General features: G+C 35.0%; 10 protein-coding genes and 1 long non-coding RNA gene across 32 annotated transcripts; 5 read left to right on the forward strand and 6 right to left on the reverse strand.

The window, feature by feature from the left end:
- Positions 1-17,646: 17,646 nt before the first annotated feature.
- LOC112281995 (uncharacterized) lies at positions 17,647-37,776 on the reverse strand. 2 transcript variants are annotated; one of them, XM_090250318.1, is made up of 50 exons: positions 37,425-37,776; positions 36,009-36,466; positions 35,501-35,801; positions 34,906-35,134; positions 34,295-34,631; positions 33,934-34,047; positions 33,665-33,793; positions 33,162-33,356; positions 32,628-32,846; positions 32,055-32,300; positions 31,559-31,800; positions 31,051-31,157; positions 30,831-30,925; positions 30,156-30,494; positions 29,449-29,896; positions 29,024-29,115; positions 28,710-28,855; positions 28,453-28,561; positions 28,072-28,218; positions 27,860-27,907; positions 27,548-27,676; positions 27,100-27,363; positions 26,869-26,964; positions 26,694-26,779; positions 26,347-26,452; positions 26,055-26,150; positions 25,680-25,829; positions 25,341-25,523; positions 24,856-25,094; positions 24,481-24,622; positions 24,228-24,353; positions 23,788-23,853; positions 23,579-23,656; positions 23,310-23,426; positions 23,018-23,144; positions 22,675-22,778; positions 22,421-22,531; positions 22,138-22,224; positions 21,700-21,849; positions 21,389-21,529; positions 21,087-21,131; positions 20,786-20,929; positions 20,603-20,664; positions 20,305-20,458; positions 19,788-19,979; positions 19,504-19,608; positions 19,264-19,398; positions 18,788-19,012; positions 18,366-18,467; positions 17,647-18,195 (listed from the first exon to the last, which is right to left on the reverse strand). In XM_090250318.1, the coding sequence occupies exons 2-50, from the start codon at positions 36,105-36,107 to the stop codon at positions 18,037-18,039; spliced, it is 7,563 nt and encodes a 2,520-aa protein (XP_090106444.1). In that variant the 5' UTR covers positions 36,108-36,466; positions 37,425-37,776; the 3' UTR covers positions 17,647-18,036. The 2 variants fall into 2 exon arrangements, with proteins under 2 accessions (XP_090106444.1, XP_024374833.1); XM_024519065.3 differs by having other exon boundaries at positions 36,009-36,462; positions 37,425-37,627.
- Positions 37,777-39,480: 1,704 nt separating this feature from the next.
- Positions 39,481-41,864, reverse strand: LOC112282131 (uncharacterized). Its single transcript, XM_024519385.3, has 4 exons — positions 41,506-41,864; positions 40,969-41,152; positions 40,518-40,591; positions 39,481-40,135 (listed from the first exon to the last, which is right to left on the reverse strand). The coding sequence occupies exons 1-4, from the start codon at positions 41,731-41,733 to the stop codon at positions 39,782-39,784; spliced, it is 840 nt and encodes a 279-aa protein (XP_024375153.1). The 5' UTR covers positions 41,734-41,864; the 3' UTR covers positions 39,481-39,781.
- Positions 41,865-45,659: 3,795 nt separating this feature from the next.
- Positions 45,660-49,627, forward strand: LOC112282581 (UDP-rhamnose/UDP-galactose transporter 3). 4 transcript variants are annotated; one of them, XM_024520344.3, is made up of 7 exons: positions 45,660-45,872; positions 46,723-47,199; positions 47,449-47,633; positions 47,756-47,956; positions 48,143-48,304; positions 48,616-48,705; positions 48,875-49,627. In XM_024520344.3, exons 2-7 carry the CDS (start codon positions 47,037-47,039, stop codon positions 49,133-49,135), a joined length of 1,062 nt encoding a protein of 353 aa, XP_024376112.1. In that variant the 5' UTR covers positions 45,660-45,872; positions 46,723-47,036; the 3' UTR covers positions 49,136-49,627. The 4 variants fall into 4 exon arrangements, with proteins under 4 accessions (XP_024376112.1, XP_024376113.1, XP_024376110.1 ...); XM_024520345.3 differs by having other exon boundaries at positions 45,660-45,869; positions 48,504-48,705; XM_024520342.3 differs by having other exon boundaries at positions 45,660-45,869.
- A 2,781-nt stretch (positions 49,628-52,408) lies between these two features.
- LOC112282359 (uncharacterized) lies at positions 52,409-56,795 on the forward strand. The gene is made up of 4 exons (XM_024519868.3): positions 52,409-54,947; positions 55,135-55,248; positions 55,485-55,510; positions 55,646-56,795. The coding sequence occupies exons 1-4, from the start codon at positions 52,972-52,974 to the stop codon at positions 56,269-56,271; spliced, it is 2,742 nt and encodes a 913-aa protein (XP_024375636.1). The 5' UTR covers positions 52,409-52,971; the 3' UTR covers positions 56,272-56,795.
- A 751-nt stretch (positions 56,796-57,546) lies between these two features.
- On the reverse strand, positions 57,547-60,642 carry LOC112282360 (nuclear cap-binding protein subunit 1). Its single transcript, XM_024519869.3, has one exon. The coding sequence runs from the start codon at positions 60,640-60,642 to the stop codon at positions 58,018-58,020; it is 2,625 nt and encodes an 874-aa protein (XP_024375637.1). The 3' UTR covers positions 57,547-58,017.
- Positions 60,643-60,777: 135 nt separating this feature from the next.
- LOC112282358 (nardilysin-like) lies at positions 60,778-68,937 on the forward strand. 2 transcript variants are annotated; one of them, XM_090250319.1, is made up of 19 exons: positions 60,938-61,538; positions 62,120-62,206; positions 62,395-62,522; positions 62,679-62,754; positions 62,972-63,018; positions 63,159-63,271; positions 63,375-63,448; positions 63,696-63,791; positions 64,127-64,246; positions 64,536-64,769; positions 65,056-65,204; positions 65,593-65,749; positions 65,933-66,088; positions 66,357-66,730; positions 66,941-67,090; positions 67,365-67,547; positions 67,676-67,879; positions 68,058-68,318; positions 68,452-68,937. In XM_090250319.1, the coding sequence occupies exons 1-19, from the start codon at positions 60,995-60,997 to the stop codon at positions 68,815-68,817; spliced, it is 3,519 nt and encodes a 1,172-aa protein (XP_090106445.1). In that variant the 5' UTR covers positions 60,938-60,994; the 3' UTR covers positions 68,818-68,937. The 2 variants fall into 2 exon arrangements, with proteins under 2 accessions (XP_024375634.1, XP_090106445.1); XM_024519866.3 differs by lacking the exon at positions 62,120-62,206 and having other exon boundaries at positions 60,778-61,538.
- Positions 68,938-69,931: 994 nt separating this feature from the next.
- Positions 69,932-72,186, reverse strand: LOC112282361 (uncharacterized protein At5g49945). Its single transcript, XM_024519870.3, has one exon. The coding sequence runs from the start codon at positions 71,728-71,730 to the stop codon at positions 70,348-70,350; it is 1,383 nt and encodes a 460-aa protein (XP_024375638.1). The 5' UTR covers positions 71,731-72,186; the 3' UTR covers positions 69,932-70,347.
- Positions 72,187-74,699: 2,513 nt separating this feature from the next.
- LOC112282162 (uncharacterized protein C594.04c) lies at positions 74,700-77,284 on the forward strand. 5 transcript variants are annotated; one of them, XM_024519474.3, is made up of 4 exons: positions 74,700-74,890; positions 75,861-76,141; positions 76,295-76,558; positions 76,787-77,284. In XM_024519474.3, the coding sequence occupies exons 2-4, from the start codon at positions 75,878-75,880 to the stop codon at positions 77,255-77,257; spliced, it is 999 nt and encodes a 332-aa protein (XP_024375242.1). In that variant the 5' UTR covers positions 74,700-74,890; positions 75,861-75,877; the 3' UTR covers positions 77,258-77,284. The 5 variants fall into 5 exon arrangements, with proteins under 5 accessions (XP_024375242.1, XP_024375243.1, XP_024375247.1 ...); XM_024519475.3 differs by having other exon boundaries at positions 74,841-75,656; XM_024519479.3 differs by lacking the exon at positions 74,700-74,890 and adding an exon at positions 74,931-75,046.
- A 1,907-nt stretch (positions 77,285-79,191) lies between these two features.
- Positions 79,192-81,844, reverse strand: LOC112282164 (uncharacterized). Of its 4 annotated transcripts, none has more exons than XM_024519481.3 (4): positions 81,814-81,844; positions 80,425-80,482; positions 80,152-80,189; positions 79,192-79,707 (listed from the first exon to the last, which is right to left on the reverse strand). In XM_024519481.3, the coding sequence occupies exons 1-4, from the start codon at positions 81,832-81,834 to the stop codon at positions 79,396-79,398; spliced, it is 429 nt and encodes a 142-aa protein (XP_024375249.1). In that variant the 5' UTR covers positions 81,835-81,844; the 3' UTR covers positions 79,192-79,395. The 4 variants fall into 4 exon arrangements, with proteins under 4 accessions (XP_024375249.1, XP_024375252.1, XP_024375251.1 ...); XM_024519484.3 differs by having other exon boundaries at positions 81,644-81,844; XM_024519483.3 differs by having other exon boundaries at positions 80,813-81,844.
- Positions 81,845-82,984: 1,140 nt separating this feature from the next.
- Positions 82,985-89,118, forward strand: LOC141045401 (uncharacterized). 8 transcript variants are annotated; one of them, XR_016502876.1, is made up of 5 exons: positions 82,985-83,787; positions 85,558-85,736; positions 86,088-87,017; positions 87,344-87,467; positions 88,199-89,118. It is a non-coding gene; the product is annotated as an uncharacterized LOC141045401 (long non-coding RNA). The 8 variants fall into 8 exon arrangements; XR_016502880.1 differs by having other exon boundaries at positions 86,088-86,852; XR_016502877.1 differs by having other exon boundaries at positions 82,986-83,787; positions 87,344-87,447.
- A 2,624-nt stretch (positions 89,119-91,742) lies between these two features.
- On the reverse strand, positions 91,743-96,805 carry LOC112282685 (uncharacterized). 3 transcript variants are annotated; one of them, XM_090250321.1, is made up of 8 exons: positions 96,623-96,805; positions 95,645-96,420; positions 95,039-95,117; positions 94,450-94,610; positions 93,852-93,978; positions 93,393-93,578; positions 93,127-93,198; positions 91,743-92,837 (listed from the first exon to the last, which is right to left on the reverse strand). In XM_090250321.1, exons 2-8 carry the CDS (start codon positions 96,103-96,105, stop codon positions 92,043-92,045), a joined length of 1,881 nt encoding a protein of 626 aa, XP_090106447.1. In that variant the 5' UTR covers positions 96,106-96,420; positions 96,623-96,805; the 3' UTR covers positions 91,743-92,042. The 3 variants fall into 3 exon arrangements, with proteins under 3 accessions (XP_090106447.1, XP_024376405.1, XP_090106446.1); XM_024520637.3 differs by having other exon boundaries at positions 96,561-96,802; XM_090250320.1 differs by having other exon boundaries at positions 95,645-96,805.
- Between the last annotated feature and the right edge of the window lie 47,374 nt (positions 96,806-144,179).

Below are 144,179 nucleotides of genomic sequence, written 5' to 3' on the forward strand. Positions count from 1 at the left end.
AAAAACTATGAAAGAGCTCTAATCAATAGTAAATGACTTAGATTTTGATAATACTAGCCAAAATGCAATGCAACTTGCTTAAGAAGGATGCATAAAAGGCAAGAATATAGGTCCTTCTTTCAAAGTAATCTAGCAAGATGTGCTACTAAGTAATTGGAGATTGTCCATTTTATACATATAGATCCATGAAGACCTTCAGGTAACAAAAGAACAAGATTTTTCTTTACTTTCATTTATGACATTTTAAGAAATATTTAGATTTATATTTTTTAAAGCCAAGAGCAAGTATTTTTAGAGATTTAAGAAATTTAAAGCTCTTATTGAAAAACAAAGTGAGTCTAAGTTTAAGGTATTACATACGGACAATAAAAGTGAGTACATGTTTAAGTAATTTGATGTTTATGTGATCAATGAAGGAGTTTCTAGAATGATAACTTTATACATTCTATTATAAAATGATACTTTTAAAAGAAAAAATCATATCATTATAAAGACAATAAGAATCATGATTCATGTTCAAAACCTTAGTAATAAGTTTTGAAGTAAAACTATTATTAATGTTGTTTATACAAGAAATGGATGTCTAATTATTGCTCTTGTATCATTGATACTACAATAAGCTTGAAGTAGAGGAAAACCCTATATTTTATATATAAAGATATTTTGATGCATTATATATAGAAAGATGCTAGATTTTATGAGGTCCAAAATTGATAAAAAAATAAATAAAAAACATATATTCTTGATTTACTATGAAGATGCTATGGCATATGGACTAATATGTTTGAATAGCAAAAAGATCATAAAAAGTTGTGATAGAGTTTTTAGAACATAAGAGTGCTTGTGAATATTTGGACATGTATTCAAGTAGAAATAAAAATATATTTGTAGATACATACTTCAAAGAAAAAATATAAGAAGAAAAAGAAGAAGTAAGAAAAAAAAATGTAAAGCAAAGATATTAGATAAAGAACCAAATAATTCTAAAGACAAGGCTTCATCAATCTAAAAGATCAGCAATGAAGATTTACAAGTAAAAGAAGATGTTGTGAATGAAGACCGGCCTTCAATTAAAAAAAGAAATATCTTTAAAAAAAAAAGATATTTGTCAAAAATAATAATATTCTATAAGACCAACCTCCATCTAATAAAATGATATATTTCATAAAAAAATAAGGTTACTTGATAAATGAATAAAAAATCATGTTTTCATCAAATAAATGAAGAATATTCAAAAAATTTCTTCTTATTGATCTTTTGTTTTAATTTGATTTTATAAAGTCTTAAGATGCAATTAAATAGAAGAAGGAAATTTAAGAATAATACTAATCTATTATGAACAATAGTACTTAAAAATTGACTATTTTTTCAATAAATAAATCTATTATTGGTTGTAAGTCGGTGTTTAAGACCAAAAAAGTTGCAATAGATGCGGTAGTAAAGAAAAAAGTAGTGTAAATTGCCAAAAAGTACTAATAAGTTGTTGGTATTGATTTCAATGAGAATTATGCATGTATTGTCAAATTCACTACTATTAAGACTATTGTAGTAATTGGCTTGGCAATCGACTTGAAAATATATCAAATGGCTATAAAGATAGCTTTTTAAAATAAAAAATAAATAAAAAGATATCTATATAGACTAGCTTCGATAATTTATATAATAAGTCAAAGAATCTTTATATAGGCCTAAACAATTAATAAAAATATGCTACTAATATATTAATACATTCTTTATTAATAAAAGGTGTTTAAGAAGTGAGGTTGATTATTCCTTGTATGTGATATAATTTTAAAAAATCTTATTGGTTGTAATCTTTTAAAAATTTTAGTCAATAATATAAAAAACATGGATTTAATAAAGATCATATTAAAAAAAAATTATGAAATGAGTAAATTGAAATAGTTTTATAATTATACTAGTATTGAATTTGTAAGAAACTAAAAATAATTTCACCATCACAATAAGCCAAAACAAGTATATTAACAAGGTTTTGAAAACAAGCAAGAATGCAATGTAATTGCAATACATCTTGAAGAAAATTTTCATATAAAATTTACATACAAAGAATTTATTTTGGTTCAAAGTAAAATACAAAGTTTTCTATACAAAGCAACAATATGCTCACTTATGTATGCAATAGTGGTGTCACAGATACACATATTTATTCTAATATTTACATATATAATTAAGTTGAAGTAAATAAAAATAAGTTTATTTCATAATATTTTCTAAAGAAGCTTTTTAAAAGCTTCATAGATGCAACTTTGATCTTATATGTATTTGTAATTAATTAATAGATTAGAAATTTGGTCAATAAATTAACCATGCAAAATAAGCTAATTATGTAGTATATGTGAGTCATCAAATTAATTCACTAGTTGTTTTAAGATAAAAAGATGCATTTAGAGTGCTTAAAACCACAATATATGGTGAATAGTATAGAAATCTTTAGATAAATAGAAAATTAAAATATTAGTTGTAGAATTGGAGTCTCAATAAGTCTTGGAAGTAATTCTTTTAGTTGGTTTAGTAATTTTTACTTATTATTGCATATTAATGAATATTTAACAAGATCAATATTTATATTGGCCTTCTATCTATACATATTATTTATAAAAAAAAAAAAAAAAAAAAAAAAAAAAAACTACAAATATTAATTAGTAGTTAGAAGAAGCATGAAAAAGAACTTCATGTCTTTTAATTATTTATATAAAAAATAGGATTTATAATGGATTTAAATTGATTTTATTACTACAAAAAATCATCAAGATAGGAAATTATAGCCTTAAATTTTAAAATAAGAATTTTAAAATTTACTTAGAATTTATTTAGAATCCTTTAGGAATTTTTAGAGCAATTTCCAAGACTTTTGTAAAAATTAATTTTATTACTTTGGGAGCGATTATGAAAAAATGGAGTAAGATTTGAAGGCCACATTAGACGCCTAGGCTGATTGGATATTTTTAAACACTATGGTGTAGTCAAAAATATAAAATTATTGGTTTTATTAATAAAAAATAGGAGGACCAATAGCTAGTGTAGTCCTTATAAGAAGGGAGGTGTATAAGTCCTATTTGGATTATAGCACCTTAAAGGTAGATAGGAAGATAAGACTAAGGCCTTGTGGCCTCTCTTAGAGACCCACATACTCTACTAGTGAGCCTTGGTGAGGCTTGAACTCTTAATCTCTTAAGCAAGTTATCGTTTAGGTAAAAATTATTTACTTAACTTTTTATTTATGTAATTATTTTTAAACCTTCATAACTTATTCATAATAATTCGAATTTATATGTTTCTTAAATTATTGAAAAGATATTAAAAATAATATTTTTAAAAATATATTTTTTAATTTTTATTTTTACTTTTTATTGAGTGATAACTCAATGAATAAATTGTGATTAGTTTTATAATGCATAACTACTTGATTGCACTTATTTCACTTATTTTTGTACTTTGCTTCTTTTATTTTTATTCTTGCTACTTCCACTTTATACCACCAATTACAAGTACCTCTTAATTGATGCCATCTTGTAATTGACTTGAAGAGTGAATTTTATACTCACAACATATATATAAAAAACTTGCTTTGTAAGTTAAGATATGTGTATTACAAAGTCAACATGTTTTGGAGGTCATGTAGGACATTGCCACATAATTCCTAATTTAGAATATATATTGAGGTAAGAATGAAGCCTTCTTCACTCTTACTAATGCCTTTATAATCTTTAGTCTTGTTTTAAGACTTTCTAGTCTTTTTGACTTTGGCAATAGCCATTCTGATTTAATACCATATCATCTTTGAGTGAATTTTTAGTTCTTTTGAATGATACAAGAGTACAATAAGGATTTCTTTCTTCAAGATTCATGTCCTTGACAGTTTGATAAGAGTGCTAATTTATTATTTTTGTCTTTTTTAGAAGTAAGTAGATTGCTTCATTTCTATTGTTATATTTTGAAGTTTGTGGACTACCTACTTTTAAATTAATAATCTTTTTTTCTATATTTATTTTTTTCTTAAAAAAAGCCAATTATTCTTCTTTGTAGAAATTTTTATTTGATATTAGAAGTTATAAATTATCCTCCTCTAATTTAACTTTTAAATTTGTTTGAGTTGTCTATAGAAAGAAAGTTTTTGGATGCTACTCTTAAAAAAAGTGAGGATAGGTTTGCAACTATTGTAGATCTTTATGAGCTTATTAATATTCTAAGAGTAAAAATCTCATGCATCTCTAATGTAAATTATAGAGGTACTATTCTTATGCCTTTGGAAGAAGTTCAAAGTTTGGGTCAAGAAATTGTGCAATTGAAGGAAGCCAGTAGATCAACTTTTTAACCAAATTTAATGAATTTTTTTTCTACAAGCATGATGGGGACAAGGATTAGTATGCCTAAGAAGTTTGATGGAACAAGATCAAAATTTCAAAGATCTCTACAACAAGTTAAGTTCTATCTAAGGTTGCATTTCTTCTAATACCTGATGGATTTACTCAAGTTGAATTCATAGGCACTCTTCTATCAAGAAATGCTCTCTCTTAATTTGTATTTTTAATGAAAAAATATTTGTGATTCTTTTATGATTTGAATTTATTTCTAGAAGTATTTATAGCCATATTTTGAAAAAGTGATTGAGAAAGAATAGTAGAGATCAAGCTTTTATTTTCATAACAAGGATCACAATTAGCTACTATATATGCTAGTGAATTCTAAAACCCTGGCTTGCAATGTGGACTGAAATGACAAAGTCCTTATCAATCAATTTTGATATAGGTTGAAGGATAATATTAAAGATTTTTTATTAACAATGCTAAAAGTAAAATCTTTGGAATAATTTATTGCTCAAGTTGTTACATATGACAATCAATTATTAAAAGATATCAAGAACAAAGACTTGGTTGGAGAAGAATAAGTCAAATAATGATGACAACTTCTAAGTTTTTAGAAACTTATTCATCAAGGCCAAAATTAATACAAATTGATATGGTACCTTTTAAATTCTTTACGAAGGATGAAAAAACTAAAAAATGTCAAGAAGGCTTATGCTTATATTATTGAGAAGCTAAATACATTATTCAATATTATCCAAAGAAAAAATACAACTACACAATAAAAAGCATGGTTGCAAAAGAATACAATGTATCAAAAATCAAATTTTTCTACCTATAATGAGGATTGTGTGGTTGAATTCTTGTATAATTCCTAGTAAAGGTCTTATTTTTTTTTTAGATCCCTCACCTTGTTTTACAATGAAATTTTATTTAGGACCAATTTTTTTTTAAAGTCTTAGCTTTGTTAGATTCAAGAGCTTGAACATGTTTTATAGCTGAAGATTTTGTCAAAAAATAAGAAATGTTTTTAGTCAAAAAAACTAAACTTGTACATATAGAAATGGTTATTTATATATGTACAAATTCTATATGTATAAGTTTAATTTTTTTGGTCACAAATGGTCATTTGCTATCTTTTGGAGATATTATGCATGAGACTATTCCTTTAGATATGACAATTAAAGATAAAAATAGTACAATAATATTTAATGTAATAAGATCTTTGTCTAATCTGATTATTTTAAGATTATCTTAGTTAGAAAAGTATAATTCTCAAACAGATTGGATTTTTTGTAACCTTAATTTTTTTCATAGTTTAATCCAAAATTTCATTAATCAAGTAGAAATATATAAGTTTAGTACATTTAAACTCTTACTAGTAGGTGCAAGAACTTTCATGCATGCTACAATAGAAGGGTCATCTTTTGTTATATATGTCACATCCATTTTTGATGGTAGAAAGACATCAAGTAATATTTCTAGCAAGTATTAAGATTTTTAAGATGTTTTTGAAAAGAAGAATGCAAATATTCTTCCAAAGCATCATCTTTATGATTGTTCCATTAATCTTTAAGAAAGAGCTCAACTACCATTTGGACCAATCTATAGCCTATCATAAAATGAATTAGGTGTACTCAAGGAGTATATTGATGAAAATTTGGCTAAAAATTTTATACACCATTTTAAATCTCCAACCAAAGCTCCTATTTTATTTGTGAAAAAAAAAAAAAAAAACAAAATAAAATAAAATAAAACAAAATAAATCTTTGTAAATATGTATGGATTATCGAGGACTCAATAAGATCGCCATTAAGAATAGGTATCTTCTACCTTTGATTTTAGGACTTCTTAATTAATTCAATCAAGCAAAGATCTATATAAAAATAGATCTATGAGGAGTATATAATCTAGTATGCATGAAAAAAAGAGATGAATGAAAAATTATGCTTTGAATTAGACGTGGAAATTTTAAATATAATGTGATGCCTTTTGGATTCACAAATGTATCAACTACTTTTTAACATCTAATGAATGATGTCTTTTATGAGTTTCTTAATGATTTTATTATTTTTTATTTAGATAATATCTTAATATATTTTAAGAATATAAAAGAGTATGAAGTTCATATTCATTATGTATAACAAAAATTTAGAGATGTAGTATTATATGCCAAATTAGAAAATTATATATTCTACACTACTCAAGTTGATTTCTTAGAATACATCATTTCTAACAAAGGACTAATAATGGATTTGAAGAAGGTCTAGACTATCATAAATTCAAAGATTCTAAGAAGACTAAGAAATGTGTAATATTTTTTGAATTTTGCAATTACTATTAAATCTTTATCAAGAACTTTTTTCAAGTTGCAGCTTTACTTATATATTTGACTTATAAAGATAAAATTCACTGGAATAAAGAAGCCAAAATATTGTTTGATGTTTTAAAAAGAGAGTTTACTTTTGCATCAAATTTATGTCATATTGACTTCTCCAAAGCATTTTTTATGGAAATAGATACATCAAACTTTTCCTTGGGTGCAGTGTTATTACAAATGGGAGAAATTAACAAATTCTATCTAATAGCTTTTTATTCCAAAAAATTTTAGTAGCCAAGATTAATTATAAGATCTACACCAAAGAATTCCTTACAATCATGGATTCATTTCAAGAATGGCATCATTATCTAGAACGCATCTTTAATTTAATTATAATATATACAGATCAAAAGAATCTTAAGTATTTCATGTCAACATGTATTTTGAATAGTCGCTAAATTCATTGGAGCATGTCTTTATTGAGATTTGTTTTGAAGATTACTTACTGATCCAAAAAACAACAAGGTTTGTTAAACATCCTTTTTAGATGTTTTTAGCTTGCATCAAGAGAAAGAAATGCATCTTTTGATCAACAAAAAATGATTTTCTTGAAGCCAGAGCATTTCCATCTTTAAGCAATAAAATCAACATATATTGTTGATTCAACCTTTGTCAAGAAAATTCAATCAAGTATGTCTTCTAATCTTCTTGTCTATGATATCAAAAATAATTCTTTTAAATCTTATGATACTTTTAAGTTTGGATTCAAAAATAATTTCTTCTATTTTTAAGAATAATTATATATTCCAAAAGATGAGATACAATTATGTATTCTTCAAGCTCATTATGACATTCTAGTAATCAAATATTTTAGATACAATAAGACTTTTGAGCTAACATTGAGAGATTTTTAATGGCCTAAAATATAAAAAGAAATCAAAGACTTTTTACAATCATGTGATATTTATTCAAGATCCAAAACTCCTTGCCATTAACTTTATAGATTTTTTCAACCATTACATATTCCAAAAAAATCATAGTGTTTTATTTCTATATATTTTATCATAGATCTTTCAATGTCAAGTTAATATGATTCTATATTTATGATAGTAGATCATTTTATCAAGATGGTACATTTTGTACCATGTACAAAATCTATAACAAGTGAATAAATGGTTGAGTTTTTTTTTAATAATATCTATTGCTATCATGGATTGCCCAAAGGTATTATATCAGATAGAAGGACTCAATTTATATCAAGATTTTAAAAAACTCTTTTTAAGATTCTAAAAGTGGATATAAAGCTTTCTTTGGCTTTTCATCATGAAACTAATGGGCAAATAAAATGAATGAATGAAGTTCTTGAATAGTATTTGAGGTGTACCATTAATTATCATTAAGATGATTGAACAACTCTTTTGCCATTGGCAAAGATTACATATAATATTTTAATATTATCTTCTATTCAACAAATACTTTTTTTTACCAATTATGATTATCATCTATGACTTGATACTTTTAACTTTTCAAAAGTTGATAATCCTATAATAGAAGATTTAGCAAGTCATTTTTTAGAGTTACATGAAATAATAAAGGTGCAATTAAAAAGAGCTAAAGAATGATAGAAGATCAATATGGATGCTTATTCCAACGAACAACCATAACTCAACATGAGTGACAAAGAATGGTTACTCTGTTGTAATATTAAGACTAATAATCCTTATGACAAATTGGATTATTGTAAGCTTCGACCTTTTTCTATTAGTAAACAAGTCAATTCTATTGCTTACTGATTACATCTATTAAAGTCTATGAAAATCTACCATATATTTCACTTGTCTCTTTTTGAGTCATATAAGATAGTGAATATCTCAAAAAGAAGACAAATGCCACCTCTTCTTATAAAAGTAAATAACAATCAAGAATTCAAGATAGAAGAAGTCTTAGATTCAAGGTGGCTCCAAAATAGGTTATAATATCTTGTTTATTAGTATAAATATAATATTAATAAATGTACATAGAAGCCAACAAAACATCTTACAAATGCAACAAAGAAAGTTGAGGCTTTTCATCAATAATATTTATTAAAATTAAAATAAAGAATATCAAATCTTTATTATCAAAGAAATAAGATCCAAGGAAGATAGCATTCAATCTTCTATCCTTATTTGTACCTTTTATGTATTTAAGATATTAAGGAGATAGAGTGTCAATGACATATTCATGTAAACTAATAATTACCTATATGATTTAGATAACAGTAGTTAAAAATAAATTAATTTCATAATATCTTTTATATAAGCTTCTTAAAAGCTTCATAGATGTTATTTTGACTTTATAGGTGACTTTAATTGATTTTTTAGATTAGAAATATGGTCAACAAGTTGGCCATATGCCACACATGTTGGTAGCTTGAAGAACAAGCTAACCATATGGTCAACACGTAGAAAACTTACCTTGTAAGCCAAGGCATGTGTTCTACAAAGTCAACACATATTAGAGGTCCTATAGAACATTGCCACAAAGCTTTTTGTTATATAGTTTATATAGAGGAAAGAGTGAAGCCCTCTTCACTCTTGTCAACTCCTTTCTTGTTTTTAGTCTAGATTTAAGAGTCTCTAATTTCCTTGTCTTTTGGCAATAGCAATTCCAATTTCTTTTTAATATACATATTACGTCATTGATATTTTGACACTTTTCTTTTAACACAGATTTTCTAGGTTTATACATCTTCTTTTAGTTCATGTCCTTGACATAGAAAATCAACAACCAAAAAATTCAACTCAAGAGCTTTCATTTGCTAACTTATTAATCGAGACATTGTAATTGATACAACCTTCAAGACGACTTAATCAAAATGAAGATCTTCAAAAATAAGATACCTTTTTTCAAATAAATGACAAAATATAATATATTTGGTATCATGACCTTAAAAGAAACTCTTAATATTTGATGATTTTATTAGACGTAAGAATAACTTCTAAAAATATTCTAAATATTTTATTTGAAAGAAAATACGAAGGCCTCAACAATGACTAAATAATAAGGTGGTCTTCTTATCCTAATATGAAATATTATTAATGGCAAAGAGGACCTATCAACCATCTTTAAAGAAAACAAAGACGAGAGTATGTAGCAAATATAATTTGTCATATCTTGAATTTTGTCAATATATGAAGACCACTCTTTGTGGAATTTGTTCCTAAAAAGAAGGATAATATTATAGACATATATATTTATTCTAGTATTTATATATATAATTAAGTAGAAGTAAATAAAAATAAATTTATTTTATATTATTTTTTAGAAAAGCTTTCTAAAAGCTTCATAGATGTTGCATCAACTTTACATTTATTTTTAATTGATTGGTAGGTTAGAAACTTAATCAATAAATTAACTACCTATTGATAGCTTACAAAATAAGTTAATTATGTAGCTTATATATAAAAAAACTTATCTTACAGGTTAAGATATGTATCTTGTAAAGTCAACATATTTTGGAGGTCTTATAAGACATCACCACATAATTTCTTATTAAGAATATATATGGAGGCAAGAATGAAGCCTTCTTCACTCTTGTCAATGTCTTTTTAGTCTTTAGTCTTGTTTTAAGACTTTCTAATCTTTTTGCCTTTAGCAATAGCCATTCTAATTTAATACCATATCATCTTTGAATGACTTTTTAGTTCTTTTGAATGATACAAGAGTGTATTAAGGATTTCTATCTTTGAGATTCATATCCTTGATAGGTGGGTAAAAAAGTAGAGCTTATATTTAATTTGAATGTTATAAATTAATACATGTCTAATGTTTGACTTCTATATTAGATAATAATTAAGAAAATTATGAGGTATTATTAAAGATAGGAATCTCAAAGAACTAAAAGATCAATGCATTCATGTGTCTATTTAAAAGACTAAAAAATCACTCAAATATGTTATAGTATTAAACTCAAATGGCTATTGTCAAAAATAAAAAGACTAAAAATTCTTGAAATAAGTCTAAAGATTATAAAGACATTGATAAGAATGAAAAAGGCTTCATTTTTGCCTCTATATATTATCTAACTAGGAATTATATGACAATATTCTATAGAACCTCCAATATATGTCTAATTTAGAAGACAAGTGTCTTAACTTGCAAGGCAAGTTTTCTATATGCATGCCATATTATTAACTTGTACCACAAGCTATCCACACATGTGACATAAGACCAGCTTGTTGGTTAAGTTTATAACCTATCAATCAATTATAAACATATATAAAGTCGAATACATGTGTATGAAGCTTTGCCATAAAATATTATCAAATTAATCTATATTTATCTTCTATCTAGTACTTCTTATTTACATATATATATATATATATATATATATATACATATGTGTGTGTCATTACCTCTTTTTTTAAAAAAACAAGTTTCATGAGGAATAATCATTATATATTAAAGAAGTCCAAGATATAGCAAATCTTATTTGTTACATACTCTAATCTTTATTTTTTTTGAAGGTGGTTGATAGGTCCTCTCAACTATTGATAGTATTCCATACTAAAGCAAAAAAACCATCCTATTATTTGGTCATTGTTTAAGCCTTCATAACTCCTTTCAAATAAAAGATTTAAAATATTATTAGGAGTTGTTTCTATTCCTAATAAAATTACAAAACATCTAAAATCTTTTCTAAGATCGTGATACCAAATGCATTGTATCTTGTTATTTATTTTTAAAAAAAAAATATATTATTCTTAAAGATCTTTATTTCTATTATCTTGTCTTCATATTATAACAATTGTAATGTCTTATCTAATAAGTCAGCAAATCATAGCTCTTGAGTTGAATCAACTATTTTTTGATTTTTCATCTTCAAAATACCACAAATACATAGAAATTATAAATGAGGATAGAAAGTAGAATGTAATATTTTATGGATCTTATTTCTTTTATAATAAAGATTTGTCATTCTTCAACTTAATTTTGATGGATATTATTGATGAAAAACATCAACTTTCTTTGCTACATTTATAAAATTCTTAACAAGCTCTCATGTACACTCATTAATATCATATTTATACCAATGAACAAGATATTCTAATTTATTTTGGCACTACCTTAAGTCTAAAACTTTTTCAACCTTATATTCTTGATTGTTTTCGACTTCTACAAGAAGAAGTAGCATTTGTCTTTCTTTCAAGATATTCAATGTCTTATATGGTTTAAAAATAAATATATGAAATATAGGATGGATCTTCATAAATTTTTGTAGATGTAATCAATAAGTAATTAAATTAATTTATTTATATACAAAAAATAATTTAAGCTTATAATAATTTAAACTTATTACAAAAGCAATTACTCATGACATTGCCATGAAGTAATCATACCTTATTGTCAATGAAGAATTGACATTGCTTCTTATGATAAGCATCCATATGGATATTTTATTATTCTTAAACTTCTTTTAATTGTACCTTTATTATTATATATAGCTCAAATAAATAATTTGCCAAATCTTTTGTCATAAGATTATCAACTTTTAAGAAGTCAAAAGTATCAAGTTGTGCATGATAATCATAATTAATAAAAAAAAAGATATTTGTTGCATAGAAGAATATATTGTATTATTATAATCAAATTTTATTGATGATAAAAGAATTGTCCATTCATCTTATTGACAGTTGATAGTATACTTCAAATATTGCTCCAAAACTTGATTTACATGCTTTGTTCATCTATCAATTTAAAGATAAAAAGTCAAAAATAGCTTTATGTCAATCTCTACAATCTTAAAAAGAATTTTTTTAAATCTTCATACAAAATAAGTCTTTCTATCTAATATAATATATATATACAATCCATGATAGCAATAGATATTATCAATGAAAAGCTTAGTTGTTTCTTCACTTATAATAGATTTTATATATGGTACAAAAAAAATTATTTTAAAGAAATGATCTACCATCACAAATATAAAATTATAAGAATTCAAGATTACAAGTTTTGTGATAAAATCCATAGAAACAGAAGAGCATGGTTTTTTTGGAATAGATAATAGCTAAAAAAGTCTATAACGTCGATGATGAAAAATTTTGGATCTTCAATGAATGTCATATGATTGTATAAAGTCCTTGACTGTCATCCACATTTAAGGCTACCAAAAATCTTTGGATATTAGCTCCAAAGTCTTATTGTATCCAAAATATCTAATTGCTAAAAAATTATGATAAACTTAACGAACACATAATCATACTTTGTCTTTTGGAGTATATAATCATTCTTCAAAAGAGAGTAGATTATTCTTGAATTCAAACTTAGAAGTATTGAGAGATTTAGAAGAATTATTCTTAATATCATAAATAAAAAAATTAAAAAACATATTCAATTGAACTTCTTTAAGAAAGTTGAATCAATAGTCAATATTGATTTTATTGGTCAAAGATGAAAATGCTTCAACTTTAAGAGAATCATTCTTTATTGATTAATATTTACATCTCTTTTTTTGGATCTAAGATAAGAATGTTTGAAAAAGACGTCTAAAAAATCTTGTTATTTTTCAGATTGATAAGTAATCTTGAAAACAAATCTTAATAAAAACATTCTTCAATGGGCTTGGCGATAATTCAAAACATGTACTATTATAAAAGATTTAAGGTTATTGTGATTTTTATATACAATGACGAAATTGAAAGCACCTTCTAGATGATGTCACCATGCTTGAAATGAATCCATCATTGCAAAATGCTCTTTGTAAAGGATTTCATAGTTGATCTTGACTGCTAAAAAAAAATTGGAATAAAAAGCTAACAAATAGAGCTTATCATCTACTCCCATCTATGAAAACATTATACCTATAATAAAGTCTAATGTATTTATTTTTATAAAGAATGCCTTAAAAAACACACTTTTTTATCTTATTATAAAACCTTGCACCTCTTAATTTTTGTAATACATGATAAATATAAAATTCATATTCTTTTATATTTTTAGAGTAAATTGAAATATTATATAGATAATAGATGACAAAATCATCAAAAAATTTACAAAAAATATCATTCAGTAGATGTTAAAAAATAACTAGTGCATTCATAAATCCAAAAGGTATGACATTATATTAAAAATACTTATATCTAGTTCAAAATATAATTTTCTATTTATATCTTTTTTTGATGCATATTAAATTATAATTTCTTCATAAATATATTTTTATATAGATCTCTACTTAATTGAATTGATTTAGATGTCTTGAAATCAAAAATAAAGAATATATATTTTTTATGGTGATTTTATTGAATTTTCAATAATTTACAAATATCTGCAAAGATTTATCTTTTTTCTTCACAAATAAGATAAGAGATCCTACTAGAAATTTAAAATGACATATGAAGTTCTTTGCTAAGTTTTCATCAATGTATTCCTTTAGTGTAGCCAACTTTTTTTGCAATAAGCTATAGATAGGTCCAAATGGTAATTAAGCTTCTTTTTGAAGATCAATAGAAGTCATAGGAACAATACTCTGGAAGAATATTGACATTCTTTATCTCAAAAATATCTTAATAATTTTAATATTAACTTAGAATATCACTTGAAGTCTTTTTTCTATTGAAAATAGGTGTGGTATATATATCAAAAGTTGACCTTTCTTTCACAACATGCATGAAAGCTCTTACACCTACCAATAAAGATATGGTTATATTAAATTTAAAGATTTCCACTTAACTAGCAAAATCTTAGATTTAATTACAAAATTAATCAAGATTATGAAAAATTGAGTCAATTTTAGAATTATATTTCTTTAATTACAATAATCCTAAAATAATTAGGTTGAAAAGAGATCTAATCACATTAAATATTACTAAGCTATTATGATCTTTAGTTGCTATATCTAAAAGAACTATTTCATACATAATGCTTTTAAAGGACAACAAACAACCATCTATGACTTCTATATGTATAGATTTATTTTTTTTAACTAAAAATATTTCTTATTTTTAACAAAAACTTCATCTATAAAACAAGTTAAGGCTCATGAATCTAATAAGGCAAAGATTTTGTGATATTGTGGTCCTAAATCAATTTCTATTATAAGATAAGATGAAAGATCTAAGAAAAGAATAGGACCTTTATTAGCGATTATGCAAGAATCTAGCCATATGGTTTCTATTGTAGTTAGAGAAACTCATTTTTTGACACATTGTCTTCTTTGGCAACTATATTCCTCATTATGTGATTATATTGCTTCTTTAAATAATGTTAAGAAGTATGCTTAGGTTCTCTACAATATAAATATCATTTTTTTTTATAACATTGAATCTTTTTTTGTTTAATAAGAGATTTGAAACAGATCGTATCAATTTGCATAGGTTATGGCTTTAATGAATAAGTTTTTTTGATATGAAGGCTTGTCATTCAAATCGACATTGCAAGGAAGGTTTTAGAATTCAATAGTACATATGGTGGCTAAATGCAATCCTTCTTGTAAAGATACAAATTTTGTCTTTCTTATCGTTTCTCAATTACTTTCTCCAAATGTGGCTGTAAATACTTCCAAGAATGAATTCAAACCATAGAATAGTTATAAATCCTTTTTCATCAAAGATGCAAACTAAAAAAGAATACTCCTAGATAGAAACGCACCTATGAATCCAATTTGGATAAATCCTTTAAGATATTGGAAAAGATACAATTTTAGATAGAGCTTCAGTTGTTGGAAAAACCCTCAAAAACTTGCAAAGTAAGTTTCTTATATGCACATCATATTTTTAGCTTGTATTATAAGCTACCTACATGTGCGTCACATGACTAACTTGTTGGCCAAATTTCTAACCTATCAATCAACTATAAATATATATAAAGTCATACATGTCTATAAAGCTTTTAAGAAGTTTTACCATAAGATAATTACAAATCTACCTACATTTATTTTTTATCTAGCTCTTCTTATCTAAATAAATATATATGTCTATGATAGGTATTTAAGAATCACAAAAAATTTCAAATTGTACCTTGGTGGTAAGAACATTGCTTTGCAAGGTTATTATAATTCAACTAGAGATGCAAATAATAAAAGATCCACAACATGATGTATGTTCTTTAATAGAGTAGAAACCATATCATAGAATTATAAGAGACAATCAACCATTGCAAGATTAATTATAGAAACTAAATACATTACAACAAGCCATTGTGCAATAAAAGCATTTTGGATAAGACAACTCTTGAAAGACATTGGAATGCAAAATTAAATTCAATTCTAATTATATGTAACAGTCAATGATGTCTTGTATTTGCAAAGAATCCAAAGTACCATTTAAGAATCAAATACATTGATGTTCAACAACATTTCATAACAAAAAAGATTGAAGATGGTATAATACATGTAAAATATTGTGCTACAAAAGACATGTATATTGATGAGCTTACAAAGGCATTAATAAAGGATAGACTCTATAAATTAATAAAAATATTAGAATTAAAAGTTTTTTAACAAGTAACTAAGTAATAGTATTGAAGATCAACAAACCTAAGATTAATTACTACTTCCTAAAATTTAATCCTCAAAAGTTGCTAATCCAAAGATATATATAAGATTGAGTATGTTGTATGTCAAAGAATCTATTTAATTATAACATGGGTTAATTCAAAGTAAAAATACAAGGTTATATCAATAGAAGAATCTCTTCAGACTGCCATCTTTTGAAGTATTTTAGTACCTTAGTTTAAAATTCTTTAGAATGGTCTTCCATCCATTAAAATCAATATTTTAATAAGCATCTATTATTAAGTGGATACTATATATGGATTATTTTTTAATTATTCCAAATACTAAAAGAATATTAAAAGATACAAGATAAATAAAATTTTAAAAATCAAAGTAGAAAATGTTTAAAATATTTATTGTATTAAAATATATATATATATATATATATATATATATGCTAAAAAAGGATCTACATCTGAAAAGCCTCATGTTTTAAAAAAATCTTATAAGTAGGAATTTATCTAATCCACTACTTTTAAATATGGATTCATGAAAAAACAAGGCCCTTTAACAACCAAAGCTTCTATCCATTTTAATGATGCTATTCAAAGACTAAAATAGTATTCTAAAGTTTTTTTTTTTTTTTTTTTTTTTTTTTTTGGCTTGACTAATGTATCTTGGAAGAAAACAATACAAAATATGGTAGAAAATTTACTTAAAATTATATCCTACAAATTCAAATAAAAAAGACCAAATAGTTTATAAGCATCTTCTTCCAATTTTCTTTGAAATAGCAATTACATTGAAAAAAACAAAACTTAAGAACAAAATAAGAATCTAAGTTGATTTGGTTGAAATGGCACAAAGTATAGCTATCAATTCATAGAGATAAAAAATATGTCATTGAAGCAACAATAATTGTGAGTTTTGCTTACATAGAATTCTACTTACTTATAAACAACTTGAATGAAACACATCTCAATAAGTTTCAAAGATATGGCATGTTTTAGAATAAAAATAGAACTAGCAATATGATATCATCCAATAGAATATGACAAAACTAACTAGCACAAAACACAAGAAAAAGTCTGCAAATGTTTTATACAAAAAAATACCAAAATAAAGAGCGAAGACAATAAACTAGACATTGTAATAGCAAAATACACAATCATAATAAATCACTTTCTAATATTCTCTCCAAAGTCTTCACCTATATTCTAGAAATTTTGTGTCTTCCTCCTCAAAATTAAGGAAAACTTCTTATGTTAAAAAATATATAAATAAATAAACATATATATATATATATATTTGTACATCATTGATTTATTTTGGGGCAATTAGAACTTTGTTCATATTCCTTTGCTTTCACAATTTTTGATACTATCACCACAATCTCCCATTTACTATCACCACAATCTCCCATTTACTATCACCACAATCTCCCATTTACTATCACCACAATTTCCCATCTTTGTTCATCTATCAACCAAACCATAAGACTGGAAGATCCAACAAGACGAAAAACATGCAAAAATTTAATAAAAATGTTAATAACCTCAAAATTCACAACAATGTACAGTTGGCCTAATGGCCATTTGGCCATAATGCTCTTCAACAAAACTTCTACGCTATAAGGGAAACAATCAACAATACGCCTACAACTGAAGACCTAGTCCTGTCTGCTAGGATGGAAGGTATTGGCACCCTATATAAGCCTAAGCTTCTCATTTCCTTTGCTGTCCAGCTCACCACCTTTCGTACACCTCAAGTACCTACTTATTTATCCTTGTGTCAGGTTTGTACTCCTTGGCTTTAAGGGACTTATAACCATCCCCTAAGTCTCGACTAGGCTACCCAGCTCCTCAGTCAATGTATGTACATATCTGTTGAAGTGGGAACCAATAACTTAAATGCGATCATCCTTTCAAACCGTCAGCTGGAAGGTTTCCGGGCAGATCGTCATCACTGGGCTTCAAAGTAGAATTCATGCATGAACGGGCCACTGACTCAAATAGCTTGTCAATTTCTGGAGCACATCGAGTGAAGCCGTGTGTCCAAAAGCTGTAGCGTGGATTCTGAAACAAACAAAGCATATATTAGAACATAATGCAGGAGAAATGAACTTGATTTGAACTCGAACTGACAAATCATGGATCTAACATTCGACATGGTTTCATCCTGTAAGGAACTAGAAGTATATTGCATAAATGCAGCTTCAAATTTCTTGATCAGGAAACATCTGTACCTTGATAAGCTCAATAAAGGTGATAAGCAGACCCCAAGGGTGTGGCCGATTGACAATTAGTCTCTCGAGCAACACACGAGTAATCTGTTCCTGAATGATTTCCTGAATTCGCAAAACAAAGCGCAGGTGAGCACTTAGCATTAGTCCCTCATTTTAAATAAGAAACAGTACCTAAAACTGCGCATACTGAGTGAATAAATTCTATGGAACGCACAGTGCCGTCGATCAAAACAACTTCGCTAAATTTAGAAATAAGCTATTTGACCTATGCTCAACAGCTTAGGGTAGCAAACAGCGCTACAGAAAACATGAAAAAGAAATTATAATTTGATTCTTCGTGAATAACAAGGTGAATAGTGGATAAATATTTTGGTATCTTGGGTATCGTGAACGGCTACAGTACAAAATCGAAGGGAACTTACAAGTGAAGCCTCCGCAAAGAGGAACAGAAGTACACACGAGAAGTAATATGTATGATTGTTGGGGTAGCGCAGTTGATTTGCCACAGCGTTCAAAAAGAGATATCTTCCTTCTGTGTCGAGATCATTCACGAGTCGCTGAAATATGTCCATTGGAGCGCTGTGAGTAATAGGAGCCGTGAGTGCTGCCAACTGCTGCGATGTCTTGCTATGAAGTTGCTGAACAGCCTATATACCAAAGAATCCATGTAAGTAAATAGGAACTAGGATCAAAATACGTGCCAGTTAAATCTCTTGTAGAAGGCAGAGCAGTATGAATGAAGTGTACACAGTGCTTCACAATAAAAACAAGTTAGATTTCAATTAGAATACCGAATTTGATTACAAATGACACAACTATCGCTGCTGTTACTTCAAAAACAATCAAGACCCTGAACTCCTTGATGAGATAAGAAGAAAAAAAGGTGCAATTGCTATACCTGCATTCCAACGTAAAGCACCAGCGCGTTAAGGAGAGGCACGTTGTAGCGTGTGCCGGAAGCTTGAGCCTCCTGAGTTGACAAAGTCAATCGCCCCTTTAAATCCATAGATAAGAGTGTTGCTTGATTCCGATTCTGTCCAGTTGAGTACGCAGAGGTTAGATACAATGTAAGGTGCCGCGGTATAGAGTATTTATTTCCAGTGTGTGAGTCAAAATGTTAGGGCTAAGACATACATACCTTGATAAAATCATCAACCTCGCTCTTGAGCTGCTTCGCTTTCAAAGCTCCTTCTACATCTGAGAGAATACGCGGAGACATAGATATTTCTGGCAACAAGTCAACCTGAAAGACAAGGTCACAAACAATTAATTAGTTTCAAGTGCTAACGCCATAAACAAATAACTTCAGAAGATTTCCAGATACCAGAAAACGTCGAGATTTAATGGACCAGCAAGAGTCAAAAACATGCTTTAAGAAGAACCAAGACTATAATCACTGAAATCAGAGGCTCTCCCACTCACCTTAAGGTTGGGAGTAAACGGATCAGGAAGGCGCATGTTGCGAGGAAAGGCACTTAGAATCAAGTTACGCATTTGAATGCAAGACGGTGGAATGACGTCACAAAAGCTGAAGTGATGATCACATAAAAACTCCGGGAAGTCGTGGAGTAGCACAAGAAGAACACGCAACGTGCCCTTGTAAAGCACCCGAACCTGCCAAACCCAGGTTACAGATCAATATATAATTTAAAATACATCATTCTTAACATTCACTAATCGTACACCAAATGCGCTAGAAAATATGTATGCTTTGCCCACACCAACGTCTACTGACGTCAAACTATAATGATATTCATTATTACAATTAGAAGCAAAGGAATCTACTGATTTGCACAAGTCCCAGTGAAACGGCAGCGCAGAGGCCACCCATTGCCAGCATACACAGATATTGACAAAGGTGGCTTAAAACCTTAGCAAAATGGAATAGAGTGGAAAACAAATGATTAGAAACTCAAATCAGCACTTAACGCATACTTACAGGTTCACTCAGATCAGCTTTCCGAAGATAAGGCTCCATAAATTTGAAGAGCGCAACTAATAACTTCTGGAAAGGAGCCCATCCTTTTTGCGAGTTGCTCAATAATAACTTTGGCATAAATGTCCGATGACTGATCAGCTCCAGCCACGCGAAACTAATCACAGAAATGGAACATTATAATATCAATAATCAATGCATGTGCATCCTCACAGGATCACATCTAAAGATGGAAAACAATGACAGACTTGAAACAGTTTTCATTATATCTAGTTGACAAAGTAGGAAGCGCCACACAAACCTGAAGCCTGGAATCTCGAGCGGCTGCAAGGCGAGAAACGCATTCGCGAAGGCCTGCAGCACCTGTGAAACAAAGCTTCGTCAAAACTCATCCATAATTATTGCAAGTGCAAGAACTGAAAAGGCGACTCTCACTTTCACAAACTACAACAGGACAAGATAAAAGCCCAGGTTCTCTCAGTACCTGAAAATTACTAGAATCCAAGGTGGAATCTGACGAATTAAAATCCAAAAGCCACGTTACAAACAAACGGAAGTATGGACGGGGGTGGAATCCTGCTTTTCGATCGTGGTCCCTTTTCATCACACGAACCGTCACATTTAAGACCTGAAACATGAAGGCCGCCAGTGTATCAGAAAAAGAATTGGCCAGATATCTCAAGTGTGACATTGATAATACCGAAGCCGTTAACTGAAATAGTCAGACGAGCATACTTGGAATAATTTCGTAGTTGAATGGAATTGAGTGCAGTTAATGAATTTACCTTCGTAAGGAGGTTGACCTTGTTCAGAGATGGTTCAGATGAGTACTGAAAACAAAAATCACATTATTAGTGAGAAACGATAAGAATACATAATAAAAAAGTCCACACAACTGTTGAGATCTAATCAATTCAACCACTTAGATTGAACAATAGCACTTTCTCTTTACAAACAATGAATATATGGAGCCATGGGACAGTGAACTAGCCATAATGACTACGATTCCACGTATGGAACAAATAGAGACACTAGGCAAGAATTAGAATGTAAAGGGAGTAGGATTTAAATCTTGGGTTGCTTGCACCTTCACCAACAGCACAACAAGTTTTGCAACCATGTCGATGGCAGCAAACGACATAGTCGACCCTCCCTGCTGCCTGGATTCCCCTACAGCAGTCGTAGGCTGTGGAGTCTCTGAGTTCAAGCAATGACTCTCAGCCAATTCCTGTTCGAACATTGCAGGGAAAAGGGTTTTATATCAGTACAGAAATGTGTTGCTGCGGTAAAAGAACACAACCATAGCAAGCCTCTAACATTACATGAGTCAAGAGAACGAATAAAAGTATCACGAGATTCTTAAATAAAAACGAGAGCAGTGTGAAAATGCATTCGTACTATTAGAATACGGAAGAAGCGGTCAGTAACATCGTCTCCCTTCAGCATGCCAGTGCTTTGCAGCTGTGATATGTAAATCGAATTAGCCTTCTCGTTAGGTCCTCCAGGAGTTGTGCAAATACGCGCCCACTCTTGGAAAAACTGTGTCGCCTGTTTTGAGAAAAAATCCATTAGGAATCAAAATGCAGTATAGGATTAATTACTTGTGCATTCATGCCGTTTTTTAATTATATCAAGCATACAAATATAGAGAATAGTTTGTAAATCTGTCAACATAATGCTACCCTTTGAACCAAGCAGACAATACAGAGTAGAATGACACGAAACGTGGAGAAACATAATGCATTCATTCGTTGTATCACCTGCACATTTTTCAATCCATTATCTCATTAAATCTGAGACGGTCTAATAGTTCAAGAGCAAATCTGAACAACTTACTTGTTCCCGAAGTCCAGGGGGATCCGCAGTTTCGCGCATACCGGACTTGCCATCGTCTCTGAGTCCCGCACTGCGACTGGATGGAAGCTGCAATAACAAAAAAAAAATTAAGATGTTGAAAATTGTCCCAAACGTGTCCTTCAATTCCAGTCTCGTTAATATTGATCTCGGTAAAGAGCCCTAAAAGGGATTACCTCACAAGCATTCACAGTCAAAGCACAATGATGAGTTCAATTCTAGGCCAGATAATCTACACTAAATCACATAGCAGAAATACCCACACCTTTTTCTCTTTGGATAGCCGGCCTTTCTCATCTTTGTTTGCACTTGGCGTACCCTTCGCAATTTCCACCAACTGCTGCAATGACTCGGGAGAGCCTGGCCGTGCTGCAAGCTGCAGACGCAAAATACAAAAAAGATTTCCGTTAGAAGCTTCGATAATAAGTACTAAGATAAATTAACTTTGATCCAACTTAAACCACGATTGAACTCCCAGAGAAACCTGGGAAAAAGTGGAAAAATATGATTAAACCTCACCTTGCCAAGAGCGTCAATCACGTTGTAAAATTCTGTGCTGGTAACACCTGCTTCTTCTATGACACACGTCTTCACAAGGTATGCAGCAAAATCAACGGCATCCTCTGCACAACACAATTTAATATTAGTCAGTCTGAAATAAATTCCTATTCTAAATAAATACACCCCGAGGAAGACTTCGTCTTGAAGCCAACAAAACGTTACACTGAAATTATGGTAGTGATAGACTAGGTATTCTCAAGAAAGCTTGTTATCTCTTAAAACCTCAAAGGGCAAGGAGAAGCAAAAAAAAAAATAACAGTTACATATCCTCCAGAATGTTCAACAAAAATACAATACGTACTATTTCGGCCTCCATCAATCCACTTTGTCAAGTGCAAGCTGTAGTCCGTCAAATTGATTAATTCGGATCTGATAAGACCAACAGTAATTTCCCGATTGAACTTGCGATCCTCATCGGAATACACAACCTGAACAAAACAGGATACTGATGTTACGCACCAATCAACATAGACTTGACGGTCACAGAAAATGACCGACAAGTCTATTGTTGTACTCAAATTTTCAATGCCATTAAATACAATTGAAATGAACAAAATGCGTAATGTACGAATCAAAGGCATATTCTTAATTACCCAGCTAGTCAATTCCTTGACCACTCTCCTGCACACATCTCGAATGGATTCCAGGATGCTAAGGTGAACTACAACATGTAGTTGACTGGTGGTGTTTTCGTAAAGTCGCTTGAAAACCTGATTCAAAATATAACTCAGTTAACTACACCAATAGGGGACACATAAGCTTAAGATTCTGAACATGAAACTACCCACCAAAAATACCGAAGGATGAAATAAATTCAGTCGCATGCACAAATGAGGACTTTAAGTTCATTCTCGCTACTGACCTTTTGGGCAATTGCTAGGGCTGCCTCGTCCCTACTCACACATTGCAGAATAATTTCAGGCACCTCATTTACTGGGACCTGCAAAGCATGAACCACATCAGATATAAGACCCAATCATTCCTATTTTGATAGAAGTACGACTGAACACTCGTAAAAAATATATATAATATAATATAATATAAGAAAATGTCTGAACTGCTAACTCTTACCCGAACTTCATCATCAAGCGGGAGCGAAGGGCTAAACGAAGATGCCCTGGAGAGAGCAAGATCCAACTGAAAAAACCACCACCTTATCAGGTTGTAATCGAGAGTGAAGAAAATTCTCACTATGCAGATGAATAGCATAGACTAGTCAGGGGCCACTTAAATGTAGATCAACTACTTGCAAATCAGACCTAAAATAGCGGGAAAATCCCACGAGTCTATAGCTCGTCACACACCCAATTTCAAAGCACTGGACTACGACTACGGCAATAATATATTACTACCAAATCCCAATATGAAAGAGTATTACTATCCAAATGTTTACATCTTAGAATTTCATTGCAATATCAACCAACGTGACATCGTAACTTAAGCCTATTAAGAACATTAAGCATGTCAAAATACATAACCCATCCCTTTACTAATAAATATGTTGAGCATACCTTTTGTGCCACTGAACTGAACTTCTCCAAGGCCTCTCCAGTAGTTAGAGATGGCTCCTGTACTGTAGATCCAATATGTTCGGTTGGCAAAGGAGGCGTCGAAGACGGTGTGGTTCCTAGCGTACCCTGCAGACGTCTACCCAGATGAGAAAGGGTTGCACTACAGAAAAGAAAAAATACAGAAGAGGTTATAACTCTACAATTCCAGATTTTGATCATTCTGACATGCCAGACATAGAATTCAGCACCGCACCTTCGAAGTATTTGGTGTCTCCACCGCAGTGAGTTCTGGAGGAGGAGTTGATGCGCTGGAATATGTGGGAAAGGGGAGAGGAGTCTCCAAAGAATGTCTAGATTGCCCATCTGCTCCACCAACAGATGCTGTTGAACTGAAACTGGAGCATCCAACAATGCACAAAACTCAATTGGTATTAGTGTGCTAAAACAAATCAGAAAAGTAATATACACAATCCTGAGAGATTAGAGTTCATGCATCACATGTATATCCAATTATCTATATTGAACCATCAGTGCACAAGAACGTTCTTGAAAACCATAACGATTTATAGCCACTATCCACTACTAAGGTCTGGTCAAACTTAGTAAGACATCATGTAGAGAACCAAACCTTATTGGAGATGGTTCTCTGATGTCAAGCTCATCAGATGACAGATCTGAAACTTGAGAGGTTGCACCAAGTACGGATGAGGACTGATTCACATTGAATGAGGCGATAGAGTTGGCACCAGCTTCGCGACTCGGAACAGCATAAATGCCTCTACCCGAAAGACTAGTGATTCCCGGAGGACTTGCGCTAGTAACAGGGGTATGACTGGGCTGATTTTGCCAGGGGAGGCGTGCAAAATCCTGCCAACCAGCAGAGCATCGGAACTTTTTAGAAAAGGTGAGAACCCTTGATGTGACAACCCAATTAGTATTTTCCAATATCCTACCCCATCCAATTCATATTAAAAAAGACACGATTGTTTTCAATCTAATACAGCGCAAGTTAAAAGATGACAGTAATGAATATCTCATTCGAGATTCCATAAGAAATTTTATGATCACAAAACCGACACACGCGAACATAAATTTCAAAATGTAAATTCTTACCTCGTACACGCGTGCTTGTGCAGCAGACAACCGCCCTGGTCTTGGACGCAGAGCCTCAGGAAGGCTACTAAGATTTCGATTTGCGTAAGTGTATTTATCGTAATAGGCAGAACCCAAGCGTAATCTATCGGTTCTTCGCAATGCCAGTACAGGAGCAATCACTTCTTCTAAATCTCGTTGTGCCTGTCCAATTCCATAGCAAGCCCGTCCTTTAACATAGAGATATCTTTACAACGTATTCATCGACATGATAGCTTTGTTAACTTCCATCACCTGCAAATATAAAATCTTCTAAGAGCTTGAAAATTAACATCAAATGTACCAAATTAGGAAATATACCTTCTCAGTAGCAGCTTTCTCGATCACAGCACAACCCAAGTCCAGATTGTCATTTGTAACTAAATTCACAGCTTGCTCTAGCACATCTTGAGCGAGAGCTGTCTGCAGAAACGTCCTCAAATAGTTTGCCATGGAAACTCGCAAAGGCTCCTGCAACATTAACATGCAACTATGTTAGGGGGCAAGAACTATGGAATATTACGATAACAAAAGTAAATATAGAAGAGCAGAACCTCGTGGCAACTCAAAGAATAGACATGAGCGAGCATCCAAAAACATAGCTAACAGGTGGTCAAAACTACTCCTCATGTCTACTAATTCTAATACTAAAGAGAGAAGACAAGAGCCCTGGATACCAAGATTCTTGAGTTGTACCTTGCAAGTGACATGAGCCAAACTGCCTGCCAGACTAGCTACCATCAAATTGGCAGACTGGTTTGTACGAGTTTCATCTGCTTCCATTGCGTAATCCTGCAGGTAGCAAAAATGACACCGGAAATCTTTAAATGAAAAGGCTTAAACCAAATATAATCCCATGGCACTGTAAGAATGATCATAGAAAATCTTATCTATAACAATAGGTCAAACCGTAATTATCTAGGATTTCAATTCATTCTATATCCATATGCAAGAATCAAAAGACCAAATAGAAACAAATAGCACAAACCTTAACAACAAGCTCTCTAGTGGTCATGCAAGCAATTGTCACACTTCGATCTACCACAGGAGATATGATTTCCCTAATGGCGCGCTCCATGGCCAGAGGCACAATCCTGCAATAAAAGGATGCTTTCTACCTAAGTATAAAGAAAATGATACACGGATACAATAATCACTATCTAACATAATATAAGATTCTGGAAATTAATCCTGTTTGGTCCCAGTGCAATGCACAATTCAAGCTGATCCTAAAGTGCAATTCATAAGAAAATGCAAGAGTTTAACGAATCATTGCACATTCCTAACAGAATTTCGAAACAAATAAAAAAATACAGTGATAATTGAAGCAAGCACCTCGCAAGCTGAAGCTGTTGACCAAGGCCAGTAAACTTCGGATTTAAGACCACATAAGAAGTCAAATCAGGAATCGCCATTGAAACCTGCCCAACAATAATATATCAGTCACACTAAGCACAAATATTCCCATAACAAATAGAACAAAGCGTTTGTCACAAACAAGGAAATGCACCTGACTAGACGAGAAAGATGGCTGGGATGAAATGGACGAAGCTTGGCCATTCTGGCTGCGATCCAAAGCAAGAGACGGTCTTTCTTCCTCGATTAACTGCAAACGCACCAACAGAATATGTTTCAGATAAGTAAAATATAAATAAATAAACCTAAATAAAAATACAAAAATAAATACAAAAACAAAAATAACCTCCACTGCTTACAGAACCAACGCATTCAACGAACACACCTGTGAAATTACCGACGAAGCCAATGATGTGGCAGGCTGGGTGGGGATTGGAAGTTCAGGAGGAATATCCAACTGCTGAGGCAATGATGGAACAGTCACCGATTGTGAAGAATTATTGGCAGACAAAGCTGGGGAGGGTGATTGAGAAAATACTGGATCTTTATTAGAAAAATCCGGGTTCCCTTCCACCTCACGCTCCAGACCCTCGAGAAGCTTGGAGGGCTTCACTTCCTTCATATCCACATTTAGATTCTTAAAAAGAACCTGCAAATATAAGAAAATAGGACTCATTAAGAATGATATAGCAAAAGCAACAAAAACCAAAAAGGCGGTCAGGACATGACTTGAACTAATAAGCCTGTACATAGACCTCAACAATGACTAAAGATTACAGTCAAACTAATGGATTTCGAATTTGAAACTGTAAAGGTCCCTGTCAAAAAATCACCTCAATATCAAACTTCAGATTCATCTTCAGGTTAGGCAAATTGTAAATCTCGACGAGTAAGCTGAGTATCGCCATAGTCCACGGATTTGGAGGCTGGTAAGCCAGACTCTGGTTACAGGGCTCCAGCACCTGTGAATTTCCACATTGGCAAAAAAGATAAATATACACTGTAATCCCCAAACATTTCGTTTTCTCAGGTTAACGTATTAATCCATGTTTGAACCTCCGTTTCTGGTCGAATTCGTAGTTTTTCGACGACATTATCAACCGCTCACATAGGTAAGATATAGAACAAGTTTCAACGACTCGCACCTTAGATGTAAAAGGAATAATTGCAATCATAAGCCCTTTTTGATATGCCTGCACAAAATGAAATCATATAAGCCGTAAGCCAACAAAATTCGATGCTGATTCTAAGGTTTCTGATGTTAACTCTAACATGTTACACAATGAAAAACATAACAGAATTTGATCAAGACTCCAAAGTTGAGATAAAAAATCTGAGTTCCAGCAATGAAATATACTCTGATAATAAGAGACTTCGGGTCAAGCTCGCGAGCTCGCAACGATTGATTCCGCCGAATGGTCAACTTTCCAAGCCAGCTTCCTAAATTCTTCAGAAGGGACCTCTCCTCCGAGTGAGTCTTGATCAAGTTTGAGGCCAGTAAAACCTGACACAAAGACATCAAATGGTAAATAAGCTAGAAAATTTAGGAAATGAGAGTCCATACTAAAAGCACAAGTACCATGACCAAATCGTTTTAGAACTTATGTTCAATAAATATTTTCAAATTACACAAATAAAAGCCTAAGTTACAAGAGCATATTGAACAAACATTTCGTATACTTATTGTGCTCAAAAATCAGAGTGCGCCAATGAGTTATAAGATGTTTCAGGACTTCACCTTGCAATTTTCGTAAGTTGTCTTGAGAACTTCTTTGTGCAACTCCTTGGAACCTATCTTGTCTAAAAATTTGATGTACGTATCATGATTATTTGGCTCAATGCTTGCTCTGTCAACCAAAACATGATCATCATAAAATCATGATTAATAAGAACTTTGCACCTCAAAAGTAATATGTTGGTTTACAAATAAGAGTAAGCCCCGACAAAGCAGAACAAGAACGAAACAACAAAGACAATAAAGGCCTTATGTTTTACCTTTTCATTACAACATATTGGGCAAACCATGGATGGTATTCTTCCTTCAGAATTTCGGCACATTCCTTTGCTTTAGCTTCCAGATTTGTCCAAGATATATTGTTGATTATAAATGCTACTTTATCCTGAATCTCTGAACTTGGTGCCTGTGAAGAACAGAGCCAAAAATAAAATAAGTTCACAAAACCTACTTTGTGACGGACAGTATGCAAAGCAGTGATCAGATGCTAATTGCCAACAAGCAGGCACTCGAGCCAAAAACGTTCAGCCAGTGGTGGTTGTACACTGAAAGTCTAACAAAATTATCAAATTACCTCAATAGGCTTGTCTCGTTTCCCAGCAGCAGCAACAAGAGTCTCTATATTGAGAGCATGTCCAAATCCAGAAATAGCTGTACGGAGTGAACCTACCAGATTCTCAAAGGATTCAAACGTAAATGGTAAAGAAAAGCGAGGATGATCGAAATCATGTGCAAAAATTGCAAATTTAATAACAGCTGCTAAAAGTAGAAACTAGGACACTAGTCTACTGTGTACAATGACGATGAAACCCATCACTGCGAAAAACATTTTAAAAAGTCACGAACAAAGCAATTACAAAGACTGCAAGCTTGCTGTAAAATGTTTCTGCATACTCAAAATTACAAGAGGACGTAAAGCAGAACTTCATAAGCCACTGAGAAAGCGCTCAACCACACATCACACTTCGAAGTATACAATTGTCACAATCATCCTCTTACCTGAGACGTTTGCAGATCTAGCACTTGTTCGCATGGAAGCTTGGTTCGTCTGACCATTTGGAGCTGCTGAGAATGGGAAATAAGGGGCTGCTGCAGAAAGATTGGTTGACTCCGTACTTGATTGCTGTTGTGAGACCGCTACTTCAGAGGCTCGATTGGCTTGTAAGTTTGAAGTAGTTGCATTCTGCATCACTTGTGCATCAGACCTGGCACCATCAGGCGTCTCTTCAACTGAGGAGTACTGAGATTGCGGATGTTGTGAAAGAGTTGTCGATGATGTCCGGGATATTGATTGAAATGGTGATTCAGAGCTTGTCCGAAATCCTGCCTGTGACGATAACAATGAATCCAAATTCGACTGTGCAACAGACTGAGTGCCATTCTGTGGCTGTGTCCCGGCCCCTGAAGGGAAGTTTCCCGCGGGTGATTGAAGTAATGCCTCCAAACCCTAATAAGGAAAACATGGCAAATGTTAGGACTAAAGGAATAGCAACAGCGGAAAGAGAGGACAAAGACAGAGGTCACGCATTCTAGTCAAGATAGGCATTTCTAAAGAGAACATAAAAAATATAGCCTACTGACCATTTCGTAAACATGAGGAATAGTTTCAGAAAACAAAAGCTTGTTGTACGCACATATCCATATCCTTCAATTATAGAACGAACAGCTTCAATATCTGAATTCCTCGTGCACAACTCAAAACATACCTGTCCAGACAGATACCGTAACTGAGAACTTGAGAACCTGTTACCAGCTGGATCAACAGCAGCAAACGCTGAGTTGAAAATTTCATCCTGGGAGTCCTGCAAAACGCTCCTTGGTGCATTTACAGTTGATGGAAGTGCTACCACAGACGGCTCATTAGAATCATTCACAGAATTTGGATCTGCTACATGATTCGCTTTAACTATATTCATAATGAAGTCCACAAGCTCATTCTGAGCCTCACGAATGTGAGGTACTTGTAGAATATGATAGCAAAACTCCGGCCACTCTTTCAGACGTTCGCGAAACGAATCTAACGCCTGTATAGCAAACGAGAACATCTGGAGACATGAAGACACACGACAATTGAAATACACCATTAATTCAGTTGGACATCATTTCAATAGCTAGTAAATAAAGGAAAACAAACCTCCACATTAAGACAAAAATCAGAAAACATAATTCAATGAAAATTGAAGTGCAATAAACTTGCATAGAGCGTCATCCGATCGACGGTGACGAAGAAAAGATAAGATCAATATTTCACAATGTTAGTCGGATAAGCTTCATTGAAAATGTATCACTGAAAGCTGATGAAGCGCTAATAAAATGTCGCACAACCTATTTACTTATTCAGAATGAGCGTAATCACTATAAATAATAAGAAAGATAATTACCTTTGTCCCAACTGGTTTCGTAAGAGCCCCCAAAATGCATGTCAAGGCTTTTTCAAGTGTACTGGTTGAAACCAGCTGGTGCTTGATCAGGGACCCTGTAACAGAAACCCAAAATTAATAATATATTACTTAATGGTTTCAAAGTAATCAGCTCATAAAACATCTGTCTCACTTGTTTTAAGAAGTAAAATACACTTCATCTACAGCAGAGATATCTTACCAAAAAGAACTGCTGTAACAGCCAAAGCTTTCTCTGGAAACTGATTTAAATGAGGAAGTTCATCAAATAGACAAGATACCATTCGAGAAAATATGGCCTTTTCACGCCTGATTACACAGTCAAAATCACACGAATGTTAGAAACTCCAATCAACTATATTTTGTACAGTAAATTATAATGTAACATCATGGATCCTAATTAAAATCAGCATATCAGACATTAAAACTGCTTATGTAGTGGTGATAAATGTGAAAAGCGCATACTCTAAGAAGGTAAACATATACTGAGCTTTCGGCATCCCAATTAAAGTCAACTCGCACACAACCTACGTATTTAATCGCCATCACAACTAAAGATTGACTACACCATCCATGAAGCTGAATTTGTATCACAACTTCCTCTAGTTGAGATGATGTATTCCATTTCGAGAGCTCAATTCAAGCAATATATTCGAAAAAAAATTAAGAGGAAACGAAGCAACAAAATATTATAATGATAAACAACTTACGAGTTGGGAGGTGATTGATTGAATTGCTGAAGCATGTTGACGACAGTTTGAACAGGAACCTCTCCACGATACACACGTTCAAAATAAGAATTTGCCTCTTTATCGACATCATTTTCTTGTGGTGATGCTTCAATAGAAGCCAGGCCTGCATCTAACGATTTCAAATTCTCACTTCCTCTGGCTCTGACAATCCTATTCACAAGATCCCCTGAAGATAAAAGACCTGAGGCAGCGTACAGAACCTGCCAAAAATTGCAAAGATAGAATGAGCATCGAAATTTGATCAAGATTCACTGGTTACAATATTCAGGCCTCTAGAAACAAATGTCAAGATGCATCCAGGTGATCCTACCACATCACCCAGAACCAGCTATTAAACCCTAAACAAGAGTCATTTAACTCCAAGCAAATCCAAACATACTCATTTCACGGCAGCAGCTACTTAAGTACAGGTAATTCAGAGCGACATTGAAGGATACCCATCAAATCACCTCACCTTCAATATAGCAGCAGAAATATCCGAGAGCTGGTTTCCGGAATGTTCAATTGATCCATTCATTTCATCGAACATGGAGTTCTTTTTCTGCAAGAAACTTAAGCAAACTGCAGCAAAAGAGTCTCGGTGGATGGTTAATTCTTCCTCCAGCCATTTCTCTAGGTTCAAAACACCTTTTCTCGCAGCGAACACAGCAAGCTTGAGTGCAACTTTCGAAGGCATACTGTCCAATACTGCAGGTAAAACCTGTGCATCATATATAATGACTATCAGAAACATGTTTAGTCACAACAAAAACTCCCACAAAGCATACCTAGCAGTTGAACGAGAACTAAACTTCTTAACATGGGTTACAGGCATGAAGACACATATATGTAAACCCAACATAGACAGATGTATAAGTAAAAACCTAGCAACAGAGGAAGGGTGATCGTCTCACAGCTGATATTGTAGTCTACATATTTCGAAATCATTTAAAGCTACAACTACAGAGCATGGCTGAATGTAAGTACAGTTTTCTCTACAAAGACAAACAAAGAATCAAGCAAACAAAAAAAAAGGAGGATTTATCACCTTCAAGCCTCTGCAGACCTGCGTAACCTGGTCATATGCAGAGGGATCCCCCGAGCAGAGGTAATTCACCATTTCCATTTTCAGCGCATCTGAGTTCAGGGACCATAGCTTACTCCATAAAGGGTCAACAGTCTCACCCTCAGTAGTAAGGTTAATTTGTGCAAACAATGGTCTAAGTACCAGTGACAGCATTTCCTCCCGAAAGCTTTCTTGGGAACCCTGTACAAACCCATTTCGAGCATTAAAGATGCCGCTTTTGCAAAGCTTGATAGCTACGAAAAGATGTCATCAAATATACTTCAAGACCAAGAAGCCCCTAAAAGGCAGGCAAAAAAGATATCTTATATAATCTTTTCAAACCGAACCAAATTAGGCGGAAGTTTTCACAAAAACAAATCAAAAAGTAACTGAAGCACAGACACTTTTGAGATTTGATAATTGTTGTCAAAGTTATTCGTAAAATCGAAAACGATTCAACTCTGCAGTGAACGTGAGGTTTCGTACTAAACTTAATGAAAATTAAGAATGTAATACCTTCAAGGATACACCAATATTGACCTGCACAAGTCCCAAAGCCAGAAGCTCTGGACAGTGATTACGGGGGAATTCCAAAATCTCGTGGACTTGATCAGAACGATCCACTTCTGCAAGGCGACAAAGCGCTTCAAGCAGATCTAGAGAAAGCCAGGCATGATTAGGTGATTTCAATTTTCCCTCGTGAGTCTCCGTCTGCCATTCACAACCAAAAAAATAGTTAAATGAGATGTACCATGAACTAAACGCTAAAATCATGCTCACAATGAAAGAATACAGATATCACTGTTATGCACGAGTCTTGAATTCTTAAGTGTCCACATACTCCCAGCTTCCTGGTTCAAAACCATGAAAATATCTACGGTGAAAACCGCTGTACTAATTTCAGACCTATATGATGATTACAAAGTGCAGCATTGTGACAAAATGATTACCAAAATGTTGGGCATAAGAACGGAAGAGTTATCGATAACAAACTCCGATTAAAGGTGGGTGAGTCATACCAGTTTACGTGTCGAATGAGCAAAAGTGAAAACCTCTGGAGTTGCTGAAATTGCGTGTCTCAAGAAAGATAACTGACCCTCATAATTCTTCCACACACGGCCACAAACAGCATCGATAGGAAAAGGATCCTGTTAACAAGAGTACTAGAAATTAGGAGTTTTGAACCAAGTCCAGGATTGTATACACACACGCAAATCTCCATTCAGGCGAAATAATACGTCAAACTAGTGAGAAAGGTTAGGCAATTATTGAACACATGACAACTCACCTCACAACCCAGTTTGTACATAGTCATAAATAGAGTGAAGGCGTGTTCGTCGGACAAGAAGAATCCCTCGTAGTCCAGACTCGACACTATCAAACTCCAATCCATACTCGGGTTCTGGGAATACGTTAATGTTGCCAGTCAGTACAAGTATACGGCAGTTCAGCTCGCCTACAATGTCCAAATGATTTAGGCACCAAGTTGCAACAATTTATACACCCTACCTCGTTGAATTTACTGAACAGAATAGTTTCTGTCGCAGATAGCGACTGCAAAGTATAACTACATAGCATCTCTACCGAAAGAAAACTAACTGCTAGCAAGCATCCCACACAAAAAAAGAATGTGTCAAGCTACAGCTCACCAATTGATTAATGGCACCCAAAAGAATTTCCACGTGCCAAGTGGTCAATTTTGAAGGTATCGGCTCCCCACTGCAAAGTAAGTTGTAGAATGGCCCATGTATGCTCTGAACCTCTTCAAAACCCTTCGCAGTTCGAGCCACTGTACCCAATATCCGTGCAATGTCGCTTTCTATAAGAGGACCACCCTGTGACAGAATCTCTTTGCAATGATCAACACTATATGTGCAGTCGAACCCGAGCTCCTCTAGTAAGCTAACCACGTCAGTCGCACGCTCCAACTCCATCAATAAGGTTTCTGAAAGCAACGATCCAGATTTCTTGGCTACATCATAATCTCTGTAAAAAAAATCAATACTCGTCAGTGCATACAGAATCAAATTCGAAACGGCTGTTGAAGTGCACTAGACCGAAGCACAGCAAGAGAAAAACCATTAGGGCTAATGATGCTTGTGTAAGCACATAGCTATACGAATCAACGACGCAAAGATATCATCTCACCGCCTGCAAGCCTTGATCGTAAACAATTTTCAGAAATTACGTTGATATTCAACCTCCACAGCAGTACTTGTAAAAGAAATCATTACTGCACTGAAAAAGAAAATAATCATACCTTAAGCAGTCCACTTCCTTATTGACATCCTTCAGAAAGGGAGTCAGCGTTAAGGAATCGACTGCAAACGGTTGCAAAGCATGCAAGGACTTCAAAAAAGACGATCGAAGTTCCAGAAGTGATTCACTTGAATACAAACACCATAAAATCCTTTCAATCAGATCTTCTGAAAGGTCTGACGTTGGAGTATGGCACCACTCCGTAACCTTCGTCTCCAAAAATGCTTGACCTGCAGACTCAACAAAAGAAGATCATGAAAAAATGTTTTAAATATGGCAGGAACGACCACAGAAAGAATTAACAGCTCCAAAACTTCCATTTGAAACGACTCTTGAATACAACAAAAACCAGAATGGTCCATTCAGCAATGCTTCATTTATCGTAGAAATCCAAGATTGATTTAAAAAAAAAAAGGTTGTTACTTTCCGTATGAACAACCATGATCAGATAAAGAGTGTGTCACCAATTCAACAAATACGCTATCGCACAAGACTTCATCAACTCTCGATTCACACCGAAAACTCATCACTCCATTACTAATTTTCACGACACGACAAAAATATATAATCATCATGTAATCCTCACTTATACTCACCTTGTTGACGTTGACTATTATCTTCTGCGTCTGCAAGGGCAAGCCCAAGAGCAAGTTGCTCCGATAAAGATAGATCCAGCGCTCTGCAAAGATTAGCTAGAAACTCTTCACTAACAGATGGAAGGTTTTGCAAAGCTTCGCATAATACAGTCCCAAGATTGGGCTGGCGAATCAAATCCCGAATGACAATTGCCAACAGATCGAGTTTTACTTGCAGATTTTGATCATTCTCCGCCAAATTGACTTGCTCAAGACAACTTCGTAATAGAATGATACTCCCATCCGGCCCATAACTGATCAACTGCAACCCATAGGCATTACGATGTTTATCAGCAATACAAGCAAAGAAAGAAGAAAAAACACTAGGAAAACAAGAACCCATCATGTAGAGTATAAGTCAGCTCGAGGAAAAACACAACAGATGTTTCGAATAACAAGAGAACACTAAATACACATAAACATTGTTTCTCTGCTTCCTGGCAGCCCTGGCTTCAGAAAGAGTTGGTACCTCGTAGAGCTCCTTAACCACAGATTTGTAATTGTCTTTGCTCAGATTAGCAACCTGAAAACCAATCTGAGCTGCAAGAGGTGAACCACACGGAATCATGGCTTGCCTGCCAATATCACGCTACTCCTAGATACGGAGGATTCCCCTTACTCCTCCACCAACAGATGCATCTACCTATAGACCACTTCTATTCTCCTGCATCCCCAACACCCTGAAAGTGCCAGTTGGAGTGAATCTATCCCACAGCCAAATAGAAGGCAACTTTATTGTCAAAGCTTGAAGCTTTTAATATGAATTATGGGAAAGAAACTTCCGAATATATCATCTCTAATCATGGACCATGTCTACTAAAAGTAAATATCTCCGTTCGTTTTGAAAACCCTTGACGTGGACGCGGTGCTGCTCCTAGAGTTATTAAATCCACCTTGCTCTTCCACCTTCAAGCGATTGGACCCTGTCTGTCACAGGCATACAATAAATATATATATATATATATATATATATATATATATGAACTCAGGTAAGTTACTAAATAAATCAGTCAACTAGATTAACTCAAACATTGAAAATACAGAACTGAAAGTAAGCTTGTGATCCTAAGACAACCCAGTTCAAAACACGGGAACATGATAAAACTCTCAGCATGACGAAACGCCTACCCATTGTGACTGAATGAGAAAAACAGAGTGAACGAGAACTACACGATTACAGTTGATTCACCTAAACTATGTCACATACATAGATGACTGAAATACAAATAACTCGGAGTGTCACTTAACACCGAACAAAATTGCTGATTTACTAGTTCAAACCCACTACCGCAAAATTGTACCAAGCCATTATTCAAGTTATTGTCAAGTAAGTTAGCCACCAAACTTCCACGAAGCTCAGCGAGAGCTAATCGCGGTACTGACGGAATTTAGAAGCCCCAAAAAGAGAAAATAACGAGTAAACGATTGAACAACTGGTGTAAATTGTGAAATCTTTGAAGAACTGGTTCCAAAAATTCAGACTTCATTGCAAAGACAACATTTGAAAGCCCCTCCACCCCCTAACCCGGAACTTCCAACATCTTTATAGGTTGTCCAAGGGTGACAACAAAGTCATCTCACTAGACAAGAAGGGGAAAAACACCAACTTGACCTCATCCGACACTCCAAAACCTTTCACAACACATCGCTCGACTTATCAAAACAATACAAAAAATCCCAATCACCTCATTATCCACACATGACAACACAAACAAGGAACCCCAAAATTCACCGAGATAACGAACAACGCCCCACCACACCACACCACAGTGCAGCCTCACTTCAGAACCCTAGAACACCTGCGCTTTCTCTTCACCATATCCTCAAAACGAGCTGGCAGAATCCTAATCCGTCTTGAATATACAACAAAAAAAACCCAACTCACCAAAAGCACGGAAGCGTTGAGGAAGCGGTGGGATGCGGGTTCCAGCACAGCAGACGAGGAAGCTGGAAACCCTAGCTGAAGAAACAGGCAGACAGACAGACAAACAGAGAGAGAGAAAGGCAGATGAAGAGAGAGGGAGGGAGGAATAGGCAGCGCCAGGGACGGAGGAGGAAGGAGCAACAGCGATGGAACAATAGCTAAAGAGCGGTAGAAATAGAGAGTCAGAGAGAAAGAGAGAGGGCTCTTTGAATATGATAGAAAGAGAGACTGGGGAGTAGCAGTGGGGTGGGAGGGGGAGGAGAGGGGGAGGAGAGGGGGCTGATGCGTAGAGAATGATGCGGGAGCCCGGGAAGAGAAACAGAGCAAAGCAAAGCAAAGGAAATGGTGGGTTGTGGGGGGTCTAAGGAAAAGGTCGTCCCTTCCCTCTCTCTCTCTCTACCCTTCCCTTCGCAATACTATTTCCCACTTCCAGTTGGAGTTGTGGCGGCACTGCTTCTGCTGCTAATTTCTTCTTCTCCTTTTTCTTCGTCTTCTTCGTCTTGCCTCTCTTCCTCCCTTCCTCCCTCCGACTTGAGCCTGATGAAGATAAAAAGAGAAAATGGTGGAGATCTTCTTCTGCCCACTGGCTTCTTACGGGAGCATCTTCTTCGTCACGTCTTTCTGTGTCTCTGAGACTGATGCAGGTTTTAGGAACACACACACACACACAACCACATAAAAATAAATAACTAACCAACTAAATGAGCGTGTGAGTGAGTCCTGTACTCCACGCCACCTCTCACTTCAAGTTGTAATTCTAAAAATGAAAAAAACGAGAGGTAATTGTAAGATGAGAGTATTTCGTACCAAGTATCTATGATTTTATTTTAACAATAATAACATAAATAAATAAGTGGTAAACAATATCATGTACATGCAATGCTAGACATTCATTTTTTTGGTATGATTTTTCAATATCTATATATATATATATATATACCGAAGTACTGGGATGTCTTGCATTTTTTCTTGGTTTTAATGTTATATATATATATGAAATCTCACCCACCTTTTCTTCTTCGTTTCTACTTAGTTTTTTATTTTACTTTTATTTTATTTTGTTTCTGCTTAACTTTTTCTTTACTTTTTATTATCTATTTAAAAGCAACAGAAGGTCATGCTGGAGAACTTGCAGGAGGTCATGCACGAGTCTTAAACTGGCCTTGCCCGACGAACATGGCCGGAAGTACAATTTTTCGTCCGTAGGTTTTCGTTCATGGCATCACCGCCATTGGGTTTTTGTTCGTGGGCATATGAGTCCGTCTCAGTCCTCGCTCGGCTTTCAAACATCGGCGCACGGCAACCTGTTTGAACTCGAACTCGGCATTGAAACGTGCCGCTTCGATGTATGTATACATACCTGTATGTGTTTGAGCGACAGAGAGAGAGAGAGAGAGAGCTGAAAGGCATTTTCTCTCAGCTGCTTGCGGTATTGGGGGGGTGGGGGGATTTGAATTCGTGATGAGCAGTGCAGAACTTGAGGTGGGTTCTTTTCGGTTTGTATAATTTCAATTCCCATTGTCATACGAATCTTACTGTAATTCCAGCCTGGTACGCGGCCACCAACAACGGTCTATCATGCACGGAGCGTATACGCAGATTGAACGTCGGTGTCTTCCATTTTGATATGAAGTTTTCATTTCACGGTGGTTCTGAAAAAAGACCTGAGGATTTTGAAAACCATCCCTCATTTATTAAACGACATTGGGTATGCGGGTACGAGTCCCCCTTTTCACCAGAGATGCTGCCAGAACTTGGCGTTAAGGCTGGAAGAATAATATTCCACACATCATATCTTTCTCTGGATCATTCTGCATTGAATACCGGATGACGATACGAAAGCTCGAACGCAAAAGTTCGAACGACATAGAGCTTTTACAATTCAAAAACATTCATACTGTGTAACTATCACGTCTTCTCAGATAACTTCATGTTGTCAACCTTTTCCCTGCAGAATGCATGTGAAGTGGATTTACTCTGACGTCGTATGAGTACTTCAACCACAATAAGCGTGACGTCGGCAACATGCAAATTTAGAGTGATTGGAAAATTACAATGTAGTATCAACATATCCACCAAAATCGGCCAACCATGACACCGAAGATGGAGCTGACATAAGTGGATGCAATCACACAGTTGCAAAAATGGTTCACAGCTTCTAAAGATATTCCGTGACTTGGGGTTCCTTTGTCCACACAACACGCGGATGATTTTAGATCTTCATGCAGGATTGAAAACACGATACGTTTGCAGGAAATTAACAATTTTGGCAACCCATCCTCAACTACTTCGAGCATCAAGTAAATGTTCGGACACTGTCAGTCTACAACTACTCCGAGTTGTTTCCGTGAGGCCTTACTCTTTCTCTTCTTCTTCTTCTTTTGAGGTACTTCAGAATTCGCACCATCTGCCTCTGAAAGGGTTGCAGGATCCACTTTTGGCACCTTAGGTTCCTTTGCGGCTTCCTTTGCAATTTGAGCAGCAATGCTTGGCAGCCATTCTTCACCCCTTTCCCGCTTTAGCTGAGCAACTCTTTCTTCCTCTTTCTTTTTGGCCAGTCCCGCCTTCTCTTGCAAAGCTTTAGCTGATGCTAGTGATTTTTCTCTCCACCGTTTGCCTTGCTCTTCTACGGTTTCGGTGTCGACAACTGTAGCTCTCAAACGAACCAGATGCTGCATGGACATAGGCAAAGGGTCACATTTGCATTCTCTCTCTCTCTCTCTGCAGAGATTGAAAACGAAGATCCTCTATTGACAAAAAAAAAAAAACAAAGTAAAAGATCATGTTTCAGAATTTATAAGACTAGACGTTGCGTCTACTTAAGAAGCACCTTTACTGCTTAGGGATGTGAAAAGGACGGGACTACTCAAAGGACATGACAACTTGTTGTGGCGTTGGAAACAGAGCAATCAGCACTAAGATCGGTTCCAAAAACTCTTCCATCAGCTATTAGCTGCCAAGAACGGCACTCATCGCTCTAACGAAAAAATATATAAATATATATATACACAAACACACTGATATATGAACGAAAATTTCACATTAAGAGAGTACCTCTTCTGAGTCCTCGTCTAACGTCAGACTTGGTCGCAGATTAGGTTTAACTCCTAGGCTCGGCACGATTTCTTCTGCAAACATAACCCAAAGCAACAGTGATTGCTTAGCATATATTGAGAATATATAGGAGTGGAAAAAGTGAAATGTCGTTCAAATATTTATTCGATAAGATCTGGTTGATCTCTCTCCTTTCAAGAATTGTATGCTCAATACACGATGAGCTCAGGCTGGAAGAATTTTTAAGTAAGGCATTGCATGCCTGCTCCTCAACAATTAACTAACTATTTTACAAAACAACAAAACCAGAGAACAAAACCAGATGAGAACTGTTCATTCAATTTGCTCATTTGACATTTATTGACAGTTCGAACTCAAATGACAATTTAAATATGTTAACGTACAGTGCCAATCAGCGAGCTCGGATCAAGTAACATGGATAGCTATATACCACGCTTCTGTATGACAATCCCTGGAGGTGCTCGACGAAAGAGACGAATGCCCCCGATCCTACCACCTTCGTCCACGATACTGTCTCCACTTGGAGGTTGTGAGGGTTTTGCATTCGTGACAGAAACGTCACCAGTAGTGGCCCCAAACTTTTTATCCAGGTGTTTGTACAACAGATCTTGCAACTGTATGGTGGTTCCAAATGCAAGGGATTCAATTCTCGTCTTTGATTGCAAAAAGAAAAAAGAAAAAAGAAAAAACAACTATTCTGAGCAAAAGTCTCTCTTGCACACGTTAGCAGTGTTAGGAAGGACTCGTCGAGCCATCAGATTTGCAGATAAACGATAAATATCTAAGTCATTCCTATCTGCTGAATGTACATACTTCCGAGTCTTAGCAATCTCAGAATTTGTTGATGAGTCCCCTCAAATGGCACATGTGGGATGCTGAGCTAAAGAAAGAACCTCTGGAATCGATCAAACAGCAAAAACATACAAAACTATAAAAAATGACGAAAGCGATACAAGGAAAAACGCACCCGAGTTTGATAGAGCTTCAACCCGGACGAATCCTTGCCGTCCTCCTCCGATCCTCGCGAATCGGTTGCGCTATTCACAGAAGCATTCCCGGAGTTCGCCGACTTCCGAAGCGACGGCACGGGAGCAGAGGCATTTTGAATTACGGCTGAAGAATCGATGGCAACACTACGAAGTGCTGCTAACTTGGCGGCATCTAATTCATCGTCTTCGTCCGAGGAACTCGACATTGTTGTCTCGAAGTTAAAATCGAGACGTTACAGCTTCGATTGCGACTTAAATTGGCTCCAACACAATCCCCATTGCGCGCAATTTGACCAGGCCCGAAGGACAGAGAAGTGAAGAGTGTTTTGCTTTGAGAGTGATGAAGCTCCGAGGATGAGGAGCGCTTTGGCCTCAGGGTTTAGGGCTTTGTGGATGAAAAATATATAGATTAATTTATACAATCTTTTTATCATTCATCTTTATACATGGTGAAACCGGGACCCATTCAGACTTGAACCTCATCCGGATTGCAGTTGTGCTCTTAGTTATTTAGTGTGGATTTACAATTAATCTACATGCCTTTTATAAAATCTCCGTTCTTATAATTTGTTCTTTGATAGGCTTACACTTTTATAAATAGAAAGTATGCACCTGGAAGAGTGCACCGAAGATTCTGCATTGTGGCTAAATCTTCAGTGGTGTGTCCAGGATTCAAGCGTGGGATGCAACAACAGTCGCATGATTTGGGGGTGAAGGGGCAGCACTACTGGTGCATGATTTGGCATTGGAGGCGACAGGGTAGTGCTTTGGGATGATGATCCAACAGACACTGCTCCACTTCATTGTTACATCTGCTCGCAGCACAGCCTCTGGATTTCACTTCATTTCTCTCTCTCTCCTGCTTCATCTTGCATAAAAGTGCAACCTTGGTGTGGTTAATTGTCAGAACTGGTCTCTTATAGGAATCCATTGTGTGGAGAGTCTGCGTCGAAGTAAGCAGCGAGGACTGATCTGAAGCTGCGGTGAAAAGATTACTTATGTGTGAGTTAATGGCGCGTAGAACAGATACTACCGATGTGCGGATCGCGAAAGAAGGTCCAATGCCAGGATACAGTGACCATATACCTGGCGTGACATGCCACGTGATGGGTCGCTCGTATTCGGATGCTTCGAGAAGCGGTGTGGCGATCACGGAATCGTTGCTGAAAGGAGAGTTCCGCAGCGCAATCCACCTGGTAAGGATGGGGTGTTGACGGTACTCCCATGTGATGTGTCGTGATGCTTGCAAGCTCTTGTTGACGTGGGTTCGGTGTTTGACTGTGCGCTGGTGGTCAAAGAGCACGGACAATAGAGCAGGAGGAGGCGGTACTGGCTTCCACGCCGAGCTTAGTCGGTCCAGGGAGAAAACGGACCCCACGGCACTTCTGTGACGTTGCAGCTTGAGAGAGGCCCCGCCGGAAACTCGCGGCTCGTCTGGGAAGGTGGATTTGGAGAGCTTGAGGTCCGTCTCTGCTTCCCTTGAGAAATCCTTCACAAGAAAAGTAATTCATCGCTTGCTTTTCTGAATACAAACCCCACCTTCTAGCTTAAGACGGCCTGTCCGTCTACATATCTAGCTTACAAGAACCATAAGCTTACAAAATCGCAGTCAAATGCAAATGAATTTAGATTCTGTTGAAGGTCAGTGTTATCACATTGGTGAACCTGGCATATCCTTGTCCGATTCACTAGCTTTGACTCGAGAAGGGATAGCTGAGGGGGAGGTCGGAGTGGCAACTAACGTGGTATGCACAGTACGAGAGTGCCTGCTTCATGCTGCGTGAATAAGGTGGTATTGCGCTCAAATGAGTTCGACGGAAGTCACATGAGCTCACAGATGTTGCAAGCGTGATGCTCCGGTGTAGACAATGTGTCGAGACGACTGACGGTCCTGCCAGAACCACAGCTCCCATGCACATGTCCCTAGTGGACCTGCCCTACAAACATACCAAACTCCAACTGCGCAAAGAGTTGGACACCCCTGGCCCGGAATATTACCAAGTGAACCGAGGTCACCATCGAATGCCTGGCTACTCGGGCCACACTCATGGCGAACAAGTAAGATTACACAACTGAACCTTAATTGCCTCTTGCACCATTAATTGTACATGCCACACTCGGCAAGTGCTCCAGGTGCTCAAACAAATCGGTCTGGATCTACGGCAGCACATCTTTGCAAAAACATACGGCAGTCTGACTCGTGAACTTCGACGATTCCCCTCTGAGCCTTCGACATCAGCGAAATATATTCAGTACGCTGAGAATCGGCCACTGGTGACCGACGGGTTCGAGTTGAAGCATGCAATGAAATTCCACCACAACAAGCTTATGGACGTTGGAGAGGGCACTTTGGGACCTTCCCTGGAGCCTGTGGCCCTTAATTAGAATTGTCCAGATAATATACTGTAGCATCGATAGAGATGCACCTGCTTGAAGTAACTGGTGCATGCATGCATGCAGACACATGACAACAATGGTGTCCCAGAGTCGGTTACAAAAACTACCCACGTAATTGTCATGAGTCGCCAACTGCATGCACGCGTTTGGCAGCAACACTGCAACAAGTAGATTCTAACAGTGAAACACAGAATTGCTGTTGATGTAATACAACCCCACCATCGTCCAATCTCTCGCATCGTTAAGCGTGAACAAGAATATTGCACCATTAGCTTCGCGTTCAAGTTGTAGAAGTTATACCAGATAGAATCGATGGCCTCTACTACATTTTAACAATTCGGAGCACTATGACTGCAATGTTGTTTAAAACATGATTTTGCGTGTTTGACAAATGTTACATGATTCGACATATGCTAGTAAGAAAATACTTTGGAATATGTTACGAATTGTAATTTTCTGATGACATGCATTGCTTAGATAAAACGTAAAAAAGATTAGAACCTTTTGGTTTTCGAGTGAAGGTAAACTTTTTAAGGTAATGATTTTTGTTTGATGTAGATTTTTGCATTGTTGGATAATAAATAAACAACAAAAGAACATCAGATTTGAAATTTTGTATGAGTGATTGAATACCAGTAAAAAATAGATTTAGATGTTTGTGATTGTTATGAAATTTTAATGCATCTGATGTAAGAATTGAATGGGTCATGTCAGAATTACACACTAACATAACAAAAAATAAAAAAATAAAAAATGATATTTATAGTTTATAATATGTGCATTTTTTTTCTTAACAGAAATGAATTCTTTTACTGAAAAATTTAGATCCTATATTTGCTCATAAAATATTCAAAATATCAATAATTATTTGTTTGAAAGTATGTTTAAATAAGAGCATGCAAGTTTTTACAGAAAAAAAAAAAAAAACAAAACAAAAAGATAAAAAAAAAAAAAAAAAAATCAATGTTGTGAACTTATTCATTTAAAGGTTGAAGTTTAAACAACACTAATTATGGAAGGAGTTTACATTTTGAGTATACATACATACAAGTATAAATTTGAAAAAAAAATCTTGCCAGTTTATCTTCTTTTACTCTTATAATTGTAAACTGATTTCTATTTTAAATAAAAAAAACACACAGTAAAACGTCACAATCCAAGGCAAACTACAAAGCAGAACAATACGATAATTTTTTTAAATTCTTAAAATATTTCATGACTACACAATATCCAGTGGACATTAAAAAATTAGAAGTATGCATAAGAGTTAGGTTGGCCAATAAAAGAAAACGGCAAAGCAGTAAACGCAAGGATACACATAATAACACTAATAATTACAATTAAAGTAATAATAATAAATTTGGGTCAGCAAACTGACTGTCCATCTAATAGCAAAACAAGTCTATTTCCACGGGCACTCGGTGCCTTCCACTCCACTACCGTCCAGTCCCAACACAGAACAGCCAATCAGGAACAGAGCCGTGGGCCCCATTCACACGGGCACAGCGGCTGAGACGCACGGCAGCCACAACCTCATCGACGCGGCCACCAGGACCCGTCCGCCCATCGCCGGGAGCTCCGCGGTTTTGGGGAGGGGGTCTTGGATTTCCCTTTATGTAGCGCGGTCATGGGCCGCATCCGGGGTGGTGTGTGTGTGCAGGTGACGGTAGGTGTGAGCCTCGGAAGGGATGGGATGGGATGAGTTGGGTTCTTCAGATAGCAGTCAATTAGTGATTTTGTGTGCGAAGGTGTGGATTTCTATCGATGTAGATGCGTATACTTCCAGGAAGTGTTGTTTGTTTGTTGGTTGGTTGGTTGGGTTGGGTTGAGCGGAGCAAGGGAGTTTGCGGTTGCGAACTCGGGCTTTTGCTGTTAGTTTTTGCAAGCGGAGGAGACCAGGGTGTGGATGGCTAGCTAGCTCATGGTATTGCAGCTCCCCGACGTGGTGGTGCTCTTCTCACTCTCTCTGTTGAAGCATTGCTGTATTTATTTGTATGCTTTTAAATTCCAGATTATGTGCGGTCTTGTTCCATTTGGAGGGCCTTTTATGCAGAGCCTGGAATTTTGGTTGAGAGACTAAATCGCTGGTTTCTATCTTGCGTTCAGAGTCTTCTGGTGTATCGACTTGCTCCACCTTAGTCCATGGTGTCATCATTGTGCGTGGAAGCCTTGTAGATCCCTGGCCTGATTGTCTGTAGTGTGCTCTCTCGTTTGGTGGGTTTTTGGTCTTGGTGTTTGGAATTGAAAGCGCAGGATGGACTATTGTTGAAACATCGCATCGTAGTTGCGTTGTGTGGTTTTGTGTTTTGTGTGTTGCTGCTTTTTGGGTTTCGGTTCAAGGTAGAGAGTCAGTTCTCATAGCTTTCTGACTGATGTTTGCCAATGAAGTAGTGGAGATCCTGGCTCTGAAGGCGCATCTTTGTTGCACATCTTGCGAGGCTTGATGGTTTAATTTCTTCTGTAATGCACTTAAGGGGACCCTCTTAAATTCGAACTCAAAACCATGTGCTCCACGATGGTGCTTGTGTATATTGGATTGGCGTGCCACACTGTCGAAATCTCCAGGACGTAGTAGCACCTCATCATCGCTTGTAGTTTCGGGCGTGGTCGATTGCTGGCTTTAAAAGTAGAGTTTTAGCTGAAGTAGTTGTAAGTGCTTGCAGAATCTTAGTTCAGTTTCTTATGTTTTTAACCAAGTTCAATCTCACAAACAGATTTTTTTTCCTGACGAAGCAACACCTCGTAGTTGCTGACTCTAGAAAGCGAGGTCACTAACCACTGCCTTCTTTGTAATGCAGATTGGGCAACGTTATGTTCCAGTAGTGTGTTAACTCAGGACGTTGATTTCAATCCCTGCTCGAGATCAACCCGACTGCTTCACGGCACCAGGGCTAGCAAGTTCTTCGTTCCTTAGGCATAGCATTGTAAAACTTCAAGAAGCTTGTCCATGGTTAGATCTAAACCGTTCACTATCACGATGCAACGTTGACAAACGAATGGGAGTGGCTGATAATTGACTTAAGGCCAAATCTAGGCCGCAAAATCAGTATTCATTTTGTCGCCTACGATATCTCATAACTTGATAAGCGAGCCTCACTTCACAGTAGGCATAATGAACTCTCTCAAAGGCATGTCGGATAAATCCGACAAAAAAGACGAGAAGAAAAGTGGAGTCACAGACATGGGAGCATGGGCTATGAACATCATCAGTTCTGTTGGGATCATCATGGCGAACAAGCAGGTTATGTCCAGATCGGGCTACAACTATAGATTTGGTAAGGAAGGCGCATACGGTCGAACTTCCGTAGCACTTCTACTAGTGAAGACTACCACGTGTGCATACAGAAATGTGGTGTGTGTGAACTTTCGAGAGTACATTGCATAGAATGGAGACTGTTTTTCATGTTTTTCATGTTTTTCATGTTTTTATTAACCGAGTTGCAACTAGTGCTTGAATATATATATATATATATATATATATACATATATATTTTTCTGATTAAAGATGATGTAATTTGGTGCAGCAACTAGTTTGACAGCATTTCACTTCAGTGTAACGGCAGGAGTGGGATACCTGTCTTCTGCTTTAGGGTACTCTGTGTCGAAGCATGTACCCTTCAATGACTTATTTTTGTTCTCGTTGGTGTCGAATACATCGATTGTTGGGATGAATTTAAGTCTGATGCTGAACTCAGTCGGTTTCTACCAGGTGAGTGTGTTTCTAACTTTGGTTGTGCGTCGTTTGAAGGATGACTTGGGGTGCTTAGTTTCTGGTATTAGATTTATGTCATTGAATTTAGACTGATAAGGACGTTGTTTTTGTCATCACAGATTGCGAAATTGAGCATGATACCAACCGTATGCGTGTTGGAATGGTTGCTACATGGCAAGACTTACACGAGAGAAATGAAAATATCGGTTTTTGTTGTGATGATCGGGGTTGGTGTGTGCACGGTGACAGACGTGAATGTGAACTTTAAAGGGTTCATGGCAGCGTTAATAGCAGTGCTCTCCACTTCGCTTCAGCAAATTGCAAGTGCATTGCGCATTCTTGGAAACATAGCGTTAATTGCTCATTGATTTAGCCGCTATTTTGGGAGCGGTCTTTGTTGGTTGTTGGGTTGGTTCTTTCTTGTAGCAGTTGTTATAGTTGTGAGAGAAGTGAATAAGAGTTGAGAGTGTTGATGAGCAATTGATGTATGTTGGTGGTGGTTGCAGTATATTGGCGCGTTACAAAAGAAGCACAGCTGTGGTTCATTCGAGCTGTTGAGCAAGACAGCACCTATTCAGGCAGCATCACTGTTGTTGATAGGACCATTCGTGGATTACATGCTGATCGGAGAGAATCTGCTAAGTTACAGTTACTCCACGGGAGCTATTGTAAGTCACTCCGGCGATAGTAGTCTAATTTCATCAATGAAGATGTCATTGAGGTGGTGATTTGAGAGAGTTTTCACCCCCTGTATTTTGGTCATCAAATGGGGCATTTAGCATAAAATGTTCTTTGCAGTTTGCTTTTAGCAGTAAAGCAGCAGTCTGGTTTTCATTTTCAGTTCGTCTCCATCAAATTGTACTGCAGGAATCGACTGGGCAGGAACACATTGCACGCTTGGATACTAACACGTTCTTTTTGTTTTTGTGGTGGTGTTGGTTTTTCTTTCTTTCGTTATTTATTTCTCTTTTCTACACAGCTCTTCATATTGTTATCGTGCACACTTGCTGTTTTCTGCAATGTGAGTCAATACTTGTGCATTGGAAGATTCTCAGCTGTGACATTCCAGGTGAGTATTGGTAACACTAGCGAAACCTGATTGTATTGGTGAACACTTGCAACCGTGCTCCTGCGTTTGAAATTTAATTTTTGAACGCTTAACTCCTGAATCTCAACCTCCTTGGAACCAAAGCCTGCATTTAATACAGTACTGAGGCTTCAATTGCATGTGGATATAGGTGTTGGGACACATGAAGACTGTGTGCGTGCTGCTCTTGGGATGGGTTCTCTTCGACTCTGCATTGACCGGGAAGAACATGATGGGCATGTTCATGGCTGTGGTAGGTATGATCACGTACAGTTGGGCCGTGGAAGTGGCTAAGGCTACAGCAGCTAAGATGGCCATCACTAAAGCGAAGGAACCGTCCTTCAGAGAGGAAGATGTGTCTCTTTTGAAAACTGGCGCTGACCTAGAATATGGGAAATCGGACAAGGAATGAGATGGAGTCTGAGGTGCTGCATGGCTACACGCCAGTGTCATTGACACTACCACGAGGCATGGCTTCCGATTGAATGAGAGTATCAAGTCTCAGTGTTAAAATGACTGTCTTTTCAAGAGTATTCTTATGTAGGCATATTTCTGGTGTCATAGAGCACGGTCATCATGCTCGTCAGCTGAAACTGAAAGAGCTTTAGAGTACATGTACTCATATTGAGAGGTTAAATTTACTCACCGATAGTGAGTGAGTGCCAATGGGATCTTTCCGTGTCCCACAGTATTTGAATTCACGGTACTAAGACGAGGTTGGTGTAACACTTAAAGCTTTTGGAGCGTAGGCCAGGCCCCTCATACGAGATGTAATTGTAATCGAGGTTAGATGGGACGGTGAAACACGCTTGGACATAGGAGAAGCACAAGCTACCTAATTCATTGTTTTACGTTTTCATTTATTCATGAGATGATTTCATGCTGAAGTACACACTTATCATGATTTTTGGTGTTACATCCAATACAAAACGTGCACGAAGTTCCAGTTTTTTTTCTCATGGGAGTGTGCGTGCGGCTATGATGCAAACCTTTGGTAGGCCAGATTCAGGTAAAAGTATGACTTGTTTCTAGACCCAGTTGAAGCAGGAGTTTCAGAGAAGGTGAACGAGTTATTGAGATGTCTGCCAAGATGGTTTGGAGTCTAAGATCACTAAGCTAAATTGAAAAAAGAAAAAGAAAAAGAAAAAGAAAAGCCTTTGAATGGAACAAATCATTCGTGTGAATGTCCTCAATTGAAGTGGGGACCAAAGTGAGAGAACAAGCAGTAGCTAGAAATCAACAAGCTATTGTACAAATTTTACTAGGAAGTAGAGAATATGGCTGGGATTCCAATATCTCGTTGGTAATAGTATGTTGTTCTGAAGCATGTTGAAACAAAGAATGATACCGTGGTTGGTTGATTAGTGACTTTGGTATGCTTTACATAACACCTGAAAATGAGATCACCGACGTGCAGAATTCTCATGGCTTTGAAGGCATTGTACGCCATTATAATACATTAAGACTCTGTTTGTATCATTTGGGTTGTGCACAATTGATTGATTGTAGAATTTTTTTTGAAGATTAATGAAGTGGATTGAATATTATAAATGTTTTATAGATAGCATCTTATTGAATTATAGATTATAAATAAATATATGGAAAAATATTTAGCTTGGTGGTTGAAATTGTAATTAGGGTGTTGAGAATATTAAAAGTTTTCTATATGGCAACTAAAGAATTTAGAACTTATCAAATAATAATATAAGAGCAATAGTTTGCACGTTATTTGATGATTAGGTCTGTATAATTATGATTCACCTAACGATAAAGTATATTAATATATAATAGAACTAAAATCTATATGCAAATAAATGTTAAGATAGAAAACAAATAAAATATTAAATAAAATATGAAGTTAACAACAAATACTTAATTACAGTATCTTATTTTTTAATTGTTAGATTTTTTAAAAGTCCAACTAGAAATTAAATATAAAATTGAATTTTAATTTAACTTAGATAAGAAGTAAAACATTAATGACACTTATTTTATGTAACAAACAACAAGAGATCTAAATTAAAATTAAACACTAAAAGTTTTTTATATCTAAAATACTAAAAAACTACTATAAAAACATTCAACAACTTGAATACTTAATTTACAAGCCTTGTGGTTCTTAGTAGTGTCTTGCATGACTTTCTAATTAGCTAATGTATATAAAAACAAGATTGAAGCAATTATTAATTTTGTCAATATTCTACTATACTCTAATTTTAACTTAATACTATAATTTCTATGTATTTAAAAATATTTTTTCTAATAAATTTTATTCCAAAGTTTTCACAAACAACTTAAAAAATAATATGTGATTGCAAGAAAAAAAGAAAACCTATAACATTGTAGTATTTTCAAAAGTCAAATATATTGTTCCGAAATTAATTTATTTTGGTGCAATCCCAAATATATATATATATATATATATATAAGTTTAATAGATAAGTATATACTTATCTATTAGTGGAAAATAGTAATAAATACAATAATAGTAATTTAACATACAATTAATAAAAGTTACATAAAAATAAACAGAAAAATGGAAGATGTTTTCAATATGTTAATTGTGTAAATGTTGTGAAAAATATGCTATAGATAGATTTGTATTTGCTATGTAGATTTAATAACTAAATGAATAATTTGTAATTTTAAGAGACTTATGAATTGATTATTGTAAAATTCTATTAGTTTAATTTTTAATATATGCTATTTGTTATGTTAATTTAATCTATACATTAATATATTAGATAAGATCATCATATCTTATACTATATACACTAAAGATGACATGAAATTTCAATTAATACATTATTATTTTTTATTGATTAGATTACTTTCACACCTTTGTGCCTGAAACAAATTGAAAGAATAATAAAAATAGAAAAAAAAGAAAAAAAGAAGAAGAAGTGATTTTAACTAAAACTATAAGAAAAATCTTTATTCTGGTCAACTTTATTGATTTTGAGGCAAAGTGAGATTATTACGGACAGCTTTGTAAATCACTGTTTGATGAAACCACCGAGTATCTTAAGAATATATACATATCAGTGGATTTTTAAAATTTAAAATTTAATTGTTTTTTTAAAATGATTGTTTTACATCTCAAAATATTGAACAGTAACATTTAATAAAAAGCAGATGGAAATTGCCTCACATTTGACCAATTTTTATTTATTTTATTAACGGTTGAAAACCATTTAATCATGGCAATCAATCTAATCAAATTACAACAAAGAATGTTAATAAAAATATATAATGAGGGTACGTGTGTGGTTTCCAAGTGTGAGCCGCTGGACGAACTCAATCCAGACCCTAAACCTGCGCAACTTGAGAAACGAATGAATCTCTCAAAGTGATCATTCATCCCACAATCCCATACATCCATCCATTCATATCCACCAACGAACGAACGCTAAAGCCCCGTGTGCCGAGTGTCATTCATATACCACTGATAGCAACGACATTCATTCAAACATATCAACGAACAGACAACGGAACCTCGAGAAATCGGAGTCGATTATTCATCCTATTTTGAATCGACATACATCCAAATTGCGGTGCTGGCGCAGAAGAGAGACGGTCCCGAGGAGAGGAAGTTTCGCTCTGCCTGCAGTGAAGGCGCATCCATCCATAAAGTCATCCATACATATACTCGTTCATCCTCCCGATATCACGCCGTGGACTCTCTCCTCGGCGCTTCCTTGGGGTGGGAATGCTGCAGCAGCAGCAGCGGAGGAAGAGGCAGCAATCGACAAGAGGCTCTGCCACTGCTGTCAATTGTTGCTGCCCAACTGGCTGATCAGGCGCTTGGCTTTGAGAATGCAACCAGGGCCTGTCAGCCAGTTAGTTAGTCACGGAGCGTGACGTTGCAGGCTGCAGATGCACAAAGGGGTTTGGGTTTTTGGGGGAAGGCGTTGTTCATGTAGCTGGGTCGTCGACGTTCGGAAGTGTTGCGGCTGCATTTCGATGTGATTGGGACTCTTTCGATCGGGTTGCAGGTTTTTGGTGAATTCATTGGTTTGTGGATCAGGTATGGTAGAGTTTGAGATCGACAGATGTGTATGGGAACATGTAGAGGTGGGTGGATCCAGTAAATTTGAGCAGAAGCCGGAGTGGTGTGATTAAGGTTTTTGCGGTGTGAGCTTTCTGGTGGGCATTGGGGGATCGTCGGAAGAAGGTGAAAGGCAGGTGTAAGGGACGCAGGTAGAGGTTAGGGGTTAGACAGAATGCGAGAAGCGTGATTAAAGGAGAATGAGGATGAGCATCCGGTTGGAATTGGCCGTGACGCTATTGGTGCCGTTTTTCCTGCATGCTTCAGCAATTCTGCTGTGGGCAGCGGAAGGGGTAGCCGCAGATATGTCCGGCACGTTGGTGGAGAGCGAGTATGTGGCAATGCAGAAGTTGAGAGTGCAACTCCAGGTGAAGGACAGCGCCTGGGAGCCGCAGCAGGATCCATGCTCGTACTGGCGAGGGGTGCAGTGCCTCAATGGTCATGTCGATTCCATTCTGTTGACAGGATTGCCGCGGTACTCGGCTAAGTCAAATCCGCTGGCGCTGCAAGGGGTCTGGGCGTTGCAGCAGCTTCCGTTCCTTCGAGTTTTGAATGCCTCCCACGTCACATTTTCTGGTGGAATTCCGGAATGGTTCGGCAATGTGACGAGCTTGGAGTCGCTGGATCTCTCTGGGTGCTCTCTCTCAGGTCCACTTCCGCTCAACTTTGGCAACCTGGTGCGTCTCGGAAGTCTTTCTCTTGCAGGGAACTCATTTAATTGGCTCTCGCCGCAAACGTTCAGTAACCTCATCAACCTTAGCTTCTTGAATCTCTCCATGAACGCCTTCTCGGGTTCAATTCCTTTCCTGAGCTCTAGTTATTTTACAGCAATAGACCTTTCAAGTAATAAGTTCACCGGTGGAATTTCGCCGCTGTCATTCAACCTCCCAAGCTTGGAGTTTCTAAACTTGGCTGGTAACATGCTTAACATGGCTGTGCCTCCTGAAATCGGAAATCTGGCAGCGCTTGGTTATCTGGACCTTTCAAACAACAATATGCAGGGTACGCTCCCGCTGGAGCTCGGTCGGCTTAATAGATTAACGGTGGTGAGACTCTCTAACAACAAATTTTCGGGATCATTACCCGCGGAGATTACGGGGCTCATAGGATTGAGCGTCATGGAGCTTGATCACAACATCTTCACCAGCGAAATCCCTGCGACCATGGATCTCTTGCAAAACCTAGTTGGGTTGGACATTTCCTTCAATTCCTTTACAGGTGTGTTCCCTCGTGGGCTGCTCAAATTACCCGCGATTCAAACGCTTAATGTCTCCCACAATCTATTCCATGGCCCTGTGCCTCAGGAACTAACGGCGCAACAATCGCTCGTGGATTTGGATGTCTCTGAAAACTACTTTAACGGCACATTGCCGATGGGGTTTCTTCCGTCAGCGATTACGAGGAAGAACTGCCTGGCGCAAGGGAGGAATCAACGTTGGATTCGCGACTGCACCATGTTCTATGCTCGTTTGGGAATACATAGCTTTAATGCCACTCCGCCGATCGATTATTCGGACCACTCCCCTATTCCACCTCCGGACGTAGGCCCAGCTTCGGAGACTGCCGATCTCTCCCACGATCAGACAAGAAACCGGCTGGCTCCCCACCTAGCTGTCGCATTTGGAGGAATGGGGTTGATTGTGCTCGTCAGTGTCATGGTATTTTTCTTCCACAGCTGCCAAAAGAGGCGTAGTAGAGACAACGCCATGGACTGCGGACGAATATCAGGTGTAGGGGGTCAGCGTCAATCGTTCACTTACTCGCAGCTTGCAGGCGCCACCAACAAGTTCTCATCGTCCAACCTGATTTGTGCCGGCCACTCGGGCGATCTCTACAGGGGAGAAATTAGCGGCACTGCTATTGTCGTTAAGAAAGTGGATCTTCGCAGGGTGAAGCGGGACCTCTTCTTGACAGAACTGGAGGTCTGTGAAAAAGCGTCTCACAACAACTTCGTGGCGCTTCTTGGAACGTGTCTCGATCGCGAGGAGGAAAAATTGTTGGTGTACAAATACTACCCTAATAATGACCTGGCAACATCGTTGCATAAAAAAGGCAGCCTCAGCCAGGAGGATGTGCTACTATCTTTGGATTGGATTACACGTCTTAAAATTGCAATTGGCGCTGCGAATGGGCTGTCGTATCTCCACTCAGAGTGCTGTCCTCCCATATTTCACAGGTTTGTATGCAACACTTTTACATTGACCATCGAGCAATGGAACGTTTGTCTCGAGGCAGAATCCATTCCAGTTATGAGAGTTTGCATTTTCCAGTTCATAATTCGGGCATTTCAAGAGCACGACAATTATTTCTAGCGGCACTAGCGATTATAGGTGGATTGATGTTATTGTTGTTATGCTGTACAGTGATGTAAGAGCGAGCAGTATATTGTTGGACGACAAGTACGAAGTCAGGCTGGGAAGTCTGAGCAACTGCAGAATTCAAGACTCCCGTATCCTTGCCCGCATGTTCGGATTCAGGTAAACCACCATCGGCATAGATTAATCATGTCGTGAAGTGTGTCGAGTTGTAATAATAACAAATGAGCAGATTTTAATGCTTATGAGTTTACCCCGATAGGAATTTTTCTTCGCAATGAGGCGTAGTCGGATCTAGCTCTGCAATGTTTTCTTTCAGTCTGATGATTTTCTTGGACGAATTTGTTCTTGAAGCTGACGGGTGGTCCTCAATGTTGTGTTTGTTTTGCCTACCTCAGTTCGTCGTATGACCTTGCTGATCTAAGTGAGTTCCATCCCACTCACTCGTACCTCGTGCAACTCATTTAATTTCTGATTTCCGGAAGGTTGGTTGGAATGTGGGAAATCCTCCAGGAAATCCTGTAAATTACAAAGAAGTAACGATCATCGTTGAGTGCAGATCATAGTCATTCGTCAAGCGCACACGACGTGTACTGCTTCGGCGCAGTCCTATTAGAGCTCGTGTCTGGAAAGCTCGGCATCAGCGAGTTGGCAAATCACCTATGGCTGGAGTGGGCGCTTTCCGCAATCAACGTTAAGGACAAGGAAGGGGTGTCTAAACTGGTGGACCCATCGCTCATAGTCGACGAGGATCTCATGGAGGAGGTTTGGGCAATGGCCATCATCGCCAAGGCTTGTCTGAACTCCAAACCCTCCAAACGGCCCAACATGAAGCACGTTTTGAAGGCGCTAGAGAATCCTCACAAAGTGGTCCGCGATGAAAGCTTCTGTGAGTCACCAGCAGTCCGATCATCCTCCCAAAATTCATGGAACGACGCCCTCTTCGGAAGCTTACGACACCACACCTCCGTATCAGGCTATTTCCGAGGCGGTAACCCTGGTCCACGCAGCAGCAAGCCCATCATCGACACCACTGACAACTATCCGGCACCAACCGCCGGGGCGTCATCGAGATCTCAAAATTCCCAAGAAATGTACACGATGCATCACGGAAGGGTTGGATCCAATGACACCTTCCCGGAGCCCATCATTGAGGAGGCTCATGAGCGCAACAATGGAAGGTAGCTAGATGCGCATTTGACATGTGCACCTTGACCGAGACTTTGAGGGTGGCCGATTCATGTTGCCTGAAAAAGCTGCTTTTATTCTACGAAGTCTACATCCCGAAGATCGTTGGTTGCCAATTATCCTTGCGGTGGTCAGAACTATAGGAATTGATTGAAAGAAAACAGTGCACAAAAGAATTCTGTACATTAGATTGATTGTTTCAATGTGCTAAGCACCCATTGACATAAAGGCGCACTGGCTAGAATGAACGATAGATTCTTTGGTCTGGAGTGGAGGTGGCGATCAGGACATCGCATCGTGATTTTCCAAGAGAAAAAAAGTCGCTGGCTTATTGACGATTGCCCCCGCTCCAACGATTCTTCATATTTGTTTCAACATGGGTTTTCATTAAAACAGCTTGGAAATCGTTCCATGCCCTTTTCTTGAAATCCTATTCTAGTCACAAGCTGAATTTATTTCATTTTTTAAAATGTAAGTGAGTCCAAATAAAATAAAATTGGGATACTATCAATCTAATGTCATTTTACCGTGGAACTGTGAAGCTTGAATCAATCCTGTTTTTTTCGGCACTACAATGTGCAAAAACCTAGTCTTAATACTCTGTGATGTGTGTCATTTTGTTTGGTATCTCATGATTTGAACGTAGTGAGCTTGCTGTCTACATTTATTTAAGTTTTATCTGTTCACTTTTCGTGCTTCCAAGACTATCGTAGGTAATGAGGTTGGTACCAGATACGAAATAAGTTATAGTTACAAATCAGTTTGTAAGACTAGTAAATTTGGACAAAAGAAGTAACGAATCTGTAGGAGAAATAAGTTGGATTGTTTAAAAGTGCTGGACAATAGATCAAAAATAGACAAGGTTTAAGCGGGTGACTGCAGAGTAGAAATTAAAGTATTTACTTTTCGATATAAGAAAATAACTGTGCTAATGTTTTCCTGCAAAGACGCGAAATATTAGTAGATTTGGGTTTGTGCGAAATGGTTAGGTAATAACCATTCCTGATAAAGCTCTCACAGTCTGCTCAATCCAATCTTTTGATCCCCATCGTTCATATAATACTACTGCCGAATATGATTTAACCGACGCTGCTTAGACAATCTTGGCACGCAAAAATCATCACTTCAACAGTATACTTCCAACGCAAGGCGAAAGATGTTCCATCATACATAGCATGGCCAATATCAAGTAATACAAGGTCATGTGAAGTCTTCTGCCAATTGCACCAACTTGCTAACGAAATGTCTTAGTTTCAGGTACAACTCAGCGTATGGTACAAAAAAATCAACCTTTACAGGCACATGGAATTTTACAAAATTGTTGGTTTGCTACAATTTCCTCGAGCTCTCTAAGGTGCTGAGGCATAAGATGCGTAAGATGATAAAAATTCGAGTCACACATTGATCGCTGCTACACCAGACTTCTGGGTGCGAATAAACTCCTGGAGGTGAGCCTCCACTTCCAATGCGAATAAGGGACGGCAGGTGAGAGTATGAACTTTGCACCATGAAATCATGTTACTGCAAGCTACGACAAACATGCATCAAACTCCGAAAATTTTGTGGACCTGAATGGAATGACCCGCTCGTCTGCAGCTCGCACATCACTGACTTACAAGAATAGGAAGAACGTCGCTTGTGCAATTGTAATCCGTGGTTGTTCTTGGCAATTCCTCCCAAATCCTCTCCATGTCGGCACCTCGACAATACATAAAATGGGCTGGAGGGGATACGTACAAACAACTACAACGAGCGTCGAAGACCGGCGTAAGTTGTCGACGTTACCAGAGGGTGAACCTTATCAGTGAAGACAGTGGAATCGAGTTTTTCCATCAGCAACCATACCTCGTCACAATACTGTCTTGAAATGGCACGAAGGTAGCCTAAAGTACACTTGCGCCATTGCTCTTCTTCCTGTGGATCAGCACTAGTTGTGCGTTTTTGATTTCTTTGCTTGGTGCCATCTTCGTCATTTTCTTCATCGGCTTCCATAGCAACCGGTGCTTCGACGTCCGCGCCCTCTCCCTCAGCATCTTCCAAAGAATTGGACACCTCCTGAGGCTCGGGCAGGGGTTTTGAGAGGCGATCGGTTAGTAGATCTGCAAAGCTTTGATAAACGGCCAAAAACAAGGCCTCCTGCTCCCGCAAAGCCCGATCTAGGAGGGCTCCTTTCGATTCTAAAGAATCCTGTGCAGACGTTTCTTCGTCTTGAGCTTTATCTGCTACAGTTTTGGCCCAGTCCACCTTGGCACTCAATGAATTACGGGAGTCTTCACTTTTGGCTTCAGCTGCATTCAATGCTGCCACAGCCGCCTCCCACTTCGAATGAGCTTTGACTGTTCCTGCAGCTGCAAGCTTCAGCACCTTCTCAGCGGCAGAAATCTCCTTCCGCAAATCGACTGTACGATTGTTGGTCTTATTAATGGCATTCCGAAGAATCTCCCAAACCTGATCAGAAGTATGAAACTGCTGCACATTTTGAGGGCTAAATACCCAGGCCACAATGGCTAAGTTCGAGACCATGCGATATCCCATCATGCGGTCAATGACAATGGCGGTCATCTGGGCTGAGTTCCGCCATAGCTGCGAGACGGTGTCGATCATTGCAATCTGGGTACCCATGTCGGGTGCTATCTTTCTAAAGATTTGGCAATACTTCTCGAGCACTGTGATAGTGTGGGTAAAACTTTTTGACCCAATGTATAGCAGCGTTTGCGCCACAATTTGAATTGAGGCTTGCTGCCCTTGTGTCGGTAAAATCTGCTCATCAATCCACACTTGAATTTCACGAACAGTTTTTTTGCCTCTCACAAGACTCGTGAGCTCAGTGGCAAGAGCAACTTCTGCTTCGGGGGCCGACGTGTTGTTATCAGGTGCATAAACAAACACAGGCGTGTTTTTAGGAGGGAGAAGCTTAATGAGCTTTGGGGTAGATGCAATACTATCTTTAATTTTCTCCCAGTAAGCCAGCCTAACCTCCTTCTCCAGCACCTCCTTCGCAAACACCCGTTCTGGCGCCCATTTGGGAAGCTCAAGGATGTGAGCCCACTCTTCCCACGGCCACACAAACTGGAAATTGGAGAGATGATGAGATAGCCACTGCACCAAGCGAGTGCGACACTCCACATCCATCTCTGCGACTCTTTGGAAAAGGGCTCGAACTGCACCCGCCACTACGGCAGGAAAAGCACCTGGGAGCGCCTTGCAAAGATCCACCATCACTACCGTGTAATAGATGAGACGAAATGGTGGCTTTGGAGGCAACAGGAGCTGCGAGAAGACCGTCTCTGCCATGATATATTCATATCGAAAAGGCACAGGAAGGCCGACCATGTACGCTGCACACTCCTTTCGGCATCCGTTGAGGTAAAATAGAACATCAAGAAGGTACTCTTCAACCACAAACCTGTCAATAGGTGTGATCTTCTCATCTGTTTTCGAAAGGGGGAAAATGCGTAGATGCATATTTCTGCGCGGATATGTACGCTCTGCTTCCTGGCGCTGCCTGTCCAACATGATTTCAGTAGCATTCTCTGGAACTGCAGGCGTTTCTGGAATCGAGACAGGATCAAAATCATGGGTCTGCGCATGAACAAGGCGTGACTCGAATGACAGGTGCGGCCGCGGCACGCTATCTACTTTCCAAGAATTTTCCATGAGCGCTTGGATGCTAAACCAGAGACACTGCAGATAGTCGTCAGACTCCATGGGTTTCATCTCCGTGTCATCCCCATCTTCTGAGCGACTTCCGCTTTTCTCAAACACTTGGAGGGCACTGTACATTACAGGTTTTCGTAAATTCAAATAAGCCTCGACCCCGTTCAGGACACGTTCTAGGTCCTCGGGAACACGCTCTGAAAGCTCAATGCCACCCCATGGCAATGAGGCAAGGATGCAAAAAACGTAAAAGTCCGCCCGCGCCTGCCACGTCGGGTTACCACCATCCTCATCTATTGTGGTCGCGGCCGACGACACCAGCGCTTCGTAGAACTCAATGAGCGATGAGGGTGACACCACGCTATTGCACATAAGTACTGTCAGAAACCTGGTGAGGATACGAAGCTTGTTGCAATTGTCTGTATCCAGTGCTTCTTGAATCCCTGCATGGGTACGTTTGATGACCTTACCCACGAGCTCTTTATCCTCGGTATTAATAAGCCCCACTAGGGCGCCATACAAGGGATCCTTGTGAGGCAGCTCCTCTACGCATTGCATCAATAGAGCCAGAATCTCACCCTCGCTATGCGCCAAGTCCCTCGCAAGATAACCGAAGCAGGTCTCCACATGATCCTCAGCATCCGCCAGACCTCCATATTCCGGACATTGTTCTCCAATTCGCACCAGGAGGGAATGCCAACTCGCACTCATCTTGATGCTCTCCTCAGACCCCGACCCACAACCTCGACAACCGCACCACCATCACCAAAATCTCTCCTCCCCCAAGTCCTCAAACCCCAACCTCCTCCTGCGAAAGCCTTTCTTGACCAACTCAAAGTGCCCTAGCTCACTCCCAAATTTGCCCTCTCCACGTAGGTTGACACAAAGTGCCACCTAGGATTTATCTACTATCCATCCACTAAATAACCCGCATTGTAGGGCTTAGTCACCGTACCTTGCCGGTGTAGGAAGAGCCTTGGGAAAGAAGTCGGGAGAGGGCTTGACTTGAAAACTGGAAGGAGGCGGAAGTGCAACATTCAAGGGCAGCATTTCACATCCAAGGATGCCCCTGACATCCTCTCTCCAACCCTTCGCTGTGTCACTTTCATGCCAGTTAGTGCATGCCAAGAGGTTAGGAGGTAATTTAGGGTTTTCATTGCAAGGCGCTGTTCAAGTCACAGGGCTGCACACGGATTTTCCACCAGAAAGGAGGTTGATCGCGTGCTGTTTAGTTGGCTCTGCAGTCATGGGAATGGAAAGCACGTCTGTGGAAGGGCCTACTGTGGTGAAGGCCGCATCTGACCAGCGGCAGTACCAAGTGCTGAAGCTGCCGAACGGATTGACGACATTGCTGATTCACGATCCTGCTATGTCAGGGCCGCAGCCTGAAGATAGTCACGCTTGTGGTGGGGGTGCTTGTAGCCATGACCACAGCGACGATGACGATGAAGACCATGAGGATTACGAGGAAGGTGAAGAAGATGACGATGAGGGAGAGGACGACGACGACGACGATGATGATGAAGACAGTGATGGCATGGAGGTGGATGGTGCCAGAGGCCGCAAACGGGATCATGGGCACGTGCTGAAGCCTTGCTGCAGCAACGGTAAGTTCTCTCAATTTCTGCTACTCCAAAGTTGTCGCGATGAAGGAACGGTATGGCGGATTACGAGTTGAATGCACCGATATTTCAATCATACTGTTTGGCGGCGCATATCAATCTTTCTCTAAAGATGCAATCACAAACAGTAAAAAGAAAACAAAAAAAACAAAATTGATATATATATATTTTGCTTGAACTTTATCCGCAGTTTTACCTCAATACTAGAATACAATTCACCGGAAGGTGTTCTGCCGTTCCGTCACAAAATACTGTCTGGTTTGTGATTAAACTTCCCGGGTTAGCTACATTGATTGCTTTTAAGGTCTCTCTAGTTAACTTTTCTCAAGTTGTAATCTAACTCAATATATGTAGCTCCGCTTCGAGAAAGTGTAATGTCTTGTTGTTACATGGCCTTCATCGATCTTTAGGGCTACACCGATACTGATTCTTAGAATTGACCCCGACAATAATTGTATCGGGGAAATCTGCTGGGCCCCTTTAGGCCTGTGCTTACAGGCAATGTTCATCTATTGAGAAAATAACCTCTCTTCCTATCTTTAGGGGGTGAGTTATAGCTGTTGCAGGTTTTGTATCCAAGTCCAACGCCAAGATTAGGCCTCAATTTGATGTAGCTCGCAGACCATTTCAGAGCCGTAAAGGGTCACAACTGGGTACTTGATTGCTTAAGCTAATTGAAATACTAAGATAATACTAATCAAGAAGCAAACCATAAAACTGTTGAAGGAAACCAACTCATGACGCTAATATCTTCATGCAACGATTAAAAGTACACATGTATTTTGATCATTAGTTGCTTTGTATTCGAGATTATAAACTCAATGACGGAAGAGTTTTGTAGGAGATTGTGAGGAAGGATGTGATGAGGAGAGCGACGAGGTTGATGAGGAGGAAACGGACGAGGATGAGGACGACGACGGTGCTCATGGTGGTGCCCATGGTGGTGCAATGCAGGCGCCTACTAAAAAGGTACTGCTTCGCTTTTTGTAAGGAGGAGAATAAGAATGTTTCTTAGGTTTACAGGTGAAATGATAGTGTTATCTGTTATTATTGTCTGACGTGAAGCATTTTTATTTGATGTGTTCGTTCTTCAACCATACTTGATTGGATTTGTTGCGCTTGCAGGCAGCTGCAGCCATGTGTGTAGGCGTAGGAAGTTTTTCGGACCCCTCTGATGCACAGGGTTTGGCTCATTTTCTTGGTATGTGCCTTGTCAACTTCGCTAACATTTGTTTGTACGACCCTGTAAATTTCCTTCAAAGGATGAAAATGAGTTTCCGGTTCGATTCTTTTTGGAGGTATGTATAAGTACTGTTCGTTTGTTCGACCTAAGCATGCTAGGAATCTTATATGCGCATTTAAGATACTGTGACATGATCACTACCCGAGTTTCGAATAATACCTTTCCAATTCTGCAGAGCATATGCTGTTCATGGGGAGTGAAAAGTTTCCAGATGAAAATGAGGTATTGTTTACTTTCCACAAGTGCGTTTCCTTGCTAGCATTTATATTCTTAGTTATTATATGCTGACTGAAGTGCGAGCAATGGAATAAAGTTTGCTGTTACTTATAGGTCTTGTGGGTTGTGTTTGTCTTGGGTTGCAGTACGACAATTTCTTATCTAAGCATGGCGGTGGTTCAAATGCGTTTACGGATACAGAATTCACATGTTATCACTTCGAAGTCAGCCCTAATCATTTACAACCAGCTCTTGACCGGTAATTTATATTGTTCTGGTGGAATTGTTCTGTCCCGTTACGCATTTTGCTTAAATTCCTTTGTTGTTCTAGTGGTAATTGGGTCACAAATTCTCTATTGCAGGTTCTCCCAATTTTTTATCGCACCTCTGGCTAAGCCGGAGACTATGGATCGTGAAGTTCAGGCTATAGATTCAGGTTCTCACCACATTAATCTTTCGTGTATTATGGGCTTTATGTCATTCTAGCATTGAGCTGCATATGCTAAGTGTTTAATTCTGACATATCAGGGTAGCCTATGTGTAAAGCAACAATTGGAGACAGATACAACAAAATCGTTTATCTTCATCTGTTTTGCCGAATTGGTTTCGCATTGTCTACATGCCTCACATTAATGAGGATGCTTTTGAATGACTGTTTTGTGATGTTGAGTGTATTCTTTCAGAGTTTGAGCAGGTATTGCAAAGCGATGCTTGCCGTCTCTTGCAGCTGCAGTGCCACACTGCTAAACCAGGCCATCCCTTCCGGTCATTTTCATGGGGTGAGCTTAATTTCGCATTATATACTCTTTGCTCAGAATGCTCGAATTTTTACGCTCTTGGTGGTCAAGTATTTCAGTGTCGTCAAATGAACCAACATGTTGCAGTCAAGCTTAGTGTTTAGGAATAGATATGCGGGACTTATTCCAAGTTCAAAGTGAAATTTTAGGGAAACTGACCAACCAAGCTGTTAGCTGCATTAAAGAGCAGGTGCGATAATATTCTTAAAGGACGATACAGGAATGTAATTACCATTTAATACACACAATGGCGCAACTTGTGACACACATCCTAAGAAATTGTAGCGTTTCATTTCATCCTGGATTTCGTTTGACAGGAAATAAGAAGAGCTTAAGCGAGCCAATGGAAAGAGGCGTGGATATGAGGAGTAAACTTATCCAGCTTTATAAAGATCATTATTTGGCCAGTCGTATGAAACTGACTGTCCTTGGTGGAGGTGAGTGGTAAGATCTCACCGGTCTTGATTGCCATGTTGTATGTGCTTGCGCCTTTAGAGTCGGATATACTCTCCCTTTGGGTTGTGGTTGTCAGATGCTGGGCTAGCTCCATAATGCGCGTCCGACGTGATCCTAGAGCCTTTAGAAGCATTTCTTCAGGCACCACTTGAATGCTATTTTTGTTGCTTCAAGCTGCAATGGAGGTGTTTATAGACTATCAATTCTTTTGCGCGTAGTCTCCGGCATTGTGTTTTGATTACTGAGACTCTACTTGCTTGAACGAATCAGAGCCGTTGGAAACACTGAAGGAATGGGTCATGGAGCATTTTGGTAAGGTGAAAGACGGTGGCCAAACACCTCTGAGATTTCCTTGGGACGGTCCTGTTTGGGAACCAGGATCACTTTATCGAGTTGAGTCCGTCAAGGATCAGCACTTAATTGCTTTGACTTGGCCCTTTCCTTGTCTTGAAGCGGCCTATTTGAAAAAACCTCAGGACTATATTTCTCATTTAATTGGCCATGGTACTCCTCATCCAACCTCTCTATTCGAACTGCATTGTATCCTAGTGTTATTGACCTGTTCTGCTTCGCTTCTAAAAAGTTGATATAAGTCTAAGCAAAATGATAAAATTATTGAAAATTATTTTCAGTTTTTATTTACTTTTCTATTGTCTTGTTAGGAATATTGCGTTGTTGGTGGATAACAGGCGTCACCACACCCATATGGAGGTGCTGATTTGTATGGCTCTTGCTTTTTCCTACAAACATGTGTTGCGCAAATTGAAACTTATTATTGACGTATGTGCAGAGGGCGCTGGAAGTTTGTTGTCTCTCTTGAAAGCGAAAGGTTGGGCAACAGGGCTCTCAGCTGGGGTTGGGGAGGGAGGCTATGATCACAGCTCAGCTGGCTATATGTTTTCTGTCAACATTTGGCTTACCGATTCTGGTCTTGAGCATGTAAATTTAGGAGCCTTGACATCTTTTATCTTATCCATCCTTTAGTTTTTCTTTTTATGTCTTATTTTTCATACCTACACTATTTGCTACCGAGTTGGGTTTGATCACATGTACATAATTCGTACACTAACGGAATTGCTGAGATTCCTCTAAGTTTGCACAAATTTTTGGGAAGTATTACTCGTTTTCTTCATAGAAAACATAGCTAGCAATTTTATGATCATGATAACGGTTCCTTTCTTCTTCTTCTTCTTCTTCTTCTTCTTCTTCTTTTTTTTTTTATTTTCCCCTCCCTGACGTTTTACTAAATGCGTAACCTATTGTTCATCTAAAAATAAATCGACAAGTTCTACGCCTCTCATGCTGGCCCCTTATATGCGTGTGACAGGCTTTGGATGTTGTTGGAGTGCTCTATCAGTATGTGAAAATGCTTCGAACAACTGGGCCGCAGAAATGGGTATTTGACGAGCTTCAAGCAATGGGCATGATGGAGTTTCGCTTTGCTGAGGAAGAATCTGCAGATCAATACGTTGTGCGCCTTGCATGTACAGATGCTTATCTCTTCTATTGTCGACATGATTTACTTTTCTCTGTCACCCTTTTGGTCGGAATGTAATCTAGTATTGCTCACCTGAATTTCACAAAACACGTGTGGATTTTAGAATCTCTATGGCTTAGTATATTGCGGTTTAAAAGTTTCAACTGACCATGCTGTTATGTGGTACCAGCAAACATGCACATCTATCGTGAGGAACATACCATTTACGGAGATTATGCATTTGAGGAGTGGGATCCGGAGCTTGTGGCTGATCTCATTGATCGAGTCAATCCATATAATATGCGCCTTGATCTCGTGACTAAGAACTTTGACAAGAATAGTCCTGGTAATACCTTGTGCCGCCTTTTGACTGTTTACCATTTTGGTAAATATAGTTGTAGAAATGTCCTATTTCATATCAATATTTTTTTAATGGGTGTTGATCAGAGTTTGCTGTGGTGTCGAGTGGAAAGCTCTCATAGAAGTGTCTTGTTTTGTGTGAGTCATGATGTGCTGGACTTGCAAATTGTGTGTTGTTTATATATGTTGGTCTTGTTGTAGGTCATGTTTCCATTTTTAGACCGTGACTCATATTGAATTTGTTCGAGTCGCAGGTATCCAGTATGAGCCCTGGTTTGAGGTGCCGTACACAGTTGAGAAACTTTCGGATGATATTCTTCAACGGTGGGCAAATCCTGAACAAGTTGATCCTGCCCTAAGCATGCCTGTAGTGAATGCTTTCATTCCACATGATTTCACCATTAAAACAGGAAAAACTGATGCCCCAAGTCCAGATATTCCGAAGCTGCTGTTGGATGAGCTAGGTTTGAAGGTGTGGTACAAACTAGACCGAACCTTCAATACTCCTCGTGCCAACACCTATTTCTCAGTTACATGCAAGGCTGCAAGCCAAAATATCCGGAGTATTGTGTTGACAGAGATTTATGTCAAGTTGCTTGAGCACGAGTTGAATGAGACTATTTATCTGGTGAGTTTCGTTGAAAATTTCGTTTAAGTTGAACCATGTTGTTTCTATCATCCCAGTTTTCTTTTGAGTGCAGGCTTACTTTAACGTGAATAATTCATTTTCTTTCCCCTCCTTTTTTATTTTTGTTTTAGTATTTTTTTTATGATTGGTTTTTCGTTAATCAGGCTATTGCATTTTGCTTCGTGCTTACTTAGTTTTGTTCGACCTCAGGCAAATGTAGCTAAGCTGGAGTCCTCCATGACTTTTAGTGGCGACAAACTGGATCTCAAACTCTTTGGTTTTAATGAGAAGCTCCCAGTTCTTGCTAGCAAAATCGCTGAGCTTCTTACCTCTCTGGTTCCCAGGCTAGATCGCTTCCAGGTGATTGTTATTATCCTATTTTCTTTTTCATTTGTAGTAGTTGATCTGGTTTGTGGGATATGTACTGTATACGTGTAATCATTTTTTATTGAGCTCAAATGCTGCTCTTTTAATAACATTTTCGTGTCAAATTTGCAAGTGTGGAGACCTTTTCAGATCGTGTCTCATCCTCCTTGTTGCAAATCTATTGACTGGCCTCTGCACTACTCGCTTCTAGGCTTCACTGCTTGAAAAATGGATGTCCTTGACATATAGCTGGCTGTTTTAAACGCAGGTAATCAAAGAGGATTTGGAGCGTGGATACAGAAATACGAATATGAAACCCTTGAAACACTCTGCATATCTTAGGTTGCAAGCCTTGAAGGAACGATTTTGGCCTGTTGATGAGAAGCTAGCGTGTCTGTTATCCTTATCAGTAGCTGATGTGTCGGCACATATCCCTCATCTCTTCAGCGAGGTAAATGCTATTGCGACTTATGATTTGTGGTTGTACAAATATTATTTGTGTATAATTTGTTAGGAATGTGTGGTTTCCTGAGATTTATATAAGGGTGACTCTCATCTCGGTGTTTGTGGTGTTTTCAGACTTATATCGAAGCACTCTGCCATGGAAACCTGTATGAGGAGGAAGCACTTGGTATTACAAATATATTTAAGCAATCTTTAGTCAAAACTGCTCTGCCAGCTGAATCAAGGCCGGTAGAGAGGATAGTAAAACTGGACGCAGGCAGCGCAATTCTACACACTGCCACTGTGAAAAACGAGGCTGAGGAAAACTCTGTTGTCGAGGTAATAGACCGTATCTTGACACTACATGACACGAGAATTTGTATCGGGTCATAGTCTTGATTTACAGTTACCAGGTGTCCTGAGCAGGTGTTCGAACTTGTATTGTAGCTTCTGAACCTGTTCGATGTAGACTTTCACGCATTCTGTATGTGACGCTGTTGATTTTGTTGGGTGGCAGATGTACTTTCAACTGGAGAAAGATCTTGGAAAGGAGTCGTTAAGACTTAGGGGCATTATTGACCTGTTTGAGCAAATGGTCCATGAACCATGCTTTAATCAACTTAGAACAAAAGAACAGTTGGGATATCGTGTCGACTGCGGTGTCCGTGTCACGTACAAGGTCCTTGGCTTCTGCTTTCGAGTGCAATCAGCCAAATACAATCCAGTGTTCGTGGAGCAGCGAATCAATGCATTTATTACCTCTCTATCACAGATTTTGGTACGATTGCATACCTGAAGGGTGATTGGGATTATTTTCATCTTCATTTAGTTCTGTGTTGGTCATGATTTTCTCTTGGGTTATCTGTGACGTAGCTTGCTTTACGAATTTTGCTTTTTATGTGGTCGTGCAGAGCGATGTTCACGATGATGAGTTCAGCAACTACAAGGAAGCATTGATTGAGGAAAAGCTTGAGAGAGACCACTCTTTAGTAGATGAGACAGATCGTCACTGGGAACAAATTTGGGATCAAAGGTATTTGTTTGAGGCACGTAAGCTGGAGGCGGCAGAAATAATGACCATTGAAAAGAAAGAAATCTTAGACTTCTTCACGAAGTATTTTTCTCCTTCTTCACTTGGACGTCGCAAGTTGAGCATCCATATTTGGGGGGGTAATGCCAAATCTGAGAAGGGAGATAAGCTAGCAAACTCTTTTAAAGATGTTACAGTTGTAGACGATTTGAGTTCATTCAAAGCAAAGATAGAATTGTATCCTTGAGCTTTTGGAGCTAATCTCCAAAACCTAGGATCGAAATTTTATTTGTTTGTGCAGTAAGATTAAGTTCCACATTTGATGATAATTTTTATGCACATCAATTCAGAGCATTATTTCTTGTTACATTTTCGGGGTTGCGGTACACCAAATACTAAGGTCAACTTGTCAACTCAAGGTTCTTCCGAGGTCACTCTGACCACTTATCTCATAAGTTAATTAATGATAGGTAGTTGAATTCAGTCCTTTTCAGTTCAAGTTCACTGTCCGATGACTTAATATTACATGCTTGGCTCAGTGTGCTTTGTTGCGAGTCATTTCCACTTTGCAGCACACGAAGGTCTCGGGAAGTCTACGTTAACAACGTCTGAATACCAAACGAGTTAAAAGAGCATTCTAAGGTATAACCTGGGAATATATCGCAAGCCTATCGACTGTCCTAGCAAATCTTCCACAACGAGTAGTACTTCAGTGAAAAAATTGATGTGATCATATCCATGGTGATAAAAATAAAAAAGTGTTACGCTGTTGAGCTTCCTCATCTAATCGTGTTATGTTGTTAACCAGCTGATTCGGATGATTGCGATGCTCATGTGGTAATTCTAACACTTGCGCTAGTCTAGCAAGTTGTGAAGGAAATTACATCTGTTGTTGGATTCTGGCGTAGTGTTCATCATGAGTTCTCTCCGCCATCGTGTGTTCAGGTGTCCTGCGCTTACAACCATTTTTGTAGCGTTGGTGCCTGGAAATTAAGACCCGTCTGGAGTTTACGTATGGACGATGGTTTCAACAAGATATGATTGTAATAGATTGTAAATTTATGTCTAAGTGCTGTTGGAATGTTCCTCAAAGAGATTCGTTCTTGATCATCAGCACTACATCTTAGTTAAGTCTCATCAAATCATAATGTGTTGACGAGATCGAGATTTCCAAGTCGTTCGGTGACGACTTTTCAAAGGTACGACATAATCTAAGTAGAATTGAAAGAGGCATGACATACTATCCTACTTCCCAATTGGTACAATGCCTCATGTCAATAAATTCATGCTCCCGACGTTCACTTTCAACTTAGGGGTGCAGAAACCAATTCTTCGCACTATTACACGGTGAATCATACTCGTGACAAGCATGGAATTGCAATACCATGAATGTGATTAACTGACCTAATTTAAAGCAGGTCTAGATATCAATCCGGGATGTAAAACCAATTGAGGATAAATTAAAAGCCTCTCTGCCAACCATCTGAATCTACCGAAAATAAACGCAGGTTCACGCACTCTGCACTGCTATGTTAGCTCTACAATCCTCTGCAAAGATAGATGAACTAAAAGCCGTAATCTCCACAAACACTATCAACTGGAAGAATCCCTTCGAAAGAAATGCGCGTTACTGATTTCAAACAAGAGCATCTAAGATACTGGAAATCTTTGGAGCAACCTCCGCATTCACCATCAGTTGGGATCCAAAACAAGCAGAAGACTCATCTCGCCTTGGAGGTGCATAGACTTCGCAGATTGAAGAGGTACAAGCAGCAACTCAGTGGCCTCTGGACATCTTGACCTTAGGCATGGCTTTCTTAAGCTGTCTTAACCGTTCTTTCTCCTCCTTTTTACTTGACATGGGAGTTTGCTGTTCAGATTTCTTTTTCTGAAGAACTTCCTGCCGTAGTCTCCAAGCTTCCTTGTACTCCTCCGCTCTGATTTTCTCCCGAATTGTGGTCGCTTTAGTCTTGGCAGCAGATCCCATTCTATACCTCCCCATAATGTCGATGAAGTACGGAACCAGGGCGATCAGATGCTTCATCTCGGTAAGTTTTTCCAAAGACGGAATGTTGAAGGTGAACTGCAAAACTTTCTTATGCTTGGATTCGGGGAACTGATCTGAGAAATGCAAGGAGACGAAGTAGGGTGCATAGGCTTTGAATGCCTTGTCTCCGAACACCTGATCCAACAGCAGTTCGGGTAGTAGGTCGTAGGCGAGCTCACGTGACTCGCTAATAACTGCCAGATCTTCTGAGACCCACTTACGGCTAGAAGGGGTATTGAGAACTGTAGCGAATTGCTGAAGATCCTTCAAATCCCGCTGAGAGTCCTTAGCCTTCTTCTTGTGAGTCAATGCGAAGACGACCGGTTCCATGGCGTCTTCGTTCATGTTGATTTGAAAGGTGATTTCATCCTTGACAGGAAAGACGAGGTATACTAATCGACAGAGAAGATCCTGACGATTTTTGAGAACCAGAGTGGCCATAAGAGATTCGCAGTACCTTCTGCCACTGGCGTAGAACTTGAAAGTGTTCTGTCCTTCCTTAATCAAGGAGGGAGCTTCCGGTTTATCTCCAAAACCGATCATGCTGAAGTTCTTCTCTAAAATGGCATCCGTCCCTGCAAATTCTGTCGCCCACGCGAGAGCGATCTTCTCATTCTCCTTTCTTCCGAACCAAAACACAACCCCATAGATCAAGAAAAAGATCACACCTAACACCTCCAAATAAGGGGAGAACAGGCTCCGCGTCTTGGTAGACTTCTCCTTGGCATCCTCAGTTCCCGAAACCTTCTCCTCCAAGCTATCGGCAGAAGCAGCGGGAGTGCTCTCTACCTTCGCCTCTTCCTCCACAGGCAATCCTTCGAACTCGTCCTCGTCCCAATACTCCATAGAATCCATCCTCCAGCTCCGCGCATCCTCCTTCTTGTTCGCTTGCTTGGACGAACCAACATTCTCATCGACATTCGAACCACCTCCCGACGAGGCCTGCGTCTTGGTTGACCTCACGGGCGCCACAAACGGAGCATCCAGCTCCTCTTTTTCAAGTCCATCCTCCGAGAACCCCTCAAACTCCTCCCCTCGTACTACAGCTGTCCCAATAACGGCCCAGCTCACGAAAATGCAGCACACCAGAAACAACAAACATCTGGAACCCATCGGGCCACTCTTCCCCGTGGTCACTACCACCAACGAAACCAAAACTCCGCCAGCGAAATCAATGGCCAAGGGAATAAAAAAAAACTCCCTAAATTTTCTAACCAAATTCTCAAACAAACAAACCAGACCGTTCTGAGTCCTACCGCACGCACGAAACGAGACGCTATCAACTCCAGGGATGATTCCTCTTCGTCACCGCTACTGCTCCAATTCGATGAGCGTGCAAGAGCCCTACCTACAGAGGCTCCACACTGTCAATCGCTGCATTCTACTCTGCCCTTACAAGAAGAGCATCATATGCAGCACCAAGTAAACAGCTACAACAACGACAACAAGAGAGCCTCGAGGAATGCACGATTGCGATGGAGGAAGGGAGTCCACCACGATCATCAAAACCCTACTCCGAAATGCTTCTTCACTGCTATCGCTCACTCCCTCCCTCCTTTGCGACTTGGAATCGAGATTCCTTTTCGTGCTTTTCACACTACCAAGGGTTGGTTTTGAAACCCCGAGTCCGGCGCTGCCCTAATCGTCGCTTGTGGAAGGTTCATGTACTGGAAACTGCCGCTGCCGCGCGGGAGCGGCCATCGGGTGCCGGTGGATGAGAGCGAGTCAAGGTGGTCCTAAATTAACAAGCTAATTTGGAACCGAGTGTGGGATTTGGCATTTTTGTTCGCACACACGCGAATTAGAGGAAATAAAAGAGATAAAGAACCAAGTTATTGGTTGATGAATGAGAGCACATTACCTTGCATGGATACTTGATCTTATTCACGTTGCTAAATGATGATAATCATGTATTCTTGTCGTTTTGTCCAATTGAAATAAGTTAAGCTTTACACTTAAATATATCTTTGGGAATCATATTATTTTATACAATTAAATTTTGACATGAATTGGAGATAATGTTTTGAACTAAGTATAGATGTGTTTGGCGTTATGTTTTTTTAAACTTATTCATGTTTTAGTTAAGTTTCAGTACTTAAAGAATAATGTCTTTTGTGAATTTTTAGATTTTTTTTTTTTTTTTTTTTTTTTTTTGCATATATAAAGAGTTTTTATAATCAACCTTGCCAAGATTAACTTTGGATTACAGACAACCCATTTTGCTAGTTCCAATCTACACCACCTACACTATACTACACAATATAATCAATTGCACTATATAGTCAACAATTTCTTCAATCTCAAGAGGTTCACTATAACAATGGCTAATTGTACAAATATTACATGTGTATACATGTTTATTCATTTTAAAAGTAAAAAATTACATATTAAATATAATTATAGCATATTACAACAGGTCAAAGATTTGAGATTATAACCAAATATAGAAAAATAAATGTCTATTAAAAAATCCATAAGATTTTTATTTTATTTTATTTTATTTTTAATGACTATCTTGAAACATACTTTAAAATAAAGCAATCTTTTATTTAATAAAAAAAATCACATTATTTTTATTTCTAAATTACTATTTAATTTTTTTTATGAATATTTCTCAAATTGTTGGTCTGTTTACAAGATTGACTTGTAAAAAGTAATTAAAATAATAAATAATAATTAATTTTTTTAGTTTTAATGTTTATAAAATATTATCTTGTAGAATCAAATGCATTGAATTTCGTACTAGATATTTCAATATTATACTTAGGATCATTTGACTAATTTTTTTATATTTCTATTTTAAATATATATAAATTATAAAATATAGCTGAGTTAAGTATTTTATTTTATTTCTAATAAAATATAAATAAATTATTGAAGAATATAGACTGTTATTAACTATTGTACAAAATGCATCATGTGCGTTTATAAAAGAAATAAAGATAATGTTAAATTTTTTTATATTTTTATTGCTTTAAATATATATATATATATACAATCCTGATGTATAAATTTTGATGAACTTTTTTGAAATGTTTGATTAGATAGATAAATAAATAAATAAATTAGATTTTATTTATTTAATTTAAAATTTTATCGTATAAAATGTATTGTAAATTCCAACTTGTACAAGATCTACTATGACTTTTTTTTGTATGAAAAAATTCTAGAAATTTCTATAGAATCTTAAGAATAACAATAAAAATTACAAAAGTTTTTTTTATTATTAAACAAACAAAAAATCAAAATGTTTGAATTGATTAATAGAGCAGTATCTAAAATGTACTATTGTTCATTATTAATACAATTTTATAAATATTTTGTTAGCAGTTGTAACTGTTAATAACAATACAATACAATTTTTTATTCCAAAAAGAGTTTTTATACTAATTACAATCAATATTTATATAATTTTTAATAAAAAATGGCCTAAAGATGGTAGATATGGAGAATCGATTATCAAAATTTTGTAAAATAATGATAGAATAAAAAGAAATTAAATATACCAAAAGAACAATTCATATATATTTTAAAAAATAAAATCTTTGTTTAAAGTTTGCATTAAAATATGCTTACTTTGTTCTGATAGCAAAGCAAATTGATCTTCTGATAAAATTAAATTATTAATAATTAAGACTATTCATGATTTGTTTTAGAAAACATAACTAATTCAATTCCTTATGAAATATATTTACATTCTGAAGGTTATATATATATATATATAGATATGCTGGCCATTTTTAAAAATATATATATTTTTTGATTATTGTCTTTGACTTAAAAGAAAACTTACAATCTCCATTTAGATATGTCCACCATTTATCATCAAGAAAAATCTTGCAAACAAATTAATCATATTACAAAATGTCTCATTGGATTTTTGATTCTTGATGTAAAACATATTAATTTATACACAATACATATTGATTAGCAAAATCAGAATAACAAGTAGACAAAATAAACATAACACAAGCAATCAATTAAACAAAAACATATATAGTCTCCAGAGAAAACATCTTCCACATAGAAAATTCCATGTAAATTCAGCATTCTGAGACGGGGGGGGGGGGGGAGTTAGTTTCACGAGGGCGTGGTGGTGGGTGCCCTTCCAGCAGCAGCATTCTACCAAAAAGCGATGGAATTGAAGGCACTGCGAGAATTGCGAGAGAGAGAGAGAGAAGGGACGGAATTCTTCTTCGGAGATGTGCGAGAGAATGATGCCGATGCACTCATCGTGCGTGGAGCGCCAGATCGTGATGCCCAACTTGTGAAGGTCACTTTTTTCCCTCAATATGGGTGGTTTTTAGTTTTGATTTTCATCACTAGACTCGTCCCATTTGGCTAGTTTGCAGGGAGAAAGGATTGGATCCCCTGGTGCTTGATCACGACTTCGACGGAGAGAGTGCATTCACCATCGTCACCAGGAGTTGTGTGTGGTCCATCGACACCTCTTTTGTGGGCTTTTACTTGTTGGAGCTGCCCAAGATCCACCCCACTGCTACTGTCAATGCAGTGTTGTTGAGCTTATTAAGTCTATTGTCACTGCTGCACTGGAAGTGGGTTAGACGATAGTCGTCAGATCCCTCTCTATTCTGTTCCTGTTCCTGGTTGGTCATATTCACTCTTTGGTGCTATGACATTGCGTTTGTTTTTTTCGAGAGATGTGGCTGTATGCCGAAGTTTGGATGTTTCTTCCGAAATTGGAACTCTATCACGTTTCTTCTGTTCCTGTGCCGTCTTGATTTCATTAGTTGGGTTCATGCTCTCCTATTTTTTGAGCATTTAGTTTAGTCCTTGAGAGCGCTTCTCTCGTCACAAAGACGGTTTTCTTCTTCTGCATGTAGATCTCACGCTGACCTTGTATAGTATTGCTCTGTAGTTTTGGTTGTGATGCACTTCAATTCCTGGTTTGCATCATCTCACCCGAAGGATCACTTCATTCGAGTCTTTTGCAACCCTTCTTGTGAGCCTTTACCTAGTCAGGACAAAAGATTGCGTGAAAGGGCAACCAGTAGACTTGGAATGCTGAAAGGATACATGTCTGTGCTTCTTAAACCCTAAAATTTTGCCTCTGTTTCTACCGTAATGCGCATAGTATTTCTTTGAATGCAGTTACAGGGGCTTCCCTATCTACAGAATTCTCCATAAGCTTAGAAACAATGCTGCAGATACTTTATTTATTGGGTAGCTCCATCAAATTGATTCGTCTATTGACATCTTGATGGCGATGATGTCCACTTCAGCTTGCGAAGCAGGGACTATGGCGGTTTCCCCAATTTCGAGAACCTCTCGGAACACTTCAAATGCAGCTCTGGCAGTAGTGGTGGCGATACCCGCATTCATCTTCCAGTGGGCATTCCTGCATCGCTGTCCTGATGGATCGTCAAAGCAGGAAGATAGTTGGCGATGGAGCAGAGTGTGTGAATGGGGAAGAAACTCTCCTTTGGGCCTTGTCAACGCCATCTTCTTTCTCAACGTTAGTGTGTTATTTTGGGTTGTCAGCCTTGTCCAGGAAAGCACTTGGGTACGTGTTACTATTACCACGATTGTGGCTGGATGTACTACTTTCTGCATCGGTCTCTTTAGGCATCTTTTTACTCTTAACTTTTAGAAATTCACCATCTTGTCTCAGTTTTAGTTATAGACAACCTGACTTACCTGTGAACAATGGATGCAGTTGATTGACCCATATTGGACTATTATACCGGTTATGATAGGCTACTTTTTTCGTACACACCCAAGAGCCGAGAGCGACCCGTGGCGATCAAGAGCAGTTATGAGCCTACTCTGGGTTTGGAGTATCCGCTTGACACATTCCTATTTCCGCAGAGAGAATTGGCAATGGGGTGAAAGGGAGGACTGGCGATTCTCGCAGCTTCGAAAACAACACTCAAAGCATTGGTGGTGGATGTCTTTCTTTGCAGCCTATCTTTCACAGCAGGTTCGTAGAGACTGACATCCGTTGCTTTCGCCTCAATGCTTTTTGCCACAGGACGACTAATGATATTCACCAATTCCTTACGTATTTCTGTTTTACCAATCACTTTTACATGAGTCGAACAATATCAGCAAATAGTAATAATCCTCAAACCAATAATTGGAAGCCAATAGAGATACCAAATACTAAGATGTGCGAAGGGAAATGGGCGTTTGCTCCTATGCTGTGCAGATTTTTCTCGTCGGCATCTGTCTTCCTCTTTATGCTGTTCACTCCAAACAGACGCCCTGGAACACCTGGGACACAATCGCATGTTTTTTATGTGCAACAGGCATTGTACTAGCCTACTTCGCTGACACACAACTTCATATGTTCATGTCAAAAAACCAAAACCTTAGAGACCTCGGAGCCCCTCCCATCCCTGTTTTACAAGAAGGCGTGTGGAGGTATTCACGTCATCCAAACTATGTGGGTGAGCAGCTGTGGTGGTGGGGTTTAGCCTTGTTTGCCTGGAATCTTCAGCAAGGTTGGATGGCCGCAGGGGCTGCAGTGAATTCTGCATGCCTTGCATATGTGACGGTTTTAGTCGAGAGAAAGATGTTGGAGAAGTCAAGCAGGGCTAGTACTTATCGCAGATACCAAGAGACCACCTCTGTATGGATACCGTGGATAAAGTTCAATGCAGCAAAGAAAACTCTATAACAGTGCAATGGAAAGTGTTCTTCGCTACTTGTTTGTTGCCTTCTGAGCCTGGGACTCTATTGGCAGGTTTTCATGTCTCTCAAGTTGCATTATGAACTAATTGCTTGTTCCTTCATCCCAGACCTTGTTTTGTTTGAAATCATCCTTTTATCAGTTTACGTTCTTAACAGTTTTGGTGCCTTGATCTTGTGTGCACTTTTCATTTTAAATTTATCAACTTGGGTTTTAGAAGGTTCGTATAATTGGAGAACATTTATTGACTCTGTTCTACTTTCGGAGTATACTTTTAGCAGTCACGTGCATGTACTCCTTATTCTATGGGCAAATTCAACATCAGTTCAAATTCAAGTTTACAGAAACAATCATCAAATGCTTTTTTTCTATTGAGCAAGGCTATGTGACTTTATTTTATTTAACATATGTAGTATAGTATATTAAGATAAAAATGATTGCATTTAGCTTTATGAATTTTGAATTTGAGATCATTATTTTTAAAAATTACATAAAGTAATATATAATGATTTTTAAAAATGTGTACAATATACAAACAATGAATATGATAGTTATAAACTTTTTAAAATAAACACATCAATAATAATCCTAACATTGCAAGTTAAAAAAATTTAATAAGTTCTAAAATAGTGTGTCTAGCAAAAGACAACAAAACAAGAAAATAGATATGAAAAAAAAACTTTTCGAAAAATCTATTACTAAGTTAAATTCTCCACATATGCATTTCCATTAGAATATTTCTTATATCTATTTTTTAAAAATGCATTTCTTTTAAGAGTAGCAATTAATAATAATAAAATATAATTAATTGATTGACAATTAAAACAACTAGTAAACAAGATAAAGATTCAAATGCATAATTCTTGTCAATGGCACTAAACCTTATATTACATATGATTTAGAATTAAGAGGCACCAATGATGCTTGTATTCATTTCAAGAGAATTAATTCACATTAATTTTTTATAAATCATTCTTCAATTTATTATTTTAGCTTTATTGTATAATTCGTTTTTAGAATATCACTATCATTATTTATTTTATTACAAGAATAATTCTCACTATCAACTTGTATATACATTTAATTGCATTTTGTAAATTTCATATAAAAAACACTTATTTCTCACACAATAAAGTTATAGTATGAAACATGTTTGTAAAATAAAAAAAGTCAATCTTTGGTTTGGTAGAACAATTCTTAGACTTTGCAAACTAATGAACATAACTCTACAAAAGTTCATCCATATAGTCTAGTTAACTATCTTCAAAAAGCTAATAGAAAAGGGGCATCCTCTTATTTTTATAAATACTTTTATATTTTAATCTAAAACCAAGTGCCCAAAATATTGGTTACAGTGGTAAGAGAAAAGTCTTGGCGCCTTTGAAGTCCCAAGTTTGATATTTGATATTTGATATTTATAATAATAAGTGGACATCACCACAATTTTTAATTTTGTTAAGATTAGAAAATTGCATGGATTTCTTTATCCTCCCTCCTTGGATTGGACTCTCTTTAACCTTCTATACCTTTCTCCTTTGGATTAAGGTCTCTAATTACAAGCATACTCGAAACTATTAGATATGCCCAAAACATCATTTAGATGAATATCAATTTTAAACCAACTTCAAATTTTCATCTTTATTCTAAGCCAAAGCTTGGATTTTGATTATGTTTTTTCTAATTAGACTGCACCAGTAGAATTTGCAAATTGTAGTTGGACCAAGTATAGGATTTAAAATTTAACGCCTGGTAAAGTCTAATGGTATTCCACAACTGGGTGCTAAATATTATGTTTTGTGACTTGGATTAATTTACTTCCCTCAAGAGATGATTTGTATTGAAAGATATGAACATCTGGCGGAACGGCTAGCAAATCATTGAAATTCAAGTTTGAAAAAGACACACTTGAAGCAATAAAACGATGATTTGAATGCAAAAGATTTGCATTAAACTAATTTTATAAAATTTTATAAAATAATAATAATAATAATAATAAAACGAATGAAACTTCTCCATTTCGAGACGCTTGCTTATTGAGCATCTCATGCAATTCTCCGAGGGCACCAAGATGATATCAACTCCATCAACTATCTGTGACGCATTCCAGGAGAGAAATGAGAGCAAAATTAGTCTCTGCAACCTAGACAGGAACAGGAAATAGGAGTGAAGGAGCACAGGCCAAAGGGCAGGTCTCGAACTCCACAATTGATGTGGTAGCAGCACAAGGTGGGTAAACACCATTGCCGGCTGGAGTCACAGCATGTGCACGGCGAGCACTCCCTAAAGTCTCCAAGCTTCCGTCCGTGAATACTGTGTAAATTCTTGTGGAAATTGTAGATAGGAGTCGCAGTTGGAGCAATCTGGAGCGTCGTTCCATTTGTAAGGACGATTGTATCGCCGGTGAGTGTTGTGATGTCCATTTCAGGCTCGACTATGACCTGTACGACGTGCCCGTGGACCCTATTGAGTGTAAGGAAATGTTTTGCTGCTGCTCACATCTTTGTCTTTTCAAAGATATTGAATTCAAGACTGTCACAATTAATCTTAATAATTAGTTTCAACCCTACCTAAGCAAATTCTGTATATACTGATCGTCTGAAAGATCATTGTCAAATCTACATGCAAGTTAGTCCACAATTTGAGACTCACATTGAACGTTAACCTTGTCTATTTAGTAACGGATGGCTGACCTGTTAGTGTTATGCTGTTAGTATATTTGAGGGCTAATTTGTGAACCAAGTTATCAAACCAAGGATTTTATCTCCACCACAATGATAAAATCTCTCATTTTCTTTTAATCAGATGGTTTAAACAACCCAAAAACTCAACTGATTGTGATTGTCATCAAGTGATACTGCATTAAACGCCAAAGTAATACTAACCTGGGGTTGGTGAAGTTCACGAACAAGAGCAGTCTTGCCTAAATGCATGACAACATAATTGCAAAATCAGTGCAACTTAACGCATTGGTTTCAACTTGTGAGAAAATGATCATGTGAAATCCATAGGTTATTGCTAGAAAACTTGGACCATTTTGAGTTATACTGATACACTATTTCACCGATTCGAAGAAATGAGCTTTCAGGTGATTTTTAAAATGAAAAGTAACTGGCATATGACGGGTTGCCACAGGGAAGCCTATTTTTTTAGCATACCTGAAAAGAAACACGCCAGAAGCAACAGACACAACACCTCCCTCATTGCAGGTCGATTCTGAATGATACAAACAGAGCAATTCACAAAGGGTAAATTTTCTTCATACCTCCAAGAAATTAAAAGCACAACATTACCATCGCAACGATAACAGTTTCTTGAAGAACTGTGAATGAACTCAAGATCCCAAAGAACTAACAGCAGATTCTTGGTTAGCACCTAAAACTGTATCAGTGAAAGACGTGATATTCTATCTGTGCAATAGCAGCAGCAGATACTTTTTATTATCACTATGGAAAATTCTTACACAAATGAATGATCAAATGTTGTAGCTCTCACAAATGAAGCTACGACATTAGACGAGAAGAAAAGAGTGTGACGGAGAGGCACCTCCTCTGCCAGGCAAAAAAGGCCCTTCTTCAATGACTGTAATAGGTGATCCGGATTCAAGCAACTTTGGCCAACTGCAGTTTCTCACTTGCAGCAATAGTAGCCTAAAAACGCTCAAGAAAGAGAAAGACTAGTCGCACTATTCCAAACGCGATCCGCATTCTTGACATCAAAAATGTCAGGCATGCTCTCCTTGGAGGTGGACGGAAACACTGCCGTTCTCTTGAACCAAAACCCAGTCACTAAATCCCAGCTACAGATTGCAATCTAAAATGTGCCATCAATCGGCATGCTCCGAGAAACTAATCGAGGGGGGAAATGGATAACCAAGCGAACACCCTACCAAGCGAATGTACATGCACACGCACTGAAGCAAGAATCCACGGTATCCCTCTGCATGCGCACAGGCACAGGAGAACCAATTACAGCGCTGAGTGCGGCGAGCCCACTGTGATGCAGCAGCACCAAAGGAGGATGCCAGGATAATATTCCGGCGACCAATCCACTCAAGCAAGCAGGGAACCAGGACCCTGAATCGAAACGAGAAAAAACACTGCAAGGCCGGAATGAGAAATTGAAAAAACTAGTGGAAGCTGGACATGAGGTGAGGTGGGGAGGAGCGATTTAGCACTGTCAACATGCAAGGAATGAGAGAAAGAGACAGAGAGAAACAGGAAGTTCAAGGTCGTTGGCGGTGTTGATGGCTGCCGAGCTAGGCTTTCCAGCTACATTCCCTTTTGTGAGGGTGCAGACAAACTGGGACTACCATCACAACACTAAACAACTACAAAGAACGTCAGCAGCAGGCAGCAGCGACTGGTGAGATGTTACATGAAACTGAGCTGTCACACTTTCTTTCTTTCTCTATCTCTTGGTTGCTTTCTTGCAGTGACAGTGGCAAAGAGACGATGGGACACCTCTGCCACGGCACACACATACACACACACATACACACTTGCATACACACTCAATGAAGTTACACGGAGACCAAGAGAATCTACCACCACGTCTTGCCCTGACATCCACGCCCGCCTGATGAACAACTGATCATTCACCACCCCCCTCCCCCCTTGTCACTACGTGTCGCAGAAACCTCTTCATTCAATCGACTGTCTCCGCCATCGTGGGCCGTCAGATCGTAGCTGCCGGTCAGATGAAATCTAAACCGCTGATCTGATTTCTGGGAACGGAGGAAGGGAACGTAGGGGAACCAGCGGGGGGGCAGGTTGGAGGGCGGGCAGGTTGGGAAAGAATCCATTCCTCATTCGTCCCCGGCACTGTTCCTCATTCACATTCACTTGGGCGCTGAATTTTGTTTAATATATATATAAATATAATTATAGATTTAAAGTAATTCAATAAAAAATTTATTTTTAATTATTTAAAAAATAATTAAATAAAAAATAAATAACATATAAGACTATATAAAAGAGGTAATTTAAATCAAGATATACCTTGGACATAGTAAACTTTACTTGTAAGAATAAATAGAACTATTTAAAATTAAGATGACATGTTAGATAATTCATGGATTTTCTAATTTTTAAAATTTCAAAATTTTTATTTAATCTTATCATGACTGTTTTTATTTTTTAGAAGTATAAGCTCTAATTAAAATAGCATTACAAATGGATGCAATAGAAGAATTTCTGAAGAAACGTAGGATCAAATTTGTATTAAACATTCGAAATTGGAAGAGATCTAAGTTGCAAACTTGTTTTGTAGCATTGTAAGACATTTGTATAACATTAAATATAATATAATATATATATATATATATATATATAATTTAAATAACCTCAAAAGAAGTAAATAAGATAATACGATTGAAGAAATAATAAAAATTTATGTTTGCATATACATATAATATAAATCAAAGAAGTTCCCAAGTCTCATTTAATGGATTTTTTTTCAAGTTATATATATATATATATATATATATATATATAACATGATAAGATATATGTTTTTAATATCAATATTTTATGCATTTTATACTTAAAAATTAATATATCTATATATCTATATATATATATATATATATATATACATACATACATTCATGCACACATAGAAAAAATAGGTTAATTGTTATCTTTTATAAAAATGTTGTATATAAATTAAAAAAATTAAAAAAATTAAAAAAATACATTTTGAAACATCATTAGTTTAGTGATACATGTTGATTAGAATAATATTCGGAAAAGAAGCTATAGTTCAGATAAATCAAAAATTAAAATAAATAAGAGTAATATAAAAACCTTTGTGGGTTCTTTTTATGTTATTATTTTTATGATTACTTGGTTGTCCCCGAGGTTGAAGCAAGAGTGATGGTTAAGAAGTGGGATTGAGAGGCAGCCCCTGAACAAAATTCAGCACACCCATGTATGTCAATGTGGATCAGTGTGGGGGGCAAATGAGGAATGGCTTCTGAGTTCACAACCTGCCCGTCCTCCAACCTGCCCGCCCGCTGGTTCCCTTACTTTCCATCCCTCCATTCCCAAAAATCCGATCAGCGGTTCAGATTGCATCTGAGCGGCAGCTACGATCCGACGGGCCACGATGGCGAAGCCAGTCTATTGAATAAGGAGGTTTCTGCGACAGCATTCTACGAGGGTAGGCCCCTTCCTCCTTTGTGGAAAATGTGGTGGGTGCTAGTGCTACAGCATTATCCATTCTATCTACTATCATTCTTCCCCATCCATCTGTCATGTTGTTGTTGTTGTTGTTGTTGTTTACTGGGGGTTGTAGATCCCTCTACTACTACTCTGCTCTGCTTGGGACCACCAACCCACTCTCCCACACTCGCACTTTCTCTCTCCCTCTCCCACACACACACACCCTTTGCCTTGGTTTCTTAGGCTTCCTCTGGCTCTCACACCCTCATGGAATCCAACCTTGGTTTTGAATGGAAAAAACACTTTTTTAGAGAGAAAAACACATGCACACAGAGGTTCTGATGAAAAAAAAAAAAGGTATGTGAATTCCCTACCAATCTATGCAGACTTCATGTATGGAAGTGTACCAGTAGATGTATGTAGATATAAATATCAAAAGTAAGGAAAGTTGAGATATTTTCAGGGGACAAATATTAAAGAGAGTTATTTGAATTTAAATACCAAATTGAGATATTTTTGAGTTGGAAATTAATTGTGATTTGCATCAACTATTTTTGTGCGATGTGATGAAATTGTTTTTGCTAGTTATGCAACATTTAGACTCAAGTATTATTTCTACACTCAAGTATAAAATTTAATTTCTCGCAGTTTATTACAATCATTACCAAAATTTTGAAATGTAAAACCTAAACCTTTCAATCCGAAAAAAGAAAATCAAACACAAGATGAACACAGAAATAAATAAGTAAATATATAAACTCATGGTTAAAATTTTAACTTTTAATAGGAAATTGTTGTTCTTATTCATTTAATGGGAAATTGAATGGTAGGTCACAGATTCCCATTCAATAAATAAGAACAACAAAATCAATTTTAATATTTCATTTCAGAAGTAAGTGGAGGAAATCGCAATCAGGACGAACAGTTTTGAATAATCCAAAATTTTAGCTGACAATTACTACAACATGCAAAGTGGAGGCTCCTCCTCCAAAGCCTTTAATATACACCTCTAGAGTTCCATTCATAACTCAAAAGTCTGAACGACCCAAACTTTCATAACCAACAAGAATTTCCTGCAATTATTCATCTTCATAACTAACCCATTAAATAAACATAAAAACCTATTCATGATTCAGATGAATTATTCTCAAAAAGTTTACTTATTCAAGACAGTAGAGTGCAGCACTTGAATGTCCAAATTAGAAAGAAAAAAATAAAAAAATAAAAACAAACAAATAAATAACTCTTTTTTCTTTTTCTTTTTCTTTTTTTTTTCCACTTATCCACACAGAGACTGCCTTGCTGACTGCTTTTGCCTGCCTTTCCTGCCTTGCCTGGCATCAATCAGAAGCTATACTCCAATGCGCAAGAGACAGTATATTGTTGTTGTTGTTGTTATAATAGTAGTAGAAGTTGTGGCAATATGGACAGCAGAATGTGGACAAGAACACCCTTCACAACTGGGGTGTGTGTGTGTGTGTGAGTTGATGACTACTGTAGGTGATGAATATCTGTATTTACATGTTTGTTCAACTCAAGGATTTAAAGTATTATGTGTGTTTTGTTGGTGGGTGTTTGCTAACCTTGATTAAGCTTAAGGGTGACCAAGGGTAACCCACATGAAGAAACAAAGTGTGGTGTGTCAAAACACTAAAAGTACACATGAAAGAAAAAGCAAAAAGATTTTTTTTTGATGATGTTGCATCTGACACCATACATGATGAAATCCACCACCTTGTGTGTAACATGATACCTCTCTCTTTTTTTCTTCTTTTTTCTCCTTTTTTTTGGTGTTTGTTGCGCACTCAGTGTTCTTCAAGCTGAAGAGGACAATGGGTGCTAACAAACCCACTCCTCTCAAACTCAACTCCATTGATGATGATAAATCCACGCAGCTGAACTTGGACATTGTATTGCAAAAGCACTATTTCCTAGTTGTGGGATTTCTAACCCTAATTTGAGTGAGTTGGGACAGTGAGTAGTAATCTCTCCTCTGGTGAGTGAGTGGGTGTGCAAGCAAGCATTATGAGAGGGATAATAGGTATCATTTATTTTATTTTCTTTTATTTTTCTTTTTCTGCTAGTGATGGCAAAACTGTGGTGGTTCTTGTGGGCTTGTGATTCAAGAGCCAAGTGGGTGGCCCATTTCCTTAAGTTAGGTCAAAGCAAGCTAAGCTAAGCAAGCACGCAACTGCAGAAGGGAATGAAGGTACTCACAACTACTCATGGTGAGTTGCAGAATTGGCCCCCTACTTCCATTCACAAGCAAGTAGAGAGGACAACGATGAACTAGAATTAAAAACCAGGTATACATTTATATATATATATATATATATATATATTTGAAGTTGTTTGCATCTCTTGAAGTCTCTCACTCGGACTTATATCAAAGGGATATAATTTGCCACTAGAAGAATAAGAAAATGATGTTTTTTTAAAAAAAAATAAAAAAATAAAATTCTGGGTAGAGGCATCCAATGAAAGCAATGAGTCCTTTTCTTGTTATGGGGGTTGCCACTTTTGGTTTAAAAAGAAAAAAGTGGCTTGATTTTGTTGTTGTTGTTGCTATTCTTTCTTTCTTTTGTTCTTTTGTTCTTTTGTTCTTTTTTTTTTTTTTTTTGAAGAATGAGATTCATTGTTTGCATGTAATTGTGAAGACATTCATGGCATGGATATTCATTGACCTCTTATTGGGCCATGTGAAGCTTTTGCAAATATAAATTTTCTTCTTCATCATCATCCTCATGTGATGCCCATTACTGGATGTAAGCTCTATCTTATAGGCAATATTGACATGTGACATGTCCCTTTGTAGAATTTGTATAATTCAGGGATAATTAATGCATTAGGGATTGTTAATTTCAAGGGTTTGAATTTTAAAAAAGAGTTCACTTCAATACATTCCAAAATTGATAGGAAATTTGTTATTGATTCTCTCTTCCAAAAATTCAAAGTCTTAGAGTTGCATTGCAATTTTTGTTAAATGTATGATTTCATGTATAATATATTATTACTAAGTTTAATGGTTTAACCTAGGAATTCCTCTCAATGTTAAGGTTTTTAGAGGACTAACCCTAGAATCTCTCAACTATGAGAAGATTGGGTTTGTGCACTTCACTAATGTTAAAATTGGGGCTTGACCTTTTAGAGTGAAGTGATTCTTACATGTTAATACATATTTGCCAATGATAATCAACTATGATGCTTACTCATGGGAAGTTTTGGAAACTACCTCTTAAAAGGAGCACCCTCAAAAAGAATGAAGATTCCTTGTTCACTTGTGGATGAAAAAGAATCTCTATTTAAAGCAAAATACAAATCTAACAAATGGTCTTAATACAAAGGGCTTCTGGCATTCACAATGGAACTCAACCAAGCAAAAACTATTTTTAAATGGTGTGGGCCAATACATGGAATATTTTGTAAGTAGTGCACTTTGGAATGTCAATTGATACAAAGTTGCATATCCAGCATGAAACTATGTGTCCTACCAATTTACATGCCACATCAAAATGACTTATCAAAAATCAAAAAAATATTGATTCAGATACATTATTTCACAACTACATGATATGTGTTTCCAACATGTAACTTACAAATCACATACCCAAACTTTCCTCACACCAAAGCTTTATTATCAGAATTCATTCAAACACAACAATCTAAATAAATAAATAAATAAAAACATCATTCATACATGGATGAGATAGTTGTATCAATTTAAGATATTTTACACAATACCCAAATGACCAACATCACATTTAACAAAATATAGACAGTGATATCATATTTCAGTGAAAAATATGAAACCCATTATTCATTTTCTTTGCAAATTATATATATATATATATATATATATATATATTCACATACACATATTTTTTTATTAAAGAAAATACAAAAAAACTTACAGAATATTTTTACAAAATTAAGAAACAAATCACCCAGGAAAGAGCTGTTGGTGAGCTCTCCTTGTCATGCCCAGCTTCTTCTTTGTGCAAACCAAGGCAAGCAAAGGTTGCCATCCCCCTCCCCTTGTAAGCAAATTTTAGTGATCTAAACTTAAAACTCACTCTCACTCTCTCTCACACACATATACAACTGTACTGGGCCTCCAGTTCTGCCTCCAATCCCCAGGTCTCTCTAGCCCTCGATTCTCTCAACTCCCATTCAAGTTTGTTGGCTGTGTCAGACGCGAGGCACAGACATAAAACAAAAGAAAACTAAACTAAATTAAATTAAATTACTAAGTCAGATGTTGCCAAAAACTGGCGTTTAAACTCATGGGAAGTGAAAGTGTGCATGTCTTTTTTACCATGTGAGCTAATTGAGGAGAATATGTCAATCAAAACCTTTTGTTTTCAGAGGTCTAGAATGATTCAAAGCTCAGAGAGAGAGAGAGAGAGAGAGAGAGAGAGGTAGCTTATTTTCAGAAGAGCAAACTAACACCCAAAATTATGTTGGAGGTTCAAATTTCTAGCAATGAAATCACAACCATGCCCGATGGAAGCCAACAGTGTATAAAAAAATGTATAAAAAATTTGTATAGTTGGAGAGATGTAGATTGTGGTAGAAGGGTATGTGTATGGGGATGTGGGGGGTTGTTGTATGTGAGGGTGTGTGAGACAGATGCATGGCTTTGTGGTAAAAACAAAGTCACAAGGCAGAGAGAATGGCAGTGGCCACAAGGCAAACAAACAGGACTTCTCTCTGTCACCAGCAGCACAAACAAACACTAACTGCTCTCTTGTGTATACACATGATGCAGAGGTTTATTTTTAAAACAATTTTGTCACTCCCACGAGAAGGCTACAAAGGGGTCAATACTAGGAGCAACTCTTGACCAGTTTGAACAGGACGACTCCTCATTACCTTTTCTACCATGTGGACATGGGGAGTAAATATATATACCCAATATATATACATATAGTACGAGTTCTTTTCTATCTTATTTTAACTTTTGGGCTCAAACTTTGCAGCCCAATTTCTGGTACCTAAACACATGATTTTTCATGGTATTCTGGTGCCCTAGTCCCTGTTTTGATGCCCTACCATTGCACGTAATAGCAGACTTGGCTTCTACAACACGTAAAGATCTTTTGCGGTGATTCTCTTTGGCTCCCTCTTCATCTGTTTAATACAAGATCTTGCAGGCTTTTTATTGTGTGAACTTGAAGTGGTTGTATGGACAATATGTTCCCATCCATTTCATCCTCGTGCCCTAAAGTTCATCGGTGCTCGAACCTCACATCCCAATTTGTTGCACCTAAAGCAATCTTCATGGTTTGTTTGTAGTGTCCTAATCTTTACTTTGATGCCCTAATATTACATCTAATTGTAGTTTTGTCTTCATTGTTGAGCAACATTTTGTGGAGGTGATTCTCTTTAGTTTCTTCAAGGTGGTATACTTTGCCCCTCTTTCTTGTTGTTGTAGCCATGTGGTATCTATTGGGTCTTGGTTTCTTTTTGGTTGAGGCCCTTCTTATGACTTTTCTTCTAATCCTCATTGTTATCATCATGTATTAAAATTTCTTTTGTCCTCTTGAAATTATTGCTTCGATTGTAGAATCTCTTTGTGATGATAAATTTTTATTTTTTAAACTTTGGAGACTTTAGTTACATTGTTTTGCATGTAGAATGCTCATTCTTTAACAATTTAATTCATGTGTTTTAATTTTTTTTACTCTATTTGAAATCTATACAATTTGATTAGTTTTGAGTGAATAGTAAGATTATATAATGTTGTATACATGTGTATACAAATATATATATATATATATATATAGTATTCTGAAAAATGTAATGGATAGACATAAAATTGCTTTTCAAGTTCAAAATCCTCTTTCAAATCCTATTGATTTCAATGACTAAGGCTTTATCAAAGAATTATTACAAGGTCAAGACACATCTTTGTTGTGGCAATCATGGTTCATTAAATTTTGTAAAAGCACATTAATGATTTCTTACTAGAACAAGAAATAGAGAATATATATATATTATAGAAAATTTAAGTTATACATTTAAGAGTTTTTTTAAGTAAAAATCATCTATAAATAAATTTATTATTTGTAAACTAGTTGTAATTTCTAATCTTAAAATTATGTGTTATATACTATGTCATTTATAAATACTATTTTTTAACCATACATATATTTATATATATATATATATATATATATATAATTTTTTTTACATAGTCTAAAGAATTCAATAAAAGATATTCCATACTAAAGTTCCAAAAACATATATATTGGATTTATTATTTAAAAATTGGCATTATATTCTTATATAACTAAGATGATATAATATTATGTTTATAACAATAAAGAAAATGATGATGCTAAATATTTTCTTACTATTAGATATTCAATCTATAAAAAAATAAAAATAAAAATAAAAATAGAGTAAGCTTGTTTACATCTAACAAAATTAATGATTAGAATATCTCTAGCAAAATTAGTTTACTTATAGATAAATATCTAAAGATCATAATAAAGTGTAATTAAATAATTTGGCCAAAGACATAAACCAATTAAAAGGTTTTTTCCTCTTCAATTATGTTAGATATTACAAAAATTTATAAAATTAAATAAATTTATAAGGTATACATAACATTATTTCAGTAAGTATTAATTTTGAAAGTCAAATAGAGTAAAACTAAAATTCTTTTATTAAATCCATGATATGGAGCTTAGTTAAATATTTATTATTTTCTTCAAATTTCATGTTTGAGAGAAACATTCATAAGACAAAGAAAAAAATTAACCATTGTTTTAGATCCAAATTTAAACAAAAATAACATTATAAATCACTTAATTTCATTAAAAAAATTTGCTTTATGGTTCAATTAATTACTATCAACATAACTTACTACAACACAACAAAAACAATAAAATACTTTATATTGATTTATGTTATAAAAAATATTTGTAAACATTGGAAATCAAGTATAGACATTACAATTTTTGATGGTGCATAATGCAATTCAAGAGCAAAACAAATTAAGAAACCATATTAATTATAATTTTATAATTTTTATCATTATGTACATTAATATTTTAAAACATTTGTAATCTATGTATTTCTTGAATATATACATTTTTTGTTTCACACACACATGTTATATACATGTGTTTTACACATATGTTATTACATTATATGTATTATTTGTATAACATATTGGGATTATTTTATATGTGTACATACATACATACATACACACACACACACACACATATATATATATATATATATATATATATATAATTTAAAGACATTTTCAGTAAAACAGACAATTTGGAGCCAATTTTTGTAAATGATTATTGAAATGTAAAGTTCTTAATGTATAAAGAGATCTTTTTTGGTATATGATTGCAAATCTTGTTTAAATGATAAATATTTTTGTAAGCATGTCATATATCAAGCTCTAAAGTACAAAAAAACAAAACAAAACAAAAAATAAATATATAAAAAATCCATTTAATTGTTGTAGAAGTACCGAATTATATTATTGTAGAATCTAAAATGATATTTGATATGGAGGTTTAGATGTAACTTGAAAGATTTTAAGAGAGCCTATTCTTATCATATCATTTTACCATATTTTTAAGGAAAATTTTTAGTAACTTGGAAAATTAAAAATTAAAAATATTATAAAATTTATTTATCTCATTATGATTTTTAGTCTACAATATAATAATTTGAATAAATTCTAAAAGGAGAAGCTATTAAATAGAGATTTGTAATGAAAGAAATAGTACATTTCACCTCAAAAGATCAAAATTATATAAATGATGGTATTATAAACTTTTGTAGTCTTGTGATATTGTTGTAATTGGAAATTTAGGTTTCTCAACTCTATTTTGGATAAGCTAGCAATATAGTTATTAGAGTGTTATTCATTGGATGCACAATGTTTTAGTAAAAAATCTCAAATATATTTCAATTTTAACTTCTTTGTTTTCTGTACTTCTATAAAACCCACTTAAATATCTATGACGCATCATTCTATTTTTATACTACTACTACTGAAATTCCATTATGTAACTATGCATTGTTGAAAACTTACATTCTCAAATACCAATACATTATGCGTTTTAATTCCAGTTTTATATCGATCACATCAAAACCCCAATTCTTGATTTTCAACTGTTCGACCAAAGAAAGTAATATGACTAGTACACCAGATTTCTGTCTAGGTAGCATTTTCGAAATCTGGCTGTCATCTTGTGAAGATTAACATAATTCACACTTACGTGCTTCTAAATCCCCACTCCTAAGCCAAGGTCCATACGAAATGCTTTGAAAAATGCTTACTCCACAATAGCTAAATGTATACATTGAAACAAAACATGGTAACATGCGAAAAATCAGTTGGTAATCGACATTTGAATCAGTAGGTAAACCTGCAAGTCTCAAGCAGCACAACTACTCATAGGGGAAAAATATCACAATTAAGCACACCCTGTGAAAGGAAACTGAGCTACTTGTCAAGACCGATTCATCTGGGAGATGATCAGGGGATCTACCAGAACCCTGTAAGTTGTCTACCAGAGAAAAGGGGGGAGGGTACCGCAAATTAGTAATTTGGTAAAGAGACTAAATCAGAATTGTTACACGATACTAGGGCTATCACCGGTCCAGTTGCACGTTGCGCGTTGCCACCGCGTGCGTATGCAATCAACAAGGGGTGCATGCTGAGCAGGTTCTGGGACTACGGCTGCAGAGCCTTGAGCGACCTCGCTTTGCTCCATAGCCTTATACTCCTCCACCAGGGCTATATCAGGGGTCCACTTAGGAGGAACAGATACCCGAACCCTTGTCAACCGCGGCCGTTGCTGAGTCACATCTCCGCTAGAGGCCACTGTCTTGGCAATACCGTTAAAATGAAAAACTTCAAACTGTCGCTTGTTAAGAACAGTACCAGAGTCCTTCAATCCACCCTTGCTCTTGTCAATCTGCATAAGAGCCTGCCATAGCTCATTCCATGTTACAATGTCACTGCTAAAGAGGTTGTTCAGCACATCCTGTGGCATTTGGATGTTGAGGTCAATTAGAATCTGCTGAAGAGCCTCAGGGCTAATGAACCCTCCACCGCCACTTTGATCATGGGCATCAAACGCCTGACGCACTCGTACCTCATGATCTTCAGTGTCAGTTTCATCTTGCACTGAGGGATCGAGGGCAAACAAAATACTGTAATGTGACTCACTCCCAATGACCCAAATAGGCCACTTGGGATATTTCAAATTGCGTCCAACTTGGCATAAGTTGAGCGATTCAAGGAGTGTGAGGAAACCAACTTCACAATTAGTTGAAATTCCTTTTATACTAACACCACCCAAGTCCATGTTGTTATCAAAAACATTGGGCACGGCCTGTCCGCAAAGCAGAAGATTCACAATTTCCTGCATTAGGCCAATCCAATAAAAATCAGCATTGTACGTATACCATACGCAGGCACCATAAAAGTTAATTCACACAGTCCAAAATAATCGTTCCAATTTTACTGAGTTCATATTTAATGGCCGTACTACTTTGCCGCTCTGGGATTTACACGGGATAACGTAAATTTTCTTTCTAAAAGGGTGTCCTGTACGACCATTCTGGAGTCCAAATTATTGTTTGATACGTTCGGCGATTCCAGGGAAGTTTCATTAATGATCGTACACATGAAAATGATACTTGATGAAATACCTGAGAGGCATGACCAAATGGAGATGTGACCATCGGTTGGGCAGGATCATCCCTGTCTGAGTAAACCAAGTCCTGATATCAAAACACGTCGTCAGAGACAGCAAAAGACACAGCAAGAGAGGCAAATGATACTCAAAGAATACTACCCCTAAGACTGCGAGCTTGAGCCAAGATGCAAGGATTTACTTTTGACACATCCGCAAAACTCTCAAGGGGTAGAACATCCAAGACAACATATTCCTCTCATGAAGAAAAGAAATACTTACAAGGCCTCTTGACAAGAGTAGAGAGAACAAAAGTAGGAGAGCACCCCATGGACTTCTGAATCCAGGCAGCGAACTGCGAAGTTGCTGGTGAAGTGTGGAAATGGACGTCACTGTAGACACTCTGATCAATCTGTGCAAATCCTTTCCAGAGCCAAGGCAGAGCGCTTCCAACGCCTTCGCAATAGCCTAATACAGTGATCAGTCAAGTCCGTGTCAACACAGAACCTCCTAAAGCAAATAGACGGACTGAATATTCTAAGGTGATTATTTTCTAAAGGTAAAAATACAACTGATAAATAAACAATAAAAATTTGGAGATGAAGTGAAAGTAAACTGTTCGAAAACAGATAAAAGAAAAAGAACTAAAACGTGAGACATTACAGAAAAGTAGCATTGAACTTTGTACGATACTATAGCAGTATCTGGACTAACAAATATTTAGGAGGTTTGATAACAAACCTTATCCAGTTGGTGTTCATTGCTGCCATACTCGCCGTACATTTCAGGAATGTCTAATACAGCAACCACAGCTTTTCGTTTACCTCCCGCGTGCCAAAGCGTCTCACCCATAGCCTGAACAAGGGCCCTGCCAACCGATCATACCGACAACAGAGCCGGTGAATTGTCAGCTTCAACGAGCCTGCCAATTGTAACGCAAAACTTCAAAAATTCACAAAAAAGAAAAGAAAAAGAAAAAGTGTCCACCAACGAACAACTATTCTCAGACTATTTTGTCCCGTGTTATGCTAACAGACAGAAACTAGAAAAGAAAATTATCCATCTGAAAAAGAATCATAACGATCTTCCAATTATTGATTGAGCCGCTAAAACCCAATACAGAGAGTAACTATAAAATCAGGCATGGAAGCATCTAAACTGCAAGTTCGTTGAAAGAAAGCCGCAGAACATAGAGATCCAGTTCTTTGGAGCATTACTTTTAAGGCATCGAAGTGCTAAAACATGGTCCTGACTAAAACCTGTTAGCTCTACCTTCAAAATAGTACCCATGATGTTCAATCACAGCGGATTTTACATTGCAACACATTTAACACCCTACCAGGTCCTTTGAGTATCTGAGAATATCAGCTTAACGTTGGCTGCATCACTATGGCCCGTCTGAAGTGGCTTCAAAGGGGAAGATCGCAAGGTAGGTTTGCTTTTCATACCAATGTCCTTCTCATCTTCCGTCGCAAATAACAGGTACTTCAAAACCAACGCCTGATACCAAGTAGAATAGACAACCGTTAGAATATTCAATCAACAACCACAGAAAAGTCTCAACTACTCATATGCTCCAAGACCAAGTTGACTCACATTGACCAAAATCATATCAGCCACTAATACTTTCGTAAAACAATTTGTATATCTAGAATCCCGTACATGCAGCTACATATAAAATGAAATAGCTCACTATTATATTCTGTTATTAAAAGTGTTGACATAGGATGAAACTTATATATCATTAACATGAATGAAAATAAACATAAAACAGGTTTCTATGGTATAAGCAAGGCCCTTTTGAACAAGTTTTAGAAATGACTTCTCGGCACGGCAACATTACATACTAAGGGTTATACCCGTCATTTCTAGGTCCTGAAATTATCAGGCCCCTGAAAGCAGAAGGATAGTCAACTACACGAGCCCACCTGGATTGGAGCCAGCACTCCGCAAGGTCCTCCTTCCTTCTGTACAAGGCCTAACGATGTCTCCGGATCAGGACTGAACCTGCAAAAATTTCAGACACTTCCAAACGTTAAAAAGCTACTTCGCCAACCGCCACAAAGCGGAAGTGTTTGAACATGAACACTACGCTCTATAAGGCTAATAAAGGCCAGCTTTAAGTTAAAAAGCGGGAAGACGCATGATTCCAATGAAGCCAGTAAACACAAGATGTTCTAAATACAATAAATGAGAAGATTAATAAGGGTGAACAATGTCGGAGCTATTAATATTAACAAAATGTGGAAAATTTCTAAATCTTTCAAAGGTTACGCGTTAAGACAAGTCGTGAAACTGAAGCTTACGAATAAAATCCTTCGTGGCAAGAAATAAGATGACGAAAAATTCCATTCAAAGACTGAATCGCTCAGACTATGCAAAAACATCTTCGGCATCGCTTGCAATTAGGACATCCGCGGGAATTGAAACCACTTGCATAGATTTATAGGCCAAATTTCCAACTGTTACTTTCTAGAATTTCGCCTTATATTGGAAATGTACAAAAAATAGGCAGAAAAAATGTGGCTACAAACCTAAAGCCTTGGTGACACCATTGACAGAGGACATCTTTAGAGACATTGGCACCAAACACCAGCATATACAACTGCTCCGCCAATCGCAACGGCAGCTGTTGTCGCTCTTCCTCCACCCTCCTCTTTCCTCTATTTACGTTCGCCTTCTCAGCATCATCCCGTAATGACGCAAGTCCTTCCTCCCGATCCGTCAGCTTCGTCGGAGTTCTGAGTTTGGTGAAGGGTGAAGCAACGGTACTGTCAACCGAAACAGAAGAAGATGGATCGAGGATACCAACGGCAGAAACTCTCCTTTGTTCTGCTGCCGCAGCACGAAGCTCACGCTGAATTCGACGGTCCATGGCTTCCGGCGACTCAGTGCTACCAGCAACGTCCCAAGATTTACTACGCTTGGCATCTGGGGCAGGCTGCAGACTCATTCGAAAAGCCCGTTGGAGCTCCTCGTCATCATGGTCCCCCATGGCCAAAATGGGATCCTCTGAGGTATCTATTTTGCCTGGAATGTATTCGCCAAAATCACGACGCCGGACCACTGGGATTCTAAAACTTCTCTGTGCCCCCACTTAGTCGTCAATATAACAACCCGTGCAAAATACAAAACCCTGCACCATACCAATACCGAATTGGAAATGCTACACCCGTGAACTCGACAGTCTCATCACTAATCCTGGAGGGTTTATGAAGATTAATAATCAATGTTGACCTCACGATCCTCCAAGAACACAGCACGAGCCCTAGGCCTGCTTCTCAAGGTTCTCGCAGCATCAGCGTCCACCCTGCAGATTTCCACAAACCCTAACTCTGTCACACCAGAGATCGCCCAGAATCTAAGCCAAACTTGCAAACCCCGAGCTAAAGCTATAAACGGCGTCCAAACTGATTATAGATCCAAATGCTCTGCTCCAACGATCCTCACCCAGATTGCCGATACGAACAACAGCCTCACCATCACTGTCGAAAGGGAGCTAGCTTAGCTACCTCAGTGCGCAATCTGCCATAAAAACTCCCGCCGCGAAGTCCCGAAACCCGCAAGAAATCCTTGGCGCGGAAAAAACCTTAAACTGTCAGCTCATTAACCCAGAGACCGACGCAAATCAGGCCATTCTGGGGGAAATTATGCATCGGGAACAACACACTCCAGTCCACTTCGGGAGACACAGAGAGACAGAGAGAAAGAGTGAGTGAAAAGGAGGCAGCGGGTTTAGGCTCCAATCGGGAGAGAGGGCAGCGGGTTTGGGGCACACTTATTAAGCCCCCCTTCTCCCCTTCGATGACCCCTCTTCCCCGCGCCAGCTCAGCGTTATACCTGTGCCAGATCAGCACGGCGGCACACCATCTAGGCAGACCTTTCTTGGGTGCTTTCTGGCCCGGGTGTGGATGGATAGATGGGTCGCAATGGGTCACAATGGGTCGGGTCGGGTCGGGTCCAGCCACCCCACCCGTTATTTCTCTTATTGTATGGAGTATTGAGGGTCGGAATTTGCTATTTTCACTTGGCTACATTAATCATTTTATATTATCTCCAAAATATCTTCATTTAAGTATGTATGTGTAGGAATATATATATATATATATATATATATGTGTGTGTGTGTGTGTGTGTGTATGTATAGCTCAAAAAATTACATGAAACTTAGAAAACATTAAAAGCATTTTAAATAAAATTTTATGTTTGCTTTGAATGATTTTTGTGATTTGTTAATCTATTTTCTTTAAAATTCATTATTGAGATTAAAACCGATTGTTACAAGACTTCTTAATTTTATTTTATGGGATCTAAGCAGTAGTCACTTCAAATTCTTTATTTTCTATATGAAGAAGATGAAAAATTCCCTTTAGTTAGTGCATAGTGTACTCATACTCAACTATTTTTATGAAAATCATAATACTAACTATATGTATATATATATTTATTCACACGCGTAAAATAAATATTACAATCTAATAGAAAGCATAGTTATCATGTCATTGATTACGAGTAAATTATACAACTATTAAAATGCTTATATATATAGTGCTTCAGGCATTCTTTTACTTTTAGGCGAATAATCTTCAACTTTGTGACTATAAATATTTTCTTTCTATCCTTCATTCAGTCTTTCTAATCAGCAAATGTATTAAATGTATCTACAAGTCTATGCTGTGCCAATTTGTTGGAATGATTCAGATGTAATAAAATTAGAAATATGGACAGAAAATCACTGTACTTCTCAATCACCACTTTTTATTGTTTTTTTAAATTATAACTTCATCTGATGTAAATACTTGTACTTTAATACTGAATAATAATAAAAGACGTATAATTTGGCAAAAAAAGCAAAAAAAGGAGACATGTGTACTTCAATTTTTTCATTAGAGAGAGATTAGGAATAAATATTCGTTTTTACATTCTATTGATTATAGAAAACTTGCAATGTAGTTTTTATTTTTATTTATGCATTTATCTTGCACTTTTTTATTTTTTATTTTTATAAATCTTTCATAGAAAAAAATAAAATAAAAATATGTATATATATAATTTAGATGGTACAGTTTATTCAAATGAATTTCAGTGTTTGTAATTTCTTTTGTTGAATTTCAGAAAAAGATTTGATAATTTTTAAAATTCCAAATATAAACATCATTTTAGAACTGTATATTTTTACAATACTGTTTTTTCACTTACTACAAAATTAAAATAAATAAGTAAATAAATAAATAAAAGCATATTAAGAAGAGTATTTTTTCCTCTTTTCTCTTTCTGTTGAGTATTTTTTTAAAGAGATATCATATTATGAATCTTGATGTTATTCAAATCCCTCTACTCTCCCAATTTTTATCTAAATTTATTTGATGTACAATCTATATTATTTGCAAAAAAGTAAAGAAATAAGTACATTTTTAAAAAAAAAAAACCTATTTGAATCGCTGTATAAATACAAAGCATTCAAACACTTTACATTACACAACAGAAGGCTATCTACTTCACCATAGATATCTTAAGCATTATTGATAAGATTTAAGCATATGTTTCTTTGATCAAGTTCAAGCAAAGAAGAGTACGTTTTTTTAATTTTTTTTTAATAATAAATAGTCAATGTAAAAAGTTAAAAAAAGCTTTTCGGAGGGATGGTGTAAGTTTTTGCTGTGTTTTTACTTGAGTATACATACATATATATATATATATATATATATATATATGATGCTGAATTGAATTCCTCCCCTATAATAATTGCACATAAACCATCATCTTAGAGACACATAATTGTGGAAGAAGTTATTTTTACAAACAAATACATGATTTTTTACAGAAGCGTATATATACATATACACCTATAGATATATGTATTAAATTTTTGACATAATATAAATTTTTCTTCTAATAAAATTTAAGACTATTATCCAAAAAAATGATCATATAAAATATAAAATAAAATAAAATAAAATAATTAGAAATAGAGCCCAATGCATCTAGATTAATGAAACATAGCAAAAGTAATTAAACATTTTAAAACAAGTTTTGAAATAAATATACATCTATTTTTGTTTGTGTATATATAACTATCGTTTCAATCAAACATTTGGCAAGAAATTTGCCAAAACATTGATTATAATGTTAAGGAAAAACTCCTTACCAAATTAGAACAAAAATTTAAATAGTTTATTATTGAATTACCTAGTTTATTATGTTAGATATCTAAGCAATAACAAGCTCTTGCTCTCTCTCTATTCATGATTCTTTCTCCATTTATTTTTTTTAAATGTTGAAATTAAAATTTTGTATATCATTCTTGTGCTTCAAGTTGGGTGTGTATTTAGGATTGCTCATGTTTCCCAAGGTATTGTCAAATTTTTTAAAATACTTCGAACCACCTCAAGACGAACAAGCAGAATGTGCAAGTTGAAAATTTGAAAGGTTTATATTTTTGTGATGATAAAGATGACTTCCTCGAATAAGTCTTGTACAAGATTCTTACATGAAGAAAAAGTTTTATTGTTTCTTATATTTGATTTTTCTTGCTCAAATGGACAAGTTTAAAATACACCTCAATAATGTCAAACACTGTCGTGTACTCATATTGGAGAAAGGCCAACTTTTTTGGGAAAATTGCAGATTTATTTTAACCAGTGATGCATAGTTTTGTAATAGTATTTTACTCCAAAATGTATTAATTTACTTAATTAATAAACAAAGAAAAAAAATCATAAGTTAAGAATGGGGTTTTTTGTTTTATCTTTATATCTCTTGTATTTATATATTCTATTTTTAGATACGAAGCCAAAATGATATGCTTTGTTTCAGGAATTAATTCTAGATCCTTGATGATATTTTGGGTTTTTAGATTTTTGAAAAATAAATAATAATAAATTTGAAGGCATTTTTTATTGTGATTTTATCACCAAAAAATCAACCATGTATGATATTGATGATGTGTTTCTGTGATATATATGTATATGTATATATATATATATATATATATATATTATCATCGTTTAGAAAAAAGAAATTCCTGGAAATAATTATTTCTTAAAAAAAACATGCCAAACATAAATTTAAATAACAGTTTGAATTTTTATATTTTAAGATAATGTCTTCTGATTGCGGTAATTTTTTCAATAGCACAGGTAGTTGAATATCAACTTGTGAATTGTTTATGAGAATAAATTATAAAACTAATGTATCAATAAATAAAACAGTTTTTATAATGTTACCTTTCAAAGGTCAAAACAAATGATTTTGAATCCAAAAAAGGTTATCAAGCACGTCAACATGCACATTAAGATTGTCTCTATCTTTTGTATTTATAAATATATATTCTTTTTGTTCACAATTTATTAAATTTTAAGGGATATTTGTATTTAAAGTTTTTTGGTCTAAAAGTCTTGTGAAAATCTTTCAATTTATGAATAAAATTTGTCCTTTGAAAACCGTATCCTTTCAAGTAACACGGTTTTCAAAGGACAAATTTTGAATAATAGTCATAAATATGACCATTGTTCACTTAAATATTGTATAATCATAACATTAAATATAGTTGTTTATATCTAATTTACAAATTTTATTTGGAAAGACAATAGAATATTTGAATGAATATATATATATATATATATATATATTTTGAAAATTCACCCCTTCTTTTCTTCTTGCAGCAGGTTGGCTAATATTTTTAAACATAAAAGCCAACTAAATTAGACTTCTCAATTATAACCAATAACAAACTTTGAAAATTAGGACAACTTGTCTTCTCCACTCATCATAAGAACTCCTTTGATATATAAAAAAACAATATATACATGTTTAAGAAATGAACTGACAAGAAAAAAAACTTTGGGTACTCACCGTCGCATTCAATCTCGCTTCACCATCTTCAAAAAGTAAGAATTCCACTCAACAAGTGGCAGAAAATAGCGCATAACAATCCAAAGTTGGATATTTTACCAAAGCAGTATTACGAGTTTGTGCGAAACCCAGTTGACGACTATTGCAATCGTTCTTCAAAACCAAGCAATCTATGTGGGTCCTACGTAACACTTCTGGAAACTCAACGATTTCTACATAAAAATGGTGTTAACGCTTTGTCCAGAAATTGGATCCACTCATACCGCATTCAAAGCAATTAGCAACAGTCATCGCTGTTGCAAAGTTCTACAGTAATTTAGTCTCAGTGGATCATTTGGTTAAAGTGGCACCGGAGAATTTGTTCTAGTTATGGAAATCCAAATCTTCTCTCTCTCCCCACAAGTCGTAGAATATTCGAAGGTGGGCTTGTTGTTATGAGATCATCACCACTTTGCCACTTCAACAGTAAATTGCATTTTCATTTCAGGGACGATATCGGCAATGGTATCCACATTTTCGACGCCTTCTATGAACAATGGCAGAAGCTTGTATTGATCACTATCTCACCGTGTGTGTGTGTGTGTGTGTTTATTAGTCATGTACTTCGAAAGGTTATTCCAAAAATTCTGATTCCCTGTGCACATCGAGAGGTTTCAACAGATTGTAGAGGGTTGTAATGAGAAAGTCTGTGGGCTCATTAATAACGAATTCAGATAGTGGGAGACGTGGGCTACGCTTCAAAGACTATCACTATGAGCGCTTTAGTTTTTTGCCAACAGAGAGATTCAGTAATAATCGAAAACTAGTTCCAAATCTCGTGACCTGAATTTGTAAACTTTCAATCGTCTAGAATAAGACCACGTGTTTTGTGGACTGTGCTTTTCCTCTGTCCACGATTGGCTTTGTGTACTATGTTTCTCGAACAATGGCACTTTGATTTGTACGCTAGACCATCGAATAACAAAAATAAAATAAATCTTTATCACATGAGAAAACTACTGGAAAGTTGTTTCTACCCATCTTAGCATCACACCCCCCAAAAAAAATGATGTCGCAAAACACGAAACAAATATGTATATATATATATATATATATGTATGACATGTATATATCGAGAGAGAGATCAATAACTTCGGTGTTACTCGATGCGTGTACCACCATTCGTGTACAGTTTTTACTGCACAGGAATGAGATTAAAAAAAAAAAAAAAAAAAAATGAAAGAAGGAGCATTCGCCGGCCACAAGTTGGTTCATGTTGTCAGGTCCAATCATTCTCTTTTCTCTCACTCACTCTCACTCTCTCAATCTGCCTCCAGACTTAAAACACCACGATGAGCGATTACTGCACTAGGCCGAATAGAAGAAGAAGACTGGGTGTGGCTCTGATCAGAGCCATGGTCGGGCTGTGGCGAGGATTCTGGAACCGAGCTGCAAATGCTCGACAAAAGCTCACCACACAGTTGCTAGGCTCCCAGTCCCTTTCTGTTTCAAAGCATCAAAGCTTCCATTGTGCAGGGCTCACAGATCCACAGGTCCACGGACACTTGTGTGCTCAGCAACCCATGCTCTGTGCTTTGCAAGCTCACACACTTTGCAATTTATTTCCTCCATCATCATCATCTTCTTCTTATTCTTCTTCTTTTTCTTCTTCTCGGACAACCCAATTGAGTCTTTCTTTTCGTTGGAAAACATGCGAGAATGCCGGCCTTAGAAATGGCATACGCTTCGAAATCTGTTGCAAAGGTGATCAACGTGCCACAAGACGACTAAAACTGCTGCACGGCACGATTGTTGCAGTAGCGGAAACATGTGTTGATGAGCATGGATTAGTGATATTTTGACCTGATTTTGGTTATGTTTTATGTTTTGCTTTTCTCTGTATTGTTTGTCTCACATGTGATATCCATTTTTCTTATGTAAGAAATGATTCCAGAATTTAAAAGTAAGAAAATAAATCTTGCAAGTTTTTATTTCATTATTTGTAATTAATTTGTGTTTTGTTTTGCTTCCATGATGTTAAAAAATTATTTCGTCATGAGTTTTCAGTTGAACACAATGGTTCAAAATTTATCATGGGAGATTAAAAACTTGATTAAAATTAATTTTCTGTATTTACTATTTAATACTGTTGCAAATGTACATTATTTTTGATGAATAATGTAGTATGGTTTATTGCAGAACTCTGCAAAATTGATACGAGAAGGCACTGTTCAGAACTTTGCATATACACACATGTATGAAGCATAAACTTATCTATATTCAACAAGTTTTAAATATACACTTAGTAGAAATAAAATAGAAATAATTTAATGAACATAAAGCAGACTGCATTTCAATTAAACTTTTATTCAGTTTTCATTCAGTTACTGTATAAAGTTGACTAAAAAATAGTTAATAATTTTTTTTAAAATAATTGATGAGGAAATAATATATATTTAAAATAAATATTTTTGATTAATTTAGTAACTTTTCTCTACCTGATATGTTATTTATTTGATTACATGTGATTTTTAAACAAGTAACATTTACTTTCATTCCAAAAATTATTCATATTTAGAAATTAATTTAAATTATTTTTTATTTAAAAAATAAAAAATATATTTATTCTTTGGTGATTATATTTTCGTTATCAGCTACATAAAGTTTATTCTATAAGTATACGGCACATGCAAAACAAAAAAAAAACAAAGCAAAAAAGAGTTTTTAATATTGTCATCACAAGTGTAAATCTAAATACTAATGAATGTCAAATAATTATCTTATAACTATCGATAAGCATGGCTGTATCTAAAAACAAACAACATAGATTATTGTCATACATTCTGAAATCTTTAAAAAAGGTATAATAGAAATCATTGATAAGAATTCTTTTTAAATTAAGAATGGTCATAATCAATCATGCATTTATTAGCTTTTTTGTAGCAATTTATTTACTTATATAATATTTTATGAGAATAGTTTAGATTGAATTATTATAAATACATGGTAACAATAATAATATTACTTGGCTTTAAAATTCTATTATTTATTTTAGATTTTGGTGGAAATTAAAATATGTTGTATATTGAAATAGAAAATAAACTTGCCACTATTAGATATTATAGTATATTTTTTTGAGATAAAAAATTTAAAGACAATTAACATGCTTAATACAATAAAATACAATAATCATTTAGATTTTGAGAAATTGTGTACCAAAGCATTTAAATTTGCACCGTTTAGTATAAGCTTTGATAAAAAAAACTACTATTACTTGGTCACGTTCCATATAAATATATTTATAGGAGTATTTCATATTAACTATTTCTTAGGACACTTTAACATAATTTTTTAATAAAATTTTCAATAAAAGATAAATTTATATGTAATTTTTTATTTTTTTAAGTATAATATTTTTATCTTATGTAACTCTTTTAGTATTGATTATTAAATAGACCAACTAAGTATTATATTAAATATATGTCTATCAAACTTATTTTTATATTTTTAATAATAATTATAACTAACTATGAATAAAATAAAATTTTAAGGATATAAATTCAAATAAAATCCAAAAGTCAATATACTTATATATTATTGAAGAAGAAGAAAATCAAGTCAAGAAGAGATAGTTATAAGATAGAAAATACCAAAAATGGCTATTGTTGAATAAAAATAGATTAGAGAATCTTAAACCAAGGATTATATATATATATATTAGAAAGAATAGATATGACTTTAATTTATTTTTATTTATTTATTTATTTTTTGTCCCTTTCTCTCTATATATATTAGCTATGAAGAAGGTCATATGGAAGCTGTCAAGACCCTACAAGGCTTGTGGTTTAAGCATCCAATTATAAGTTACTTCCAACTCAACTTCATAAAAGTAAGAAACTTATAGAATAGAATTTAAAAGTCATGTAGCATATTTATTGAATTATTAATATAATATCTATATTTAAAAATCTTCTATAAAGCTTCTTAAGGATAATATTATTATTTTAAAAATAGTTTATCTATTCCTATTTAATTTTATTTATTCTTATTTACTCAATTAATATAGGTATCTATAACACATATAACTTAAAATATTTGTAATATAAATATGTATTATAATTTTTAATTACAACATAAAGTTGGAGTTTGTTTTAAGATTTAGAGTTAAATTTGAATAATAATAGAAATATTAAGTAGACCTTAAAATTTTTAATATATTATAAAATCATCAAGATTTAAGTTACATCAAAATATAATCCAAAGTTTAATAATATAAAAATGTGCAATAATTATACAATTTTTTTAAAATCTTGTTTAAATATTTGATTAATTTTTGTATTTAATTTTATTTAAGTGTATTCTTTATAATACCAAGATTATTTTTATGAATTTATGAATTGAGCCATAATAAGTCATTATAATTTTTTATAATAATATTATTTAAATAATTTTAAATTTAATTTATAATTAGTGTATCTTAATAGCATTAGTATATATATCTATTACTTCTATAAAATTTAATTAATTATATTATGTATATATTCTTTATTATATCTAACATTCTCTTAGCAAGTTCTCTAAGTTTCATATCAAATTATTAACTCCTATACATCTTTAATATATCAATACCAATGTTCTTGCTATAACCAATATATTATTAATGTATAATATATAAATAGCATAGTTATATAAGTTTTTTTTTATATAGTTTTTAAAAATACTTAATAATCAATTTCAATCTAAGTATATTTTCCCTTTTTAAAAGATATTAAATTACATGCATCATATTTTGATTTCTTTTTTCAATCTAAAAAATATTTTTTTATAAACTTATATTTAAGGCTTTTATTGACTCTAATAAAGCCTTAAAGATTATGCATATTGACTTATAATTCTAACCATCTATATTAAGAAGGAATAATAATACCTATTTTTTTAAAATTCCAAATTATAAAGTAAAAAAATTCTGACATAAGAATCAAATTATTCTTTGATATAAGAAAATAGAATTTTCTTATATTTATTATTTATCTATAATTTTTAAAATTCAATCTTCAAAAATTGTTTTTATATTTTATACTTCTTTTATTTTATTTTCATTTTTATTTTTTAATTATATTCATCCATATCTATTTTGAATAATCGATTTTTTTTTTCTTTTTGTTTTCTTTTTTCTTCTCTTTATCTTTCTTTATATATATATATATATATATATATATATATATAATTTAATTTTAAGGAACTATATGAGTTTAAAGTTTAAATATAAATTTAATTTAATATATATTTATTATTATAAAAATATATATTTAAATTCAATTTATGATTTTTATATATAAACTTTATAAAATATTTTCTTCAAAAAATCTATTTCTTAAACTATTATAAATATACATAATTAATTAGATGAAAAGAATTATATTAAAGTATGTTGAAGTGAGTAAGTCTGATAAGTTTTTATGAAAAAGCTTCTTTGAAGTCCTATAAATATAGATTTGACTTTACATTTATTTGTAGGTAATTGATAAATTGAAAACTTGGCCATGTGTTGTACATGTTGATAACTTATGATATAAGTTGGAAATATGGTGCACATGTAAAAAATTTGTCTTGCAAGTTGAATACATGTTAGAGATGTCATAGAACAATACCATGTAGCTCATAATTAGATAGTATATATGGAAGGAAGAGTAAGTCTTGCTTCACTCTTGTGAATATTTTTTTTGTTTCTAATCTTGTTTCAAGAGTCTCTACTATTTTTGTCTTTTATAATAGTCATTCTTGTCTTAAAATTATACCATCTTTAAGTGATTATTTATTCTTTTCTGGTGACTGAAGTTTTTTTTTTTTTTTTTTTTTTTTTTTTTTTTTTTTGTTTACGTTATTTATTGAGATTCATTTCTTAGACATTTTGATAAGAATGATAATTTATTATTTTTTATTTTATTTCAAAAGTGATTGTATTACTCTACTTCTTTTATTGTATTTTAAAGGTTGTGAACTATTTACCTTTAAAGTAATGTTTTTTTTCTTCTAATATCGATTTTTTTTTTTTAAGTAAATTATTCGTCATTATAAAAATATTTATTGATATTAGAGGATGTGGATTAATTTCTTCTAATTTAACTTGAGGATTTGTTTAATTGCTGATTGTAAAGATAGAAGGTAAAATTATAGATGTTGCATTTTACAAAAGTCAGAATAAATTTGCAACTTTTATAAATCTTCATGAACTTATCAACACTTTTAGGATAAAAATCTCATATATTATCAATGTCAAGTTGGAGGTACTATTTCCATGTCCATGGAAGAAGTCAACAATAAGGTCTAATGTCTATCCTAAAATGTTGTGCAATTGATAGAAGTAGGTAGATCAACCTCACAATTGAATCTAAAAATTCTTACAACTACAAATATGAAAGAAACACAAGTTAATATGCCAATAAAATTTGATGGAACAAGATCAAAATTTTGAAGATTTTTATAATAAGTCAAGAGATTAATATGACAATAAAATTTGATGGAATAAGATCAAAATTTTGAAGATTTTTATTATAAGTTAAGGTTTATGTAAAATAAAATCATTTTTTATTTTTTGATAGATTTACTCAAGTTAGATTTATAAACACACTCTTATTTCTATCTACTCTTTCTTAATTTATACCTTTAATAGAAAAAGATTCATAATTTTTGAAAGTATTTACAACTATATTTTGAAAAAGTAATTAAGAAAGTTTGGCATAGATTAAACTCCTATGTTTACAACAAAAATCACAATCAACTATTATATATATTATTAAATTTCAAAACCTTTTTTAATATAAGAATTAGAATAATAAGCCTTTAGTAATCAATTATAATATGGCTTAAAAGATAATATCAAAGATTTATTATTTATAGTGCCAAAAGTAAATTTATTACTTAAGTCATTTCATGCAAGAATTAATTTTTTAAAAAGATTCTAAGAAAAAAGATTTAATTGTAGATAAATAAATTAGGTTATAACCAAAATTTATAAGTTTTTAATAATTTATTTATTGAAACCAAGAATTATCCAAATTGATATAATATATTTTAAATATCTTATAAAAAAGAATTTAAAATTATGAAAAAAAATATTTATATTATAGAAAAATTAAATAAATTTCTCAAAATTTTCTAAAAAAGTAATTTAATCAAAAAAATAAAAAATAAAAATAAATGGTTGTTAAAAAAGATAATGTATTGAATAAAAAGTTTATTTAGCTACAATAGAGATTGTACAACTAAAAACTTATTTAGTATTTAGTAAAAGTCTTATACTCTCTTTAAATCTCTCACCTTGATTTATAATTGGTGTTTGATTAGAACCAAGAAATTTTAAAGTCTTTGCCTTATTAGATTCAAAAACCTCATGTTTTATAGACAATGATTTTGTTAAATAATATGAAATATCTTTAATGAAGAAAACTAAGCATGTACATGTAAAAGTCATAGATGGTCATTTCTTATCTTTACAAGATATAACTCGTAAAACTATTTGTACAGAGATAATAACTAACACTCATGATAGTTTATTAATATTTTATATTATTAGATTTCTTTTGAATTTAATAATTTTTGAATCATTGTTCCTTAAGAAATATAATCTTTAAATGAAGTAGATTTCTTGTAATCTTAATTTTATTCATTCTGTTTTTCAAATTTTTATTATCAATATATAAATTCATAAATCTAGTACATCCAAATTCATATTGGTAGGTGCAAGAGCTTTCATGCATGCTGCAAAAGAATAATCACCTTTTTTTCTTCATGCCACAATTATTTTTTATAATAAAAAGACTTCATGTAGGATTCCAAGTAAATTTAAGGATTATCAAGATGTTTTTTAGAAACAAAATGAAAATAATCTTTTAAAGCATTGTCTTTATGATTACTCAATTAATCTTTAAAAAACAGCTCAAGTGCCATTTAGATTAATTTCTATCTTATTATAAAATAAATTTATTATATTTAAAGAGTATATTAATAAAAACCTTACTATAAACTTCATATCCTATTCAAAATCTCTAGCAAGAGCTTTTATCTTGTTTATAAAGAAAAAAAATCGATCACTACAAATAAGTGCAGATTATTGAGGACTCAAAAAAATCGCCATGTAAAATAGGTATAATCTATAATTAATATTGAAACTTTTTAATTCAAAGAATTAAGCAAATATCTATTTCAAAATAGATTTGCAATGAACATACAACCTAATATGCATTAAAGATGCAAATGAATTGAATACTATATTTTAAATCAAATATGGATATTTTAAAATATTTCTTTTGAAATTACAATTGCACAAGCTTCTTTTAAACATTAATAAATAATGCTATTTGAGTATTTTGAGATGATTTTATTATATACTATCTAAATAATATTTTAATTTACTCTAAAGATACAAAAAAGCATGAACTTCATGTTTGTTGCAAATTACAAAACTTTAACGATATAGGACTATATGCTAAGATTAAATATTGTATAATTCACACAACTAATATTGACTTCTTAAGATATATTATTTTAAATAAAGGCTTCATTATAGATCCTAAAAAAAATTTAAATATCATAGATAGAAAAATTTCAAGAATAATAAGAGATGTCCAATATTTTAAAAAATTGTCAATTATTACTAGATCTTTATAAAAAAAATAATAATAAAAAAAATAAAGTTATAATTTTACTTATATCTTTTATTTGTGAAGATAAAATTAAATGGAATAACTAAGCTAAAGCATTATTTGAAGCTTTTAAAAGAGCTTTTATAATAATCCTAATTTTATTTTATATTGAATTTTTTAAGATATTTGTTTATAAAATAGATACATCAAACTTTGTTTTAAATGAAATATTTTCAAAAATATAAAAAAATAAAAAAAATCATACAATAATTTATTATTCAATTTTTTTATAATTAAAATTAAATATAAAATCCACACTTTTTTTGTATAATTTTTGATCTATTTAAAAAATAATAACATTATTTGGAAGGTACTTTAAGTCTATGAAATATTTATAAAAATCACAAGAATCTTAATTATTTTATATCAATATATATTTTAAAATGTGTCTTCATCAAGATTTGTAATTTGCAACAAATATTATTAGAATGTGTCTTCATCAAGATTTGAATTCAAATAAAAGATATAAGTTAAATTACAACTTTATTTTTTTACTTCTTCAAATCTAATAACTTTATTTTTTTACTTCTTCAAAACTTCATCTTTTAATTTTACTTATATCTCTTATTAGAATGTGTCTTCATCAAGATTTGAATTCAAGGTCACTTATTGACAAAAAAACAACAATAGTTGTTAGAAATCATTTCTAGACGTTCCTATCTTGTACAAAAAGAAGAAAGTGAATAGTTCAAATTTTGATGAATAATGAGATATTTTTTGAAATTAAAATAATTTCATCTTTAAGCTATAAAATTAACATTGATTGTTGATTCAATCTTTTTTAGGGTTAAATTAAGTATGTCATTAAATCCTCATGTTCATAATATTAATAATTATCTATCTAAATTTTATGATACTTCTAAGTTTGAATTTGAAATAATCTACTCTATTTTTTAGGGATGCTTATAAGTTTTAGAAGATAAAGCACAACTATATACTCTTCAAGCTTCTCATAATTTTCTAGCTATAAGACATTGTAAATACAATATGACAATGAAATTAATATCAAGAGATTTTTGGTGGCCTCAAATGTGAAAAGAAATTAAAGTCTTCGTATAATCATATGATAATTGTTATAGATCAAACACTTATTATTATTGATCTTATAGGTTTATTTAGCTATTATCTTTACATAAACATTCATAGTTATTTTTATTTTTTTATTTTTTTAATAGATTTTATTATTGATCTTCTAAGCTCAAGTTCATAACTTAATATTTGTAATAGTAGATTGTTTCATTAAGATGGTATATTTTTTATTATATATAGAAACTATTTTAAGTACAAATATATATATATAAAAATATTTATTATTGCCATTGATATAATACTTCATAGATAGATTCTATATGCATCAAGTATTTCAAAAATATTTTTTAAGATATTAAAAATAAACATAAAACTATTTTAAGCTTTCTATTATAAAATCAAATTTTATATGAAATAAGTGAATTAAATTTTAAAATATAACTTCAGATGTATTATCAACTATCACTAAGATAATAAAAAAAAAACTATTTTATTATTGATAGAGTTTGTCTATAATAAAAAAATACATTCTTTCATTCAATATATATCTTTTTATGCAAATTATAATTATCATCTATAACTTGATATTTTTGACTTTTTAATATTTAATTATTATATAGGACAAGATTTGATACAATATTTATCAAAGCTACCTGCAACAATGAAGGTATATTAAGTGATTTTAAGAACAACAAAAGATTAATGTAGATGTCTATTACAAGAAACAACTTCAGTTTTATATTAATAATAAAATATGATTACTTTATTATAATATTAAAATTAGTTGCTCTTGTAACAAGTTTGATTACTTTAGATTTGGACCATTTTTTATTTGTAAATAAATAAATTTAGTTCTTAATTGATTGTACCTACCAAAATCAATAAAGATCTACCTTGTATTTCATGTATCTCTTCTTAAGTCATATAAGACAATAGATACACTAAAAAGAAGACAGATGCCACCTCTTTCTATAATAAAAGAGAATAATTAAGAGTATGAGGTCAAAAAAGTCTTAATCTTAAGACAATACTAAAATAGGTTGAAATCTTTTGTACATTTTTAGAAATATGATATTAGTCAATCCATATGAAAGATAGTAAAACATCTTATAAATGTAGTAAAGAAGGTTAATACTTTTCATTGAAAACATCCATCAAAAATAAGATGAAGAGGCAAACAATTCTTTTCTATGAAGGAAAATAAGTTTAGTAAAGATTACACTCTATCTTTTATTATTTTTTTGTAGTTTTTATATATTTGTAATAATAAGAAGATGAAGAATTTATATTTAGCACATTCTATTCATGATTTATTATATATTAAATTTTTATTTAAAATATTGACATTATTATAGCCTTTAAGATAATATAATAGAGATGAAGATCCTCAAAAAATAACATATTCTTCTTTAAATATATGGTAAAGTAATATGTATATGGTATCACAATCTTAGAAGATACTTTCAATTTTTGATGATATTATTGAAGATAAGAACATATCTTGATGGTATTTAAAACATTTTATTTGAATAAAGTTATGAAGACTTGAATATAAATTAAACATTAATTTGATATTTTTTCTCTAATAAAAATATTATGAATTGCTAAAAAAATATATTAACTATTTTTATAAAGAATAAAGATCAAAATATAATTTGTGACATCTTACAATTCATCAATATATATCATTATTTCTTATAAATTTTATTTTTAGAAGGGAGAATAATATCAAAAACATAAATATTAATTTAGATAAAAAGAATTATTTAAAAATAAAAAAAAATAAGTAAATTTAATAATATCTTGTATAAAATCTTCATAGATGCAATTTCATCTTTATATGTATTTATATATGTTTGGTAGGTTGAACAATTGGTTAACAAGTTAACCACGTGTTGTATGAGTTGGTAGCTTATGGTACAAGCTAACCATATGATATAAACTAATCATGTGGCATATATATATATATATAGGAAACTTGCCTTACATGTTTTGCAAATTAAACACATATTAAAGGTCTAATAGAATACTTCCATATAGCTACTAGTTAGATAGTATATATAAATGCAAGAATAAAATCTTCTTTATTCTTGTTAGTTTCTTTCTTACTTCTAGTCTAATTTCAAAAATCTTTAGATTTCTGGTCTTTTGTAATAATCATTTTAATATCTTTTTAAATATACATACTTGCTTATTATTATTTTTTCATCTCTTTTTGATACTTATCTTACTTATTTACTTGTCTTCTTCTATTTCATCTCTTTGATAAATTAACAATATTTTACTTCAAATATTAGAGCTTTGTATTTTTTGATTAAGAATAGATTATTCTTTTTTTAATAAGACATAAGTATCTTAGAAGTTATAAATTAATTTGAGTATTTTTTTTTGTTTTTTAATCCTCTCTTTCTTTTATTTTAAGCAATATTAGACATCTTCTTTTTTCTATGTATTATTATAACAAAACTTATTAAAATAAAGAATGTAATAGCATAAATGCAAGAAAAATTTAAAGAATTAATGGTTGTGATGCAAAAACTTAATTTATTAATACAAAGAGCATCAAGATTGGCAAGAAAAGAAAATATAGAAATGATTGGAGCAACTTCAATATTTGCACCAAATCATGTTACTTCTTTTATGAGAAAATACCATGTAAGTATTAGAAAATCAAGACTTGCCCTACTTGAAAAGCTTAATCATACAAGATCAAATTTTTAAGGATTTATTCATTAAGTATAACTTGCAATTGAACTTCAACCTCAAAGCTATTCAATTTTAAGATCACAAATTAGGTTTATAAAAACACTACTTTCAAATTTTTTATTATTATATTTTTTATCTTTTATAAATAAAAGATCTAATATTAGATATTTTGGAGTTTTTTGGCAAAATTTTGATCTATATATGAAAAATATGATGAAATTTTTATTGCAACCAACAAGATTTATATATTATAAGAAGGTAATTAATCAATAATATTATATATTTTATAATTTTAACAACATAGAACTAATATCAAATAAGATGAGGCTACATTTATTAGCTAATTTATCTAAAAATTATAATAGGATGTAAAGAAATTGATGTTCAACTTATCTGATCTTCAAACATTAAGTCAAGTAATTGAATTTATTGTAAAGTGTGACAATCAACTTTTTAAATTTTACTATGAGAGTTATATAAGTGGGCCTAAACATTATTATCATTCAATAGCAATATCAATAATTTTTTAATACATATATTTAAAAATAGATAATATATAAATTGATGTGATACATTTCAAATTTTTTATTGAGCAAAAAAAGACTTGTTATTTTCAAGAAGGATTGTGCTTATATTATAGAGAATTTAAGCTTATTACTTAATATTTTTCAAAGAAACGATGCAACTACAAAATAAGAAGTATGGCTGTAAAAGAATATAATATGTCAAAAACTGAGTTTGTCCAATTACAATAGAAATTGTGTAGCTAGAATCTTGTACAACACCTAGTCAAGGTCTTATTTTCTCCTCAAAATCTTTTTTTTGTTTTACAATAGGTTTTAATTTAGGACCTAAAAATTACAAAATCTTCATATAGATAGATTTAAAAGCATCAACTTGTTTCTTAGATGAAGAATTTGTTAAAAGATATAGCATATCTTTATTGAAAAAAACTAAATATATTCATATAAAAGTTATAGATAGTCCTTTATTATCTTTTAAAAATATCATTTATAAAATCTCTCATGTAGAAATAATAACTAATACTTATAGTAGCTTTGTAATATTTAATATCATTAGATCTGCTTCTAATTCAATTATTTCAAGTTTATTATGATTAAAAAAATATAAATCTTTGATGAATTGGATTTCTTATAGTCTTGATTGTTTTAAGAGTAATATTAAGAGTATCGTTAAATAAATAAAAAGTCATAGTTCTAATGCAACCAAATTCATATTTGTAGGTATAAAAGCTTTTTTGAATGCTCAAAAAGAATAATCATCTTATGCTATATATATTACACATGTTTCTAATAGTAAAAAGATTTCAAGTAGCATTCCAAGTCTATATCAAGATTATCAAGTTATTTTTGAAAAAAAAAATACAGGTACTCTTCCAAAACATCTTCCCTATGATTGTTCAATTGACCTTCAAGAGAGAGTTCAATTATCATTTGGACCAATCTATAATTTACCACAATATAAGTTGGCTGAATTTAATTATTATATTAAAAAGAATCTAGCCAAAAAATTCATATACCATTGAAAATTTTCTAACTTGAGTTTTAATATTATTTATAAAAAATATATATATGAATCATTGCAAATGTATGTAGATTATTAAGGATTTAACAAGATCACCTTTGTAAATATGTACCTTCTACTTTTGATATCTAAACTTTTTTATCAATTGAATCAAATTAAGATCTATATAAAAATAAATCTATAAGGAGTATACAATCTAATATACATTAAAAAAAGAGATGAATAGAAGGTCATATTTTGAATCAAGTATGGACATTTTGAATACAATATCATGCCTTTTAGACTCACAAATTCTCATTGATATACCTATGATTACCTAAATAATATGAATAAAAAGAAATAAAAAAAAATAGGTTAATTTGACAATATCTTATGGAATAGCTTTGTAGAAGCTTTATAGATGTAATTTCATCTTTATATATGTCAATAGGTGATTGATCGGTTAAAAACTTGGCCAACAAATTAGCAATGTATCTGTTAGGGACATATTCCTTAGAACTTTCTAGAGAGAAGTTTCTAGAACCTTTTAGAAAACAAGCCTCTGGAACCTTCTAGAAGAGAAGCCTCTGGAACCTTTTAGAGAGAAGTTTCTAGAAGCTTCTAGAAAGGAAGTCTCTGGAACCTTCTAGAAGAGAAGTTTCTAGAAGCTTCTAGAAAAGAATCCCTTGGAACTTTCTAGAAGCTTCTTAGTTAATAGAAGTAGCTCGAGAAGTTTCTAGAACCTTCTAGAAAGGAAGCCTCTCGAACCTTCTAGAAGCTTCCTAGTTAATAGAAGTAGCTCGAGAAGCTTCCTAAGTAGGAGTATATATAGGGATCGAGGCTGAAGAGTTCTTCAGTCTCGACAACACATCTCTTGGAGTTCTAGCTCACTTTTCTGGTGTTATTCTTGTACTCATCTGTTTAATCTAGTTTTGCCACTTCTTCTTGAACTTCTTGTTAGATTTCAAGTCTGTATTTTGTGTTCGTGACAGTTTGTCAAGACTATACTAACTTGAGATATCAGAGCTAGTTCTTTCTTAGTAGAGTGTGGATAATCCCTCTACTTGAAGGTATACTAGCATTTTTTAGAGGTTGCGGATTACCCTCCTCTAAACTGATACTTCTTCTGTTACAATATTGGAGTCTTATTCTTCTTGGAGAGAGTGGATTACCCCTCTTCTTGAAATTCTTAAGGCATTTTATAGGTTGTGGATTACCCTCCTATAAACCAATATTGCCTCTTATAGGGTCATTTTTGTCCTTCTTTTAGAATGGCCGGAGGTCAAGACATTAGTATGACAGAAAGTTCGGAGTCTAAGTTAGATGCTATTATGAATGCCCTCGCTACTTTATCACAAAGAACTGCAGAGATTGAAGGAGTGGTGGCAAGGCTTCATAATGATGGAGTATCTGGGATAGCACAATCTAAACTACACCAGCCTCAAATTTCGGCACTTGGAGAAACAACTTTACCTCAGGTTCGACAAGAACCACTAGTTCTACAACATAAAGATCCTCGAGTTAGCCTTCCAGATAAGTTTGATGGAACACGTTCCAAGTTTCGAGGATTCGTCAATCAAATCAGGTTAATAACAGTTTTACAGCCCGAACGATATCCAACGGAGGAGTCACGTGTTGGGCTTGTTGGAACCTTACTTACGGGACAAGCTCTATCATGGTTTGCTCCTTTGTTTGAGAAACGATCATCCATATTAAACAACTTCGAAACCTTTTTGGAAGCATTTGCGGAAGCATTTGGTGAACACGATAAGGTTCGATGGGCTACAACAAAGATCCGGTTGCTACGACAAGGGATGAGTTCTACATCAGTCTATGCTTCGGATTTCAGGCAATTAGTATGCGACATCAATTGGGATGAAGAAGCGTTGATGAGTCAATTCTATTGGGGTTTAAGGGATGATGTGAAGGATTTGCTGTTAACTCTTCCTGATCCACGAACGCTCAATGAAGCCATTAGCCAAGCTGTGAAGTGCGATAATCGCCTATTCCAACGTCGCCAAGACCAACGCTCAAGACAACATACAATTCGCCATACTCCAACTATGTCGGCAAGCAGTGTGAATTCGCATTCAGAGTTGGAAGACATGCAAATTGATGCGGTACGTATCAAATCTCTTACTATAGAAGAAAAAAAGCGACGTATGGAGGAAAATTTATGCTTGTATTGCGGTGGAGAAGGCCACAAAGTCGAAAACTGCCCCAAAAAGCAAAATCGAGGCATAGTCAAGACTAGGGGAGTATTTGTTCAGGAAAACGAGGATGCCCAGCCATAGTAGGAATCGTGCGGCTGGACAATGAAATATCCCAACAACAATCAGATTCCTTTCTTTCTGCCCAACCTGCACTTTCTTTTAGAATCCCTCTGTTTATCGGCCCTCTAAAACTGAGAACCTTAGCACTACTAGACTCAGGAGCATCTGCTTGTTTTTTAAACGAAGAATTTGCAAAGCGTCATAAGATTCCTTTAGCACAAAAATCAAAACCTGTTCATGTTAAGGTCATAGATGGGCGACCTTTATTGTCTGGTAGCATCACCCATGAATCAAAACCTATAGAAGTAACGTTTAAAGACCATAGTAGTCATATTATTTTTAATATTATTAGAACCCCATCAAATCCTATTATTCTTGGTCTTTCTTGGTTGAAAAAACATAATCCATTGATAGATTGGAGGTTGCGGAAGATGACTTTTCCCACAAAACCACCCAAGAAAAAACCTAGTAAAAAACCTCGAAAAAAGAAATCCTTATTCATTGGAGCAAGAACGTTTATAAGATCATCTAAGGAAGGCACTCCATTTGTCATTTATGCGGCTCCAACTACCGAGGAGAAGATCTCAACAGCAAGTATACCGGAGCAATATAAAGATTTTGAAGACGTGTTTCAAAAGAAGAACGCCGACATACTACTGGAACATCGACCATATGATTGTGCCATAGACTTGAAAGAAGGAGCACAACCACGTTTTGGCCCAATCAACAATCTATCGCAAATGGAGTTGGCAGAGTTACGAAAGTACATCGATGAGAAACTAGCCAAGAACTTCATTCGTCATTCAAAATCATCACCTGGAGCACCCATCTTATTTGTGAAGAAGAAAGATGGATCATTATGGATGTGTGTGGACTATCGAGGCCTCAACAAAGTAACAAAGAAAAATCGTTACCCATTACCCTTGATTTCTAGTCTCTTAGAACAACTTGGACGTGCGAAGATCTTTACAAAAATTGATCTAAGGGGAGCTTATAATCTCGTACGAATCAAGGAAGGAGATGAGTGGAAGACAGCATTCCGTACAAGGTATGGTCATTTCGAAGATAATGTCATGCCTTTTGGTCTTACCAATGCTCCAGCGATTTTCCAACATATGATGAATGACATCTTTCGAGAACACCTCAACGATTTTGTTGTCATCTACTTGGACGATATTCTAATATTCTCTAAAAACAAGCAAGAGCATGAGGAGCATGTTCGTTTGGTCTTGGAGAAACTACGCAAGCGAGGACTATATGCCAAATTAGAAAAGTGTTTATTTTACCAGACGGAGATGGAATTTTTGGGATTCATTGCGACTACAGAAGGTTTGAAGATGGACCCCAAGAAAGTAGAAGCAATCATGTCTTGGGAGGTTCCGAAGACGGTTAGAGACGTACAATGCTTTCTTGGTTTTGCTAACTTCTATCGGATCTTCATCAAGAATTATTCTCAAGTTGCTGCTCCTCTCACTCGATTAACATGCAAGGATAAGTTGGAATGGGGACCTTTGGCGGAGAAGGCGTTTCAAGATTTGAAGACAGCATTTACTACAGCTCCAATTTTGGTACATCCAGACTTTACAAAGGCCTTCTATTTAGAAACTGATGCTTCAGATTTTGCTTTGGGAGCTGTGCTTTCACAAATGAGTGAAGATAAGAAGCTCCATCCAGTTGCATTCTATTCTCAGAAGTTCTCTGCTGCTGAAATCAATTATGAGATCCACGATAAGGAACTTCTTGCTATAGTGGATTCTTTCGAAGAATGGCGTCACTTTCTTGAAGGAGCTGCACATCCAGTAACCGTATATACGGATCACAAGAATTTGGAGTATTTCATGACGGCTCGAGTTTTAAATCGGCGTCAAGCTCGGTGGAATATGTCGCTATCTAGATTCGATTTTGTTATCACTTATCGACGTGGAAGGCAGCAAGAACTATCCGATGCTTTATCAAGGAGATCGTATCTTGTACCAAAGGTTGGAGAAGCAGCGTTTTATCAACAATGTACAACGTTATTGAAGCCACAGAGATTTCAACTTTGTGCTACTATTGTATCATTTGATGCTGACTTCCTAAACCAGGTATGTGCTATGACCATTAAAGATTCAGTAGCCATTGATATCAAGCAACGTACCAATGACGACAAGTTCAAGGTGGAGGGAGATCTTTTATACTTTGAAGAGCGATTGTACATTCCAAAAGGACTAGCACGACTCCGAGTTCTTCAATCTCGCCATGATTTTTCAACTGCGGGACATTTTGGATTCAACAAGACCTTGGAGCTTATTTCCCGAGATTTTTGGTGGCCTCAAATGTGGAAGGATGTGAAAGATTTTGCCCTCTCTTGTGACATCTGTTCAAGATCTAAGAATCCTCGGCATCGCCTTTATGGACTTCTACAGCCATTGCCAATTCCACGTCGACCATGGTCTTCAATTTCTATGGACTTCATCACGGACTTGCCATCATCAAACTCATTTGACAGCATCTTTGTCGTGGTAGATCGGCTTACGAAGATGGCTAACTTTGTTCCTTGTAAGAAGACATCGTCTAGTGAAGTCACAGCAAGACTCTTTCTCGATAATGTGTATCGATATCATGGACTACCAGATGATATCATATCAGATCGAGGTACCCAGTTCGTGTCAAAGTTTTGGAGATCTCTCTTTGATATATTGAAGGTGGATATCAAACTTTCTTCAACTTTTCATCCTCAAATTGATGGCCAAACGGAACGGGTGAACCAAGTCTTGGAGCAGTACTTACGATGCAGCATCAACTATCAGCAAGACGATTGGACTGCATATCTACCGCTAGCCGAGTTTGCATATAACAACACCCTCCATGCGTCGACTCAACAAACACCATTCTTTTCCAACTATGGGTATCATCGGAAGCTTGATTTATTGAGTCCGTCAACAAATGACAATCCAGCAGCTGAAGGATTTGCGAAGCAACTATCAGAGCTTCAAACTATATTGAAGCTTCAATTACAATCCGCTCAAGAATCCTATAAGACGTCTGCAGATAGATTTTGGAATCCAACACCTACTTTCAAAGTTGGAGACAAAGCTTGGCTTCTTCGACGAAATATCAAGACCAAGCGACCATGTGATAAGTTGGACTATCGAAGATTGGGACCATTTATCATCCAGAAGCAAATTAATCCAGTGGCATACCGGCTGGAGTTATCGGCTTCTATGAAGGTACATCCAGTCTTTCATGTTTCTCTGTTGGAACCTTATCGAGAGTCATCTTTTCCTAGAAGAGTGCAATGTCTGCCACCTAGTATTGAAATCGAGAACCAGGAAGAATACGAGGTTGAAAAGGTATTGGATTCACGGCGAAGGTGGGGAAAGTTAGAATATCTTATTCATTGGTGTGGCTATGACATTAATGAGCGAACGTAGGAGCCAGCTGAAAATCTTGCGAATGCGCCACAAAAGGTACAGGAGTTTCATCAACGACATCCCGATAAACCTAAATCAATTCGATGATAGCTTCTTTCTGAAGCTTGTTCTCCCAACAATATAAGAAAAAGGGAGAGCACCAGCAAAATTCATAGTTGATGTAGTTATTTTCTCCAAGATAGATCGTAGTTTGGACTTTTGATATGGATAGCCAAGAGATAGATACTATGCCAGTCAGAGTATCGCAACCGAGTAGCTCACGAAGGCGACCCCGAGATGAAGAACTACATGTACCACGATGACGACGGAGGGTACCGAGTAACCGATCACTAGTGATCGTATTTGAGATCGAGCCTGCTTACGATGGTCAACCAGAAGGCGTGTTTGCAGGACAATTTCACAATGAGGACACGGAAGTTCATGCTTGGTCAAAAGTCGAAGGCGTGGGCCACTACCGTTGGCTTCAAGGGTCGATGAATCACTTGCCTCGTGAACAACAGTTGGAGTTCATAGCAGAAGTTATGCGACAGATCTTCATTTTCTTGCGTTGGTACTGATCAACAACATTGCTTCTCAGAGACCTTGAAGCTAAAGGAGGGGGTGATGTTAGGGACATATTCCTTAGAACTTTCTAGAGAAAAGTTTCTAGAACCTTCTAGAAAACAAGCCTCTGAAACCTTCTAGAAGAGAAGCCTCTGGAACCTTTTAAAGAGAAGTTTCTAGAAGCTTCTAGAAAAGAATCCCCTGGAACTTTCTAGAAGCTTCCTCGTTAATAGAAGTAGCTCGAGAAGCTTCCTAAGTAGGAGTATATATAGGGATCGAGGCTGAAGAGTTCTTCAGTCTTGACAACATATCTCTTGGAGTTCTAGCTTACCTTTCTGGTGTTGTTCTTGTACTCATCTGTTTAATCTAGTTTTGCCACTTCTTCTTGAACTTCTTGTTAGATTTCAAGTGTGTATTTTGTGTCCGTGATAGTATCATATATATAGATAGCTTGTAGTACAAGCTAATGATGTAGTACATTTATAGAAAAATTGCATTATAAATTAAAACATGTATCTTATAAATTGGACCCATGTTGGAGGTCATATAAAACTTTGCCACATAGCTTATAGATAAATTATATATATAAAGGCAAGAATGAACCCTTCTTCATTCTTGTCGAGTCTTGTTTTGCTCTTAGTTTTATTTGAAGAGTTTCAAGTTTTTTCTAGCCTTTGACAATACCCATTCTAATTTCTTGTGAAATATATTTAATTTACTATTTCTAATTTTTTTATTTATTTTAATTTATTTTTTACTTGTTTATGTATCTTCTTTGAATTCTTATTTTTCATATAAATACAGCTACAACTTTTCAATATCTAACAAATGATGTCTTTTAAGAATTTTTTAATAAATTTATTGATTATTATTTAGATGATATCTTAATCTATTCTAAAAATATATAAAAACATAATAATTATATTTTTATGTATATTAAAAATTAAGAAAAGTAGGATTTTATACCTAAATAAAAAAGTATATATTTCATACTACTCAAGTCAACTTCTTAGGCTACTTTATTTTAAATGATCGACTCATGATGAATCCTAAAAAAGTTCAAGTATCATGGATTGGAAGATTTCAAAAATATTAAAAAATATTCAATATTTTTTGAAATTTATCAATTATTATTCCACCTTTATTAAGAAAAAATTCCAAGTTATAATTCCACTTATATGTATAATGTGTAAAGATAAATTTAAGTAGAATCAAGAAGTAAAATCAATATTTGAAGCTTTAAAGACAAGTTTTGTTTACACACCAATCTTATGTTGCTTCAACTTTTTTATATCATATTTTATGAAAAAATTGCATTAGGTTTAACTTTAAATGTCATATTTTCATAAATAGAAGCAAATGAAAAACTTAATCCACTATCTTTTTATTCAAAAAAAAATTTCAATAGCCAAGATCAATTACAAAATCTAAGACAAAGAACTTCTTGTAATTGTGGATTTCTTTCAAGAATGACATTAATATTTAGAAAGTACTTTCAATCTAATTAGTGTGTCTATAATTCACAAGAATCTTAAGTATTTTATGTCAATACATATTTTGAATTATTTCCAAACTTGTTAAAGCATATCTTTGTCAAGTTTTAAATTTAAATTTACTTATTAATAAAAATAGAATAAAATATAAGTTTTATCAAATGTCTTATCTTAATGATTTTATCTTATATCAAAATGAAGAAATAGATTATTTAATCAATAATAGACCATTCTATTGAAGCTACAATAATTTTATCTATAAATAATAAAATCAAATTAATTTTTGATTAATTTTTTAAAGTAAATTCAATCAATTATGTCCTTTGATCTTTTTACTTGTAATATCCAGATTTTTTTTAAAATTCTCTTAATACTTCTAAGTTTGAATTCAAAAATAATATAATATATTTCAAGAAGCACTTATATGTTCCACAAGTTAAAGCACAATTACATATTTTTTTAAGCTTATCACGACTTCTTAGCAACAAGACATTTTGGATATAATAAGACTTTGGAGCTAATATCAAGAGGTTTTTGATGGCCTCAAATATAAAAGGCAAATAATGACTTTATACAATGATGTAATAATTTCTCAAGATTAAGAACTCCTTATCATCAACCTTATGGACTTCTTTACTTATTACTTATTCTAAAACAATCATAGTATTTTGTATCTATGGATTTTATTATAGTGTTGTATGGCATGATTTTTTATTTGGAAATATACTTAATATCTACTTGTTGAAAGTTTAGCTTTAACTTATTGGACAAGTTTCAATAAGTGATGTATTCTTATTATAGAGGCCAAATAAATACAATAATTTTAAAAGATATTTTATTGATAAAACTCTTTTATATTTAAGAAGCTTTATACTTAAGACTTTCTAAAGCATCTGTAAAAATTAGTGACAAAATTTTAGACTAAAATATCTATATACAATCTAAATTTTAAAGTAATTGAATGGTTCAACAAGAAAAAATCTATATTGAAAGATCAACATTTAAGTCAAAGAAGGAGTGCGGCCAACAATCAAGAGATTTGGAAAGTTTTTTTTGCTATCAATATATTCATTCTTCTTCAAGTTTTTTTGTGCTTGTTGCTAACTTATTTGTTTTAAAATGTACAAAGTTTAAGTCAAAATCAATAATTTGATCATTAATTATTAAATTTTAATTTCTTATAGGATTAATTATTGAATTTTAATTTCTTATTTTGTTTAAAATTTAAGATTTTATTATAGATTAATTAGAAATGATTTAGAATCTAGGATTTATTTAAGATTTTGAGTTTTGTTTAGATTTGATTAAGGTTTGACTAAGTTGTGATTAAGATTTAATTAAAGTTTGATTAATATTTGACTAAGACTTTATTAGGATTTCATTAAGATTTCATTAGGATTTTAATGAGGATTTGACTTAGATTTGGTTAAAATTTAATAAGATTCAATTACAATTTTAATTAAGATTTGACCTAAGATTTATTTAGGATTTATTTGAGATTTATATTTTTAGTATTTTTTAAGAATTATTTTTTATTATTTAAAATTTTCCATTTCTAATATCTCTTTGATATTATTATTATTTCTTAAAATATTTGTTAATATATTTCTTTCAAATTCTATTGTATTTTTTTAGATTAATTTTTTACTTTTTTATTTTTTTTTATTGCTTTTTTTAAATTTATTTTGGATTAATTAAGATTTGATTAGGATTATTAAAGATTACTTAAAGATTTTTTAAGACTCTATTAGACTTCATAGAATTTTTATTGCTTTACTACTTGTCTTCCACAACTAGATTCCTGGTACATTCTTAAGCAAAAATATACCTAATACAACAAAAATATCATATTAAATAAAGAGATTCAATTTTATTTTGAGAAAATCTTTTTAGATTCTAAAGATAAATATAAAACTATATTTGGATTTCTATCATCAAATTGATTAACAAATGGAGTAATTAAATCAAATTTTGGAGTAGTATTTAAGATGTACCATCAACTACCAACAAGGTGATTGAATAACTTTTTTGTCATTAATAAGTTTTTTTAGAATAATATCATGCATTCATCTAATTAACATATTTTTTTAATTATGCTTACTATCTATAATTTGATACTTTTAAGTTCTCAAAAGTTGATAAATATGCAACAAAAGAATTGGCAAATCATTTATCTTCATTACATACAATAATACACATACAATTAAAAGAAACTCAAGAATGGTAAAAGATCAATAGAAATGCCTATCATAAGAAAAAACTTCAATTCCATGTTGGCAATAAAGTATGATTACTTTGTCATATATCAAAACTATTTGTCATTGTAACATGTTGGATTATTATAGACTTAGACCATTTTTTGTAAGTGCAATAGAAAAAAATTATTGTGTCTTATAAATGCAATAGAAAAAATTAAGGCTTTTCATCAATAACATCTATTAAAACTAAGACAAAGAGTGAAGCAATTCTTTGCTATAATAGAAAAGATATTCAATAAAGATTACATTCCATCTTCTATCTTTTATTGTGAGTTCTTTGTATTTGTGATGCTAATAAGATGGAAAATAAATAATTCAAGCTAACAACATGTGTGGCACATGGCCAACTTGTTGACCACGTTTCTAATCCAAAAAGTTAATTAAAGATACCTATGAAGTCAAAGCAGCATCTATGAAGCTTCTAGGAAGCTTCCATATTAAATACTATAGAATTAACTTACTTTTACCTACTTGTATATGTAATTGTTAGCTTATATGAATATGTCCGTGACACAACCTTCAAAGAGATTTTTGATATTTGATGAGTTTATTAGATGTAGAAATCATTCATAATGGTGTAACAAATTTTTTGTTTGAAGGAAGTTATAAATTCCTTAATAATAATCAAATATCATAGTAGACTTTTCGTTCTAAAATGGCACATTTTTTTTGACTAAGAAGACCTTTTAACTATCTTTAAAAGAAACAAAGATTAAAATATATGGTAATTTAATTCTTTGCATCTTTGACTTCATCAACATGTAATCATAGCTTCTCATAGAACTTATTCTTAGAAAAGGGGATAATATTACAAACATATATATTTATTCTATTATTTAATTAAATAATATAAATAAAAATAAATAGATTCAAATAGATACAAATAGATTAGTTTGATAATATCTTGTAGAGTAGCTTCTTAAAAGCTTCATAGATGCAATTTAATCTTTATATATATCTTTAGTTAATTGATTAATTGAATACTTAGCCAACAAGTTAACCATGTATTGTACATATTAGTAGCTTATAATATAAGCTAATTATGTAGTGTTGTCATATTATAATTATTTATAGTATGTAAAAATTAACTAAAATAGATGATATATTTATAAATATTGATGTAATTTAGAAAGGTTAATAAATTAATTTAAAGAGAGTTGATGTAAAAACATTATTTTGAAGTTAACCTATATTGATTATAATTTTTAAAATATAAAAGATTTAAATATTTAATATGAAATTTAAGGAGAAGATTAGGTCTCAAAGATGAAGATCCAAACCTCTAAGAAGTTTATTTAAAGAGATAAAAACAAGGTATGGATGGATGATAGCTAAAAGTAAAGTTCTTTATTCCTATTGATTGAAGGCCATGCTTAATAAGCATTGAGTAGGCTATCTACGACCATAATAAGAGTTTCAACAACTTCAAAATGAGCATTTGAGAATCAAAAGAAAAGGTTGTAAGGTTTAGAATTTGGACCACAATTTGTGCACAAATTGTAGAGAATTTGGAATTAAGATGATAAAGTTATAGCTATTTGAAGTTTAGGTGTCTTTTTAAGATATATAGTTGCTGTTTTGAAGATACAAGAAGTTTTATGATAGATTTTAGAGATATAAAGATGTCGCTACAAGGATAATTTTAAGATCTATATTTGATGTAAAAAACTTTTTGCATATGGAGTTTGTATGAAGAGTTATAGAGCGTTGAAGATAGCACATGTAATTCAAAGGCAATAAGTGAGTTGTTTTATTGATAGTAATGGTTGGAGCCATATTTTGAATTTTTGGATAAATTTTTAGCTCAAAGTTTTTAAAAATGTGTATTATTACGTTAAAAATCTATATATCAAATTTTTATGGTATTTGAGTACTTAGTTTGTGAGATATGAAGAAATTTGCATATAAGTATATGTAAGTAAGGATTTGAAGCTATAACTAGGATTTTGGTGATATCTCAAGATTCATAATAAATTTATATTTGAAATTTTTTATAATAATTGTTAAAAGTACATTAGTACTTCATGTCAAATTTGAATTTGTCTAGATGGTCCAATCGTGAGATATGAGTTGTTGAAGTTCAGGATAAATTCACCTTAAGGATATATAAGGTTTTATAATATTTTTATCACAAATTTAGTAATCTTTGGTATATAGGGATTATGTATCGATGTAATTGCTCCTATAAGGATAAATTTATATAAAAATTTGATATTTTTTTTTTTTTATCTTGAAGCATAATTGAGCAATTAGTGAGAGTTAGAAGCCAAGTACTTTCTCGAGGTAAATTCTCTCTATCTTGACAATATTGTCATATTACTTGAAATCTTCCTTGAGAATGCGCCAAGCACTTAGCTGTAGAAGATAAAAGAAATTTGCAACAACAAGTCATAACCACTTAAATAAAATCGTATATAAATTACTATAGAAGATTAATAAATAAAATCAAACATTAATCAAGTCCGATTATTATTATTATTTAAAAAAAAAAACATGTTTTTGAAATAAATTATAAAAAAAATATAAAAAATCCTAAAAAATACTAAAAAAATCTGAAGAAATCCTAAAGAAATCCTAAAAAACCACAAAGAATCCTGAAGAAACTCTAAAGAAATCCAAATCAATCCTAAATCAAACCAAATTCTAACCCTAAAAAAATCCTAATCCTAAAAAAATCCTAATCCTAACCAAATCCTAATTTCTAATTAAATCCTAAGTCTAACCAAACTCTAATCAATTTTTTAAATCTAAAATAAATTTCTAAAAATCTTACAATAAATTTTGAAATTCAATCACTAATATTTGAACTATTGATTTCAACTCATATTTTACAAATTTTTTAATAATTAATTTAATAATAAGCACAAAAAATTTGAAAAAAAGATCAAAATTACCAAATAAAAGATAACCTCAAAAATGTGCTCTAGTATCAACAAGCCTCCTTCTCCGACCTTGATGATAATCTCTCAGAGCTGATTACTCTTAATTAAATTGTTATCTTATTCTTAAACTTCATACACTTGTTAGAAATTAAGGTAAATACCTCTATGAAATTCTTTGCCTCAATCAAACTAATGAATTGATAGATATCTAAGAAAACCTCATTCGTCCTCAAAATATTGAATGTTGAGACCATAAGCCACAAAAACCTTCATGATTTTTAATCTAACTATTTGATCAAATCCAAGTTTACAGCACACATGTAGTACAACTACACTCACAAACCCAAAAAAATTCACCTATAGATCTATTATCAAACTCCTGATATTGTCCAAAATATCAATCCTATTTTATTTTCTAAAAATGAGAGTCACAAAAAATAACATCAACCATGCCAAGCTCTTGCAAGGTAATTATCTACTCAAATCTTCTAAAATTAATACTTATAAAAATCCTATCAAGTCTCTTCTCAAATCCACTCCACGATCAACAAAAGAACCTCCAAATCGTTGTCTAGACTCGGTTATTATACCTTGGGGTCAAATTTCAACTTGAGTTCATAACTGGACCTCTCCAAGTATCAATATCTAGTTTTTTCAGGAAATTTTTGCTAAAACCAACTCCTAACTCCCTCCTATATATGCCTATATATTTTATTTTTATGATCTATCTTATTTTGTCTAATTTATCGTCATCCAAATTAAGTAGAAGTCACTTTTCTAGAAAGACAATATTACTACTAAAAGTTTTACTACCTCACTATCTTTTATACATATTTTTCTACTTTATCTTTTAACTTGGTTCTTCTATAATAAGATCCATATTATTATCTTTTACCATATAGTTGTCACGCACATATTCATGTAAGTTAGTAATTACATATACAAATACGTAGAAGTAAGTAAAATTATGTAAAAGTAAGTTTATTTTATAGTATTTAATATAGAAGCTTTCTAGAAGCTTCATAAATGCTGCTTTGACTTCATAGGTGTTTTTAATTGACTATTTGGATTAGAAACGTAGTCAACAAGTTAGCTATGTGCCACACATATTGTTAGCTTGAAGATCAAGCTAACATTGTGGCTCACACGTACAAAAACTTGCCTTGTAAGTCGAGGCATGTGTCCTACAGAGTTAACACATATCGGAGGTCCTATAGAATATTGCCACGTAGCCCCTAGTAAGATAGTATATACAGAGACCAGAGTGAAGCCATCTTCACTCTTGTCAACACCTTTCTTGCTTCCAGTCTAGTTTCAAGAGTTCTAGTTTTCTTGTCTTTTGGCAATAACCATTCCAATTTCTCTTTCAATATACATACTTGTTTATTAATATTTTGTTACCTTTCTTTGAGTCAAGGCTCACTTGATTAAATTACTTTTTCATCGAGTTTTTGTCCTTGACAGATTGAAAAGAGTACATCTACAATATCAGAGCTTTGTCAAATCTTGATTAAGAGTGGATTATCCCTTTTTCTTGATAAGATATTTGCATATTAGAAGTTATGAATTACCCTCTTCTAAACTGATATTGTCCTTAGTATTTTCTTTATTCTCAAGTCTTTTCTTCTATTTGTCTTGAGTGATATTAGATATCTTCTCTTTTCTAAGTGTTATCATGGCAGAACTTCTTGAAATGAAGAATGCAATGGCACAAATGTAAGAGCAACTGTGGGAGTTAATGCTTGCGATGCATCAACTCAATTTACTACCACAAGGAGCAACAAGATTGGCAAGAAGTAAAGATATAGAAATGGTTGGAGCTGCTTCAACATCTCCACCAAACCATGTCCTTTCTCCTATGGTAGAACGCCCTTCCAATGTTAGAGAACCAAGAATTGTCCTACCCGAGAAGTTTGATGGCACCAGATCCAAGTTTCGAGGATTTATCAATGAAGAGTAACTTGTTATTGAACTTCAACCCCAAAGCTATCCAATTCAAAGATCGCAAGTTAGATTCATTGATATGCTTCTTTTTAGTTCAGCACTATCGTGGTTTTCATCTTTTCTTGAACGAGAGATCCTATAATGGATAATCTAGACTCTTTTTTGACGAAGTTTCGATCCATGTACGAGAAACATGATGCAATTCATGTTGCAACTAATAAGATCCGTATTTTACGATAAGGCAATCGATCAATAATATTGTATGCTTCACAACTTTGACAACTTGCAACTAATATCAAGTGGGATGATGCAGCACTTATTAGCCAATTTTTCTATAGATTACAATATGAGGTAAAAAAATTAATGCTCAACTTACTTGATCCTCAAACATTGAGTCAAGCAATTAACTTTGCTGTGAAGTGTAACAATCACCTTTTTGAATTCCGATCTGAGAACCGTACAAGTGAACCTCAACATTACTATAATTCAATGGCAACACCAACACCTCTTCAACACATATATTCGAAAGTAGAGTATATGCAAATTGATGCAATACGTTTCAAACCTCTTACTGAACAAGAAAAGACTCGTCGTCGTCAAAAAGGATTATATTTATATTGTGGAGCACCAAAGTTCACTGCTCAACATTGTCCAAAGAAATGACACAATCACAAAATGAGGAGTATGGCTGTGAAAGAAGACAATATGTCAGAAAACGAATTTGTCCAGCTACAATAGGGACCGTGCGACTGGAACCATGCACAACTTCTAGTAAAGGTCCTATTCTCTCCTCAGAGCGCTCTCTTTGTTTTATATTAAATATTATTTTAGGACCTAAACATTACAAAGTCTCTGCCTTGTTAGATTTGGGAGCCTCAATGTATTTTTTAGATGAAGAATTTACTAAAAGACATAGCATATCTTTAGTAAAGAAAACTAAACTTATTCATGTAGAAGTCATAGATGGTCGTCCATTGTCTCCTGGAGATATTACTCACGAAACCCTTCCTATAGAAGTAATAATCAATGGTCATAATAGTTTTGTAGTATTTAATATCATTAGATCTCCCTCTAATCTAGTCATTTTAGGTTTATCGTGGTTAAAAAAATACAACCCTCAAATAGATTGGATTTCCCGAACTCTTACTTTCTCTAAAAGTATAACTAACAGTGTAGTTAATCAAGTAGAGAGTCATAAGTCCAGTTCAATTAAACCCGTATTTATAGGTGCAAAAGCTTTCTTGCATGCTGCTATGAAAGAATCACCATATATTAATTATGCCACACCTGTTCCTACTGGTGAAAAGACTTCAAGTGGCATTCGAAGCCAATATCAAGAATTTTAAGATCTTTTCAAAAAGAGAAATGTGGATACAATCCCGGAACATCGTCCCTATGATTGCTCAATTGACCTTCAAGAAGGAGCACAACCGCCATTCGGACCAATCTACAGTTTATCACAAAATGAGTTGACTCAATTCAAGGAGTATATTGAAGAAAATCTGGCCAAAAATTTCATACACCATTCTAAATCTCCAACAGGAGCTCCAATTCTATTTGTGAAGAAAAAAGATGGATCATTGCGGATGTGTGTTGATAATCGACGACTCAGCAAGATTACCATTAAGAACAGATATATAATACCTTTAATATCTGGACTTCTTCATGAGCTGAATCAAGCTAAGGTCTATACAAAAATAGATCTCCTAGGAACATACAATCTAGTACGCATCAAAGAAGGAGATGAATGGAAGATTGCATTTCGAACTAGCTATGGACATTTTGAATACAACGTCATGCCTTTTGGACTTACAAATGCACCAGCAGATTTTCAACATCTAATGAATGATGTTTTTCAAGAATTTTTGGACGATTTTGTGGTTTATTATCTAGACGACATCTTGATCTATTCTAAGAATCCAGAAGACCATGTACTTCATGTTTGTTATCTCTTACAAAAATTAAGAGATGCAGGATTCTATGCCAAGATAGAAAAGTGTGTATTCCACACTGTTCAAGTCGATTCCTTAGATTACATCATTTCAAATGATGGACTTATGATGGATCCTAAGAAAGTTCAAACTATTATTGATTGGAAGATCCCAAAAGTTGTAAGAGATGTCCAATGTTTTTTGGGATTTGCCAACTACTATCGGATCTTCATCAAAGACTTCTCTCGAGTTGCAGCTCTACTTACATGTTTGACTTGTAAAGACAAACTCCAATGGAATCAAGAAGTGGAAGTTGCTTTTGAATCTTTGAAGACAGCGTTTGTTTCTGCACCAATCTTGCATTGTGTTGATTTTTCCAAAGCATTCTTTATGGAAACAGATGCATCAAACTTTGCTCTAAGTGAGGTTTATCACAAATGGGAATTCATGACAAACATCATCCAGTAGCCTTTCATTCAAGAAAATTCTCAACAGCAGAAATCAATTATGAGATCCACGACAAAGAACTTCTTGCAATTATGGATTCTTTTAAAAAATAGCATCATTATCTAGAAGGCACTTCCAATCTAATCACCATGTATATGGATCACAAGAACCTCGAATGTTTTATGTCAACACGTGTATTAAATCGTCATCAAGCTCATTGGAGCATGACTTTATCAAGATTCGAGTTCATCATCACTTATCAGCCAGGAAAACAACTAGATTTGTCTTACGCCTTATCTACATGTTCTTATCTTGCACCAAAAGAAGGAGATGCAACTTTTGAGCAACAATAAATGGTTCTCTTGAAGCCGGATCAATTTCATCTTGAAGCAATAAAATCAACATTGACTATTGATTTAACTTTTCTTAAGCAAGTCCAATTAAGTATGTCTTTTGACCCTCTTGTTCATGATATCAAGAATAATTCTTCTAAACCTCATGATCCCTCTAAATTTGAATTCAAGAACAACCTACTCTATTTCGAAGGACGCCTATATGTTCTAGAAGGAGAAGCATGTTTACGTATTCTTCAAGCTCGTCACGACTTCCCAACAGCAGGACATTTTGGATATATTAAGACTTAGGAGCTGATATCTAGGGATTTTTGGTGGCCTCAAATGTGGAAGGTAATCAAAGATTTTGTACAATCATGTGATGTTTGGTCAAGATCAAAAATTCCTCGTCATCGACTTTTTGGACTTCTTCAGCCATTATCCATTCCAAAATAACCATGGTCTTCTCTTTCTATGGACTTCATTATGGATCTTTTCATCTCAGGTTCTTATGATTCTATATTCGTGATAGTAGATCGTTTTACCAAGATGGCACATTTTGTACTATGTACAAAATCTATCACAGGTGAAGAAACAGCTAAGTTCTTTTTTGATAATATCTATCGCTATCATGGATTACCCAAGGATATTATATCAGATAGGGGAATTCAATTTGTATCAAGATTTTGGCGGACTCTTTTCAAGATTTTAAAAGTAGATATAAAACTATCTTCAACATTCCATCCTCAAACGGATGGACTAACGAAGCATGTTAGTCAAGTTTTGGAGCAATATTTATAATGTACCATTAACTACCAACAAGATGATTGGACAACTCACTTGCCATTGGCAGAGTTTGCTTACAATAACACAGTACATTCTTCTACAAGACAAACACCTTTCTTTGCTAATTATGGTTATCATCTACGACTTGATACTTTTGACTTCTCAAAAGTTGATAATCCTACAGCAAAAGATTTGGCGATTCATTTATCAGAGCTACATGCAACGATGACGGCGCAGTTAAAAGAGGCTCAAGAACAACAAAAGGTCAATGCAGATGTCTATCGAAAGAAACAACCACCACTCCTCTTGGATGATATAGTATGGCTACTTCGTCATCATATCGAGACCACTCGTCCTTGTGACAAGTTGGACAATCAAAGGCTGGGACCATTTTTTATTTCTGCACAAATCAATCTAGTTGCATATCGATTACATCTACCGGAGTCAATGAAAATCCATCCAGTATTCTACGTGTCTCTTCTTGAACCATAGAAGACAGTGGACATACCAAGAAGACAACAAGCCCCACCTCCTCCTATAGAAGTGGACAATAATGAATAGTTTGAAGGAGAAGAAGTATTAGATTCAAGGTGGAGTCGAAATAAAATAGAATATCTTATCTATTAGCACGGATATGATATTAGTGAATGTACATGGTAGCCAATAAAGAATCTAGCAAATGCAACAAAGGCGGTGGAGGCTTTTGATCGACGACATTCATCAAAATCAAGATGAAAACTTTCTTTATAAAAGAAACAACATCTAGGTAAGATAACATTCTACTTTCAATTCTTGTTCGTAGCTTCTTTGTAGTTGTGACGTTCAGGAGATGGAGAACCAAGAACCAGTGGATTCAACTCAAGAGTCTTCATTTGCTGACGTGTCAGACGAGACATTACAATCATCACAACCGTTAAGACAACGCAATCGAGATGAAGATCTTCAAGAACGAGATATTCTTCCTCAAATAGATGGCGAAATAAAACGCATTTGGTATCATGATTTGGGAATGGACTCCCGATGTTTGGTGATTTTGCTAGAAGTAGGAACAACTCCTAATGGTGTTCCAAATGTTCTATTCGAGGGAAGTTATGAAGGCGTCAACAATGACCAAACAATTGGGTGGTCTTCCCGCCTAGGTATGGAACACTACCGATGGTTGAGAGGCCCTATTAACAATCTTCCAAGAGAACAATTATCAGAGTATGTGGCAAATAGAATTTGTCGCATCTGATATCAGAGTTAGTTTCTTCCTTGTTAGAGTGTGGATTACCCCTCTGCTTGGAAGTGTACTAGCATTTTAGAGGTTGCGCATTACCTTCCCCTAAACTGATATTTTTTTTGTTACAATATTGGAGTCTTATTCATCTTGGAGAGAGTAGATTACCCCTTTTCTTGAAGCTCTTAAGGCATTTTAGATGTTGCGGAGTACCCTCCTCTAAGCCAATATTGTCTTCTTGTAGAGTCATTTCTGTCCTTCTCTTAGAATGGCCGGAGGCCAAGACATTAGTATGACGGAAAGTTCGGAGTCCAAATTAGATGCTATCATGAATGCCCTCGCTACGTTATCACAAAGAACTGTAGTGATTGAAGGAGTTGTGGCAAGGCTTCATAATGATGGAGCATTTGGGATGCCACAATCTAGGTTGCACCAGCCTCAAACTTCTGCACTTAGAAAAGCAACTTTGCCTCAGGTTCAACAAGCACCGCTGATTCTACAACATAAAGAGCCCCGAGTTAGCCTTCCGTACAAGTTTGATGGTTCGTATTCCAAGTTTCGAGGATTCATCAATCAAATCAGATTGATAATAGTTTTACAACCCGAACGCTATCACACTGAGGAGTAATGTATTAGGCTTGTTGAAACCTTACTTATAATGCAAGCTCTATTATGGTTTGTTCCTTTGTTTGAGAAACGATCATCCATACTAAAGAACTTTGAAACCTTTTTGGAGGCATTTGCGGAAGCATTTGGTGAACACGACAAGGTTCGATGGGCTACAACAAAGATCAGGTCACTACAACAAGGGATGCGCTCTACATCAGTCTATGCATCGGACTTCAGGCAATTAGTATGCGACATGAATTGGGATGAAGATGCGTTGATGAGTCAATTCTATTAGGATTTAAGGGATGATGTGAAGGATTTGCTATTAACTCTTCTTGATCCCCAAATGCTCAACGAAGCTATTAGCCAAGCTTTGAAGTGTGATAATTGCTTATTCCAATGCCGCCTAGACCAACGCTCAAGACAATATATGGATCGGCATGCCCCAACTATGTTGGCAAGCAGCATGAATTCACATTCAAAGGTAGAAGACATGCAAATTGATGCGGTACATGTCAAATCCCTTACTTTAGAAGAAAAAAAGGGATAGATGGAGGAAGGTCTATGCTTGTATTGCGGTGAAGAAGGTCACAAAGTTGGAAACTACCCCAAGAAGCAAAATCGACGTATTGTCAGGACTACATGCACGTTTGCTCAAGAAAATGGGGATGCCCAGCCACAATAGGAACCGTGCGGCTGGACAGTAAAATATCGCAACAACAACCAAGTTCCTTTCTTTCTGGTCAACTTGCTCTTTGCTTTACAATCCCTTTGCTTAATAGCCCTCAAATACTCAGAACCTTAGCATTATTAGATTCAGGAGCATCTGCTTGTTTCTTAGACAAAGAATTTACAAAGTGTCATAAGATCCCTTTAGTACAAAAATCCAAACCCGTTCATGTTGAGGTCATAGATGGGCGACCTTTATTGTCAGGTAGTGTCACCCATGAATCCAAACCTATAGAAGTGACGTTTAAGGGCCATAGTAGTTAAATTATTTTCAATATTATTAGAACCACATGAAATCCTGTTATTCTTGGTCTTTCCTGGTTGGAAGAGCTTAATCCATCTATAGATTGGAGGTTGCGGAAGATGACCTTTCCCACAAAACCACCCTAGAGCAAGTCTAATAGAAAACCCCGAATAGAGAAATCCTTATTCATTAGAGCAAGAGCGTTTGTAAGATCGTCCAAGGAAGGCACACCATTTGTCATTTATGCGGCTCCAACTACTAAGGAGAAGATCTCGACAACAAGCATACCTGAGCAATATAAGGATTTTAGAGACGTATTTCAAAACAAGAATGCCGACATGCTACCGGAACACCGACCATATGATTGCGCCATAGACTTGCAAGAAGGAGCATAATCACCTTTTGGCCCAATCTACATTCTATCGTAGATGGAGTTTGAGGAGTTGTCAAAGTACATCGACGAGAATCTAGCCAAGAACTTCATCCGTCATTCTAAATCGTCAACTAGAGCATCCATCTTATTTGTGAAGAAGAAAGATGGCTCGTTGCAAATGTGCGTGGACTATCGAGGCCTCAACAAGGTAACAAAGAAGAATCGCTATCTGTTATCCTTAATTTTTGGTTTCTTAAAACAACTTGGATGTGCAAGGATCTTTACGAAAATTGATCTAAGGGGAGCTTACAACCTCGTACAAATCAAGGAAGGAGATGAGTGGAAGACAGCGTTCCATACAAGATATGGCCATTTTGAGTATAATGTCATACCTTTTGGTCTTACTAATGCTCCAGCGGTCTTTCAATATATGATGAATGATATTTTCCAAGAGCACCTTGACGATTTTGTTGTCATCTATTTAGATGATATTTTGATATTCTCCAAAATCAAAGAAGAGCATGAAAAGCACGTTTGTTTGGTCTAGCAGAAACCATGCAAGTGAGGACTATATGCCAAGTTGAAGAAGTATTTATTTCACCAAATAGAGATGGAGTTTCTGGGATTTGTTGCGACTATGGAAGGCTTGAAGATGGACCCCAAGAAGGTGGAAGCAATCGTATCTTGGGAGGTTCCGAAGACGGTTAGAGACATATAACGCTTTCTTGGTTTTGCCAACTTCTATCGGATCTTGATCAAGAATTACTCTCAAGTTGATGCTTCTCTCACTCGGTTGACATGCAAGGATAAGCTGGAATGGGGACCTCTAGTGGAGAAGGCGTTTCAAGACCTGAAGACGACATTTACTATAGCTCCAATCTTGGTACATCCACACTTTACGAAGGCCTTTTATTTAGAAACTGATGCTTCGGATTTTGCTTTAGGAGATGTACTTTCACAAATGACAGAAGGCAAGAAGCTCCATCCGGTTGCATTCTATTCTCGAAAGTTCTCTGCTGTAGAAATCAATTATGAAATCCACAATAAGGAACTTCTTGCTATAGTGGATTCTTTTCAAGAATGGCGTCACTTTCTTCAAGGAGCCACACATCCAGTGATTCTATACACACATCACAAGAATTTGGAATATTTTATGTCGCCTCGAGTTCTAAATCGACGTCAAGCTCGGTGGAGTATGTTGTTATCTAGGTTCAATTTTGTTATCACTAATCGACCTAGAAAGTAGCAAGGACTATCAAATGCCTTATCGAGGAGATCGTATCTTGTACCAAAGGCTAAAGAAGCAGCGTTTGATCAATAATGTACGACATTGTTGAAGCTAGAGCAATTTCAGCTTCGCGCTACTATTGTGCTAATTGATGCTGACTTCTTGAATCAGATACGTGCTGGGACCATTGCAGATTCAATAGCCATTGATATTAAGCAGCGTGCCAATGACGACAAGTTCAAGGTGGAGGGAGATCTTTTATACTTTGAAGAGCGGTTATATATCCCAAAAGGACCAGCACGACTCCGAGTTCTTCAATTTTGCCACGATTTTCCAGCTGCGAGACATTTTGGATTCAACAAGACCTTGGAGCTTATTTCTCGAGATTTTTGGTGGCCCCAAATGTGGAAGGATGTGAAAGATTTTGTCCTCTCTTGCGACATCTATTCAAGATCCAAGAATGCTCGACATCGCCCTTATGGACTCCTACAGCCATTGTCGATTCCACGTCGACCACAGTCTTCAATTTCCATGGACTTCATCATGAACCTGCCATCATCGAAATCATTTGATAGCATCTTTGTCATAGTAGATCGGCTTACAAAGATGGCACATTTTGTCCTATGCAAGAAGACATCGTCTAGTGAAGTCATAGCAAGGCTCTTTCTCAATGTGTATCGATATCATCGACTACCAGATGATATCATATCAGATCGAGGTACCCAATTCGTGTCAAAGTTTTGGAGATCTCTCTTTGGGATATTGAAGGTGGATATCAAGCTTTCTTCAGCTTTTCATCCTCAAATTGATGGCCAAACGGAACGGGTGAACCAAATCTTGGAGCAGTACTTACGATGCAGCATCAACTATCAGCAAGACGATTGGACTGCATATCTACCGCTAGCCGAGTTTGCATATAACAACACCCTCCATGCGTCGACTCAATACATACCATTCTTTTCCAACTATGGGTATCATCTGAACATTGATTTATTCAGTCCGTCAACAAATAACAATCGAGCAACTGAAGGATTGGCAAAGCAATTATCAGAGCTTCAAAATACGTTGAAGCTTCAATTAGAATCTGCTCAAGAATCCTACAAGGCGTCTATAGATAGATTTCAGAATCAAGAACCTACTTTCAAAATTGGAGATAAATCATGGCTTCTTCGATGGAATATCAAGACCAAGCAACCAAGTGATAAGTTGGACTATCAAAGATTGGGACCATTTATCATCCAGAAGCAAATCATTTCAATGGCGTACTATCTGGAATTATCAGCTTCTATGAAGGTACATCAAGTCTTTCATGTTTCTCTGTTGGAGCCTTATCGAGAGTCGTCTTTTCTTGGAAGACTGCAATGTTCGCCATTTAGTATTGAGATGGAGAACTACGAAGAATACGAGGTTGAAAAGGTATAGGATTCACGGCGAATGGGAGGCAAGTTGGAGAATCTTGTTCATTGATGCGGCTACAACATTAATAAAAAAACGTTGTCGTATTACGTGCTTTCCTGCTTGAGAACGCGCCAGGAGTCTCGCTGTAGAATGTAGTATGGAGATTAGTCGATAGTCAAGCAGTCTATCAGTTTTGACTGCTAGAATATAAACGATTGCAATAATGTACCGTAAATCTATATGGATGCTCTTCGACTGCTTGTCAAAGTCCTTTTTGCCCCAGCCGGTAGGTCTCTAGACGTTACAGAGAACCTCGAACAACCCAAACTGTTAATCTTCAATATCGCTTTGTACTTACGATCATGTATCCACTGACTGTCTTATTAGATTAACCCAATAAATTTCATTCACTCCGCATACTCAATCCAATAGATACCCTTTTAATCCTTCAATCACAGAAGTAACTCAATTTCACAAAACAGTCAAGAGTATTCAAACCCACATCATTGAAAATCCCGATTTACCATTACAATACTGACTTCAGCAGCGATTGCCTCAGTCTTCCCAAAACTCTACGAAGAAGAAAAAAATCCAAACTCTATCTCTTTCCTTCCCCGACCCGAAGCATGAAGCTCCTCTCTCTAATCCCCCCCCTGATCTTCAAAAACCTCCAATGAAACCGAACTAGTAACCTTGCAAAAACTTGAAAAGCCCCCTTCAAACTTATCTTCCCCTAACCTTATCCTCTTGAATTCCTTCAATCTTCCGTCTTGGATCCGAAATTGGCTCCCGCCGTCAGAGCTTAGATCCGAAATTGGCTCACGTCATCAAGGCCTTCTCTTCCGTTTTTACCTTTAAGAGATCCATTTTCCGCAAACAATGTTCCCTGGATGTTCCCGTAATTGGGTCTGCATTGGGTTGCCCGGCCAATTCAGGTCTCATATTAGGTAAGAGGACCCGAATTGGTTTCTCGAAATTGGATCCAATTGGCTCTTCGAACCCTTCGTGTGAATTCGTCCTTCTCTTCTTGCTGACTCCTATTATTGGAATTGAACGGAGCATTTCAGTATGCCCCGGCTGACTGTAACGGGGTGACTGAACCTGACCACTCAGTATTTGTACAGGAGTTGGTCGTTGCTCCCAATATTTGAGGTAACTAAATATTAATAAAATTCCCCTTTCTTTTTATTTTCACTGCATACTCGTGTTACAACACGACATCCACCCCCTCTGAACCTGTGCATCCTCCGATATGCACCAATTTACCCAATTGCTGTTTGATTCGGAATATATCCTCTATGGCTTTGTCCTGTTCGTCTTCGTCACCTTCATTATCCAAATCACTTTCATCTTCTTGCTGCGGAATCTCTATATCTTCATTAAGGTCTTCTATATTCATCTCTGCGTGTCTTCGTTTAAATATTTTTACTCGCTTCCCTGCAATTGGTATTTTCAATTTTGTACCATCTAACTCCTGTAATGAGTAAGTCGCATTATCATGAACAGTTGTTACCACATATGGTCCAAACCAACGTTTTGAGAATTTCCGCAAAGTACTATGTTGATTATCCAGACTATTGTCATAAACAAGTACCCAATCACCTTCCTCGATTGCTTTTGGTCTCAATCGATGTTGCTTATCGAATCGCGCCTTGTTTTGTAACCTTGCTCTTTTTAACCTTCCCAATGCTATCGGACATCTTCCGTTCTGTTCTCCAATTGTCGAATCCTAATAGCCAGAAATTCTTCTCTTGTCAATCTATCTTCCTATCGTAGCATACTCCAAGTAAGAACCTTTTCTTCAATCGGCATAATTGGTTTTTGACCTGTCATAAGTTCTATTGGCATATATCCTGTCACCGCACTATGTGTTGTTCGATTAGCCCATAATGCAAATGACAAAAGCCATGGCAACTCTTTAACTTTCCCATTACAAGCTTTAACCAATGCTTTCACAATCAGCAGGTGACCGCGTTCGCTTTTTGCATTCCCTTCCGGATTATAAGCAGTAGTCAGAGATACTTCAACTCCACATCTTTCAAAGAACTTACGAGCTTCTTGTGCATTTAATTCTCCACGATCTGTAATGATTTTTCCTACGCACCTGTAACGGCGAATGACATCTTCAAGCAAAAACCTACAAATCCCCTCTGTAGATTTTGTCCTCAATGCTCTTCCTTCTACTTGATTTGATAAATCTTCACGAGCTAAAACCAAATATCTCATTTGCCATAATCCAACCGGCATAATAACCAAATCAACAACCCATTTAAAATGAATAGCCACAGGATACGTAGGATGAAGACCATCTCGATGTCGGATATTAGAATACGATTGACAGATTTCACATGACTCTACAAATGAGAGCACATCTCGATACATATTTTTCCACCAATATCGTTCCTTGAGTTTAGCAAAAGTAGCCCAGATTCCTCTATGCCCTGCCCATAAACTATCATGAAACTCCTTTAATAAAATTAGTTTTTCTTCCTTTTTGCCTATCACTCGTTGTAGCATCCCAATTCCTTTCTTCGGTCTCTTCCATAAGAATCCATTTTGAAGTAAAAATCCATATCCTTTCACGAATGAATCTCAACAATCTTATTATTATCCCCTAACCCAATAGATGTAATCAATTCCAATGAATCTTCTAGTCCATTTTCTTCATAAACATCCAAAATCCTCTCATCATCTTGCAATGTACCTATCTTGCGTAATTGTCCTTCAATATTCTATAATCTTTTTCTTTCTTTTCTTTTAAAATCATCAACTTTCTTATACATAATATTTCCATTCTCCAATATACCAATAAAACTCGCATCAAAGGTACCTTAATCTCGCAAAAGTACCTCCTCTTTTGTACCTCCATAATCTCGCTTTACAGTGGTACCTCCCCAAAATCCTTAAATCCTTCAACAATCTTTGGCAATGGTTTCTCCCTCAACCTATCTCGATTCCGTTCATGGTTAGGAGGTACTGTTAGAAATTGTACAGTTTTCCTCCCATCTTCGCTCCGTACCCTTGCATAAGTAGAACCATCGTCAAGTACTTTTGTTTCCATCCGTATTGCCTTGATATAAGGTTGTCCTAAAATCAACGGATAAGACGTTGTATCTTGAACGAAGAAATGTTGCTCCGTCGCAACATCCCCAATCTAAATTTTGACATCTGGACAAGCTCCATATAATTCGCCCCATGTGATATTAGCTGCTCGTATTGCCCATCCATGTTCCATATCAATTGGCCATTTTTGCTTCTTATAAAGATCTTTAGACATGAGATTTATTTCACAACCATGGTCGACCAAAGCAACTATTGGTTCTTCTATATCTCCTACCTTCACCAATACCTCAATAGTTGCCCTTGCCTAATGCTTTCGAGTATAATGGCTCAAAGTTTCCATTTCCTTGTCACTAGAATCTTCGAAACATACTCGCTGATTATACCCATTCTTTTCATTTGTTGGTTGCTTGTAACCAATATCAACCTCTTCTTCATCTCTACATATTCTTGCATCAATAGCATGACTCATTCCAGTTTCGCTCATTAATTGCCTCTTTCGCTTAATGCTATCAATGATAACATCATGAAACTCCTTCTTTGCAATTCCCAAGACTTCTTTCAATGTGAATTCCACCTTAGCGTTTAATATACGTTCTTCCAACACCCCTTTCAAATTTGTTGCCGCTTCAATGTCAGAAAGTAGCTTATAAGCAATTGATTTGCCCTTATCTTTTGTCTCCGTTGTTTTTTCTCCCAATGATGCTGAGGTATCCTTTACAGGCAATTCTTGTGAAGCTGCCTCCCGAGCCTTGTCTCCTCGAGTTTGCCTCTTAGAAGAATTTCCTTCTCTAGTATCATCAAAATTTCCTCGTCTTTTTTCTTCCATCAAAGCTTCATGTTGGTTCTTAGCAATATATGCATGAACTGAAAGAGACTCAACGGGATCCTCCCAACCTGTTCTTCCTCGTATTATAGCTGCAGTTCTCAATAACGCTTCTCGAGGTAATTTCCCTTCTTGCATTGTAGAAACGGCAGAAGCCCAAAACTCACTAGTTTCCGTACTTCCACCAATTTCATCATCTACTCTAGCACCATAACTTGCACTTTCTCATGCTACTGTTTCATGCCCTTTTAAGTAATCTTGAACCAATGCTCTCATTCCTCCCTTGCCAAAATTGGTTTGAAGAAGATCCTCCCTATCTTTCAATGCTATCTTCCCATCTTTCCAGCAAATAATTCCCTGCCGTATCATATTATTAAATTCATTGCAATCTTTTCTAGTGTGTGAAGCATCATCACACCAAATGCATCTTTGTACATATCCTTGTTTTGAAACATTCTTCGAATTGTTTATAGAAGTATTCTCTTCAAGTCTTGCCAATTTGATTTGAAGATCTCGCATTCTTCGTATAATTTCTTCTATATCCATATCTATTTTCTTTGACAAGGATGTCGAAGTTTGAACTGTAGGCATTGTCGGTGGTGTAGTACGTACTGGAGCTTTGGGTGCTTGTACTTGTTTCGGAATATTACTCCTATCCTTCCTCCTTTCTTTTTTTGTAAGCAACCCCACCGCATCTTCAACATTCTTCCACTTCGTTGTCAATCCTTCATCTTCTTCTTTGTCTTCAAGAAGGGGTTCTAATTTCTCTTGCAATTCTCCATCAGCAGCTTGAAGAAATAGATCAACTTTGTTCGGCTCCAATGTCAATTTTTCTACCTTCGATAATTGAGAGTACTGCCTCTCAAATTCCCTTAGTAGCTCTGTTGCTTGCAAATTCTTATTGGGCCGTTCAATCCATCCTGGAAACAGCTTCTTAGTGACGCGAACAGCATCTTCCAAGAAATATTCGTCTTTCAATGCATGTGAAAAATCCTCCCATGAATTCCCATAACGATCCGTAATCGATGTAATGTGGTCTCTTATCTCCGGTATCGTGGCAAGTCCAAATAGTGCAACCATTTTCTTCTCAGAAACCCGATTTAATTCCATTTCATGAACATAACATCTTAAATACCTTGAAATATTCCTCCCATCAAATTGATCAATTTTATTGACCACTGCTTGCAATGCTTTGGTTGCCAAAGCTTCCTTTCGATCATTGCTTTGCTATTGCTGCATTGACAATGAGAAGGCTTGAAACAAACTAACGATAGATGGATCCAT

The sequence above is a fragment of the Physcomitrium patens genome, chromosome 5 (assembly GCF_059467195.1).
Source record: "Physcomitrium patens ecotype Gransden chromosome 5, ASM5946719v1, whole genome shotgun sequence".
NCBI classification, from domain to species: Eukaryota; Viridiplantae; Streptophyta; class Bryopsida; order Funariales; family Funariaceae; genus Physcomitrium; species Physcomitrium patens.

Bases quoted from the DNA above. Each gene is read 5' to 3' on its own strand.
- LOC112282162 (XM_024519474.3), top strand. From the start codon at position 75,878: ATGGCGGTTTCCCCAATTTCGAGAACCTCTCGGAACACTTCAAATGCA. The intron at 76,142-76,294 runs GTACGTGTTACT...CAATGGATGCAG, and splicing joins TTGTCCAGGAAAGCACTTGG to TTGATTGACCCATATTGGAC. The intron at 76,559-76,786 runs GTTCGTAGAGAC...TATGCTGTGCAG, and splicing joins CAGCCTATCTTTCACAGCAG to ATTTTTCTCGTCGGCATCTG.
- LOC112282164 (XM_024519481.3), bottom strand. From the start codon at position 81,834: ATGTCAGGGCAAGACGTGGTG. The intron at 80,483-81,813 runs GTAGATTCTCTT...TGTATCATTCAG, and splicing joins TGTCAGGGCAAGACGTGGTG to AATCGACCTGCAATGAGGGA. The intron at 79,708-80,151 runs GTTAGTATTACT...CACGTCGTACAG, and splicing joins GTGAACTTCACCAACCCCAG to GTCATAGTCGAGCCTGAAAT.
- LOC112282360 (XM_024519869.3), bottom strand. From the start codon at position 60,642: ATGAGTGCGAGTTGGCATTCCCTCCTGGTGCGAATTGGAGAACAATGT.
- LOC112282685 (XM_090250321.1), bottom strand. From the start codon at position 96,105: ATGGGGGACCATGATGACGAGGAGCTCCAACGGGCTTTTCGAATGAGT. The intron at 94,611-95,038 runs GTGGGCTCGTGT...ACTTGGTATCAG, and splicing joins GAGTGCTGGCTCCAATCCAG to GCGTTGGTTTTGAAGTACCT. The intron at 92,838-93,126 runs GTATTTCATCAA...GGCCTAATGCAG, and splicing joins CATTTGGTCATGCCTCTCAG to GAAATTGTGAATCTTCTGCT.
- LOC112282359 (XM_024519868.3), top strand. From the start codon at position 52,972: ATGAGGATGAGCATCCGGTTGGAATTGGCCGTGACGCTATTGGTGCCG. The intron at 54,948-55,134 runs GTTTGTATGCAA...TATGCTGTACAG, and splicing joins TGTCCTCCCATATTTCACAG to TGATGTAAGAGCGAGCAGTA. The intron at 55,511-55,645 runs GTGAGTTCCATC...CGTTGAGTGCAG, and splicing joins GTATGACCTTGCTGATCTAA to ATCATAGTCATTCGTCAAGC.
- LOC112282131 (XM_024519385.3), bottom strand. From the start codon at position 41,733: ATGTCGAGTTCCTCGGACGAAGACGATGAATTAGATGCCGCCAAGTTA. The intron at 41,153-41,505 runs GTGCGTTTTTCC...ACCACCATACAG, and splicing joins TGAAGCTCTATCAAACTCGG to TTGCAAGATCTGTTGTACAA. The intron at 40,136-40,517 runs GTACTCTCTTAA...ATGTCCATGCAG, and splicing joins TAGACGAGGACTCAGAAGAG to CATCTGGTTCGTTTGAGAGC.
- LOC112282361 (XM_024519870.3), bottom strand. From the start codon at position 71,730: ATGGGTTCCAGATGTTTGTTGTTTCTGGTGTGCTGCATTTTCGTGAGC.
- LOC112282581 (XM_024520344.3), top strand. From the start codon at position 47,037: ATGAACTCTCTCAAAGGCATGTCGGATAAATCCGACAAAAAAGACGAG. The intron at 48,305-48,615 runs GTAAGTCACTCC...TTTTCTACACAG, and splicing joins GTTACTCCACGGGAGCTATT to CTCTTCATATTGTTATCGTG. The intron at 48,706-48,874 runs GTGAGTATTGGT...ATGTGGATATAG, and splicing joins TCTCAGCTGTGACATTCCAG to GTGTTGGGACACATGAAGAC.
- LOC112281995 (XM_090250318.1), bottom strand. From the start codon at position 36,107: ATGATTCCGTGTGGTTCACCTCTTGCAGCTCAGATTGGTTTTCAGGTT. The intron at 23,657-23,787 runs GTAAGAGTTAGC...CATGCTTTGCAG, and splicing joins CGCTTGATGATGAAGTTCGG to GTCCCAGTAAATGAGGTGCC. The intron at 20,459-20,602 runs GTTTGTGTGGCG...TTCTGTGATTAG, and splicing joins CTCGAGATTCCAGGCTTCAG to TTTCGCGTGGCTGGAGCTGA.
- LOC112282358 (XM_090250319.1), top strand. From the start codon at position 60,995: ATGCCCCTGACATCCTCTCTCCAACCCTTCGCTGTGTCACTTTCATGC. The intron at 62,207-62,394 runs GTACTTGATTGC...AGAGTTTTGTAG, and splicing joins CCGTAAAGGGTCACAACTGG to GAGATTGTGAGGAAGGATGT. The intron at 65,750-65,932 runs GTACAGATGCTT...ATGTGGTACCAG, and splicing joins ATACGTTGTGCGCCTTGCAT to CAAACATGCACATCTATCGT.